Source organism: Chanodichthys erythropterus, chromosome 11 (assembly GCF_024489055.1).
Source record: "Chanodichthys erythropterus isolate Z2021 chromosome 11, ASM2448905v1, whole genome shotgun sequence".
NCBI classification, from domain to species: Eukaryota; Metazoa; Chordata; class Actinopteri; order Cypriniformes; family Xenocyprididae; genus Chanodichthys; species Chanodichthys erythropterus.
The window spans coordinates 55,477,596-55,621,774 of record NC_090231.1 but is presented as its reverse complement, the minus strand read 5'-3'; the positions used below and the strand labels follow the sequence as shown (position 1 = coordinate 55,621,774).

Here is a 144,179-nt window from a genome sequence, read left to right as displayed (position 1 = left end):
TCATGTTATCATGAATCATGTCAGTTATTATTGCTCCATCTGCCATTTTTCGCTGTTGTTCTTGCTTGCTTACCTAGTCTGATGATTCAGCTGTGCACAGATCCAGATGTTAATACTGCCTTTCCTTGTCTAATGCCTTGAACATGGGCTGGCATATGCAAATATTGGGGTCATACATATTAATGATCCCGACTGTTACATAACAGTCGGTGTTATGTTGAGATCTGCGTGTTTTCCGAAAGTCTTTTAAACAAATGAGATTTATATAAGAAGGAGGCAAAACTCAGGCAAACTCAATGTATATCTTTTCAATGTACTGAACTCTTATTTATTAACTATGCCAAGATAAATTCAATTTTTGATTCTAGGGCATCTTTAAATTCAAATGGATTCTGATTGGCTGTCAGTGTTTTATCATTCAAAAGCTGGAAAAAAATCGTTCTGAAAGTGATCCCAATGATATCATTCCTCTATATCATATCTATTGTTGTAGCTGTGGTGTGCACAGTGCTATTCTTTTATATTTAGAACAATTTTTAGAACTATATCTTTATTGTTATCCTCATAGTTATTATTCCAGCAATGTTTGAGTTTAGTTCTCAAGTTTACGTTTAGGTGTTAAGTTTCTTTCTTTTTTTTTTTTTTTTTTTTTGAGTTCATCACAACTCGCCTACAGTGGACTTTACTTACAGAAAGCTAGACAGGAAACAATGAACCAATGAGAACATGACACATAGACAAGACAACCAATCAGAACAAGACACATGAACAGGGGAAGCACATGACAGGATCACATGAGGAGCAAGGGAAACATAAGTAAACTTCAAAATAAAAGACCTGAAAACCATAACATGAACAAAACACAAATCCAAACGTGACAAAAAGTCAGTTACAAAAGAAGTATGGGAAGTCAGACCTCATAGGTGTTTCATCTGCCAGTAAAGCTGCATTCTTGTTTTGAGAGGTCTAGCATGCACAACATTCCTCACCCATCCATCCCTATCAGCCCAACATCCTCGCTGTGGGGTGTGCTTCCTGCAATTATACTCATCAGCATCAGAAAACCCCTCAGAGACAATACACAAAGCCTCTCATGTTCAATTCACATCTCTCCAATCATGTCAAATACCAACATTCAAAATGAGAAATGACATTGTAGGCGCTCTAAAAATATTTCTTTAATTGTAATGGTCATGTCTTCAGTTTTTTACAAATGAGCTCAGCCATTATGGCTGAACTATGGGCTTAATGTCCGCTGTGAGAGTTGGCAGATTTCAGCAGATAAGGCTGTTCTGCAGAATGCCAGCATGGAGGTTCATCTAGGGGTCAGCAGGTCCCCTCTTAAGGAGATGGGTTCAGATAGATGGTCTGAAAGTGTTTGTTTTTCTGGGTTGAAAAGAGAAGAATCTATGCTAGAATATCTATCTATCTATCTATCTATCTATCTATCTATCTATCTATCTATCTATCTATCTATCTATCTATCTATCTATCTATCTATCTATCTATCTATCTATCTATCTATCTATCTATCTATCTATCTATCTATCTATCTATCTATCTATCTATATACCTGTCTATATACCTGTCTATCCATCTGGATTTTTTTTTTTGACATGAGTGGTATTTGGTTCAAAAATTGCTACTGCATATATAACACTGTCAGAATCAGTTAGGTTTGCATTTATTTTGTTAGATATTTTGTTAGATATTTTACCGTAATAAGTCTGCAGAGAGAGAACATATACGAGAGAGAAAAAAACTGCGCAGATGGATTGGATTTTTTAAATCAAAGGTGCTGGAACGCCCTGCCTGTCTTCAGGGAACTGTAATGAAGTATTAAAACTAAAGTTACACTATTGACCCTGTCACTGTTTTGTGACCTCATGTTTCACATCAGAGACGTTTTTCTCTGCTGGTCAGTGAGACTCAGCTTGAAATTTTCAAGCTTTGATTAGATTTCCATGCTACAGTGACACCAGATGGCCTTAGTTTTACAATGACAGAGTGTTTTCCAGGCAAGTTTACAATGAAATCAAAAGTCCGGCTCCATGTTACACAGCTCATTCTGTCAGCGGCTCTGTAAATGCTGGCAGTTATGCTGACCACCCTGTCTGCTTTTTGGCTATGGGTTGTTCCAAACCTATACAACTATCTTTCTTCTGTGGGACACAAACACAGATATTTTAAAGAAAGTGCTGTTCTCTTTCAAGTTTTGAACAAAAGGGTGAATCATTTCTACTTTATCGGTGAGCTGTTCCTTTAAGGCTTTATTTTGCATTTGACTTGTGTGGTATGCATCCAATGCGTGCGTGTACAGTATGTAGGAGTTCCAGAAAAATGAATGGACTTCATTACAGTCTCAGCTGGCTGTGGGGTCACTAGCGCAGATTACAAAAGCCTCTCTTGTCTTTCTGACAAAACGGTGAGGAAGGCCTGATCGACAGAAGGGAACAGATATAAAGCAGAGAACAGTCTTACATACAGATGGTGACAGATGAACATGACTATTATTGTGCTAAGACTACTGTAGACATGGAGAGAGTTGAATTTCTTTCATAGTCATCTGATTTAGTCACATGACTGTCAGTGTTTCTTGAGAAATGTTTATAATGGAGGATTGGCATCCCTATGGAGTGAAAGTGTTCATGCATTCATCATTCATATGCATTTATACTCTTAGCAAAGACATTTTCACCAAAGTGACTTACAATATAGTGCTCAATCATGTTCTGGCAAATACAAGGAAGTGTGGCTCAGAATACACAGTGTTTTAGTTCAGTAAGTAGCTTTAGATAATATTTCACAGAATTAGTTTACAAAGTTACAGATATAGAATAGAATAATAAACAGGTTGCTTTGCAATACAAGTGTGCAGGCTTGGTGAAAATTAGAAAAACGCAAAAAATACTGTTAATATCAACAGTAAAAATCAACCTTTTTTGGAGTTTTTTCAATGTTAAAATCTATTCTGGCTTAATTTGCATTTGTAGTTTTTTTTTTTTTTTTTTTTTACCATCCTGACCGGCCTGACACAGCAACTTTGGCTCAACAAATGGCGTTCATTTGGGGAGGGACTATCTGTTTCACTGACTAATGTAAGATTGGGGGGAGAAACATGAAAACAGTAGTGCTGCGTCTAAAATCACATACTGTATAGTAGTAGGTACTACATTTGGCTTGAAACTTACAAACTCGATTCTAAAAAAGTTGGGACACTGTACAAATTGTGAATAAAAACAGAATGTTTCAAATTTCAATATTTTATTCAGAATACAACAAAGATGACATATCAAATGTTTAAACTGAGAAAATGAATAATTTTAAGGGGAAAATAAGTTGATTTTAAATTTCATGGCATCAACACATCTCAAAAACGTTGGGACAAGGCCATGTTTACCACTGTGTAGCGTCCCCTCTTCTTTTTATAACAGTCTGCAAACATCTGGGGACTGAGGAGACAAGTTGCTCAAGTTTAGGAATAGGAATGTTGTCCCATTCTTGTCTAATACAGGCTTCTAGTTGCTCAACTGTCTTAGGTCTTCTTTGTCGCATCTTCCTCTTTATGATGCACCAAATGTTTTCTACGGGTGAAAGATCTGGACTGCAGGCCGGCCATTTCAGTACCCGGATGCTTCTTCTACATAGCCATGATGTTGTAACTGATGCAGTATGTGGTCTGGCATTGTCATGTTGGAAAATATAAGGTCTTCCCTGAAAGAGACAACATCTGGATGGGAGCATATGTTGTTCTAGAACTTGGATATACCTTTCAGCATTGATGGTGCCTTTCCAGATGTGTAAGCTGCCCATGCCACACACACTCATGCAACCCCATACCATCAGAGATGCAGGCTTCTGAACTGAGCGCTGATAACAACTTGGGTTGTCCTTGTCCTCTTTAGTCCGGATGACATGGCGTCCCAGTTTTCCAAAAAGAACTTCAAATTTTGATTCGTCTGACCACAGAACAGTTTTCCACTTTGCCACAGTCCATTTTAAATGAGTCTTGGCCCAGAGAAAACGACTGTGCTTCTGGATCATGTTTAGATACGGCTTCTTTTTTGACCTATAGAGTTTTAGCTGGCAACGGCGAATGGCACGGTGGATTGTGTTCATGACAATGTTTTCTGGCAGTATTCCTGAGCCCATGTTGTGATTTCCATTACAGTAGCATTCCTGTATGTGATGCAGTGCCGTCTAAGGCCTGAAGATCAAGGGCATCCAGTATGGTTTTCCAGCCTTGACCCTTACGCACAGAGATTGTTCCAGATTCTCTGAATTTTGGATGATATTATTCTCTGTAGATTATGATTATTTCAAACTCTTTGCAGTTTTTCTCTGAGAAACTCGCTTTACCTCCACTCACAACTCCTTCTCCTGTGGCCTCATGGGATAGTAAAGTATCCACTGAAGAGTGAAGTGTGCACACTTTAGAATCTCTCCGGAAGTAATAGGTCATCTGGATACTTTTGCTTACTGTTTTATGAATACTATGAATTCTGACATAGTACTCAGCTCACATATTTTCTTCTACTATATGGTATGGAAGTAGGCATATTTAGACACAGTGTGGTTTTTTTGACTTACCAATCGATGAGACTTTATGAGATATTAAGAGATATACTGTCTTAAATACTTGTGAAGTTGTAATTTGTGAAATTGAACACATCTTGTATTTCTGGTGACATTTGTGATAGAAATTACACATATATATGTTTTATATTAATATAAAATTATATTAATATATTTCATGCATAATACATTTTTGGTTATAATCTTCATGATGTGAACGTAACAAAATGAAAACTACACTTAGACTATACTGTAGAGTGCTTGAAAATGTAATGTTTGTTTGTTTTTTTTTAGTTGAGAAATGTTTAGAAAACCTTTTCTACAGCCTGTGTTCTGAGAACACATCAATCTAACACATCAGTACTTCCTGATTACTTATAAAGAAAGGGTCAAAGGTCATGCACTTCCAGCACCCTTTTTTTGGCTGACAGGATATCATTAAATTGCGATGTGTGCTTTTCAACGACCACGCTGATGTGTTATGCTGAAGTGTAATGGATATTTTAACTTCTTTTCTGACTGAAAACTTTAAAAAGACTGTCAGCAGAAGGTCTAGACCCGATAGCAGCTTTCATTGGCTGAGGATGTCATTTTTTCGGCATTGTTTAGGGGTGTAAAAATGTAAAGTCGATGTCCCTACAATAACAGATTGGCATGCATCTAATAAATTATTAATTCAAGAACATTGTGCAAGTTTACTGCAACAATGGTAAACTTTACATACTTTTGAAAATCCAGTGTTTAGTTGGTCCTGATAAGCACTCATTAACACAGTTGTAAACACGACTGCTTTCTTCTTCAATGAGTTGGTTTGGCGTCACAACGGCTTTGTTTCCAGGTGGACCATTAAAGAACGCCACACACACGTCTCCCGGAAATCCTGTAGAATTCAAACATTTAGGGGTGTGTTTCCCATATGTAACTCGCTGCTTAACATCGTTGAAGAAATCAACTAGTTAGTCACGACTGTTTCCCAAAACCATACTGTCACAAATGTGTCGTTCAACCACGTTGGTAATGATGCCACACAGGTGATGGAGTAATAACTTCTTTAAATGAATCCGTTTGAGATTTAATGCTAGATTTTTTTTTGCTGTAAATTACGAACATGGCATCTGAGGACTAATTCTCATTCTTCGCAGTTATTTTGCTTTATTTCCAGATTCAATTATAGGCTTGTCCAAGAGCACATATGCACATGCACAGTCTTTTCTGACATTTTCAGAGCGTGACATTGTCCTGTTTTGTTGTTGCATGAGCTCTTGAAGCTCTGCCCTCTTCTTGAAAGGGGGCCGGGAGCAGCAGCTCATTTGCATTTAAAGGGACACACACAAAAATGGCATGTTTTTGCTCACCCCCTAAAAGTGGCAATTTTAATATGCTATAAAAATGGTCTGAGGGGTATTTTGAGCTGAAACTTCACATACACACTCTGGGGACATCAGAGACTTATTTTACATCTTGTAAAAAGGGGCATAATAGGTCCTGTTTAAGTCCATATGTTATGCAAACAAGAAGCTTCTAACCACAGGTCGAGAGCTGTCATTCCAACCACACAACTTTGCGATGCTGTTTGTGAATGTTCATTGGTACTATGGTTTTGGGAAACACAGACTTATTGAACTATGCTGAGAACGACGGAACTTGGGACCATTAACTACGCTTTCCCGAAACGAACCCCTGATGATGAGTTCGAAACTCCTACGTGTTTCCCATTTTGTGTGCCTTAAGCATCAAACGTTCAGCCAAAGGTCCTTGAGCGTGACGTCTGAGACTACTGAAAACTCAATGAATGGATAAATGGTTAGATAACAAAGGTGCGTTTGGCATTTGTGCACAAAGGCTTTGAGGATGTCAGGGTTGGGTGCGTTTTTCTTGGCTAACCTTGGCTGGCTGACATCAATACTTTGGTTACTAGGATAATTTGGCTTAAGTGTGTGAAGCAGCCAGAACAATGGACTTCCTGTGCATTCTGTGTTATGGTCACTCATCTCCTGCCCTCAGTGAAGGGGGAGAGGAAAGGGGATTACAATCGACAGATTCGCATTTCCTGGCGGAAGACTTGTGGATGACATCAGTTCTGGCGTAGCAGACTGGGTGTGAGATGGCGGTGTGCCTGAGAGAAAGTTACAAGGAGTGCTTTTCTGTTACGTAAAAGGGTATTTTAGGATTTGTTTTAGTATTCTTTAATGTTCACAGTCAAACCGTACGTGTATAGCATAGCTTAGGTAATTAATTAGTTCATAGTTAATCAGGTCTCTAAACTATCAACATGATCAAAACTTTGCTGAAAAACCTGTTGCACGCAATCTACTGATTGATAGTTTATAGTTTTTTAGCAAGAAAAAGGTTTTTTAATGTAATCAAATTTGGTCTGTTTATTTGTTCATCTCTCAGTTCATCTTAGCCTATGTTTTGCCCCCCACAATAAAAACTACAGAGATCATAAAACTAAGCATTTAAATATCATCTTACTAAGACATTATCGAGAGTGACAACTGATATTATTTATGCATTTTATCTAAGTTGTCTGCTACACTATTATAAATTTTGGCCATATAAATATCAGCAACTGCACCAAATTGCATATTTTTGCTCAGTTTGGGCCTGAGGTGTTCTATTCCTCCTCGATTATGAGCTCCATTCTGCTATATCTTCTGCTATATCTTGCAACGCATACTGTATATGAGCCATGAGGCATTCTTTATATATATATAAAGATTTAAGATGCAAAAGCCTCTAAGTGCCATCTGAAGTTTTCTTCTAAAATAAGCATTTTTAACAAGCTCATATGTTTATGTTCAGTTATTTCAGTTTAAAGGCAATGAAAAGGACCCATTAACTGCCATTAAAGTGGAATTACTGAACCTAAAGCTTGATAAAAACGCTTATTTTAGAAGAAAATTTCAGATGGCAAAAAAAATTAGAGGCTTTTGAATCTTAAGTCTTCATATATATATATATATATATACATATATTTATATATAGATCTCATCTGCAAGTTTACAGGAAATATTAAGATTATCAAAGCTTTTTTCACTGTAAAATCGGTGTAAAATACAGGAGAATTAAAGGAATGGTTCGCCCAAAAATTAAAATTCTGTCATCATTTACTCACCCTCAAGTTGTCCCAAACTGTCCCAAATTGTAATTTATTTCCTACTAGTCAACGGGGGGCGAGATCTGCTTGGTTACAAACATTCATCAGAATATCTTCCTTTGTGTACAGCAGAACAAAGAAATTTATACAGGTTTTGAATAACTTGAGGGTGAGTAAATGATGAGAGAATTTTTATTTTCGGGTGAACTAACCCTTTAAGGCACACTGAAAGTCTCTGAGGGGAAAATATGATGCCATAAAGTCTCCATTTGCTCTTCATTTAATCTCATTCATATCCATGAGAAATAAATGAGAAATTAAAGAGATTCTTCATGCATATGAAGAAAATGGATATCAGTTAAATACTTCCATCACCCATGACATAAACTTCTGCTTAAAGCTGCCATCTTCCTTCTTTCCTTCTCAGAGGGATGTTGTAAACTATAAAGACAGAGGTGAGAAAAACACTTTGTTTTTAACGTGTGTTTTTGACCTTCGGCCTGCCGGCAGTAACAGCTTGCGTGTGAGCACCAGTGTGCTGTGATGGAGCAATAACACAGATTCCATGCTTTGCCTATGAGGTCAGGGCCATTGTAATAGATCTTAATGCCTTCACTCAGGCCTGCTGTGTCCCTGTCTCTGATCCTGCCTTCAAAAAGATCAGATCCCTATCTCTAGGAGCTAAAGTTAACCCTCCAGTCGTTAAATACCCATGATAAACCAAGCTGAAAAGCAAAATTCACCTGGCGTTTAATGAATAACCCAAGAGTCCCCTTTGTGATGACTTGCTCTGTTTGCATGAACTGGCTCTGGTACTGTTTACATGCTTCCACACATTACAGTGACCATGAATGGGACAGGTTTTCCCATAGTATTACATAAAATGGAAAGATTAAAGGATCAGAAGTGTGGGAGAGAGGTTCAGAGGTAGGTGACAGCTCTTAAAGTTCCCTATAAGATACATGATGTCACTCCCTTCTTCTCCTTGACTCTTGGGTTTGAGCACAGATATTGATGATATTCCAAGGGGCTCAAGCTGGATCTTGCATGTATGAGAAGATGAATGGCTTGGTGTGCACACACAATTCTGTGATACAACCTATAAATCTTTGATTGGCCTCTCCTATAGATTCATTAAGCCTCTCTTTTAACAGTATTCTCAGAGGAAACATTTATTGCTCAGTGGTTGCTCTGTCATTGCTCAAGGGACTTACTGTAATCAAAGTCTCATTTCATTTCAGTAACAGTTTTGACTCAGCTTTGTTTCAGTAACAGCTTTTGATGTGCAAGAGGTGTAAAAAGTACCTGAAAACCATCCTTAAAGGGCTAGTTCACCCAAAAATGAATATTCTGTCATTTATGACTCACCCTCATGTCATTCCACACCCATAAGACCTTTGTTAGTCTTCAGAACACAAATTAAGATATTTTTTGATGAAGTCTGAGAAGTTTCTGTCTCTCCATAGAGATCCAAAGCAACTACCACTCCAAGGTCCAGAAAGGTAGGGAAAAGACATCATTAAAGTACTCCATGTGACTCCAGTGGCTCAAACTCAATTTTATGAAGTGGCTGCTTTGTTTGTGCAAAAAAACATAATTTACCACTTAATTTACCATAATTTGCCAGTGATGACTCACGCGAGCCACCCGCTGGTGCATGCGCAAATAACACCCGTCTAAAATCTCATCAGAGGCAGACTGAATCACTGCTGCTAGTTGAAACGCTGCTGCCCGCAGGGAAAAACAATTTCATGTCATGGAAATTTCACTGCATATTTTTTTTTTTTTTTCAAAGAAGAAAATGCAAACAACATGGGTGTACAGTGCAAACTCTCTCTTCCAGCTACGAAAACACTTTCTTTAAACAAATGACTAAAAAAATAACCTGTAATACCATACTGTAGCCACTTTTTAATGTTTTTAAAAGAAGTTTCGTCTGCTCACCAAGGCTACATTTCTTTAATTAAAAATACAGTAAAAACAGTAATATTGTGAAATTTTAAAATAACTGTTTTCAATTTGAATATATTTCACAAAGTAATTTATTCCTGTGATGCAAAGCTGAATTTTCAGCACCATTACTCCAGTCTTCAGTGTCACAAGATCCTTCAGAAATCATTCTAATATGCTGATCTGCTGCTCAAGAAACATTTAATGTGTACAATTGTACAAAATATTTGTGTACAATATTTTTTTTTCAGGATTATTTGATGAATAGAAAGTTCAAAAGAACAGTGTTTATCTGAAATCTAATCTTTTGTAACATTATAAATGTCTTTACTGCCACTTTTGATTGATTTAATGCATCCTTGCTGAATAAAAGTATTCATTTCTTTAATTTCTTTTCAAAAAAATAAAAATAAAAATTCTTACTGACCCCAAACTTTTGAACGGTAGTGTATAATGCTACAGAAGCTTTGTATTTCAGATAAATGCTGTTCTTTTGAACTTTCTATTCATCAAGGAATCCTGAAAAAAAAAGTACACAAATGTTTTCAACATTGAAAATAATCATAAATGTTTCTTGAGCAGCAGATCAGCATATTAGAATGATTTCTGAAGGGTCATGTGACACTGAAGACTGGAGTAACGATGCTGAAAATTCAGCTTTGCATCATAGGAATAAATTACTTTGTCAAATATATTTAAATAGTACACAGTTATTTTAAATTGTAATAATATTTCACAATATTACTGTTTTTTTACTGTATTTTTAATTAAATAAATGTAGCCTTGGTGAGCAGACAAAACTTATTTTAAAAACATTAAAAATCTTAGTGGTTCCAAACTTTTGGTCTGTATATATATATATATATATATATATATATATATATATATATATATATATATATATATATATATATATATATATATATATATATATATATATATATAGCTCTAAACAACAACATTGATAATAATATTGCAATATATAATTTATCATATTTTTAAAATATTTTTATTGTTGAGACCCATTCAAAAGTATGGAACATGTAAAATTGAAAAACTTGCAGAAATTGAGAAGAAAAAATTACAATTAAATGTATTTACAATAAAGTTGTAAATACCCCCCAACACACACACACAAACAATTTCTCTTTCTTTCTTAATATATATGACCTTGAAGTAATCCAAAAGTAATCAGATTACATTACTTTAATAATGTGGTACCTGGATTACGTTACTGAATACTTTTTTTATGAAGTCATTTGTAAGTGTAACAGAATACATTTTTAAACTAAGCCTCCCAAGCTGAGATATTAAAAAGATCTCTATGCATGTAGTCTGTGAATAAGGCATCATATGCCATGTGAACTTTAGAAAGGTTGTCTTTTACAGTCCACCGCCTGTAATGTGGACCACAGACGCCAACATCAGACTGTCTGAGAGCGGGGGTGTCATCATTAGTCTGATGTTACTCTTCCTGCTGTTGCTTTGTTGTCTGTTTTAATGAAATAGTGTCATGCAAAAGAGATCTGATACACAGACACTCTTCATTCTCCTCGATTACAGAGCCTCTTGTAAACCACACTGATGATGATAATAGGGTGAATTCTTGTCAAAAAGTCTCCTGATTTACCTGAAGTAACCTTACATTCCAGAGCCCTTGTGTCTGAGCCAGCTTTTTTCTTTCAGACTAATTGTCTCTCCTTTTCTTGCTCTCTGTTTACAGAATGCTCATTATATTGGTTTTCCCGGTTGAGCGTCTCTTTTCAAAACATGCAGCATCTTTAAATAACTGGATCAGTGAGTGGCGGTTCTTAAATGCGTCGCTGAGTAGCATGCATGAGTTAGTGTGGATGAGGTCTCACACACAAGATTTCTTCTTGCACACTCAATTACACACATACATGAACATACAAATACTCAGAGTTGGAAAAACAGCTTAGTGCATAGTGCATACTGCCTACACACATACAAAAAGAAATGCTGGGTTAAAAATAGCCCAATTTGGGTTATTTACCCAGGGTTGGTTTAGATGTTTGTCCCAACATGCTGGGTTGTTTTCTTTTATTGATTAAAAATGTCTATATTGCTAACTTAAAATGAGCCCAACATACATAAAAATCAGAATTACTACAGTAACAACACAGGCAACAGTAACCCTGACATCAACATAGTGTCGGCCCAGATCCGGCCCACATCTGTTACATATGGATTACACACGGACCAGATGTGGGCCAGATCTGGGCCGACACTATGTCGCTGTCAGGGAATAATCAAAAGGTGAAAATATATTAATAAACAAGAACACCCAGCAGGAATGCACAAAAAAGAGTTAAAACAATTAAATAGCTTATACAGTTAAATTGCTTTTTTTAAGTTTGGCATTCATTTTTTCTCAACTCGCTGCAGCCAGTTTTCAAAGATCTCTCTCCTTTTTGCTTAGATAAGTTTTCTTCTATTTTCCACATATATTCCTGTCATAAGCGCAGTGGTGTTTTGCCGAAATCTCAGCTGGTAATGGGCCACTGTTTGGCGGGGGAGCTACAAACTTCAGACCATTGCTCCGCGTTTCTCAATTCGATGGCGTTGAGAATTGCTCTCTCCTGACGAGGATGTAGTAGTAGGCCATCGCAGGGTTGTTGCGTCGGAGGGCGAGTGGGGGAGGGGTGTATTGTTTCAGCTGTCAGTGAGATTAACCAGCCTCTAACCCAACGACTGGGTAACACAAAAACTACCCAACCATGGAAAAAATAACCCAACAAAAATTACCCAACAGGCTCAACCCAGTGTTGGGTAGAAAAAACAACAGGACACAACACACTGCTGGGTTAAATATGGACATTACCAGGGATTGGGTTGTTTTCACCCAGCCATTTTTTTCAACCAATTTTGGATTTATTTTTTTAGCCAACAATATAGTAATATAGTAAAAGGCATGTTTTTGCTCACCCTCAAATAGGGGCAAATTTGTGGGGAATTTTAAGCTGAAACTTGACCAGACCAGAGACTTACATCATATGAAAGAGGGCATAATAGGTGCCTTTTAACCCAACCTGCTGGGTTTGTCCATATTTTACCCTGCTTGGGTTTTTTTAACCCAGCATTTTTTAGAGTGGGAACTAAACACAATGAAAATGAAACTTAAACTAAGCATAACTGTGACACCTAATGACTCAAGAAAAATTGCAGCTAATATTTCTTCTTATTGTACTTATTTTACTTATTGGGAATGGATAAAGTGCTCAGTGCCCAGTAGCAAACAGTACACTCTAAAAAATGCTGGGTTAAAAACAACCCAAGTTGGGATGAAAATGGACAAACCCAGAGATTGGGTTGTTTTAACCCAGCAGTTGGGTTAAATGTTTGCCCAACCTGCTGGGTAGTTTTACTTAACTCAACTATTGTTTTAAAAATACAGTATTGCTTACTTAAAATGAACCCAAAATATCTTGAAAATTAACATTTGTTAATATGTTTAATAAATGAACATTTTAATTTAATTTTAGATTCATTTTAAGTCAGCCATATAGTCATTTTCAAACAATAGTTGGGTTAAATAAAACTACCCAGCAGGTTGGGCAAACATTTAACCCAACAGTTGGGTTAAAACAACCCAATCTCTGGGTTTGTCCATTTTCAACCCAACTTGGGTTGTTTTTAACCCAGCATTTTTTAGAGTGTAGGTCATCCAGGTATATTATGCATACTATGCACAGTTTACATACCATATACTGCAACTGGAATAAGGGTGTGTTCACACTTGGTAGGTTTAATTCAAATAAAACAATCTCTTGTGCGATTGCCCTGTTAGTTCGGTTCATTTGAATAAGAGTGAATGCCATCCGAACCCTGGTGCGCACCAAACAAGAGGACCTAGACCCCTGAAAAGGTGGGTCTTGATCTGCTTCCAAAAAGAACTCTGGTGCGGTTTGACTGAAATATGAACGCAACATGGACCAAAGACATCTAAACGCACCAAAAAAAGTGACGTGATGTCACAAGATACGACCCTAAAAAGGACAGAATGCTCAACAGTACCTGGATCTTCTCATTATAGGAGCTACGTTGCCCATTACAGTATGGTACAGGCGTCTGAACCGCGTCTCCTTGCACCAGATCCTCGTTTGTGTGTGACGGAGGAATTCCTGCCACTGTTTTGGCTTCTTTACACAATTTATAAGCTCTTCACACATTCTCAGCTGGTAAAAATACCATCATACGAGCACATTTAGCCCAGCACACAACATTATTTGGGAAGTTTCGTCACAAAATATATATTATATAAGGCTTTTTTTTTGTATCTTTAGTTTTGGTGTTAAGAATTACAGTGTGAATGCTTAGCGAACCAGGACTAACTGCATCATCAACGAACCCAGAGAGTAGTATGGTAGTATGCTATTCTAAACAAAGCCGAACTCACAACTCACACCTGCTGACAACAATATGGAGTTCAGAATCAATTCATCCAATTTAGAAATTCCTTTTGGCAGGCAGCAAACTGTAGCATGCTGTCACTCTGCCACACGGCGATAAATTGCCGCCCTTGCCACCCGTCCCTTCCACCCCTTCAGTGCTTTTCTTCATCTCCTCTATATGTCCCTATTTATGAGGCCTTGTCTTTTCTCGCCCATAGCGGGGTGACCCTCCCCATCTGCTTTCACAAATGAAATAAGGACTCTAATGTGATTGAGTGAGCTGCTCTCTCTTTCTCTCTCGCTCACACTATCTCTCTCTCTCTTCATGTTCTGGTGAAAGAGGAGGCATCCATAGACTGCCTTGGCTAATTTCATAAAAACTCCATCAAGCTAATGGAGCCATGTGGTCTGAGCACCTTCCCCTCCCCCTCTACTCTGCTCAAATGCATTGTGGGAATCCATTCACATTTATCAGCCTTTGCTCTCTGCTAACTTATCCAGCATGTTAGAACAGAGAGGAATTGAGAGAGTAAACTGGGAATGAAGCTGATAGAATGGCTGTGTTTCACAGTACCATAATACTCTTTTTACTATTTCTGCACTGGGTATTGAATGTGAATTTTCAGTATGTACGCTGCCATTATTTCAGAATGATCATATTTATGAGACGAGATCAAATGACACCAGTAAAGCTATCTTAGCATTCCCATTCATTTCAATGGCAGTTGCTCGGAATTACACAATGGATGCTGTCCTCTGCTTCATAAAGAGAATGAGCTAATAGAATGGCTTCATTCAGTGGACATTCAGTTCCAGTGATCATTTTTTAAAGCCTGAGCTGTAAATGCCATGTTTTTGCATGCTAAATAGTAAGGGTGCCACGAGATCTCGCAAGATAAAAATGTAACTTCTCGAGATCTTGTCAAGGTGAAAAGCTGACGGAGTGTGAAATTAGGATAGAATGTGCCACTGCTACTTTACATTACGCCTCCACTGTTGTTTTGCATTTTATAGAAATAAAATATTTATTCAGTTGGATAATGGTGGCTTCACTCCCATCCAGCTCATCCATTATGAGCTGCAGAGTCGCACACATCGCAGCAGGAATCAGAGTTCACTGATCACGTGACGAGAGTAAGGTGAAATGACTGACAAGCCCATGGCGAAGGATTCATTGCACAACAGAGCTTAAGCATCTGACAAATGTCCTGTCTTGTAGAAAACGCGCTCAGCACCACTGCTCCCTATTCACAGAGTACATGTGATCGCAAGTAAAACGTGAGCGCGCATTCAAGCGCAATTTCAATTCCCCGCATTTTGAAAGTGGGTCTCTGATGCATGCAAATATTGCTGCCTTCTTGTGCTATAAGAAATTTGACAATTCTCACTTCTGAAGTCACGATTACGAGTTTATCACATTAAAGTTTTGACATGAGAGGGCGCTCATGTGCAATATTTTACCTAGAAAACTATCTTCTTAAACTATAAAACTATAAACTATCTGTCTTAGGGTGGGTTGTTTACCCATCTCTTAGCTTTGTATCATGCTTGAATAAAAATTTGGTCTCTATTTGCACTTTGAATATTGAGAGAGTACTTTGATTGTTTGCACTTAACAAGACTATGAGAAAACTGCGTTATTCATTTTTATTTATACTGTTTTTATTTCTATGATCAGTTTGTGGAAAGGAGTTCATTTTGGAGCTCAAAAGTTGTAGAAGCTCATAAATTATATACAGTTTTAAGTCTGAAGAGACTCGTATGAAATCAGTGGAGTTTGTGGCAAAACCTTTTACAGTGCTTGTATACTATATTGCCAAACGTTTTGAGACGCCTGCCTTTACGTGCACATGAACTTTAAAGGAACACTCCACTTTTTTTGAAAATAGGCTCATTTTCCAACTCCCCTAGAGTTAAACAGTTGAGATTTACCGTATTCGAATCCATTCAGCCGATCTCCGGTTCTGGCGGTAACACTTTTAGCATAGCTTAGCATAGTTCATTGAATCTGATTAGACCGTTAGCATCGCGCTTAAAAATCACCAAAGAGTATCGATATTTTTCCTATTTAAAACTTGACTCTTCTGTAGTTAAATCGTGTACTAAGACCGACGGAAAATGAAAAGTTGTGATTTCCTAGGCTGATATGGCTAGGAACTATACTCTCATTCCGGCGTAATAATCAAGGAACTTTGCTGCCGTTCCATGGCTGCAGCAGTGCAATGATATTACGCAGCGTCTCTCACAAACGTCTCCATGGTTGCAAGGCACGTTCCCTGTGCAAGCAGGGGCTCACGGGCGCTGCGTAATATCATTGCACTGCTGCAGCCATGGAACGGCAGCAAAGTTCCTTGATTATTACGCCGGAATGAGAGTATAGTTCCTAGCCACATAGGCCTAGAAAATCACAACTTTTTATTTTCCGTTGGTCTTAGTACACGATTTAACTACAGAAGAGTCAAGTTTTAAATAGGAAAAATATCGAAACTCTTTGGTAATTTTTAAGCGCGATGCTAACGGTCTAATCAGATTCAATGAACTATGCTAAGCTATGCTAAAAGTGGTACCGCCAGAACCGGAGATCGGCTGAATGGATTCGAAAATGGTAAATCTCAACTGTTTAACTCTAGGGGAGTTGGAAAATGAGCCTATTTTCAAAAAAAGTGGAGTGTTCCTTTAATGTCATCCCATTCTTAATCCGTAGGGTTTAATATGGAGCTGGCCCACCCTTTGCAAGTATGCAGTATTCTAAACACAGAATAGTAGGGGAAAATCTCATGAGAAAACATAACCACTGTATTTTACGTTTTGGCAAATTGGTGGTGAATTCATATGAATTTGTAAGATTTGATTCATATTAACATGTACGTTTTTTTAGAGAAGAAGCCCCTAAGGAAATACAAATACAAATTCGGCCACAGGTTGCGAAAACATACTTTTTACAAACTGCCATGAAAGTGTGTTGAATCAAATGGTAACGTTTATTATCTCCTCCTGTATTCTGCTAAATCATGTGATATAGTGCACAAACATGCACACCTATAGGCACATCATCATTATGCAAATCTTCACTATCTCTACTTCCATATTTTCACGTAGTAAAAAGATCTGCTGAAATTTGTGCAACTGCCAAGATGTGACTGGAGGACGTATGCTTTTGTTTCAGTTTTTCTCTGTAGCCTCACAGTTTCTCAAATTACAGTAACATTTATCTTATTTTGCTATCCTTCATTGGCCTGCACATTGTACCTAACACAGAGTTCTACAGTTCTTGCATAACCTTTTGCTATCTTATTGCAATCTAGGCTATTATGACAAGCATGTTTGGTAAATGATCCTAATGGAGCACTCACTGAACCATCGTGAGATAAGAACAAAGAACTGCAGTGCAGTCAGTGTAAATATCCTAAACTTTATTGCTGTACACTTATTACTGAAGTGCTCTGATCTGCTGGTCAGCTTTGAGTTCTCTGTGCTTTTTGCACGTGGATGAAGAAAAGAAGGTTAATTGTGTCTTTTAAGAAGGAGGTAATTTCACATGTCCTACATTTTATGTATTATTTTATTTTATTTTTTTCTTCATATAAGTCAAACATATAAGTCAAACAAAGTCTACTTATAATAAGTCAAAGTTTCTTGCACAAAGAGGCATAATTTCATTTAACATTACTATTTTTCCACCCCTGTCTGAATCTAAGATTTAAAGGGATAGTTCATCCAAAAATGTAAATATCATGTCTTCATGTTTACTTGCCTGTAAGTTTTTGTTCATCTTTCGAACAGCACTATTATCATTAACTAAAACTAAAATCATAAAAAGAATTACTTGAAATAAAATAAACATTAACTAAATTAAAATAATATATATATTTAAAAAAACAATCTTGTCCAATGTTAATGCATTACTACTAACGTGTTACAGTAATACTAGGCTACTTTTTGCAGTACTAGTAGCTTAACTAGTTACTAATAAGTTTTGTGTAATAATATGCCATAAAATAGCTTGTTCAACCTCTACTGATTTGAAATCCAAGAATTCAATCATCACGTTCGTTTTTGTAATCGTCACAACTCGCGCGAACACGTGATGTCACCATTGCAGCAAGATAACTTGGAATATGGAGAAGCTTACTTTCAGAAACTGGAAATATTGATACCGTTGTCAATTGTAAGTTGTGGCATTACTTTACTGTGGCATTACACGGCTTGCCTATCCACATCCCTTTGGCCCTTAAGTCCTTAAAGGGTTAGCTCACCCAAAAATGAAAATAATGTCATTTATTACTCACTCTCATGCCATTTTACACCCGTAAGACCTTCGTTAATCTTCGAAACACAAATTAAGATATTTTTTTTGAAATCTGATGGCTCAGTGAGGCCTGCATAGCCAGCAATGACATTTCCTCTCTCAAGATTCATTAATGTACTAAAAACATATTTAAATCAGTTTCATGTGAGTACAGTGGTTCAATATCAATATTATAAAGAGATGAGAATATTTTTATAAAACAAAATAACGACTTATATAGTGATGGCCGATTTCAAAACACTGCTTCATCATGATTCGGATCACGTTTCAAACCACCAAACTGCTGAAATCACGTGACTTTAGCGCTCCGAACCGCTGATTCGACACAAAAGATTCATAATGCTCCAACGGATTTCAACAAAATTTGCGTTCCGAAGATTAACAAAGGTTTTACGGGTGTGGAACGGCATGAGGGTGCGTAATAAACAACATTATTTTCATTTTTGTGTGAACTAACCCTTTAAGATTAGATTTCAACAGCTATTAACTCATAGATAGTCCCACTGTCCATCTCCTCCTGCTGGAGCAGGGGGATCGATCCCTCGAAGATCACACTACCACGACTGCTTGCTATCTGTTTTATTCAACACCAGCCAGTAGTAAAATGAAAATGTTTATCTTGAACTCTGTCATAAAAACTATTTATAAACCTTAATTAAACAATTTAATAATCACTTAAAATTTTATTTATACCTGTATGATATTACACTGTAGCCACATTGGACCAACGCGGTTTGGAAAATGGATGGATGGATGGAGCTGTGGGCGCCATCTCATGGTGAGATACTGGAATTTATTTGGCATGTGCATTACAGGTATTCTCTAGCCGTTGAGTGTACATGAGTTGTACACTCGTTATTGCGGTGCATTGTATGAGTTACTGAATGAGTGCACTCGATATCATCCACTATGGTTTCAGACACCACTAGAAATGGTTGTCCTCTCAAATAGTGCCCTTTTTTAAGGGTATAGGGGGCAATTTCAGACACAGCCCTAGTCTTTCATTAGTTCTAATGGTTCCTTCCCTGTTCTGCTGATGATCTTCCTCAAGTGTATTTAAACCTTCAGTTCTCCTCTGTTCAATGCCTTGTGTTACAGTTACGTAGTATTATTGCTCTTCGTGTTCATTAAAGTATATTATTATCATTCTTTCTGCATCACACATCATCCTTTGGATTTTACTACAAGCAACCCGTGACAAATGCATCCAAAATTTTCATGCTTAAAGTACATAAAGCCGTTTTAATCCATATAAATCAAGTGATTTAATCCAAGGCTTCTAAAGAGACTCAATCGCTTAATTTAAGCTTTTAATCACATATAAAAATTGGTCAACAGACATAAACAGAGCTCAACCATACTTGCTTGATGTGGAAAAAATGCTGTTTACGTCTCTATCACTGCGTGTGGAACTAGGATCAAGCCTGACAGAATAGTCTCACTTTTAACTAGTTGCTTATTAGCTTAAATATTACTAGTATATTGGTTGTTTAAAAGTACATATAAAGCACTTATTAAGGCCTGACCATAATTATACATTGCTTAATCCTACTCAATACTTAATTTTAAACGTTACAAAAACTACCTTATTAACTATCAATAAGCAGTAAATTAGTTGAGTTAATTGAGGCAAAAAGTATAGTTAATAGTGAATACGTGTTCCCTAAGTGTTACCTTTTTTAACTATGAGTAACTCACTCTCTTATTTTATGATGCTTCAAAAGGTCACGCTCAAAAGGACATTGTTTCAGCATGTTTCAAATAGGCGCCAGAGCAACTCTTCTGCGACACAGCACCACTAACGTGTGCCGTTTCATTGAAACCACAATCAAAATGACCTTCCGCTGTCCCTGAACATTTTGGAGTGACCAAATCATACTCAGCTGTTACACACAGCTTGAAATCATTTCTGGTTGGTCCCATGAAATTAAACCCACTGTTTAAGATTATGTGGAAAGAGCTGAGTGAGCAATACTTTCTGAGGATTATATGCAGCTGAATGAGGGGAACACAGATCAACATGGAGACAGTGAAAGCCAGGCACACAGAGGTGACAGACAGACAGCCTCCCCCTGCTGCTGGTTACCAGAGCAACAACCAACTGTATCTCCACCCTGCAGTCCATTTCCATTGCTTCTTTGTCTTAAGAACCTCTTCACTGGTCATTATGGACAGATATGTTTGTTAGGATATGAGTGGCCCTGGTAACAAACTGTCCTGGTTACATCAAACTTGCTGCCAGGATTTGAGCAAACTAAGCATCACACAGGCAGTTACTACTAGGACATAGAATAGACATTCATTGTTTTTATATACTCTTGCGAGAAAGAAGTATATTTTAGCTTTTAAAAAGAGTTCTTATTGTGGAAATAATATACTTTAAAAGAATATACTTAAATGCAAATTGAATGCAATGTTTACAGACACTTAAAGTTTATAATAATTGCAATTAAATGAACATGTATTATAGTTTAAATGACATTAAATGCAATTAGCTGAACTTTAGAGTGCTATTTGACCCACTTAAGTAGGACTTAAGTACGTACGTAAGTATGTGTGTTTGAGTTTCTGCAAGAACCAATGAGGTTTGATCTCGTGAGTCAAGCAAGTATGGTTGAGCTTCTGTTTATGTTTGCTGATCAATGTTTATATGTGAATAAAAGCCTAAATTCAGTCTGTTCATCATATAAAGCGATCATGTTTCTTCAGAAAATTTGGACTAAACTGCTCAATTCATATGGATTCTTTTTTTGATCTCTTTATGAACTTTTAAAGCAACAAAGTGGTAGTTGCATAGCTGTCAATGGAGGGAGAGAAACCGCTCAGATTTCTAAAAAAATATCTTCATTTGTGTTTAGAAGATGAATGAAAGTCATTTGGTTTGGAACGACATGAGGCTAAATTATATTTTTGGGTGAACTAACACTTTATGCATATTTGAGTGATAATCCATACCACTCTTAAAAACTAAATAAGTAATACTTTATAATACAGTAACAAAAGCATTTATAAATAATTTGCAAACTATTAGTTTATATAGTTAATTAATAGTTTATAAACTGTAGTTAATACATTAACAGACTATACAAACAGTGAGTTCTTCATTCGTTGTCACTAGTTATTGTTTAATTAGCTCATAAAAAGTTAGATCATGCTTTGTTAACAACTTATTAACTATAAATATATCTCACTTTAGATTAGGTCACTTAATATCAGAAGAATTAATTAAGTGCTTTAAATGAACCTTTATTGAACATTAATATTCAGTGTTCCTTAAAATATTTACAAATACATTAAAGACACACACACACACACATTCGGTTTCGATGTTTTATGGGGACTTTCCATAGAAATAATGATTTTTTTACTGTACAAACTGTATATTCTGTCCCCTAACCATAACTGATGTATTTTAACAACGTGATGTAATGAGTATTTGTATGTATTTCATATTTATAGCATTATGTTATTTAATTTTTTTTGAAGTGGTTATGTTTAGCTTTGGAGATAGACTTTTATGGATTTAGTTTTTAAGTATTTTTAATTAATTGTTATTAATTGAACAACGTTATCATTAGAAAATTTTAAATAGTCTGTTAAACATTAAGTTATTATGAAATAATTTAGGACATTTCTTCTTATATAGAACCTTTTTGGAATAAAGCGTTCTTTACAATTGAGTCAAGAGCCCTAGAGTTCTATAGAACTCCATTGAACCTTTTTTTTCTAAGAGTGAAAGGAGTAAAGAGTGAGACATCTAAGCCAGTCATTTTGACACCAACAAACACATCTACAACTGAATGTTGTGGGTACATAGTGTCTGATGTCATAAATTCCTTTCACAAATTAGGCTCACATCAGTGTTCCACATCACACACGCAAAACAGGAGTCTAAGAGGTCATCTCTGATCCCACATTAATGCTTCCACTTAAAGGAGTACTTATGTAAAGTCTCAGGAGTCCAGCAAAGCATATATTCTTTATAGAGGCCACACCTTTCCTGTGTGTCACTGAGACTCTCATGTGGGACATGGTTTGAATACTTGTTAATCTGTGAATTGCAGCCAAGCCATACTCTCTCTCTCATGAAAAAAGATCATTGATATATCCTGTGCATGAATTAGAATATGTAGCATATGTGTTGGTTCAGCTGAAACTCCATTTTAACCCATCATGGAGGCATTTTAATAGCATTAAAATAGTGTTGCATTGTCAGTAAGATGCACTGCCTTATTAAATGTGATTTTTGAAATACATCCATTGTGAAGAAGTGTGCTTGATTGTATTAAATATGTGTGTGTAGTGTATTTTAAATGTTAAAATGCTATTAAAAAACTACACACAGATAATATAATATTAATTCAATAAAAGGTTAAGTCTCACTCAATTTCATGACTATGTTATGTACACTCTTTTTTTTTTTTTTTTTTTTTTTTGCTAAAGGTATGCTAAACTTGTAGGTATGTACTTATTTTTCAGATGAAACAACATGCAACGGTTATACATGCTATGGGACAGGATGACCTGAAAGACATCTTTTCCTGAGGCCTGCTGAGGTGGAGGCCCTGAGAGAGAGACCACCTGCAGGAAAGGGGCCTCGCATATGAGAAAATGGGCACCACTGTCACGTTATGTATTTCAACACCAGTAAACCAGAGTACAAACCACATACAAACCACATGAAAAACATTTTGTGACATGACTGTCACCCCTTTGTTGTGTGTTCTTGAGGGCGGGGTTTATGTAAATTTTAGGGTTAGTGATGTCACTAACCTGGGAAGAAGCTTGTTGTAGTCCCTACCAGCCATTTGTTGTAGTCCTTAAACAGAGAATTATTTAAAAGAAAATATCTCTCTTTGCATTGAACTTTGAGCAGCGTAACTTTGCAGATGTTGTTTCATGCTCTAACAGCAACATTACACACTAACTAAAGTTAAAAAAGTGAAATCATAATCAACCACCCCTTTAAGCCACCAGCCATTGGCAAGTGTGGCAAAATGTTAGTTTTAGGACCACTGATGCTTCAATTTTTACTTTTTAAGTGGAGTCACTTGTAATATAGTAAACATTTAATTATTAGCCATTATCAGTTAGAGTCTAGTGGGTTGTGTTGGCTTGTTCTGGCTTGTGCATGTTATTCAAAGCTGCAGCTGGCACTTGGCAGCCATCTCAAAGCCGCTGGCATTCAGAGTGTCCAGAAACAGCAGCAGTGTAAAGAGCAAATGCAGTGTCATATCTGACTGATTACGTATTAGAACGGGCTCACTGTTGCCAAACCCCTCCTCCCCCTCCACACCCTGCACCAATCACAGCCTGACTTCTGACTGATTGATGGTCTGATGCGTCACCAGCTGGAGGATGTTATATTTCTGTCTGAGACCGAATAAATCTTCAGTACATCCCTTCTCTGGCTGTCCTTCAGAGGACCTTTAGAGACAGAGCCAGGCTGGAATACTTACAAAGCTAGGCTCTGTGTTGTGGATGGGATTTCCCTTTTCATGGAGTTATGACGGTATCTCTCTATGGTTTTACTGCTGCTCCACAGCGATATGAAGACAGACTGCAGTATATAAAAACATTTTATATGCTGTTTACTCAAAAGATATATCTTGTGCAAAAGATCAGCATCCCAAGTTGTCCCATAGAGTGCACTAAAATGATGTAAGCTGTGTACATTTACAGTACATTGGTGATGGGAAAGAATTTAGTAAAACTATATGCCGGGACAGGGACATCTTATCAGGTCACAAATTGATACCACATGCTGAGGTGCTTCTCTAACGTGATTAAACCTGTTAAACATGATTGTGGGCAAGCGATCTCCTCCAAACCCCCATCGCAACTTCCATTTCATGCCAACTTTAAGTGGGTAAAAAACACTCTATAGTTTAGCTAATTGCATTTAATATAAATTTAAACTAATTGTAACCATTATATTCAGTTTGCACTGAAGTATATTCTTTGAAAGTACTTTTTTTCCTGTAATAAGTACTTTATCTACAAATATCTGCCAATTGAACAAGACAAAATACACTTACATATTCAGCACATTCTTTTACACGACTATCTCAAATATTTAATTCTGACTGGTTACAATATTCTACGATCATATATATATATATGATCTATTCACTCACTTACTCATTCACTCACTCAATCATTCATTCACTCACTCACTCACTCACTCATTCAATCAATCATTCATTCATTCACTCACTCATTCATCCACTCACTTACTCACTCACTCATTTACACACTCACTCACTCTTTCACTCATTCACACACTCACTCACTCATTTATTCACACACTCACTTATTTGCTCAGTCACTAATTAATTCATGCACTCATTCACTTATTTACTCATCCGTAAACGCACTCACTCACTTATTCATTCACTCACTCACTCACTCATTTACTCATTAGTTCACACACTCACCCATTCACTCACTCACTCATTCACGCACTCACTCACTCACACAATCACGCACTCACTCACTCATTCATTCACTCACTCACACTCTCTAACTTATTCACTCACTTACTCACTCACTCATTCATGCACTCAGTCACTCACCCACTCATTCATTCACTCACTCACTCACTCACTCACACTCTCTAACTTATTCACTCACTCACGCACACACACACGCACTCACTCACACACTCATTCATGCACTCAGTCACTCACCCACTCATTCATTCACTCACACACTCACTCATTCACTCACTCACTCATTCACTCACTCACACTCTCTAACTTATTCACTCACTTACTCACTCACTCACTCATTCATGCACTCAGTCACTCACCCACTCATTCATTCACTCACTCACTCACTCACTCACTCATGCACTCACTCACTCACTCACACTCTCTAACTTATTCACTCACTCACTCACTCACTCACTCACTCACACTCTCTAACTTATTCACTCACTCATGCACACACTCACTTACTCACTCACTCACTCACTCATTCATGCACTCAGTCACTCACCCACTCATTCATTGACTCACTCACTCACTCACTCACTCACTCATGCACACACTCACTCAGTCACTCACCCACTCATTCATTCACTCACTCACTCACTCACACTCTCTAACTTATTCACTCACTCACTCACACTCTCTAACTTATTCACTCACTCACTCACTCATTCACTCACTCACTCACACTCTCTAACTTATTCACTCACTCATGCACACACTCACTTACTCACTCACTCACTCATTCATGCACTCAGTCACTCACTCACTCATTCACTCACTCACTCACTCACTCACTCACACTCTCTAACTTATTCACTCACTCACTCACACTCTCTAACTTATTCACTCACTCACTCACTCATTCACTCACTCACTCACTCACTCACACTCTCTAACTTATTCACTCACTCACTCACACTCTCTAACTTATTCACTCACTCACTCACACTCTCTAACTTATTCACTCACTCACTCACTCATTCACTCACTCACTCACTCACTCACTCACACTCTCTAACTTATTCACTCACTCACTCACTCACTCACTCACTCACTCACTCACTCACTCACTCACTCACTCACTCACACACACTCTCTAACTTATTCACTCAGTCACTCATTCACTCACTCACTCACTCACTCACTCACTCACACACACTCTCTAACTTATTCACTCAGTCACTCACTCACTCACTCACTCACTCACTCACTCACACACACTCTAACTTATTCACTCAGTCACTCATTCACTCACTCACTCATGCACTCACTCATACACTCACTCACTCATTCATGCACTCATCCACTCTCTCACTCACTCACGCACTCAATCACTCACCCACTCATTCACTCACTCACTCACTCACTCATTCAGACACTCACTCACTCACCCACCCACCCACTCATTTTTTGCTCATTCATTCACTCACGCACTCAGTCACTCACCCACCCACTCATTCATTCACTCATTCATTTATGCATTAACTTACTCACTCACTCATTCACTCACTCGCTCACTCACTCACTCATTCACACAGTCACCCACTCACTCACTCATCCACTCTCTTACTCACTTATTCACGCACTCACTCATTCATTCACACACACACACACACACACACACACACACACACACACACACACACACACACACACACACACACACACACACACACATTCTCACTCACTCACTCACTCACTCACTCATTCATTCTCACTCACTAACACACTCACTCATTCAAGAAGTGGGTCAAGTCAACATTGATGGAGAAAAGTAAAAGTTACAAAAAAAAAAAAAAAATCCTGTAGGAAGAGCGGATACAAAAAGGCCTTAGAATGGGCATTGAGCTCACACAGTTAAGAGCCGCCACGGGAACCAAAGAGGAAGCCAGGCCTGTAAAAGCACTGATGATGGTGATGATGACAATGGCGAGGAGGGTTTGTGTGAACGAAGAAGGCTGAGTCAGGAGAATAATGCTGGGGCGGGAGGAGGGGTGTTGTCTGGGTTATGGATTTGTAATGGGCCCCTAGCATGTGAGTTTTAATGGTTTGGCTCAAGTCAAAGAGCGTTGAGCGAATGGGACTTTACAGCGCGCACGTCATTGTTTTAACAACATTTTCTCTTATAGGACCCTCTGGCTAATGGGCAGACCTGATTAGGTTTGCGATTATTGATGCTGATCGTGCAAATGTTTCTGTAGTGCATTTAAGTTAATTTGACTGTTAACTTAGATTGTGTTTGTGTTTTATTCTGGGTGAAACAGAATGTTTCTTTGTAATGCTATGCACACTTGCATATGCACTTTTTCTTTTATATTGTTCCGATGGACTTTACCTTGGGTTGGGTACTGTGAACCAGTTCTTAGTCAGGAAAAAAATATTGGAACTGAATTAACAAATGATTTAGCGTGGATGCATACGTTCTTAATGATGGAAAGACATACAATACTTCCCATGTCACTGCATTTCCATGCAATACTGTTAACTTCACACACACTAGACCTAAACGTGATGTTCGGAAGCCTAGTTGGTTGAAGGACTATGTTACTTATCTCTGATGTTCTATTTTGTTCTTTTAAAAGGGGGAAATGTGTTCATAAGTGAAATTGTGTTGTCACTACTATTTTGAAAAGTCTTCTGACATAACATGTGTGAAAACAGTGAATGAGTAAATAATGAAGTTCGCTACTCCTGTCTCGTGTGATTCTTTGCTCAATAACAGGTACCACAGTTCGGTTTTCTGTTTATGGTTCTGGCATGTGAATTCTTCAGACCGAACAGCTTACTAAAATACTCTGCTATTGAATCTACAATGAAACCAAATCAGTCTGATTAGAATGAATGAGCAGATTCTTAAGTGATTAAAAAACAGAGTGACCACTTTAGTCTGACTTTCATATTAATGACTCTTATTAGCTTCATTTTAGTGAATAAAAACAGAGCAAACTGTAAAATGTTTCAACTTAAAACCCCATTTTCTGCCTTTCAGAATTTTGGATGAATAGACCATATTTCAGTGGAGGAACAGAAATCTCTCAGAGTTCATTAAAAATATCTTAATTTGTGTTCCGAAGATGAACAAAAGTGGGCATGGAATGACATAAGGGTGAGTAACTGTTGACAGAATTTTCATTTTTGGAGGAACTAACCCTTTAACACTATCATGGGCTTCTCTATGTTCCTGCACACACAGTCGGATCACAGCCAAAGTCTGCTATTCTGGGATGTGAGGTGTAAAGACTAGCCCGGCTGACCTTTCTGCCGGCTTCCATTGCCAGCTTCGAAAAGCGGTTGGCCTCAGTCTGAGCTGTATTTTCTCTCACTGGCCCCATGTGGACAGCTGACCATTACGCCCACATAGCCCGTCCCAACAGTCCCCTTTCATTCCTGTGCAAATATGTCTATCAGTCGCCACCACAAATGCCAGCTGATGTCCCTCAGAAATCTCTCCACCTGTTCCCAACTGAGAGAGAAAGAGTGATGGAGGGAGGGGAGAGATATAGATGGAGTGATAAAGAGTGTGTTGTATGGAAAAAGACAGAAATACACTAACTCCCACTGACCGCACCCTGAACGCGACCCTCTGTTTAACATAAAAATGAATGTCGAGTCACTCCTCCATATCCAGAAAATGAAGTGCTTAAAGAAGGTGTCCCTTACAGAAGGTTACAGGGAGGACATTTTATATGAATATATGCTAAGGAATGTGTGCAGTTTATATGAATGTCTCTTACAATAAGCTTTTTTTTTTTGACATAACAACATAGTAATATCAGTTTGGACACAACCATGATGATTCATGTAAATAATAGTATATGTATTTATTTGGTTTTACGGTAGTCATAGTATGATTGCATATGGGCAGCTGACATTTAAAGCTTATATTCACCTGTTTGCACAATTTATTTCTACAGATGAGTATGACAGTGAGTCGGCCAACAGTGTGACTTACTATATCCTACAATCCTAGACAGGAAGATCCAAGTGGCAGTGTCTGTATCCAAGGCCTGCTCAACACATTCCAACCCTCACAGATACCATCTATTATCATCTGACATCATCTCTGGGTTACTAGTTTACTGACCCACTAACATTCCACACTAAATGCCACATGCCTAAACACTTGACTAGTTACTTGCCATCTAGCAGATGCTTTTTCAGGCTTTAAGTGCACTAATTGTAGGGACAATCCGCCTGGAGCAACCCGAGTGTTAAGAACCTCACTCGTTGCACTGAAATGAGGTCTCAGAAACTCTGCCATCCTTGAGAAACACTAAATAAAACACCAGCAACGTTTTACAGGGGAAGATTATCAATTAATAGACATTTCCTTGCAAAATTCTACGTTATGACCTCAAATCATAAGGTTACTATAGTGCATGATTTGTAAACAAATACATTTTGAAGTTCGCATCACATAACCAGCTCCATGTGTATAGCTTTTTTGCCAAGTAAGCAGTAGCTCATCTGGTAAAGCATTGCTCTTGAGATATGGAGTGATTGGGTACGAGTCATAATAAAAGAGCTCAAAGACTTGAAGAAGCAAGTTAAAATGGTATGGTTACTTCAGTAAATGTGTTTTCACCTCACTCTAAACAATGCTGGGTTAAAAACAACACAAGTTGGGTTGAAAATGGACAAACACCACAACTGATTTGTTTTAACTCAGTGGTTGGGTTAAATATTTGCCCAACCTGCTGGGTAGTTTAATTTAACTCAACAATTGTTTAAAAATCAGTGTATTGCTTGCTTAAAACGAACCCAAAGTGTGTTGGAAATTAACATTTATTAATATGTTTAATGAATAGTAATTGATTATTAATAAATGTTCACCTTTTGATTATTATTGTTGTCTATAGCAATTATTTGTCTGATTTTTAATTTTGTGTTCATTTTAAAGGTGACCAATTATGCCCCTTTCACAAGATGTAATATAAGTCTCTGGTGTCTCCAGAATGTGTCTGTGAAGTTTCAGCTCAAAATCCCCCACAGATCATTTATTATAGCTTGTCAAATTTGCCCCTATTTGGGTGTGAACAAAAACACACAGTTTTTGTGTGTGTCCCTTTAAATGCAAATGAGCTGCTGCTCCCAGCCCCCTTTCCAGAAGAGGGCGGAGCTTTAACAGCTCAACAACAACAAAACTGGGGAATCTCACGCAGCCAAAATGAGGATTGTCAGTAACAGTGTTCAGCCTTACATTGTTCAAACCGGAGTCGACACTGATGGATGGTTAGTGGATAAATTTATGTAGATGTTGTGGAGTTGATTCAACTCATCCACTAGCATGTACCGTCATGTTAATCTTTTGTGCAAATCCAGCATTGAACAGCCCAACATGGCCTCGCCCCCTTTATTTCATGTTTCCGGGGGTGGGGTTTATGTCAATTTTGAGGTTTTTGATGTCACAACTCAGGAAGAAGCTCATTGTAGTCCCTACCAGCCGTTTGTTGTAGTCCTTAAACAGAGAATTCTTTAAAAATATCTCCCTTTGCATTGAACTTTGAGCGTTGTAACTGTGCTTATGTTGTTTATGCTCAAACAGCAACATTACACACTAACTAAAGTTAAAAAAGTGAAATCATAATCAACCACCCCTTTAAGCCAGCCATATTGTAATTTTTAAACAATAGTTGGGTTAAATTAAACTGCTCAGGACGTTGGGCAAATGCTTAACCCAACCACTTGGTTTCAACAAAACAATCGCTGGGTTTGTCCATTTTCAACCCAGGATTTTTTAGAGTGCATTTTTGCTGGTGGTTAACCTTTTAGCGCCACTCACCAAACATTTCTTTTCCGACCTGCCATAACACATGCCAGTGTACAAAAACACTGCCAGATTCATGTTCATCTGTTTCAGATAAAGCTGAATTAGCACCTCTCACTGGACATTTTACTTTGAAAGTGTTGCAAAAAGTGCAAGAAGCAGCGTATTATTTTGCAGAAATGTCACATAGGCACGTATTTCCAAAGAGCTTGTGTTGGACAATTTGGTCTTTAATGGAGAATCAAACTATTCGATTAGGTGTGTCCATTCGCATTGATTTATGATGACAGACTTTGGTATGTTTAATCTCATAGCCGTCTATGAGAAACAATTGAGACATTACACATAGATTGTCCACGAGGACTGTAGCGTCTCATTCTCGTGTGTGTGGTATTATTTAAAACAGGGTGGAGTCTTAGAGGAGCAGTCTGGTGACCTTTGGGGTCGTGGTGTCAGGTTTGTTTAGTCTGCCCTTTTCTGATCATCCCTCAAGAGATAGACACAGAGCTCGCACCTGACAAAAGCATAGAGAGAGGGAGGACAAAGCGTGATGGAAGAGTGGGAGCGTCTAAACTCCACTTGTCTGTGTGGGAAAATTTCCAGAGCGTGTACACGAAACTATTTTTATTGATCGTTTCTCTCTTATATTTCTCTCTGAAAATAAGCCAAACCACTAACAAGGTTGTGTAAACTCCCACGCACAAAAAACCCAACCCTCATTACTGCCTTCCTTTATTTGCTTTCTAACAGATATAACCTTTGCTCAATGTAATTTGCCTGATAAAAACAAGGAAATAAAGTATTAAAAATACAACAACTGGCTTTTAAACCTATTCTTTAGTGTTGAAGGTACTGCATTCTCATTGGTCAGTCATATATTTGCTGCATTTCATTTCAGAAAATGTTTGCAACAGAACAATTACAGATAAATATGAGGTTTTAGTAATACTTGACCATGCAAAACTTACTATCCTAATGCTAGGGTGTGATGGGTGGTTGCTAAGATGTTGCTATGTGGTTACCATAGTGTTGTTACACTATACCAAGGTGGTCTATGTGATGTTTAGTGCGGTTTATGTGGTTACCATATGTAAGGGACGGAGGCCGGTAAGAGCTGTGTAAAAACTCACTCCCATCCGGGTCACGGCACCAATGTAACCCCTCCTGTTCTAACTGCCTGCTCCATAGTTTTTAGTGTGTTGCTAAAGGGATGCGGGTGTTTCCAAGGCATTGCTATGCAGTTCGTATAGTGTCCTAAGTGTTTTTTAGTGTGTTGCTATGTGGTTGCCAGAGTGATGTGATGGTTTCCAGGGCATTGATACAGTATGCCTGTTACCAAGGTATTACCAAGGTGTACCAAGGTTTGCATTTACCGTAGGGTCATAAGTGCTTTTATTGTGTTGCTATGTTGTTGCAGGCATTGCTATGCAGTTACTGTAGTGTTCTAATTGTTTTTTTCATTGTGTTGCTATAGAGATGGGTGTTGCCAGGACATTGCTATGCAGTTGTTAATAGGTTCTAAGTGTTTTTAATGTGTTATGTGGTTGCCAGAGTGTTATGATGACTGCCAAGGCATTGCTATACAGTTATCAAGGTGGTTACCAGGGTGTTCAAAGTGGTTGCTAGGGTGTTGCTATGTGGTTACTGTAGTGTTCTAAGTGATATTTTATTGTGTTGTTATGTGGCTGCCATTGTGTTGTGATGGCTGCCAGGGCATTGCTATGCAGTTATCAACGTGGTTACCAAGGTGTTCTAAGTGGGTGTTGCTATGCGGTTACTGTAGTATTTTTAATTATTTTTAGTGCGTTTCTATACCTTTGGGTGTTGTGATGGCATCAATTGCTATGCAGTTACCAAGGTGTTCTAAGTGGTTGCTAGGGTGTTGCTATGCGGTTACTGTAGTGTTCTAAGTGATTTTTAGTGCGTTTCTATACCTTTGGGTGTTGTGATGGCATCAATTGCTATGCAGTTACCAAGGTGTTCTAAGTAGTTTTTGTGTGCTGCAATGTGGTTGACAGAATCAAGGAAGAGTTGAATTGAATTGAAAGAATTGAATCAGGAAGCTCTTTCAAAAGTAATAGGACATCTCTCTTCAACAAACTACATGGTTTGAAATATAATTCATAGCAAAAGTGTGAGCAATACTGATAGTGAAGCTTCCACTCAGTACATGTGGTCAGTATTGTCCATGTACACTAATGTCCTCTGCTTATCAAAGACGTTCAGGAATCGCCACCACAAGCAATACAAATGAATTTCTACTTCGTTGAACTTCTCTCTGACACCCATTCATCCATTCATCAACCTCTGGACAGCCATTTTGGCTTCTCTATTGTTCTGTATTAGATTTGTAAGAAAAAAAGTGGGGAATCAATGCAAATCCCATTACCATAACATGCTTATGTCCATTATAGTCAGCGTGAAGAATTTTATCATGTGGTTTACCCTTTTTATATTCTATAAAGCAACATTAAAACATTGACTTAATACATGTACCACAGATATATGTCCAGCCTGTGACTTCATGTGATATATGCATTAGGACATTAACATGCATTTCATTGTTTTTTGATGGACATTGTTAAAGTAACTATTGTATGTCAGGGCTGTTTTTAAATGTTTTAAGTGTATCTAAATATATAGTGTATTTATAAATCTTCCTCTTTAGTGGAGGTAGTGTGATGTTTTTGGGATATTAGCCCACAATCCAGGAATTATTACACTCATGGTTCAAAATCAATCATTTGCTTGCAACAGTTTCAGTGGTGTTAATAATATGGACCTTTTTCAAGTGTATTAAAATATGCAATATAAACTAAATGCTTGTGACTTTGTGTGTTTTGTCAGGCTTGTTGCTTTCGTAAATTAAAAACTCTGACTCCACCTGCTGGTGGTGGTGTGTCATCATACTTCAGCTTAAACAAGGATGTGTGTGTTAACAGTTTTACTTGTTTGATTTGAAGTTTTTTTTTTTTTTTTTTAAATGAAAGTAAAGTGAACATTTAGTAATTTAATTTAATTATAAGACATAATTAATGCATTAAACTTACTTTTAGAATGTATTGTACATAAAAACTTTAAGCAAAGTGTTACCGAACTTTAAAAAAAAATGTAAATGCACTTTAAAAAATGCTTTATCGTACAGTTTTACTTGCACTGTTTGTTTTTTCTTTTTATGATTTCCAGCTTTAGATTTAATAATAAAGGTTTTCACCAGGAGAAAAACCAAAGACAAAGTGGGAAACTTTTATTTCAGTAGTTTGGTTGGTAGAAAAACTATGAATAGAAATGAGAAGCAGCAGTCCAAGCATTTCTGGACTTATAGACTTTTGTCTATTTACATCCAGAACAGTAATGAGTTTAAACAGTTGGAGCTTATTCAAAGACAGCAACATTAAGACTTGAGTTGATCACAGTATTCTGTAATGTAGTGCATTGTGTCACCTTGATAATCTTGAACTGATATATTCGTATAATATATGTACGCTCACACTCACTCACTAAAAGGCAAAATAATATTTGTAAAACCTTCCATCCACAGTCCCATAAAAGTTTAAAAAGCCAACTGTTTAAGAATAAGTACAAAGAGCCACAGAAAATAACAAGGCAAAGTGCTTTTCTGTATGTGGCTGAAAAGCAATCCGGAATATGGCGGAACGCACTAGAAGATGTTAGGCAGCAAACGGTAAGGCACAGCCGCAGTGTAGCGCTCCCAGTCCTTGCCGTACTTGCTGCTACAGCGGTGCTCGTCACGAATGCAGCGGTGCACCAGTAGGATGGTCATGTAGACGATGTAAAAATAGGGCAGCAAGTGCTCGCCACCACAGGCCATGCAATACGCCAGTGAGCCCATCAAATCGCCCGTGTAGTTCATGTGACGAGCCACTCCCCAAAACCCTGAGGTCATCAGTTTGCTCTTGTGAAGGCCGCCATCGGCCGATCGGTAGGAACACTCGATGAAGGTGGGCTTCTTACCCCAGATTTTGCAGTTACCCTCGGTGCGACGGAAAAGATCTTTCTGGTGGTTGGTTGAGCGGAAGATGTAGTAGCCCACCAGACCCAGGATGAGGACGGCTGCGGCATGGGGCGTAGAAAGCTGGATGGGGTTGTAGACCAGGTAAAGGCCCTAAAGAACAAGAACATGAATCAAGATCTGCATTACATAAATAGCATTACTCTCCTATTGAAATCAATTAAGCTGCGCATGAGGATCAACTAAAATATCAGAGCTGCACGATTAATCGTTAAAAGACCAGATCGCGATGTCGATTCAAACACCCACGCTATCTTATTTCTAAATGACAACGATTTGGCTGAGATCTACCTAAAATGACAGAAACCATCTTTGGAAAAAAATGATTTGCAATGTAATTGGATTTTTTTTGGTTGGGTCGTGTCCTTTTCGATTACATGGAGATGGCTATACTGCAGCCAGCCACCAGGGGGTGATCAAAATGTTTTGGCATCACTTTTCAGCACGTGTGCGGCACACTTGATAGGTATTAAAAAGCTTCGCAAACAGTCTTTTGAACCACACAGGATCATTATTTCTGATACAGTAATCCAAATTATCACAGAAGTACTGGGATAAAAGTTTATAGTTCCGATATAAACACTAGCTGCATTTCCATTACCCTTCAAATTGGGCAAATTGAAGATGCGAATTGAAAATACGCCCAATGGAAACACGTCAATTTCGCAAAAAAATCCCATATATCATAAAAGAAACCTTTACGTTCGCACGAGGTGGTTTTCAGGCAATTCGAAAAAGGCATATTTTGCAAAACTGCAATGGAAACAGTTTTTCCGTATTTTCAGGTCACCTGGCATTAAAGATGGCACGGTATTTTTGGCCTTACATGGCTGCTCCCAAGTATAAGGGACTTTCTATGCCATTAATGCTTGGATAACACACCTACATCTCCTTCAATTAAAAATAATGGGTAGTGCAGTGGCTGTGATAAACGTAAATATACGAAAATCCATTGCCAGGTTTTTTGGAATGACTTATCACTAGAGGAAAAAAAATATGTTTTGGTCGCATAACATCAGTTAATGGAAACGGCGTCATTTCGCAATAGATTTTTATCAACATTTAGAAAATATTGCAAGTTTTGTGCAAATCCATAATGGAAACCCGGCTACTTAAGTCTACGGTAATGTACAAAATCAACTAAATCACCTTAACTTGACACTTCAAATAAAGACTCTATCAATTACATTGTTACACCAGTAGGTGGTGACAAATAGCAGTTAAAAATGTGTTTGTCACTGAATCATTCTTTCAAAAGATTCGTTCAAAAAACACTGATTCATAGAGCAATGAAAAAAGTAAAGCGAAATGAGTCATTGAATTATTCATTCATCCTGATTAAAACAAAAAATAAAAATGATTTTGTCAGAACGTAAATGACATTATATCGTTTTAGTTGTCTCTTCAGAACCGTGATCTTTATTTTAAACAAACAAACAAAAAAAAAAAATAGTGATTCATCATTTATTCAGAATTGTGCAGCTCTATAAAATAGTGAATCCAGTATTGCAGATGCCACATCCAGCAGAACTCAAGCCCTGGATCTGCTGTTCAGATACACACCTGCAGCGTGTAGAGGAAAGGGAGCCACACACAGTCTCCCCAGCCCAGGTACCAGCCAAAATGATCATGGCAGATGTCTATAGTCTTGAGGTACCAGGCTTCATTCCAGAAGAAATCCAGTACATAGATGGCCTTAGAGAAGAGAGAAGTCACATTGGTGATATGAGGTAGTGATGGGAATAATATGGATAAAATAAAACAACACTTTATGAATCAATACACAATCAATACTCAATTTTAACCCCATAAAGCCTACCGTATCATATTTGATACATTTATTTCTAAGGCCTCTAAATGATCAACATGAGTTTGCTGAAAAACATGTAGCACATAATCCACTATATGCCCTCGTTCATCTGATTGATACTTTATACTTTTTTAGCAGGTAAAACGTATCATTCTAACATGTTGTGGTATGCATGCGTTTTTGCTGTGAAATATTAGCTGATTTTTATAAAGAAAACATAAGAATAACACTTACTGGACTAAAACAACTTAGCTTTACTTGAGTATCCATACATATTTTTTTGCATTATTGATGTTATGTTGTAGTGCAGTGGTAAAGGATGTATGAGCAGTAGATAAGAGCTACTGAGTTGTCTTATAGTGCCACCTAGTGGCTACATGACTCACTTGCAAAACATTGACCAGGATCATGGAGTTTGTCACATAACCATACAGCTCCTGCTGTTTGGCCGCATAGGATAGGTTAATCAGGGTCCACGCCACGATACCCGGCCGGCCATTGAAGAAAAGCTTGAAGTCGAACCATTGTCCTATACGAGGATTGAACTCAATTCCCATCATGTAGTTGTAGAAGATGTTGCCTGTGAATTTACTGCAAATCAAATAAGAACAAGACGGTAAAAATTTTACTAAATTACGTTTTAAAGACCTTTTTAAGACCAAGCGAAAATCTGAGGAATAAAGTCAAGGGAACAAAACACGTTCTCTAAATGTAAATGTTGAGGGAGAAACACGGGGAGTTGTATTAGCAACATTTCAGAGTTTGGAAATACAACTTCCAACAGATATACATTAATTTAAATCATTTTGAATATCTCTGCTCAAAACCACTGGAATATGGACATAACTTTTAATGTACCTTCTGATCACACTGCTCAAAAAAAATCAGTATTTTTGTCTTGTTTTCCAGTGCAAATACCTAAAGATTCTTACATCAAGATACAGTTACTTGAGAAGCAAAGTGGTATAAGGTAAGAAGTTGTCTTGTTTTCTGTTAAATTGATCAAAATGGTTTGCTTTATGATTAAAATGAATTCAAGACCATTGACATATTTGTTTGTGTTTTAAGTGTAAACTTGGTTAATTTTGTCTTAATTTCTCAGAAAATAAGACTTCATATCTTCATTTTTCTTCTCAAGTAAATGTATTTTGATTTAAGGATGTTTAGATATTTGTGCTTTTTTCTTGCAATGCATGCAACATTTAATGCCATGACTTTTCTGAATTTAAGTCTTTGTGCTCTGATATAAGACCTTTTTAAGGCCTTAAACTATGGAATGACAAATTAAGACTTTTAAGGACCTTTTTTAAGACAAAAAAATAAATAAATAAAAAGCTGCAAACAATTAAGTAAAATAATTATTCATTATTATTATTATTAGTAGTAGTAGTAGTCGTAGTGGTATTATTTTACAAATTATAAAATAAAAAAAAGGAACATAATTTGTGATTATTATCATTTACATTAGACATGCAAAATAAATCATGTCAGATCTTTATCCATCCTTAAAGTAATTTTAAACAAACTAAATTAATTTAAGAAACAAATATAAAGGGGAAAAAAGAAAATATGAACACATATTAACTGATTACATTCAAACTCTTACTGAAAAGTAATTAAAATCCTCCAGTCATAATTTAAATGATGCTGATTAACACTGAATTTTTTATTATTATTATTTATTTATTTTTTTTATTGCTGAAGCTATATGCTGCAAAAAGCTTACAAATGATGTGTGTTGTTCTTACTCAAATTATGTTGGTTTCATTATAAAATTATAAGTGGAAAAAGATCTGACATGATTTTACTTGCATTCATCTGCATGTTTTTATACCCACTGCATGTACAGTAAATAATCACAATGTGTTTTCTCACCAGTCCTCTGGGTTGGTGGGGAACAGATAAGCCTTAATGAAAACGAATGTGGACACGGCATAGCCGAGGATGTTGGTGCACCATAACAGAGGGATCCAGTTGTCAATGATGATGGTTGGTGAAAACCAGTGGAAGTATTGAGCATTAGCCACCCATAAAACATGAGTGATAATCCAGCACTGCAGACCATTGACCTCATACTTGTTAATCAAACCTGAGAGAAACAAAAACATTTTGACACTAGCAGTCAAAAGTTTGGAATAATTATGATTTTTTTTTATGTTTTAAAACTAAAAGAAGTCACTCCAGTGTACCTTTTACCACATCTTCAAAAATTGAGTCAATTGAGTAAATGTACATTAATATTTCTGATAAATTAATTATCTATTTTTTATTACCTGCTGGTGTTAGGGCACCATCCTGAACTCCTCCCACATAGCCTGGAAGGATCTTATGCAGTAAATCTGGAACGCACATGTACAGCACCACCTGGTGTAGAGACAACCGAACCTCACAATTCAAGTCCGAAACCATTCAAATCTTTATCACTACCAAAGTGATGAGTTACAATATTGTGTTACTCCCTAAAAAGTAACTAATTAAGTTACTTAGTTACTTTTTATGGAAAGTTATGCGTTGATTATACTGCGGTCTATGGACAAGTCATATACAGTGGGTACGGAAAGTATTAAGACCCCCTTAAATTTTTTTATATATTGAAGCCATTTGCTAAAATCATTTAAGTTCATTTTTTTCCTCAATAATGTACACACAGCACCCCATATTGACAGAAAAACACAGAATTGTTGACATTTTTGCAGATTTATTAAAAAAGAAAAACTGAAATATCACATGGTCTTAAGTATTCAGACCCTTTGCTCAGTATTTAGTAGAAGCACCCTTTTGATCTAATACAGCCATGAGTCTTTTTGGGAAAGATGCAATAAGTTTTTCACACCTGGATTTGGGGATCCTCTGCCATTCCTCCTTGCAGATCCTCTCCAGTTCTGTCATGTTGGATGGTAAACGTTGGTGGACAGCCATTTTTAGGTCTCTCCAGAGATGCTCAATTGGGTTTAAGTCAGGGCTCTGGCTGGGCCATTCAAGAACAGTCACAGAGTTGTTGTGAAGCCACTCCATTATTTTAGCTGTGTGCTGAGGGTCATTGTCTTGTTGGAAGGTAAACCTTCGGCCCAGTCTGAGGTCCTGAGCAGTCTGGAGAAGGTTTCCTTCCAGGATATCCCTGTACTTGGCCGCATTCATCTTTCCCTCGATTGCAACCAGTCGTTCTGTCCCTGCAGCTGAAAAACACCCCCAGAGCATGATGCTGCCACCACCATGCTTCACTGTTGGGACTGTATTGGACAGATGATGATCAGTACCTGCTTTTCTCCACACATACCGCTTAGAATTAAGGCCAAAAAGTTCAATCTTGGTCTCATCAGACCAGAGAATCTTATTTCTCACCATCTTGGAGTCCTTCAGGTGTTTTTTTAGCAAACTCCATGCGGGCTTTCATGTGTTTTGCACAAGAGGCTTCCGTCGGGCCACTCTGCCATAAAGCTCCGACTGGTGGAGGGCTGCAGTGATGGTTGACTTTCTACAACTTTCTCCCATCTCCCGACTGCATCTCTGAAGCTCAGCCACAGTGATCTTTGGGTTCTTCTTTACCTCTCTCACCAAGGCTCTTCTCCCCCGATAGCTCAGTTTGGCCGGACGGCCAGCTCTAGGAAGGGTTCTGGTCATCCCAAACGTCTTCCATTTAAGGGTTATGGAGGCCACTGTGCTCTTAGGAACCTTATGTGCAGCAGAAATGTTTTTGTAACCTTGGCCAGATCTGTGCCTTGCCACAATTCTGTCTCTGAGCTCTTCAGGCAGTTCCTTTGACCTCATGATTCTCATTTGCTCTGACATGCACTGTGAGCTGTAAGGTCTTATATAGACAGGTGTGTGGCTTTCCTAATCAAGTCCAATCAGTATAATCAAACACAGCTGGACTCAAATGAAGGTGTAGAACCATCTCAAGGATGATCAGAAGAAATGGACAGCACCTGAGTTAAATATATGAGTGTCACAGCAAAGTGTCTGAATACTTAGGACCATGTGATATTTCAGTTTTTCTTTTTTAATAAATCTGCAAAAATGTCAACAATTCTGTGTTTTTCTGTCAATATGGGGTGCTGTGTGTACATTACTGAGGAAAAATGAACTTAAATGATTTTAGCAAATGGCTGCAATATAACAAAGAGTGAAACATTTAAGGGGATCTGAATACTTTCCGTACCCACTGTACCTTTTGGATTTCATCAAAAAATATCTTAATTTGTGTTCCGAAGATGAACGAAGGTCTTACAGGTGTAGAACTAATTAATGACATGATTTTCATATTTGGGTGAACTAACCCTTTCAGCTATGCAGCCATTCTGGATTGCAGAAGAATAGGATGCAGGAGAAGAAATGCTGTGTCCGAAATCACCCCCTATACCCTCATTCACTATTCCCTACATTACTCTACTAATATATTTCACTTGAAGGAGTGAACTGGCAGCTACAATAGTAATGAAAAATATTTTTCTTGAACTCTGTCATGCATAAACCTTAATCAAACAATTTAATAATCAATTAAAAAGGAATTTATTTCTGTATTATATTACGCTGTATCCACATTGGACCAGCAGTTTGGAAAATGGATGGAGGGATGGATGATTCAGCTGTGGGCGCCATCTTCTGATCAGACGCGGGAAATCATTCAGCATGACTCTCACAGTGCATTATGGGTATTCTCTAGCCGTTGAGCGTACATCAGTTGTACACTCATTATTAAGGTGCATTATGGGATTGAATGAGTGCACTCGATAATGTCTACTACAGTTTCAGACACCACTACAAATGGCTGGCTCAAATAGTGCCCTATTTTAGGGTAAAGGACATGATTTTGGACACAGCCTTTTACTTTAGCAATAAAAACAATAATAAAAAACGCAACACAAATGTGATGCTTAAGTAAAGTCATTTTTGATTATTCCTAGCGTTGAATTGGATCATCGAAGGTCAGCAGCAAAGACATTGGTATATTCTGAGTTTGCATTTCACTGTTTTTAATCATTTTGAGGAATATCGAATCTATTGAATCAATAAAGTGAAAGTTTTTGTGCAAGTGAGATGAGTAAATGCTCACATTTAGTCTAGAACTATAATAACCATCATGTTCACACAGCGCACACAACACATCTGCACTTACTCCTGATATCTCTTAACATTGGGACAAGAGAGCTGTCAGTCAATAAATGGGAAAACAAAGTAACTTGAGTTACTTATTCAGTGTAATCCAGATATTTTCTTGTAAATTTAAAAGTAATTCACTACTTTACTCGTTACTTGAAATATGTAATCTGATTATGTAACATGTACTACTTGTATTCTTCTGTAATTCTGCACACCTGAAATGTGACCCAGACTGCGTAGATCTTAGCAGCGGCCCATGAGAAGGAAGGGGCACGGCTCCAGATGGTGAGCAGGGTGGCGTCACCGCTGTAGAGGTCCAGTAATGGATGGCTGATGGAGCACTGGTACTGATCACACGCCACGATGAAGAAAAAGACGAGGAAGGGGGCAAAGCACAGCAGCAGGATCACACCTGTCAGAGAGAACCAATCCACCTCCCTACAGCAATCGACAGCTTATCAATACGAGTGAAAACAGGATATTTGAACATATTGAACTTTTAGAATTGAACTTACCATGCTCTTCCCCACTGTGCCGGCTCCTTTCCTTGGTCTTTCACCCCTGGCCGTTCTCCATTGGAGCTGCCCTTATGGCGCTTTCTCACAGCATCGGCTGCCATCATGGATGTCTGTAGGCGTGAGATTCAGGAAGCAGAGATTGGGGGAGGAGCATAAGAATAACCTCTGAGATGGTAAACCTGTCTCTGGCATAAGTGGAGAACAGAGTGCACTGCAGATAACAGATAACACAATGTAGGTGTTATAATTATATGTGCTAAATGTGATAAGTAATGACATTTGTATAAGCTGAAAGTTAATGGGACATTTCATGGTTTTAGATAATGACTTATAGCTTAACTTATCATGTATAATATCAGATTTAGAGGAACAGGGCTGTTGCCTTTAATGCAGTAAACTATAATGTTATCTCTCCAACTGATAAGACGTTATGAATTGTGTGCTTATGCTATGCAAGCAAAGCTATTTGCTGTGCATTAATCTTTTTTTAGGTTTGTGGGTTTGTACTCAACTGTAAACTTATCTTTTATTATATGAACAATGATGGTTGAGAAGAGAAATGTTCCATTCAGGGTTATATTGTTTAAAAGGGTCAACATGACGCATCATTTTTCTTGTCCAAAGGCCTTTGTAATAATAAAAAACAAAGATATGACATCCAAAGTATGTAAGGTAGTACAACTAGACCTCTCCTACTGAATCCAAAAGGTTTTAATTATATTTTGCTACATATAAAGGTATTTTAAAGATTTTGAAGTGTCAAACGGTCATTTGGTTTAACCGTCCAAAGGTCAATACAGCCATTTCATTTGTGATTAAAATATCTTAAAATGTAAATACATTTTTTATTCTGGCATGATTTTATAACATCATATATCAACATAGTGCAAAATGGTATTAAAATTATGTGTAGAAGTAGTTGCTTTGTTATGAGAAAGAACGTCCAGAAAAAAATAATTTCATTGATGTCATTCGGAGTAACCAATATTAAGGGACCATTTTGGATCAAGTCATGTGGTCAAAATCATGTGACAGGATGTGGCATCATTCAGACACCTGCAAAGGATCACATGGTCATGAAGCAAAGTAACTAACGCTCTCTTAACTATCTGAAAAATTCATGTTTTCACTCGCTCATACGCATGTCCCGAAACATCAGGTCATCAGCATAATAATTTATGCAACAAAAAACATGTAACTACAATGTATTTGAGTCAGAAATTAATTCATGATGTTCATGTTGTATTGCAAAACACTTTTACTGCTACTGAGGTGGAAAACAGTTGAGGTTAGGAGCTGGTTTGGTGGTATGGGTAAAGACGGTAGGGTCAAAAGTGTAATTACAGATGTAATTAGTACATCATGCAGGTTTTTTTTTTTTTTTAAATATAAGTACAATGTAAAAAACATTTACGTACACAATAAGTGCACTGTATCAAATGATTAATTTAAATGTTAGTACATAGTAGTTAAAGACACTTTATATGAAGAGGGTATAACATGCATAAATACAAAGGTGAATGCTTAAAACTATGATAATATAAATGAAGAGGGAAATAATCAAAATCAATTTCAGTTGTGGTGTCATTTCCACAACAACTAAGAAAATTTGTGCTAACAAAGTTAATAAAATGTTTACTTGTTTACCAAAAGGCTGACTTTTTCAGTGAAGACCATGTTTGAGATGGTAAATATACAAGGTAAATATCACTTATTATGCTTTATTAATACAGTCTACATAAAATGCTAGTTATGCCATAGATACCTACGAACTGTGCATTATTATTATTAAACAATACATTATTTGAGATGTGGTGGAAATTACATGTTCATGGCATTACAATGTTGTCAAACGTTCATTTCATGACCTTTAAAGGTGCAATATGTAATATTTTCTGTCCGTCTATTCAAAACAAAGGCAAGTTTGAGCGTGGAATCTTGGGACATGTGGTCTTCACCTCAACGGATGGTGCAAAAGAATAGGGATAGGACTCGGGAAGAAATCATGTTCAAGGATGCGATTATTAACGTTAACTGCATTATGAAGCAGAGCAGGACCGAGTGTTGTGGAGCTGAACGAGGCCGTTGGAGCGATTGAGCAAAACAAGCCTCACAAGCAGCGGGACTTTTCCGCTTTTCCGGTCATGAGTATGAGGAAACGCAGCTCTGTTTATCATATTAGATACATTTGAGAGTGTTGAAAATGATGTTATAACGTTGCGTTCGCTCGGCGGCTGCTGTGAGACACTGTTACACACTGCAGTAAGATAGATCGAATTTACAATATCATATTAAATGCTGGATGGCTTGTGTTGATAAATGGCATACAATTAATTTTAAAACGTATTGTATGATGGAGAAAATGCTGTATTACTGTTATTAAACATAAAGCTGCATCTGGTTATGCTATGTTAGCTACTTCACAAAATAGTGTTTTTCTCTGAGGCATGGTAAAGCATGGTACTCGCAAAAAATCAAGAAAATTAGATTTAAACAATAAGACTAAACGTGTTGAGCTTTATAACAACAATTCGTTTTCTGTCTATAAATATATCAAAACAGCTGTTCTATTAAAACGTGTAATATTTTAAAGCGTCTTTGGCGTTTCCATCGTTTCTACAAAATAAAACCGGAAACCGAGGGTAATGCGGGTATGACGCAATTGACAGGCGACTCCTCACACGTCCCGGAGCCTTGGTTAAAATGGCAATTTTCTCATGATTTACAAATAGTTGCAAACATTTGAGATATTGTAAGTACTCAATTGAACAAAATATATAACACTGACCTAGTGGTTTTTGGATATTTTACTGCAAAATTCTTACATATTGCACCTTTAAATCGTTTCAGAAAATCAACAAGTGGCCAAAAACAGCCAATAATGTTTCACGCAGAGATAACGTCAGGAGTACCTACGTGACACCTGTGCGTCATTCTTCTGCCAAAGTAAATGTGCCCCTTGAGCTTAATCCGAAATAAACCGGATTAAAAGTGAAATATGACTCCTATCCTAACATGCCGTGTAAGATTATAGTCATATCAGTGCGACAGCTGTAATCACCGCATGCATACAGGGTGCAGATCTCTGAGAGGTGTGTGTGTGTGTGTGTACAGTGATCGAGAAAATGTGTTTACACGAGAATTAACCATTATATAGTGTTGATAAAGTTTCATCTTGTGTTTGGACTGAAACCAAACACAGAACAGAGATTTCGATATGCTGTACATGCAACCTTGAAATAAAGATTACATTATAATACGTGCAAACCGTATATTTCAAATGCATTAAAGCAACTGTTTAAAAAGTTAAATATCACAAATGCTTACAGTTTCAGGGGTGATGCTGCGCCACTTCACGCTGCCCAGATGTTTACAGTGATGTAACGAGCAAATGGGAGTCTCTGGCCCTGAGCCATATAGAGAATTTTGGTTATATCTCTCTCTATGGCTCTGCTCTGGCCGAGTTTTAACTCCACCCACAGTCCACGTCATGACCTCTGATCCAATCAGAGAGAGACGAAACACATAGTCTTGTCAGTGATTGGACAGCCGAGACCTGAACCCATGAGCGCCTGATGATCTCAGCCCAGTGTCCTGCTGCCTTCTTCGAGCTCTTCCGTCTGCACCACATTTACGCAGTTACATTATTACATTGATAAATCAACGAAAAATTGTAATTCGTCAGTTTATAACAAGGAGTATTTACTCGTGGAAGGAAAATATCAGCCTTTTCATGCACACAGTTAAAACTTGATTTAGTCCACTGGCAAATTTGTAGAAGGTGGAGAAGCAAAAAAAAACAAACAAACAAAAAAAAAAACATAAATAAATAAATAAATAGATAAATAAATAATAATAATAAATAACCTTTGGAACGTAAAATAACAAATTATAATGAAATGTATTATTAAATGTAGACCCTTTTCACATTGATGACGCGTTTTAACGTCATCAATATCATAAATCCTGACATTTTTTTATTTATTTATTTGTTTTTAAATGTATGTACATTTAAAACAATAGTATTGTATTACTGTTGCATCAAATTACAAAAAAACTAGTTAAAGGGTTAGTTCACCCAAAAATTTATATAATGCCATTTATTACTAACCCTCATGTTTTCCACACCTGTAAGACCTTCGTTAATCTTCGGGACACAAATTAAGATATTTTTGTTGAAATCCGATGGCTCAGTGAGGCCTGCATAGCCAGCAATGACATTTCCTCTCTCAAGATCCATTAATGTACTAAAAACATATTTAAATCGGTTCATGTGAGTACAGTGGTTCCATATTAATATTATAAAGAGATAAGAATATTTTTGGTGCACACAAACAAAACAAAAATAATGACTTATATAGTGATGTTCGATTTCAAAACACTTCTTCATGAAGCTTCGGAGCGTTATGAATCTTTTGTGTCGAATCAGTGGTTCAGATCGCCAAATTCACGTGATTTCCGCAGTTTGACGGTTAGACACGTGATCCGAATCATGATTCGATACGCTGATTCATAATGCTCCGAATCTTCCTGAAGCAGTGTTTTGAAATCGGCCATCACTATATAAGTCATTATTTTGGTTTTTTTTGGCGCACCAAAAATATTCTCGTTGCTTTATAATATTAATATTGAACCACTGTACTCAATCTTTCAGATTTCATCAAAAATATCTTAATTTGTGTTCCGAAGATCAACGAAGGTCTTACGGGTGTAAAACGGCATGAGGTGAAATGACAGAATTTTCATTTTTGGGTGAACTAACCCTTTAAGGCTGCTGTGAGGGTTTTTCTATGGGAGTGACAGTAAAAATGACAACTTTCTCTCTTCTGACTGCCATTATCAATAGCTCTCTATTTTTTCCCTCTTTTTAGAGATATGAAAACACTATTGTGGAGTTTTTCTTTTGCTGTTTGAGCAAATGGAAACATAAAAATATATTTAATGAAGTCTTTCATTCACTGTTATAAAAGTTTACCCAACTATGATGACTTCCGCTTCTGAGAATAACGGAAATGTGAAAAGGGTCTATTATTTATTTATTTAAAATTTATTCGGGTACTTTTTTTTTTTTTAGTGAAAGAGCAGCTTGACTCTTTTTTTACAGTCTATACAGTTATATGTTTATCCTTAAAGGCACATAATTTACAACTTTAAATACGTTTAAACTATATTTTATGGTGGTGGTAGATTAATAAGTAGACAGACCAGACTGCATGTTCTTGAGCAAAGTATGTTTAACCTCAATGTTTATTCACTGCTTTAATGGAGTTTTTAAATAGCCTTCCTTACGCGACTTTTATTTTGAAGTGCGTACTGATTGTACAGTCCGGAAATGGAACTACAGTAAATAAAAGTTTCGAGTGCTGTTGCACAACTACAGTCAGGTGCAGAGTTGTTTTGATACATTTTATATAATTTCTAGTTGCACAAAATGGGTCGCAAGGTTACATTAGCGACTTGCTCTTTGAATCAGTGGGCACTGGATTTTGAAGGCAACTTGTCAAGAATACTTAAAAGTAAGTTGCAACTCTTCATCTGCAATTTGTCACCTAAAGTTTTTATGATGTTAAAGTGACCTCGACCTCATTTTTAAATCTGCTTTGCTCTCCAAAACAGGTATTGAGATAGCCAAGCAGAAAGGAGCCAAGTACAGACTGGGACCAGAGCTAGAAATCTGGTAATATTGTCTCCCACAATTAATGTGTGATGCATTTAAGTACAGTTACGACACACTCTATATGGTCATGATGCATTGAATTTTATTTTTATGTGCAAGCTAAGTATTATAATTTTTTTATTAGAGAAAATATTTTATTTCTCTAACATACAACAATGCAGCATGAAATAAATACAGAACTAAAATGTAATGTTGGAAAGTAATTCAGTAAATTGAGTAAACTGATGATACTGTATTTTGTGGTGTTTGCATCAGTGGGTACGGCTGTGCGGATCACTTCTACGAGTCAGACACGCTGCTACACTGTTTCCAGGTCCTGAAGTCGCTCTTGGAATCTCCTTTGACCCAAGACATCATCTGTGATGTGGGAATGTAGGTGATATTGTTCAAAACATTAGGGAAAAGTCATTTTTAAATATGTTTTATGATTTCTTAAATATGTTTTTATGTGCTCTTTCCACAGGCCTGTTATGCATCACAATGTTCGATATAACTGCAGAGTCATTTTCTTGAACAAGTATGATTTTACTATAAAGCATTTGCATTACTGTTCAATGTATCATTATGATAATAATTTTTGTATCCGACAGAAAGATACTGTTAATCCGTCCTAAAATGCTCTTGGCTAATTACGGCAACAACAGGGAATTTCGATGGTTTTCACCTTGGAGTCGACCCAGGTATGTACAGTAAATTGCATCTTATATTAGACAAATATTTGCCCAGGAAAACCAGTGATAAATCACAGTCATATTGATAAATGACATGAAATTTGCAGACATATTGAGGAGTACTTTTTACCCAGAATGATCCAAGATGTGACCGGACAGGTAAAGTATGCTTCCTCATTACTTCAAAAATGAATCATCAAAACATTTCATAAAACTATAGATTATATAATATATACATGCATATAATATAAACTTTATTAGGCATAAATAATCATTTCAGCTGTCGTCATTGGTAGACCACAGTGCCATTTGGAGATGGGGTGCTGTCCACTAAGGACACCTGCATAGGGAGTGAGATTTGTGCTGAGCTGTGGAACCCCAGGAGGTATTATTCTGCAAATAATCATCTCATCAATACTATATGAATGGCAAATGATTATTTTTTAATGAATTCTTACTAGGTTGTTCCTTAAAGGGACAGTTCACCCAAAAATGAAAATTTGATGTTTATCTGCTTACCCCCAGCGCATCCAAGATGCAGGTGACTTTGTTTCTTCAGTAGAACACAAATGATGATTTTAACTCCAACCGTTGCCGTCTGTCAGTCTTATAATGTGAGTGAACGGTCACACAATCTATAAGAGTCAATAAACATGCACAGACAAATCCAAATTAAAACGTGCAGCTCGTGACGACACATTGATGTCCTGAGACACGAAACGATCAGTTTGTGTGAGAAACCGAACAGTATTTATATAATTTTTTACCTCTAAAACACCACAATGTCCAACTGCCTTGAGCATCCGGTTGGTGATTTCTGAATGTGCTCTGATGATGTTTTTTGACCTCACTAACCAAATATCGAGGGCAGTTGGACATAGTGGTGTTTTAGAGGTAAAAAATTATTTAAATACTGTTCATTTTCTCGCACAAACCGATCGTTTCGTGTCTCAGGACATCAATGTGTCGTCACGAGCCACAGGGTTTAATTTGGATTTGTCTGTGCATTTTTACTCTTATAGATGAAGTTCCCATCTACTGCCATTATACGACTGACAGACGGCAACAGTTGGAGTTAAAAATCATCAATCAGAAGAAACAAAGTCACCTACATCTTGGATGCCCTGGGGGTAAGCAGATAAACATCAAATTTTCATTTTTGGGTGAACTATCCCTTTAACTCCTTTCCTAATCTCCTGCAGAGAACATTTAGACATGTTTTTTGTTGTTGTTGTTGTGCTACAATTAGGTGAAATGAAACATGAATGATGTACATATAGTTTCATAATTGCTTTCATTTGAGGAACTGAACTTTCTTTTACTTCTTTCTTTAGTCCACATGTTGACATGGGTTTAGATGGCATTGAGATTTTTACCAATTCCTCTGCAAGTTACCATGAGCTACGTAAGGCTGACCACAGGGTGAACTTGGTCAAATCTGCCACCACAAAGGTATATAGATTTACACACACATATATACACACACACATATATACACACACACATATATACACACCGATCAGGCATAACATTATGAGCACTGACAGGTGAAGTGAATCACACTGATTATCTCTTCATCACGGCACCTGTTAGTGGGTGGGATAAATTAGGAGGCAAGTGAACATTTTGTCCTCAAAGTTGATGTGTTAGAAGCAGGAAAAATGGACAAGCGTAAGGATTTGAGTGAGTTTGACAAGAGCCAAATTGTGATGCTAGACGACTGGATCAGAGCATCTCCAAAACTGCAGCTCTTGTGGGGTGTTCCCGGTCTGCAGTGGTCAGTGTTTATCAAAAGTGCTCCAAGGAAGGAGCAGCGGTGAACCGGCGACAGGGTCATGGGCGGCCAAGATCATTGATGCACATGGGAAGTGAAGGCTGGCCCGTGTGGTCCGATCCAACAGACGAGCTGCTGTAGCTCAGATTGCTCAAGAAGTTAATGCTGGTTCTGATAGAAAGGTGTCAGAATACACAGAGCATCAGTTTGTTGTGTATGGAGCTGCAGATCAGTCAGGGTGGTTCAGCAAAAGCAAAAATGGTTCAGGAATGCTTTGAGAAGCACAACAATGAGTTTGAGGTGTTGACTTGGCCTCCAAATTCCCCAGATCTCAATTTAATCGAGCATCTGTGGGATGTGCTGAACAAACAAGTCCGATCCATGGAGGCTCCACCTCACATCTTACAGGACTTAAAGGATCTTCTGCTAACATCTTGGTGTCAGATACCACAGCACACCTTCAGGGGTCTAGAGGAGTCCATGCCTCGACGGGTCAGAGGTGTTTTGGCAGCAACAGTGGGACCAACACAATATTAGGAAGGTGGTCATAATGTTATGCCTGATCGGTGTATACTGTATGAAACCAACTAAATTTCAAGTGGCCTTTGTAAAGGCAAAGGTGACAATGAGCCTTATAATTAGAAGTTATTTTTCCTGTTGGTGACACTGACATGTTCTGAATATGTTTCAGAGTGGAGGGATCTATCTGTTTGCCAATCAGAAGGGCTGTGATGGAGACCGTCTGTACTATGATGGGTGTGCTATGATTGCCATCAATGGAGATATTGTTGCCAGAGGAGCGCAGTTCTCACTCGAGGATGTGGTAAGGGCTTGAATATTGAAACTGGAGTGGCTGTGATTAACATGCCAAACATTTCAGTTTGATCAATCAGATACGTTTCTTTTGACCTGCAGGAGGTTGTCACAGCCACTCTTGATCTGGAAGATGTGCGCAGCTATCGAGGAGAGAGATGTCACCCGCATATGGTTAGAGACATTGAAAGACCTGAGATTTTAAAGTGACTTACCATGCTTTAAATATTTTTCTCACTGCACAGGAATATGAGCACAAACCTTATCAGAGGATGAAAACGGACTTCTCTCTGTCTGACTGTGATGACCGGTGTCTGCCCACGCACCAGCCTGTGGAGTGGATTTTCCACACCCCAGAAGAAGAGATCAGGTAACTTTTCACAGTGAAAAAATAACTTAAGTGAATATACACAAACAGTGGGGTGCAAAAGTATTGAGTAGAAAAATGAAGCCAAAATATCCCAGAAACGGTCGTTGCTGATGACGTCATTTGAAGCCAGAGTCTGTGCAGTATCCTGAGGTGAAGCTGCGGCATCAAGGTCCCGCCCACACTCCCGCAAACTCAATCACAAGCACAGCTGGCAATCATGCCCTGTATTTATACACAGTAAATTCCCCAGTGTTAGTCTTAGATGAAATCAACTGAAATTACATTAAATCTCACTTGTTACAAACCAGACTGACTTTAATTCTGTCATTCACCTACAGTTATTTTATTTTAGCGTTTCATTTAGTTGGGCAGTTTGATTCTTTGCTTTTTATGTCAGTTTGTGGTTTTTGTAACAGTGTTATCAAAACACATAATGTGTTACAAAGGAAGCCAGAAACCAAGCTGATATAGATTTTATCATCGTTAAGAAAAATGATTGACTAATGTCATCACTGACCAAAAGTGGTTAATTGTTTTTAGTATATTTTCACCAACAATACTTTCTTGCCACAGATCAGATATCAAGAATCAGCATATGAATCTCAACAATGGTGAGCAGCAATGCATCCTGGAAGCCAGAATAGTATAAAAGTAGTATGATTAAATGATCAGAATCAAATTTTAATTCTGAAATGAACCACTCCTTTAATTCATCACTGGGGAATTTTCAAATAAATAACTAATATCAAACTTCTTGGAAAAACAAACACTTTAACATGCATCTGTGTGATAAGAACTACCTAACATGACAGAAACCATCTTTGTAAAAAAAAATGATTTGAAGTTTAATTGGATTAATTAATTTGGCTTGCGTCCCATTCGATTACACGGAGAGGGCGAGGTTTATGCCAGCCAGCCACCAGGGGTCGATTGAAACGCTTTGGCTTCACTTTTCAGGACTTGTAGGGCACACTTGGTAGCAAAATATGTTTTGCTGCCCTCTAGTGGAGCTGTACATTAATCCACCCTCAAACAGAACACCCATTTGTGTAAACACTTATATTAAATAGAGTCCCGTAAACCCAATTATGACTTAAAGAGCAGCCAGTTCACAGAAATTTCCCCATAACATGCCAAATTAGTGTTCTGTTCCAAAGAGACTATTTTTATGTTACTTTAGAGGTTTAGGAGTACCTTGTGACACTAATTTATTCCTGACTGTTTTTATCATTTCTGTTTGAGAAACTGTGAGAAGGGAGAAGTGCAATACACACATATTAATCTTTTTAAAACATTATACAGTAAACCTGGGGGCAAATATATGTACTTTTTGGGGTTATAAATTGATGCAGCATTTATTAAATCAATTAAATATATATTTCGGGTGTCATTTCAGTCTTGGTCCTGCCTGTTGGTTATGGGACTACTTAAGGAGGAGTGGACAGGTGTGTTTTTTTAATTCTAAATATGAATGTTTATGCTGTGGTTTACTTGGTTTTGATACCAATCTTTTTGGCTAATATTTATCCTTTTGGCAATGAATGTGATGATATAGGAGGTGTTTAGCTAATGAGGTTTGTGTGTTTTGGTGTTTTCAGGCTGGCTTCCTTCTTCCCCTTAGTGGTGGTGTGGACAGTTCATCTACTGCCTGTATTGTGTACTCCATGTGTGTGCAAATCTGCCACGCTGTCAAAGAAGGCAGTAAGTTCAAAACACACACAACAGCTCTTCAAAACATAAGAACCATGTAATTTAGAGGCTTAAATGTGCATCATTCTTCTCAGATTCTCAGGTGCTGGATGATGTGCAGCGGGTGGTCAACGATTCGTCCTACAGGCCTAAGGACCCACGTGAGCTGTGTGGACGCCTCTTTACCACATGCTACATGGCTAGTGAAAACTCTTCTGAGGACACCCGCAACAGAGCCAAAGATCTCGCCGCTCAGATCGGCAGGTCGGTGGATGACATACACTCCCAGTCAAATGTTTGGAATCTCTGGAATCCTTTTGGATTTTTTAAATGTTTTTTTTTTTAAAAAAGCCTCTTCTGCTCACCAAATTCTGCATTTATTTGAAAAAAAAAAAAGAAAAAAAAGAAACAGTAATATTGTGAAATATTATTATTACTACTATGACCAGGAGGGGACATGTCCTGTTCACTTAGTTTTGTCATGGCCATGACATATTCATTTGTGGGAACTTGATAAAAAGTTTTGGCCACAAGAAAACAAACAAACAAACAAACAAAAAACAATAATAATAATAATAATTATATAAAAATATTACATAAAAAAAAAGATCAGTGAATGGATAAAAGAATAAAAGACTGTTGGGATAGATGAGATAGATAAAAATGTATGTTCTTTTAATATTGATAACAAAATTCATTTGAAGGCTGCCATAGGCACCATCATACACAATAAAATAGGCAAAATGTTAATATAGTCATTTCTTAATTTTTGCGATTTTTCTTAATTAAAAATAACTATTATTATAGGCCTATCTATTTCTGATAATTCCAGGTTGCTATGGTCGAAAAGGTTGTTTACCCATTTACCTCATGGCCACAAGAAAAATATGTCGTTCCCTCAAAATAGGATCATAGGATATGATTTACATCTTGTGGCTACGACATAAGGATGCCATTACCTCGACAAAATGATCTTGTGGCCACGACTTATTACATTCCCATGAGTTAATAAGACTTGATATATATATTTCTTTGCAAACATAGTGATATATGCATAAACTTATAAAAAGTAATATATTTGTAAAAAAATATATATTTAAGTATACAATTTAATAGTACAAAAATGTTGATTTTATCTGTTCTCCTCTCAGCAATCACCTAAATATCAACATTGACATGGCAGTGAAAGGCATGCTGGGAATCTTCTCTGTGGTCACAGGGAAGTGGCCGCAGTTTCGTGCTAATGGAGGAAGTGCCAGAGAGAACCTGGCTCTTCAGAACGTCCAGGTACAGCACTCGTCAAGACACTGATGATATTATTAAATAAATTATTCTTTTTATTAGGGACTTTTTTCTGCACCGCATACATAATTAATATTTTTCAGAAAAAATGGTTTGGTTGACCGCCATGAAAGTCTCAGAATAACCAAAAGCATACTAAGAAATTGGAAAACAGCATTATGCAATAACTTTCCATGAATGTGCAATGCTTTGAGTGATGCATTTAGTTGCTGGTGGGCGTTTTGAAACAAAATATATGTTGATCATTTGTCTTATGTGGCTTTTTTTTATATGACCCATGACATCACAAAAGCGCAGGCTTTAGAAAGCAGTTTCTATGAAATTGATATTTTTGCTGACTTTTCAAAATGCTTGCATTGTAACACAACCACCACAATTTTCACAAAAAAAAGAAAAATATTGCAGTTAGTCACCCCAAGCGTCAGATGACCTACAAATTTGCTGAGTTTCACTATTTCAAAACAGTAACATTATGCCACTGTTTTCCAGGAAATAGCGTGTGCTTTAGGTTCTGATCAGGCCGGTTAAACACATTTACACATATATGATGCGTCACAGCTTTGAAAGAGGAAAAAGTTTGCAACAAAATGAATAGTATTTTTGACTGATGAAGAGTCTAGTCATATCAGTGGCCCAGAAAATAAACAACAGTATTCAAATATAAGCATTTCAGTTCAGTTACAATTTATTTAAATTGTGCTTTTCACAATAAATGCAGCATTACAGACATACTGCCCTAAAAGCCCCAGTGATAAAGACATAACTGAGTGGATAAAACAAATAAATCAAATTGGATAAAACTAAGAAATAAATTCATCCTAAAATTATATATGCATATGTTTGTTTTTTATTTCTTACTGTCAAAAACTAGGCCCATCATAAGAATAATCATAATTAATCTCATGATTTCCAACATGTCTTTAGAAAGGAAACTGAAATGGTAACAATATCAAATCTGACAAATCTATTAAAAAAAATATTGCATTAAACATTTAATCTTAAGTTTGACAGCCTTAAAATAGTTTAAATAATTATCTTTCATTTTTGCAATCCCCATTTTGAAAACACCCTAGTAAGGGTAATTAAAATGTTTCCAAAAATGCATCCATGATCACTCTGGTCAGCAAAGCATGAAATTACTTGGGACACCTTTAAAGTTAATGAAAGTTGCAATAGTATTTTCTTCCCTGTTGTGATATATATCTGAGTGAAACGCTTCTCGAACAAGAAAAAACTTTGATTTTGTCCATGGGAATTGATTGGATGGCTGTGGTTTGCCATTGGTCGATCTCATGTGAGTGACAGTTTGCCACGCACTCACTCCAGTAAACACGTCATCAGAGAAGAGATGTCGCTGCTAGAGGGAGCAGAGGATATTTTGATTAAAGATTACAAGAGAACATGAGTTTTTAAAAAAAATAATGTGCATGGATAAATCATTTATAATAAATCCTGCAATATTCCATAAAAAAGCAAGAATTGTCCATTTTGATTTTATGGTGACTTTAAGTTATCCATTGATGATGAAATATGGTGTGAATTATGCCACAGATTAGGAATATCATACCTTTCAGGAGCTATTTCACATCTGCAGTTTTACCTAAATAGCATATTATTTTAAAGCTGAAAGTATGCTGTATGTGTATGTACAGGCTCGTGTCAGGATGATTCTGGCCTACCTCTTTGCCCAGCTCTGTCTGTGGGCTCAGGGGAAACCTGGTGGTCTCTTAGTTCTTGGTTCAGCAAACGTGGATGAGAGGTGTGATGAGATTTTTTTTTTCTTTCTATCACACTATCAATAGTAATGAAGACCACCTAAAAGAAAGTATTCTCTGACTTTGCAGTTTGACTGGATACTTCACAAAGTACGACTGCTCCAGCGCTGATATCAATCCCATTGGAGGTGTTAGTAAGATGGACCTGAAGTGCTTCCTGCAATACTGTGTAAAACGCTTCCAGCTCACTGCCCTCATAAGGTTCGTAATCTTTCCTTTTGTCGCACATTTGCTGATCATATCTAGATCCGCTATGGGATTTATGTTTGCATATTTATGCAGCAGCATATCTTACATGCTCACAGCAACGTGTCTGTGTATTTATTGGCAGTAGCAAGTCCAAGACCAAATACATTAACACTGCCATATTCAGTTACATGATAAAACTATTTCAGTTGTCATTATATATATATATATATATATATATATAATGATAGAGAGAGTGAGAGAGTCAGAAACGGCAGCATGTTCATATGTGCCCATCTTCTTTGCAGCATTTTAGATGCTCCACCAACTGCAGAGCTTGAGCCACTGACTGATGGCAAGGTGGTCCAGACTGATGAGGTAAACATTGTCAACCTCATTCACTAATACAATTATCAAGTAATGTGATGGAACATTTGCACTGACAGATTGCATGTATTTTTAAACATTAAAATGTAGCATGTCATGGGGGCAATTGTGCAAATGTGGTGCGAATGTGTTTTGTGTTACATGTATGAATTTAATTTTGAAGAATGATGGGTTGGAGATGCCTTTTTATGTGTGTTTATGCCTATATGGCTTCAGCAAGCACATTTTTCAGTGGCTTTCAAAAAGTGGTGGGGGCATGCCCCACCCGTCCCACCCGCAAATGATGACCATGTGTATTGGTCAAATAGCAATTAAAATATTTGGTTTGATAAGTAACTTTTAATCCATTTTATTTCTATAAAAAATATGACTCTGATATTAAGATGTTTCTTAACATTATATGATCACATCATATATCAGTTTCTCAGTTTTAGGTAAAGTAACAATTTAAAGACCCCCTGTGGTGAAAACCAAGTTCTTAATGTTGTTTGTATGTCTATGTGTTGTTTTTAACATGCTTTAAGACAAACCATGTGCAAATGCAGAAGTCAAGAACATTGCTGAGTATTTTCTCCTTAAAACTGCAGTTTTCAAAACGCGACACAAACATGTAACCAATCCCGTCAAAGTACAGGGTACTTTCTGTAACACTGAAAACACTTTTAAACAAACCTAGCCAAAGGTTAATCATATCAATTACCGTTATGTGTTCAGCGATGTAGAGAGCGATACATAAACCGCATTACCATTCTGATTCATTGACGACCCTGTATAATTGGCTCGTCCTCTTCCACTACAGTTGAGGATCAGTTAGTCAGAGCTGGTGCGAGTGAGTGGAGGCGGGAATAAATAGTTTACTATGCTGCTATGCCCTGATGTATTTTTTCCATCACTGTGTGCATGCAGACAGTTTTACTCTGTGTCCCTCCCACAGGCCGACATGGGAATGACCTACTCAGAGCTGTCTGTGATTGGACGACTGAGGAAGATCTCCAAGTGCGGCCCTTACAGCATGTTTTGCAAGCTTATTCACTCATGGAAAGAGACCTTCTCTCCCTCACAGGTCAAACATGCCCTTACAACATTACAGTACTCTGATTAAAAATACTTTTAACCCTTTGGTGCTGCTCGCAGCTCAGATGGCGGTCAAAAATGACCTTTTTTAATTTTATTTTTATTTCAGTGAAATTAATGTACCTTATTTTAGTTCCATAATGTTTTTAAATTAATATTTTGTATTTTTAGGTGATATTTATGGTACAAAATTATATTTATAGAATAGTTATGATCTATTTATTACCTGTTTATCACTTTTTGAGAATAGACCTTAAACTTAAAATGTCATAAATCTTGAAAGCTTTTGAGATCAGATTTTAGTTTGGTGTCTTTTTAAAGAAGACACTTGGACTTGGCAGTTTATAGCTGAAGTTATAAAAGTTAAACGTTATAGAAGTTTAAGTTTATTATTATAAAAAAAGGAATTAAAATAATAGTTTTAAAAATTTTATACGAAGACATATTTTCCAAAACCAGCGTGTTTTTGCTCACACCCAAATAGGGGGGAATTTGAAAAGCTATAATAAATGATCTGTGGGGTATTTTGAGCTGAAACTTCACAGTCTCACCAGAGAGTCCCCTTTAACAAAGAATTGGTCATGGAGGTGACAGGCTGACCCCAGTGACCTTGGCTGTCTTGACCAGCTAGAAGAGTAAATTTGTTTTAACATTATGTTGGGTGTTTCTCTCAAAAACATGGAGAGAGCACATAATCTCATGAGCTTGAATAAGTCATTCAAATCATTTAATGTGATAAATATTGATTTTTAACTCATTAGAAATCACTCAAATGATACACATTGTAGCGGCAGTGGATTTCGGAATCCAACACTTCAGAATGATTTTTATTTATTTATTTGTGTTCACATAGCAAGTGCCAAAACCTTTAAGCATTCCGATGAAGTAAATAATTCTAAAAAACCAAAACGTAACTTTTTTTTTTTTTTGGTCAGAAATGGCCAAACAGCACAAGAGGGTTAAAATACTAATATTTTACAAATATTATTTCATGACCAGTAGGGTAATTAAATGCCTTACTGTCTGCTTTGTGTTCATTCAATACCATTTTTGGGGGTTTTGCAGGTGGCGACAAAAGTGAAACATTTCTTTAGGATGTACTCAATCAACAGACATAAGATGACAACAGTAACGCCCTCTTATCACGCTGAAAACTACAGTCCAGATGACAACCGCTTTGACCTCCGTCCTTTCCTTTACAACACACAGTGGCTCTGGCAGTTCCGCTGCATCGACAACGAGGTCAGCAGTTTTAGAGAACAGTGTGATCTCAGTGGGCTGAAGTATACATGTGTGTCTCCAGATGTCTGCATGTAGTGTTTCTGTTTGTATATAATCCACTCTTTATTATGTTGTATAGGTGGCCATGATGGAGTGATATGGAGAGTACATGCATCAACTGTCATCAGAATCCACTGAACTTTGCTCCAAAGATGTGATGGTGGACACTCAGCAGCTCCCTCAGTCTGGCTGCACACGCACTGCAGTCACCTGGAGCAATTTAAGTGTTCCATGTCATATAATTATTGATATACTGTATGATTGTTTTTTTGATTGTTTTCTTTTAATAAAATGATACATATGAAATGTTCATATGCAGTTACTTACATCACTCTTAAAAAGAAAGGTTCTTTATTGCTATCTATGGTTCCATAAAGAGCGTTTAACATCCATGCAGCACAAAAGGTTCTTTAGATTATTAAAATGTTCTTCACACTATGAAATAATGGATCTTTGTTTACTTAAAGGTTCTTTTGGGAACCAAAAATGTCCTTCTATAGCAAAACCCCACTTTAAGATCCATTATTTTTAAGAGTGAGAACTGAGAAGGAGAAATAATCCTAGTGCCGGATATCATGTACTGTAACTACATCTTTCAATGAGGAATTTGCCAAGAAAAAAAAAAGTAATATTTACCCAGATCAGCTCAGGCATGCAGATGTGAATGACTTACTGGGATTCAAAGCAAATGATTAAATGACTGCAGCATTTTTATTAAGAACACAAGCATGCCAATGCAATAACAGTGATTACTGGGTCATTCAGTACCTCATGCTAGTGTTGTAATATTAGAGGTATTTCTTTGAAATGTATAGCAGAATTCTAGAAATAGGCTCTGGTAAAGCTCAGGCACTTAAAAGGTTAGTTCACCCAAAAATGATTTTTTTTTTTTTTTTTGGTCATTAATTACTCACCCTCATGTTGTTCTACACCCGTAAGACCTTCGTTCATCTTCAGAATTAAGATATGAAATTAAGATATTTTTGATGAAATCCGATGGCTGAGCGAAGCCTGCATAGACAGTAATGGTACTTCCTTTCTAAAGATCCATAAAGTTACTAAAAACATATTTAAATCAGTTCATGTGAGTTCAGTGGTATTATCTTAATATTATAAAGAAAAAAAAAAAAAACGAAATAATGACTTTTTAACAATATCTAGTGATGGCCAATTTCAAAACACTGCTTCAGAGAATGAATCTTTTGAGTCAAATCAGTGATTCAGGTCGCGTATCAAACCGCCAAACTGCTGAAATCACGTGACTTTGGCACTCCGAACCACTGATTTTATTCATAAAGCTCAGACGCTTCACGAAGCAGTGTTTTGAAATTGGCCATCACTAGATATTGTTAAAAAGTTTTTTGTTTTTTTTTGCCGCACAAAAATTATTCTCATCGCTTTATAATATTAAGATAATACCACTGAACTGACATGAACTGATTTCACTATGTTTTTAGTACCTTTATGGATCTTGAGAGAGGAAGTACCATTGCTGTCTCTATATGCAGGCCTCGCTGAGCCATCGAATTTCAGCAAAAATATCTTAATTTGTGTTCCGAAGATTAACAAAGGTCTTACAGGTGTGGAACGACATGAGGGTGTGTAATAAATGACAGAATTTTCAATTTTGGGTGAACTATTCTTTTAACATGAAGGTAGTTTCTAAAATGTTAAGCAAACAAACAAACAAACAATAAATAAATGTTGTCATCTGAAAAACAGGATGGAATGTTTTAAAGTGAGACAAACCAACAAATAAAGCAAATCATCTTTTGCTAATGCTATGAACCCACTGGTTTTCCCACCAAAAATGATGTCACTTCCTGGAGAATAATGTTGCTTTTTGTTTAGATATAAAAAACCAAATTAACAGGATGGAAAGTTTTATTGATTACCAATTAAAACAATATTTTAACCAATATACTAAAACACATAGCATGCAAATGTAGGTATTTGAAAGATAAGCTGTTAACGCAGAAAGCACGAGGCGGATGTGGATGAGTGTGTGGTTTGAGAAGAATTGACTTCCTTTTTGTATGTGTGAAACGGTCCATAGGTCCGACACACACGGGTACAGCAATTATTCACACACACACACGCGGTGGTGCAGGTCATTCACCGACACACACCTTTTATATTGCTATAATTAGAAGAAAAAGTTTATTTCAGGGTTATGTATGTATCTAAGCTTGTATGTATGTTTGTATATATGCATGTTCTTAGAACCTGCATTAAGTGTTGCAGGTTGCCGGTAAATTCCCACGCTTGCTCAATCCTTTTGCAGCTCATGTTGTGACGCAAATGAACTCTAGGAAAACTTTGGACAAGCTGCTACGCTCGTATTTCCCCACCGTCTACCAAAGCTAAAGACGAGCCTACTTTTAACAAACAAAGGCAGACAGATCGACAACACAAACCCAGCAGAGAACTGCTCTTCTGTCGTACACGTTCTTTTTAGTGATTCTTTCGAACTGATTCGCATAGCGTTTTTAAAGCGGTTCATTGTGAAGCATCGTTCGAACCGATTCGTTAAAGTGAAACTTACCTAATGGTACTAGTGCTCTGAACCTCAAGACATGAGCGAGCGTTTTATGAGAGAGAGTAGAGGATATGGGAGGAGTTGACGTCTCTTAAAAACTGGTTGTCCATCCTGACATGTTTTTACACCGATTTATAGCTACTGTCCGTGGGTATGACACCAAGTGCGTCTCCACTATGTTTATGGTCGAGACTGTCAACCTATTTAACATGGACAGAAGACTCGTTTAGGTTTGTCCTTTGTCACTACCGAAAACCTTTAACACCCTGTGTGGGATTCATTCGGAATATTTGGAGACTTGAAGCGATTGTCTAGATGGAAGACGAGCCGCTGCTTACTGGCAGCATCAACCGGGACTCAGGAGATTATGGATCTCATGATAGTGATCAACATCAACATGAAGAATCATCAAGATCAGGACGGCTGTCCTATTCAGTGACTGACGATTCAGAGGAGCAGGGTATGTGTTCACTCAGACCTCAGACAAGTGTCCTGGACTGACTTCAAACTTTGTTCAGGCTTATCTTCTGTCCAGGCTGGTGTCATATTCACTTACTTTCTGTTTGTGCTTTCAGACAAACACACCATTGTCTCCTTATTGATTGAGTTGCCCTTTAGGTCACTTTGACTTCAAAATATGTTGTTATTATTGCTTTCTTGCATGAATCAGATTACAGAGATTAAACACATAGGGCTACAGTTTCAGCCTTAGTAGTACCCAATATACATTGCATATTTAACATTATATATGTTGCAATATACATTCAAACTTATTGTTTAATTTCCTGAATGCTGACTGGTTATGTTTTAGTCTGTGATTTTATATACATCCAGTACAAAGTCAAATGAAACTTTCAGAGTCCACAATAGCATTATCACTCAAGGATGGTTTGGATTTGCTGGTTCATATCCTGTTGAGAAGCTCAGGTTTGGCAGGAGACTCCTGGATATCCTGTGACACTGGTGCTTTCAGGACCTGAAATCTGAGCCACACACATTATTGTCTAACATTCAAATTATATATATATATATATATATATATATATATATATAAATTTAAATTTAAATTTAGAATAGCCTACATACAGGTCATAAAATGATCCAGTAAATGTCACACCTGTGTCCAGTTGCATAAAACGCTTATAAAGTTAGTCAATCTTTTCTTTAAGACTTGTCATATATATATATATATATATATATATATATATATATATATATATATATATATATATATATATATATATATATATATATTATACACACACACATTCATTTTTGGCAACATAATCTGACTACTTTTGGATTACATTTAGATTACTTTTGTGCTTATTGTAGGATAATCTTGTACTATTTTGACAGATACAAAGAAAAAATGTATTCCAAAAAATTATATTCTTTTTACCAACAAGAGCCTCGACGGATACTTTTTAAATTGCAATGCATGGACAGTTAATACTTCAAAATACTAACACTAATGTACCTGTTAGTGTTGCAGATAGTAACACTGAATAAAACAAAATAAATCTTATGATTTTAAAATTAATATTTTAATATTTACTTAAAGTTAAGTACATTTAGAAAACAGCAACATTACAAAAACAAATATTGGAAAACATGAAATTCACAGCAATATGACTGCTACATCAAATATTTCATCTATATTTCTTATATATATATATATAAATATAAATATATATATATATATATATATATATATATATATTTTTATATATATATATTAAATAATAATATAAGAAATATATATGAAATATTTTATGTATATATATATATATATATATATATATATTTTGATATATATTTCCCCCTCACCACTGGAAAAACTCGAAGAATCATAAACAGCAGGTTTATTATAAAAATTTGAAAAATTAGGAGAATCAATAAATTTTGAACATCTTACTGCCATTGTGTAAATAAGATGTAATCATGTAATCCATAAAAAGTAAGTGTAGTCTGATTACGAGTATTTTAAAAAGTAGTTTACTCTAATTACAAGAGAATTTTTGGAATCTGATTACGTAATCCAGATTACATGTAATCCATTAATACCCAGCTCTCTCTCTATATAATGTATATTACAGTTACATAAAAGTGGATTGGTCTAATTTGAATCCAAAATTAAGACAGATATAATAAGACTCCTTGGCAAACTGCTAGTTGGTCAGACTAGTTCTTAAAGGTGCAGTAAGCGATTTCACTGTTAAAAGTGGATCAGACCGAGCTCCACAACACACATGTAGCCAATCAGCAGTAGGGGGCGTGTCCACTTATGATGGGGGAGGAGAGAGAGTGAGATTTGAAGGAAGACTGTAAATAGAGAGTTGGCTGAGAGACATTATAAAAGGATAGTGTTGTCAAAAATATTTTGATATGTATCGATCAATATCTGAAATGATTCCAATACTTATTTTTGCTTATTGCTGCTCTTTCTTGCTCTCATCTCTGAGAGTGAGTTGACAAGCATCTCTGTAAGTCGTCTCATTTTCTCCGGTTAAATAGTGTTGGTGTGACCGGGTCTGAATTTTGGCGCGGGATTGCGCATAATTCTACTCATTCCCACAGATTTCGCACTCACATCTGAAGCGCACACGCATAATAAAGCCGCCTCTGACACAAAAGTGCCAAAATGAGCTCTATTTCATGGCTTACTAATGGTTAAACACATTCAAAAATAATACCACAATGCCCATCTTGGTGAGCACTAACTTAAACACAGTGGTAAACAGTTCAGGGAGAATGTGTGACAGTATTTTGGATTAGTGCGAGTGTCAGATCTTAAAGGGACAGCAGCCTAATAATAAACGTGCCGCTCTCTATGTTGTTAATGTTAATAAAACAACGAAAGACAAAGAGAAAATCACTTACTGCTCTTGACTGATTGACTTGTGTTACTTTAATTGAATAATCTGTATTTAATTTTTACAATGAAGATCATCCAGTGTGTATACTTTGATATTTTTATTCAGTTTCTTACCTGAATGTTAGACCTACCTGAAAAAACAAAGCAGTCTATTTAATTTGTATCTTTTTTATTGAATTTATTTGTGCTGTTGTTCGTAATTTGTTTATTTGTCTTTTTTAAATTTAGTTTACCATTTGAAATTGCTTTGTAAAGGTATTGCAACAAAATGACCCATTTGTAAAAACAAATACAGTGAGTTAGCAAATATTTGTGAGATAATTGTAATAGTAATTGATCAATGTTTATATATGAAAAAAAGCTTTATCATATAAAGAGACCTCTTCAGAAGAATTTTTTGATTGCTTAGAGACTTTCACTGGATGGACAAAAAAAGAAGAAGTAATATTAAAAATATCTATATGATAGTTTATGCAGTGTTTTTTCCTCGTGGTATCTAAAATGGTATAGAATATCATACTTTCCAAGGTATTGAATCGAAGTTAGAAATTCCAGTATCATGACAACACTACAAAAGAGAAAACTTCAGAGGAATATCACTGGTAAAAGAAGGGTTATTATGATCAGACAAGAGCTTTAGGACCCGCGTTAGTATTAGAAAAGGTTTCCAGCGCTCGCCTGAAAATGGATGCCGAGGTTGTGTTGTTTTTGCTCCATACATGAGTGACATTTGTTTTGCTGGTTTTTTACTGAATCAAGATGTTGCTGTAATATTAGCTATAGTAACATGAGTTTTTTGTTTTTTTTTTAGCTCTGGAGCAGGTGTGATGCTGGTGACTAACCACACATCTTTCTTGTATATACTCTTCTGTACTAAATGTTCACTTTTTGTTTTGTTTTGTTTTGTTATGTTCGTTTGTCATCTTCACTGCGTTTTTTTTTTTGTAGCGAATGATCAAGTATGATAAATATTGTTGTATGATAAAGAGACATCCACTCTTGGATTGTGTTCTTTTGCATTTGGGGGCAGAGCAATGAAGGGAGGGGTGCATTTTTTTGGGGACGATTTCAAATATCAACAGGGTTTCTCGGAAATCACTCACTGCACCTTTACGACAGTTGTAACATTGTGGCTGTGTTTTTTGCAGCTGGCCACAGATTTTTCTCTGAGATTGGTTAATTGAGTGTAATATGGGAATGATGCTTTTGAAGCAAAAATATCTTTCACTGGAGTTTTGTTTAGATTATAGAGCTTTTAATAATTGTACTTTGAATCTCCAATGCAAAAAAAATATATATATATTTTTGCAAAATAAAATAATTAAAAAAAAATTAAAAATATTTTTTTTTAAAGTCAAGCACATGAACAAACTTTTTTGTTTATCCATATGTTTTTCCTATGACACAGATGCAGATTCAGAACTCTATATCCAGCAGGCAGTTGTATTTATTGAAGATGCAATTCAGGTTAAAAAATATTTTTGCTTTATTTTTTCCACATTTATGTATTTATATATTGATTTATTGTCTAATTTCCCTGTGTGCTCTTTCCCACAGTATCGATCCATCAATCACAGGGTTGATTCTGGGTCCTTACGGTTATACAGATGGTATTACTCCAGGATATGTCAGTGGTAAGCAAACATTTTTTTTAAAGGAGAATATTTTGCCAACTATGTCCCATTCACGTGGGCAGCTGGTCTGACCTAAAAGTTGACAAAATTATCCCGTATCAGATCGTATACAGTCTTATTTTCCTCTGGAAAATCAAATAAAAATAATTTATGACTCATCTCGCATCCATGGGAATTTTGTCAAATTTAATGCTATTTAGAAGAGAATGTCCCTCTCCCTAATTTCATGAGTCACTAGCTAACAACAGATGTACCAGCAGATCTTAGTTCACCTTCTGTGACTTAAAACTATCAGTGTTGGGGAAAGTTACTTTTAAAAGTATTGAGTTACAATATTGTGCTACTCCCTGAAAAGCAACAAATTGCATTACTTACTTTTTATTGAACGTAATGTATTATGTTACTTTTGCGTTTACTTTACTTTACTTTTTCTAACTTGGGCTTGCTTATTTGTTTTTTAATAAGAAATAAAAAGTTATATTTTTTGGCAAATGTAAAGTCCCTTTCACACCAAAAGTGAAACGAATAATCCTCAGGCTGAAGGAAATGTTAAAGGTACAATATGTAAAATATTTGCAGTAAAATGTCCAAAAACCACTAGGCTTTTGTTATATATTTTGTCCAGTTGATTATTAACATAATATCTCTAATGTTTTCAACGACTTGTAAATCATAAGAAAATTCCCATTCTAAACAGTGACACGGGGCAGTGCAGTCGCCTGTCAATGACGTCAGTTACCTTTGTTACCGCCTTTACTGACGTAGAAACCACATGACAACAGTGCCGTGGACAAATGCGGAAGTAGTATCTAGCGTCCAGCAAACCACTAGCTTGCTTCAAGCAGTTCCTTATTTACTTTTTGCACGTTTTATGGTGGATTGTGTTACTTATTTATGAAACATAATTACTGTTTACCATCTGCCGCTGGTTCTGTCGACAAGGAAAGCTCCCGTAAACTCATGACCGGAAAAGCGGAAGCGGCGCCAGCGGCTGTGTCATAATAAAAGTCCCGCTGCTCGTGAGGCGTGTGTTGATCAATCGCTTCAGCTCCTCGTTCAGCTCCCGCAACACTCGGTCCTGCTCTGCTTCATACTACAGTAACGTTAATAATCGCATCCACGAACATGAGTTCTTCCAGACTCCAATCCCTATTCTTTTGCACCATCCATTGAGATGGAGACCACATGTCCCAAGTTTCCGCTCTAAAACTTGGCGTCATCAAACTACGCCTTTGTTTTGAATAGGCTTCTAGCAACCTCTAGCGGAAAAAAATATCACAAATTGTACCTTTAATTCACACCTGTACAGTGTGAAATGTGAAAACAAAGAAACTTGCGTTACTGATTTGAAAAGGTTACTCAGATATTTTGTTGTAAATTTAAGGGTAATGTGTTACTTTACTCCTTACTTTAAAAAAGTAATCTGATTACTTGACTCAAGTTACTTTTAACGCGGTTCCCCCACACTCTTAAAAAAGAGACGGTCCTTCAATATGCACTACTGTTCAAAAGTAAATAAATAATTTTGAAAGTCTCTTATGCTTGAAAATATTATTACAATTCAAAATAACTCTTTTCTATTGTAATATATTTTAAAGTTTTATTCATTTCTGTGATCAAAGCTGAATTTTTAGCATCATTACTTCAGTCTTCAGTGTCACATGATCCTTCAGAAATCATTCTAATATGATGATTTGCTGCTCAAGAAACATTTCTGATTATTGTCAATGTTGAAAACAGTTGTGCTGCTTCATATTTTTGTGAAAACCAAGATAATTTTTTTTGTACCGTGATAATAAAATGTTTTTGTATAATTGTAGAAGTCTTTAATTCACTTTTGATCTATTTAATGCATCCTTGCTGAATAAAATAATTAATTTCTTAAAAAAAAAAAAAAAAAAAATTGTACTAACCTGAAACTTTTCCCTCAAGATCCACTTTCCTGCAGAGTTTTGCTCCAAACCTAATCAAACATTGTATAATTGAATGAGTGCAATCGATATCTTCCACTATGGTTTCGGACACCACTAAAAATGGCTGTCCCCTCAAATATGCACTGCATAAGGGTACAGGGGGCGATTTTGGACACAGTCCTAGAACGTTATAGGCAGGTTAGTTTGATCATGGTTGGAGCTAAACTCAGCAGGTAAGTGGATCTCGAGGGCCAGAGTTGAGATTCCCTGCACTAGCTGCTTACTGTATGGGGTTATTTGAACAAATTTGTCTCTATCTGCTTTCCCACACTCTCTCTCTCCCTCTCGAAGGGGTCTGGGGTTCACCATTGCTGTTGTACTGGCACTGGCTTTCATTGAGAGACCCTCCTCTCTAACCTACACTTCAGACATTCGTTTCAAACCCAAGCCCTGGGAGCCTCCCTGTGGACTGACGGAGGGGATCGAGATGGTCTGCCTTTGTATCTTCATCCTTGACATCACTGTGAAGGTAGAAATCCGGAAATATTAAATTGACCATTGGGGAAATTTGTGAATATTTTGTCTTTATTTGTCTTTCAAATCCATATGACTGACTTTATTGTGTGAAACAAACAAGAATTACTATTAATTTTGTATTGTTGTGGTATATGTTGCTTAATATTGTATTAAGGAAAGTATTGGATGTATTGTTTGTTTTGCAGAGCTATCTGATGGGATGGGAGGAGTTCCGTATGAACAAATGGCTGATTGGTTATATAATAGTGATTGCAGCATCAGTTATTGATTGGATGTTGAGTGTTAGCATGATGTGTAATGAGGTGAGTACACTATAACAGCAGGTTTCAAACCGGTCCTGGAGCCTCCCCAGAACAGCGCATTTTGGACGTCTCCCATATTGGACACAACTAGCTCAGGCCATGGAGTACATGAGCTAATTCAGCTGTTAAATAAAGGAGACATCAAAAATGTACAGCGTTGTACAAGAGGCTCCAGGAACAGTTTGAAAACTCCTGCACTGTAAGATCCTTCCTAGTATGTTAGTATATTATAGTGATTCTTAACACATGGAGGACTATTAGTGTCACTTAATTATAAAATGGAGGAATTAATTAATTTCTGTGTTCAAAAGTAAAATTGTGAATTTAAATTTTAATTGGATGTTTTTTTAAATTGAATAACAATAGCCATATTTAAAATTGTTCCTATTTAAAAATGGTTAAATGTGACAATAAAGCAATTAATTCATAAATCACTCTTCAAATTGACAAATAAATAGACCTTTTTAAATTGAATCATTTAATCAAATGTGATCTGCCCAACTCTATTATCAAATAAATAAAGAAAATGAGTAAAATATATATTTATATATATCCAGTCGAATGTGTCGATTCACATCATCATCATCAGTGTCGTAACAGACAATAGCACAACTGATTACTGTGTTACGTCCAATTAAGTAAACTTTTTCCTTTCATTTTAATAAATTTTTAAGCATAAATTAAATAAACAGTTTATAATATGCTTATTTGTCCATTTGATTTGATTTGAAATAATACATTGATAATTGATTTCTTCATTTTATTTAAGTAGCACTTTACAGTCCTCTTTAGACTTAAAGGCATAGTTAACTCATTTATGAAAACAGAATTTTCTCATTTAAAGAACAGGAAAAAATTGAAGTCATTCAAAGTTCTCAAATCTCATTTGCAAATGCACATCAAACTTGACATGAGGGAAATTAAATAAAATTTCCATTTTTGGGTGATCTATTCCTTTAAAGCAGGGGTGTCCAGTCCTGCTCCTGGAGGATCACTTCAACCCCAGTTAAACACACCTGAACCAGTTAATCAAGGTCCAATTAGGCATACTAAAAACTTTCAGACAGGTGTGTTGAGGAAAGCTGGAGCTAAACTCTGCTGGGCAATGGCCTTCCAGGACTGAGTTTGTACACCCCCCCTGCTTTAAAGTCTTCAATAAGTAAATATTCAGTGGCCTGGTTTGACAGACAGGGCTTAGAGTAAGCCAGGATTAGTCCAGGATTAGTTCAATTAGGACATTTAAGTGGCTTTTGTAAAAAAACATTACTGCTGTGCATCCTGAGACAAAACAATGGCAATTTGCTCCAGTTAAGACAGCTCAAACATGCATTTTAATCTGGGACTAGGCTTAAGCCTCGTCTGTGAAACCGGGGGTTAATATCTAGGGAAGCAGGATTGACTCAATCAGCAGCCGACCGATTGTAATATTACCCTGTCATTCTGTCCCACAGAATTTAAGAGTCAGGAGACTGATTCGCCCATTTTTCCTCTTGCAAAATTCCTCCCTCATGAAGAAAACTCTAAAATGTATCAAAAGGACTCTTCCAGAGATAGCAAGGTAATGATGGGTTTTTTTTTTCTTTGTGGGTTTTTCCCTTAACAGCCTTTATATAATTTCACACTTATTTTCACTTCTCAATTTGGGTGCTGTCTCATCATAATATTGCAGTTTTAAAATTATGACAATAAACAATGACCAAAAGTGTTCTCTCTATTTTTCTCTCCTTCTCTTTCAGTGTTATCCTGCTCCTGGCGTTACACCTCTGCATATTCACCATGATTGGAATGCTGATCTTTTCCAAATCAGATGTAAAAAGTCCTCACTCACTTATTTTTTAAACTAAACTTTTTTTTTTTTTTTTTACAAACCCCTAACTCCAAATATGATCTTTGCCAAATAACTCATCCCTAGGGACTTGTTTACACCTTGTATTAAGATATGTTTTGGTCGATCGGATCACAAGTGGACGAGAGAGACACATTCCCTTTTACACCTGGTGTTTTAATCTGTCTCTTTTGACCACTTCTGTCCTGATTTCTTCACGGTCTATGAGCTGGTAAATGTATGGGCTTTTTCAGATCTTTTGATCTAATGGATGAATAAGCTCAGGTAATTTACATATGAACGCTAGACCTCGCCGAACGCTGTGAGTCTGTGTTAGAAATCAGGAATGGTGAGAGAACATTGTGCTTGGTACATTTTTTTGTCTTCAAACCAAACTTGGGTCTTCAGCCGACAAAGTTTAAATCCCATCTGTCCAGTGCGCTTCCCATAATGTTAACATGTGAAGTCAGTAGGCGGAGAGTAGGTGGTCTTTTGTGGCTGTTCAAATACATTCGACCACATGAGCCTCTACATTACGAAAGCAATCCAGTCAAATGTGTTTTCGACTACCTTTTGAAGCGGTCAAAAGTGGTGAATTTAAATTCCATTTGCACCTGTATTGTTATCAGATTGATGAAAACGCTTCTTAATACCAATCAGCCTAGAATTTATGCTTTGGATATACAGTACAGTCCAAAAGTTTGGAACCACTAAGATTTTTAATGTTTTTAAAAGAAGTTTCGTCTGCTCACCAAGGCTATATTTATTTAATTAAAAATACAGTAAAAAACAGTAATATTGTGAAATATTATTACAATTTAAAATAACTGTGTACTATTTAAATATATTTCACAAAGTAATTTATTCCTGTGATGCAAAGCTGAATTTTCAGCATCGTTACTCCAGTCTTCAGTGTCACATGATCCTTCAGAAATCATTCTAATATGCTGATCTGCTGCTCAAGAAACATTTAATGTGTACAACTGTACAAAATATTTGTGTAATTTCTTTTTTTTTTAGGATTATTTGATGAATAGAAAGTTCAAAAGAACAGTGTTTATCTGAAATCTAATCTTTTGTAACATTATAAATGTCTTTACTGCCACTTTTGATTGATTTAATGCATCCTTGCTGAATAAAAGTATTCATTTCTTTAATTTCTTTTCAAAAAAATAAAAATAAAAAGTCTTACTGACCCCAAACTTTTGAACGGTAGTGTATAATGCTACAGAAGCGTTGTATTTCAGATAAATGCTGTTCTTTTGAACTTTCTATTCATCAAGGAATCCTGAAATATATAATATAATCATAAATGTTTCTTGAGCAGCAGATCAGCATATTAGAATGATTTCTGAAGGATCATGTGACACTGAAGACTGGAGTAATGATGCTGAAAATTCAGCTTTGCATCACAGGAATAAATTACTTTGTCAAATATATTTAAATAGTACACAGTTATTTTAAATTGTAATAATATAATAATATTTCACAATATTACAGTTTTTTACTGTATTTTTAATTAAATAAATATAGCCTTGGTGAGCAGACGAAACTTCTTTTAAAAACATTAAAAATCTTAGTGGTTCCAAACTTTTGGACTGTACTGTAAATGATACCTCAGGTCAGCTGGTTGAAGAGAGGTGTGCTATTAATTTTCTTAGCGATTAGACCAGGGGTGTCAAACTCAGTTCCTGGAGGGTCACTAATTAAACACACCTTAAATCAGCTAATCAATATCTTCAGGATATCAATATCTTCTCTGGTTGGAGCTACACACTGCAGGACAGTGACCCTCCAGGAGCGGAGTCTGACACATGTGGATTAGACTCTAGGTTTTCACTGGGCAGAGAATAGAATGGGCAAAAAAATTCAATAGAGTTACATTGAAGGTCATATCTAGATACCAGAATGTTGAAGCTTGGGTGTGAGCTCTTTTGACATGGGCCAGTAAGTGGCCACAAGGCAATCATGCAGATCTCCCTAGTAAAGCACCATTGAAACCACATAGCTACATGCTGAATACCTCAGACTACCTCAGCAACCACACAGCACTCATCTACAACACTCGAGCTTCCTGGCAGCAGGGCTTGACATTAACACCCGCCAACCTGCCAAATGCGGGTGGATTTCAGCAGTGGCGTGTTACGCAGTCACTTCTACTAGTCCCTTTGGTGGGTTGAGTTTTATATAATCTATAGGCTATACATTTTTTTTTTAATTTGAAGTCTTTTAAAAAGGCATCTGAAATAATAAACTGTGTATTTTTCAATACATATCGAAACACTTCCAATAGGCTACTAATTTTCAGCAGAATAGATATACAATACCAGCTGCTCTTTCTCTTTCTCTCATCTCTCCGACAGCGAGTCGACACACAAACGCGTCTCCCCTCACTGACTCGTTTCATTTGCTCCAGATGAATATTGTTGGTGTTACAGAGCTTGAATTTTGGCGTGGGATTGCACATAATTTTGCTCATTCCCGCAGGTTTTGTGCTCACACCCAAAGTGACTTCTCAGTACTACATTGAGTTCTTTTTCGCTGCTTATATATTGTGCTGAAACAGTCAAATACACACAAAACAATAATAAAATGCCGGTCGAGTAGTCACGTACGTAAACAGTCATTTATGTTTTAGCAATCGTAAACACGCATGTGTAACAGTATAATGGATCCGTGCGCCAGGTCTGTGCTGCCAAATTATGAGATAATATTAAAAATATATATATATATGGCAGTTTTTCCCCATGGTGTCAATGTCAGAGTTGTGGCCAGTGAAAATGGGTGGCTAGTAACTTTGGAAAACTATGGAAGCTTGTTTCCGCTACTGAATAAAAAATTAAAACGGTATAATTGCGACTTTTTAGCTCACAATTGCTTGATATAAACACACAATTGTGTGTTATAAAGTCAGAATTGTGTGATATAAACTTGCAATTGTGAATTATAAAGTCAGAATTGAGTGATATAAATTCACAAACTCACATTTTTTTCCTCAGAATGGCAAATTATAAAGTCCAGCTGTGAGTTTATATCTCACAATTAAGAGTTCATAACATGCAATTGTTATTTTAACTTGCAATTCTGACTTTTTTCTCACAACTGTGAGGAAAAAGTCAGAACTGTGAGATAAAAAGTTGCAATTACCTTATATTTTGTATTTAGTGACGGAAACAAGCTTCCATAGAAAACACTAGCCACAGTGGCTTGTGAGTAAAAATGTTAATGTCAAACCCTGCTGGCAGTGAATTTATTTATTTATTTATTTTTGCATGAGCAAGAACCACTTTTATATCCTTCAGAAAATATGGAAAAATGTGCAATCTGGAATTATTTAATCTGGCTATTAGAGGGGCAAATAACATCCAACAACCTTTAATATTTTGAATAATTTAGCAGACACTTTTATTTAAATTAGCTTACAAATAATAAACATCACAATGGCTATAGTTTGACTTTGAGCTGACGTGTTTCTGTAGGATGCTAAGAAGAATGGAGAATGGGAAACATACTTCAAAAACCTGCCAAAAGCCCTGTCCTCTCTGCTAGTGCTGCTCACCACCGCCAATAACCCTGACGGTACGTCTTTATTTGACTGTAAATGTTGTTGAAGTCTCTCAGGAGGTGCCACTCTCTGAATGACTCAGTAAAGTTTTAGATGTTCAGTGACACAGATGACATTTTGGCACTGATGTGTCAAATTCTCAGTCACTTCTGGCTCATTGCTGTAGAGGCTGTGAGTCATTGGCTTTAACCACATGACATGATGTCTTGTGACTTGTCACGACGTTCTGTTAAACTTTCACAGGTATCTGTGTGTTTTAAATGTGAAACTGCACCAATGTCCTACAACCTCTCGTGTAATCTGTGTTCAAGCCAACATCTCTTTCTCTCCCAACAGTCATGATTCCAGCGTACTCTCTGAACCGTGGCTATTCTATCTTTTTTATACTCTTTAGTGTGTTTGGTAAGTTTTATGGCACTCAGATGAGTTGCACTGTAAATATAGAGTGCAGTAAATAACACTTAAATTTATAATAACTCTCCACCTGCATTAAGCATTAACATTTTTTTATTGTTTCTGTCAGGAACATATTTGTTGATGAATCTAATGACGGCTATTATTTATAACCAGTTCAGGGGATATTTACTGGTGAGTGACGTACACTTACATTGTTCTTTAGGAATTTGCTGCTTGTTTGTTATCGGAGTAGTTAAATTCTGTTATTATTTTCCAACTCAAATGACTGTTTTTCTTCCATGGAGCACAGAATATATTTTGAATGTAATTTCCAAGCTCATTTTTTTCCATACAACAAAAGTAGATATGTTTCCATCCACCTGGTACGTTTCCTCCGAGGAGGCAAGGGAAGCAGTGCCTCCTCAAAAAAACTGGCTGAGAAAATAATTGATATTACAAAAAAAAAAATAAAACAATGCAAATATTGCAAAATGTGACATATAAGTCACTCATTTTTATAAAGTAAGTGTCCAACAGCAACACCTGCAGGTGAAGTTACAGCAGGAGGCTTGCCTCTTCTGTCCCCATTGACTTAATAGAGAAATAATGTCAGAATTGTGAGTTATAAACTAACAATTGCACATTATAAACTCAAAATTGCAAGATATAATCTCGAAATTCAGACTTTTTTTCTTGCACTGTTGACTTTTTTCCTCGCAATTTCGAGATATAAACTGGCAATTCGGACTTTTCTCAGAATTGTGCGATATATACTGACAATGGCAAGTTATAAAGTCAGTCGTTTTTATAAAGTTAGTGTCCAACAGCGACACCTGCAGGTGAAGTTACATTATAAACCGACAATTGCAAGATATAAACTCAAAATTCTTTTTTCCTTGCAGTTTTGACTTTTTTCTCAAAATTGCGAGATATAAACTTGTAATGGCAAGTTATAAAGTCAGTCATTTTTATAAAGGAAGTGTCAAACAGTGACAACCGCAGGTGAAGTTACAAAATTGCAAGATATAATCTCGAAATTCAGACTTTTTTCCTTGCACTGTTGACTTTTTTCCTCACAATTGCGAGATATAAACTCGCAATTCTGACTTTTCTCAGAATTGTGCGATATATATATATATACTGACAATGGCAAGTTATAAAGTCAGTCTTTTTTATAAAGTAAGTGTCCGACAGCGACACCTGCAGGTGAAGTTACAGCAGGAGGCTTGAGGCTTCAGGAAAATTAAGAATAAGGGACATACATTTACATTTCATAGACAATATATATATAAAAAAAATTGCCTCCTCATTTTAAAACACCACCACACAACACAAAAAGCTGGATGGAAACACCAAGATGCACATTAATTCTAAAAATGTGTATAACAAACTCAATTGAGGAAGACCAATAAGAAGACACCCACATAGAATGCAAAGGAAACACATTTCCCTGTCATCAAAATGATGGGGTATAATGACCTCACAGAAGTGTGTCACATGATTGCGTTCCCGATGACTGCGTTTATTGCATTTCGTCTGCAGTCTAGGAGGCACAAGTCGTTTATATTATATGAAAAAAAGAGCCACAGTGGCTTCAAGAGCCCCCCAGGAAGTGACTATTTTGTTCTCCTGACCACGTGGGATGGAAACGGTGCTTTATTCGCAGATGTTCCAAATTTTTGCACAAGTTAAATTTGCAAATTTAGATGAAAACAGGGATTGTCAAACTCCAAAAAGTGTTCCGTATGACTCATGTTCTTTTTTCCAAGTCTTCTGAAGCCATAGGTTTTTATTATATGGAAAAGAGTGGCGTAAACATTTACTACAATTTCTCCTTTTCTACGAAAGTCATACACACAAAATGAGGGTCAGTAAATGGTGACAGAATGTTAATTTTGGGTAAACTGTTGCTTTAATTATTGTGTTTAGATGTCAGTTCAGACGTCTATAATCAGGAGGCGTCTGGGGATCCGGGCTGCGTTCGAGGTGCTTTGTTGTCCGGGCCGAGGTCACACCAGCACTCAGTCTGAAGGCCATGTGTAAGATCAAGTCCTCTCAAACACCTTCTGCAAACATTCTCTCTTATTATTGTCTCTAATGTGGTGTTTCATGCCTGGTCACATGACTTTTCCTGTTGCTGCTCAGGGAGCGAGTGGCGGTGAACATGTTTCTGCAGGTCATGAATAGAGTCCACATGAAGTCTTACTGCAGACAAGCTATCATTAAGGTGAATACGAATTGCAGAATAGTTTATTAAAGTAATTGTGATAGTCATAGTTTATTAAAAAATGTGGCATGGATGTTTGCTTGACCCGTCTTTTGTTTCTCTCAGGCTGCTCAGCAGTTCCCAGACGGCTTCATCAATGGCGAGGCCTTCCAGAGGATCTTTAATGAGCTGGACAAAGATTATATGAAAGAGGTTTGCTTGTGACCATCTCAGTTTCCATTACAGTGTGTGTTCAGACTCTTACAGGAAGTCGATCTTTTTGAACAGTATGCAAAAGGTTAAATTAGTTTTAGAATCATTAGAATATGATGCATAGCAGGGTTGAGCAGAATTTACAAGTTAAGGATTGGTTCATTGGAATTTGAATCAGAATGACATGAAGAGGAAGTTCACAGAAACTTGATGCAGTCACAAAATGAGGAACTTTATTAGTCCAAAACAAAAAGAAAATGAGCAAGAATAGATGACTGTTTAAAGTTTGCTTCTGATAAGTCTGTTTCATTTTGTTTTGTTGGGTCTATTTAAAAACGTTGGTGTAATTAAGGGAAAATAATGTGTTATTAGGCCCATACAATGAGTTTAATTCATTTAATAAATATAATAATGTAAAATAAAAAAGCATAAAATAATAAATAAATATAATATAACATTTATTATTAAATTAAATTAAATTATTAAAATGTTTTTATTATTATTATTTTAAATTAAATAATTTAATTTAGTCTAATAATATAATTAAATATAATTAAAAAAATATAAATAGCATTCCTTTTTTTTTTTTTTTGTCCTATAACCTTTAAATATTTATTTTATTTTATTTATTTATTTTTCATTTATTTTTTCAGGAAATGCCTCACATGTTTTGTGTATGGTCATGTTTCACATTCAAAGTCTTTTTAATAATGGAGAGTAATATTAAACTGCACTTACAGCCAGTGTTGCCAAGTTGGGGGTTTTCCCGCAGAATTGGGGTACTTTGACACTGTTGCCGCGGGTGGATTTTCATGTCCGCAGGATAAAGCGACACCAAATATCATGATATTTACCCCCCTGAAATGTGATTGGCATAGTTTTGAGTAGCAATTAAAAACCTGGCAACCCTGCTTACAGCAGAGTTTCTTAAAATTAAAATTTAACTTCCTTAGATTCAAATATGAATTTCGGTTCTGCATCCTGTTTGTTACCGAGTTGAACTCACTCTCGTTTTAATTTTTTGGTGTCAACAGACATATGAAGTGTTGTATTTTTGTCTTTTCCCTGCAGCATCCACCAAAGCCAGTGTACAGTTCTTCTGTCCTACAGCATATCCAGTATATCTACAGCCACTTTTATATTACAGTGCTGGGAAACATTGTCGCTCTGGCTAATGTCATCTGTATCTGTGTAAGAAACCTTATTTCCTTCTTACTTGCTTTAATGATCACATTGCCCAACATACATAAAGAACATTTCCAAATTGTTTTTCGCCGCCCAGTGGTTCATGATGGAGCTGCAAGGGGCTCTTACAATAGAAATAGCAAATTAAATTGAATGAAAAATTACAAATTGTATATGTTTTAATATTAAGTGAAACAACCAAAATGTAACACTTTACGCAAACAAGTCATTAAATGTATTTGTATTATTTAATACAAACAGGAAAAACATTGACCATAGATTATACTTTTAAGAAAAATCTAGAAATATAAAAGTGATCATATGCACCTTAAATTCTTTCTACAATTAATTTTATTTTTCATTTCATTTATTGAAAATTATTTGAAATCTCAGGGGTAAAAATATTTTAGTTCACAAAAATAGATTAGAATGTATTAAAGTATTTGAGCGCATGATATTTTTTGTTCTATTGTGAAATTGTGCCATCTTGTGGACAGTATATGCATAGATAACCTCATAATAGTGACTGAAAGAAATGATTGCTTGGAGTACAGTAGTGATGTCAGGAGGGGATATTTGTTTTTATGACCCTACATGATCAAAATATTCTGTTTTTAAAATATATTAAACGTGAAGGAAAAAATAAAACACTAAACTTGGTGAAGGTATTTATATCTGACAAAATTATTTGGCAATAAAAGCAAACTACAGCTATATATATATATATATATATATATATATATATATATATATATATATATATATATATATATATATATATATATATATAATATATTTATATATTTAAAAAAAATACTTTATATTTATATATAAAAAAAATGCATAGAAAAACAAAATGCTCACAGAATATAAAACTTGAAGTTCATCTCTGATATCTGTTTTTTTTTTTCTGCAGACCGCCTTGCTTCTGAATTCAGAGAAATCCACCTCGGAGAGAAATTACTTCTATATGGAGGTGACCGTCTTGTGCATTAAAAACAATTAATGCTTTTGCAATAATGACATTTCATATAAAGTTTGTTGGTTGGTTTGAAACTTTACATCAAATCCTTTTGGCTGGATTAAAAAAAAAAAAAAAAACTTTAAAACAAAATGGTGTTTCAGCAATAGTTGATGTGATGTATTGTGTTTTGTGAATTTTGAATGTGGTTCAGTGAATATTAATGGAAATATCTTTTCTGTCTCTAGATCATCAACTGTATTTTCATCCTGTACTATTTAATAGAGATGTTACTGAAAATAGTGGCTTTTGGTTGGAGAGGCTACCTGTCTTACAGGAATAACATTTTTGATGGATTTCTCACTGTTCTTCTGCTGGTAATGTCTTTTTTTTTTTTTTTTTTGTAATTTAATTCTATTTAAAATAATCGTTGAATTATGCAGTGTACATGCAATAACTGGAGACACATTGTGTTGTTCTTTTATCCTCAACAGGCAATTCAGATTGCCATATTAATCACATACAGGAATCCCTATGAGGATGTGTAAGTGTGTGAAATCTGCAGTCGTAAGCTCACTTTCTGCTCTTCGAATGCCTAGATCTGATGTTTTCCTCTCACCTTGACAGGGATCCGGTTCCACACCGTGTGATGGCTTTGTGGGAGATGGTGCGATTGGTCAACATGTTGATTGTTTTCCGTTTCCTCAGGATAATTCCAGAAATCAAGGTTGGTGACAGGCTTCTTGCTTCTAAATACACATGTGATACTGATACTATAGCTGTGGCCGAACATAATTGCACCATTGCATTTCATTAAAAAAAAAAAAAAAAAGTAGATTAGTGTTATCATGATTCTGAAATTTCCAACTTCGATACGATACCTTAAAAAAGATTGATATTCAATACCATGGTGTAAACTGCCATATATACCACCAAACAGATAATTTGTTATTATAATATCTCATAATTTGTTTGATAATTTGGATAATTCTGTTGTAATAGCTTACACACAGCACAAGCAGGCTTATCTTGAATTGTTGAACTACATTTACATAAAAAAAAAAAAAAACAACAACAAGTAAATAGTCAGTAAAAAAAAAGATATATATATTTAAGTGTACTAATAATTGCTTGATTTTGTTTTGTCCTGTATGCTTTAGCTGATGGCTGTGGTGGCCAGCACTCTCGTGGACCTGGTGAAAAACTTACGGGCGTTTGCTGGCATTCTGTTGGTGAGTGAACGGACTCCACTAGCAGATTTATCATAACGATGAGGTCGGTCTGTTCACTTGTACATGTGTCGTCTCTGATGCAGGTGGTGTACTATGTGTTTGCAGTTCTTGGTATCTGGCTTTTCCAGGGAGCTATAACCCCTCCATCAAACATGAGGTACTGTACATCAACTGCACATTTAACACAAACACACCTCAATATTACAGGTCAAATGTTTGGAAAAAATTAAGATTTTAAATTAAGATAAGTCTCTTATGCACATCAAGGCTGCGTTTATTTGATCAAAAAGCAGCATCATTACTGCAGTCTTCAGTGTCACGTGATCCTTCAGAAATCATTCTAATATTATTATTGGTGCTCAATTATTAATATTAGTTATTATTATTATCATCAGTATTTATCTGAAATCTTACTTGCCCCAAACTTTTGAATGGTAGTCTATTCCAGTTTCCTCAAAAATATTAAGCAGTAAAAACAAAATTGGTAATAATCAGAAAAGTTTCTTGAGCAGCAAATCAGCATATTAGAATGATTTCTGAAGGATCATGTGACAATGAAGACTGGAGTAATGATGCTGAAAATTCAGCTTTGATAACAAGAATAAATTACATCTTAAAATCTATTCAAATAGAAAAAGGTCTTTCAAATTGTAATAATATTTCACAGTATTACTGTTTTTACTGTATTTTTCATCAGATAAATGCAAACATTTTAAAATTTTAACATGCCAAACTTTTGACTGGTAGTGTAGTTACTCCTGTGTTGCTATATGGGGCATTGTTGAAATAGTGTGTAAATCCTTGTTGACAACTCTAACTCTTTCAGCCTGATCTCCAACTCCAGCACAGAGGACAACACCATGGGTCCCTTCAGCATGGATTGTGGCACTTTTGAACAGCTGGAGTACTGGCCAAACAATTTTGATGATTTCGCTGTAAGTTACACAGAAGTCTCAGCCTCCCATGACACCTTCGCAGACCATTCACATTTAAATAGATTCATGACAAAAAGGTTTTTAACAAGTTCTCAGAATGCTAAAATGACCAAAATAACCTTGGTTTATAGCATTTTTTTTTTTTTTTTTTTTGATTTGTAAATTCGGTCTTTATTTATGGATATTTCTGTTCTGTTCATATATATTTTAGTTTTAAGCCTACATAAAATTTAGGAAAACAGTTTCAAAAATGAATGTAAATGATTGAACTCTTAATGAAAAAAAAGTTTTCTTCCTGTTACATTTTTCCAGGCCTCTCTGGTCCTGCTCTATAACATCATGGTGGTGAATAACTGGCATGTTTTCACAGACGCATACACCAGATACACTACAGAGTAAGATCCACACACACAAACACATCAATATTACTAACAGGGGACCATCATTGTACACTGACCAAGAGTGGACCAGTGTTTCTGGTAATTTTCAAGAAACAAAAATGACATTTCATAATATAGCTAGAAATATGGAACTGTATGTGAAAACACAAAGTGAATTGGCACCAAGTCTTTCTTCAAAATGTTTAACTTTTTTTAAAACTTAAATCTAAAGTTTTAAACATTTACACATCTCACCAGTGCACAAATAAAGTGCATTAAAGTCATTAACGCTCTGCTGATTCCATAGCTCAAGCGTTAATTAATATAATAAAAAAAAAAAAAAATATATATATATATATATATATATATATATATATATATATATATATATATATATATATATATATATATATCAGAGTTTCCGCTAGAAAAAAATGGTGCCGGTCAAAGTGACCGGCAGAGGTTTCGTTTTCCGGACATTTTGATGATATGCCGGTCAAATATCGCCTCTTAATTAGTCAAGTTGAGGAAAGCTGAAAGCAGTTTATGTAACTTAAAAAATGACATAATAGCGCCGTATATGCAACATGTTTATTAGCCTAACTTTCAAATAGGCGAAAAAAAACACAAAAAAACATCAACGTCCGATTGGCGTCAATAATCAACCAATTGTTTTTTTTACTATGGTTTCACATTTCATAGTTTAACAAACCAACCCCCCTTCCCCACATAAAATATCCGAATATTGTTTTTACTCAAGCAAACTTAATTATAAACTCAGTATGTCTCATTTAGCTGGTAACATTTAAATTGGCCACCGTGTGAAATGACTCCTTGTCAAATGAACTTGAACAAACAAATGACTATAGGCCTATAACATTGTCTCGCGTCATTTTTGGCTACTTTTTACACTTTTTTGCAGTGCTGAATTGTGCAGCTGCCGACTTAAAATCAAAACTTCCCAGTGTCTCTCCACAACTTACAATGCGCATAAGCCGCGTAACCTTGTTCTCCGCAAGGCGACTTCGCTGCTTCCGATTCTGCAGCGAGAACCCCCTCTCTGCAGGAATAATCGAGATAGGGATTACACAGGCTATCTTGGCGAGCTTGGTCCACTCTGGATACATTTCGTTGAAATCACATATGAGGACTTCGCAGGCTGTGGAGAAATGCAATCCTCCATAGCCACGGAGCGCTGTCATGACAGCGAGGGCATCACGTCGCAGGCTTACGGTATCGATAAGAGGAGCGGTGTCCGCAGACTCAAGGCTTGTAAAATGGCAAATAATCCTTCTGATCGCTGGTGGTTCTGCATATTCTTGGAGAGCTATATGATAATATAATAGGTGAGAACGATTTATTTGAAATGCAACATGCATGTTGTTTAAAAACTTTCAAACGGTCGATTCAGATTGTGTTAGGGGGCGGGGCCGGGATTATTAGGCAGTTTTAATCTGACAATTTGACCGGAGAGATTTAATTTTGTCGGACATTTAATTTTTTCCCGGCCAATGTCCGGTAATTACCGGACAACGGAAACCCTGATATATATATATATATATATATATATATATATATATATATATATATATATATATATATATATATATATATATATATATATGAATGGCGGTTCCCAGCAGAACATTGCCCAAAGCATCACACTGCCTCCACCGACTTCTTCCCATAGTGTATCCTGGTGCCCATATTCCATCCATGTGTTCCCCAGGTAAGTGACGCACACGCACACGGCCATCCACGTGATGTAAAAGAAAATGTGATTCATCAGATCAGGCCACCTTCTTCCATTGCTCCGTGGTCCAGTTCTGATGTTCACGTGTCCACTGTTGGCTCTTTCAGCGGTGGACAGGAGTCAGCATGGGCACCCTGACTGGTCTGCAGCTATTCAGCTCCATACACAACAAACTGATGCACTGTGTATTCTGACACCTCTCTATCAGAACCAGCATTAACTTCTTGAGCAATTTGAGCTACAGTAGCTCGTCTGTTGGATTTAACCACACTGGTCAACCTTCACTCCCCACGTGCATCAATGATCTTGGCCATCCATGACCCTGTCGCCAGTTCTCCACTGTTCCTCCTTTGAGCACTTTTGATAAATACTGACCACTGCAGACCGGGAACACCCCACAAGAGCTGCAGTTTTGGAAATGCTCTAATCCAGTCGTCTAGCATCACAATTTGGCTCTTGTCAAACTCGCTCAAATCCTTACGCTTGCCCATTTTTCCTGCTTCTAACACATCAACTTTGAAGACAAAATGTAATATATCCACCCTCTAACAGGTGCCGTGATGAAGAGATAATCAGTGTGATTCACTTCACCTGTCAGTGCTCATAATGTTATGTCTGATCAGTGTATATATATCAGCATACCAAGATATTTTGGATAATGCTATGCTTCCAACTTTGTGCGAACAGTTTGGGGAAGGCTCTTTTCTATCCCAGCATGCCTGTGCCCAGGTGCACAAAGCAAGGTCCATGAAGACATGGTTAGATGAGTTTAGTGTAGAAGAACTAGAAATGCCTTCACAGAGCTCTGACCTTAACCCCATCAGACACCTTTGATGACTGAACTGGAACAGAGATTGCGATTCAACATCACCTCACAAATGCTCTACTGAATGAATGGGCAAAAATTCCCACAGAATCACCTCAAAATCTTGTGGAAATCCTTCCCTGTAGAATATTAGTAGAATTAGTATAAATATTACTAAATGTAAAAGAAACCGAACAGCTATCGCACCATGGTCCCCTGTTAGTTCACACGCTCTTCTGACTATTTTTAACACATTTGGTTGCTTCGGCTGAGCAGGGTTTTATAAATTTGTACCCATAATCTTCCATGTCAGGTGGTCTTTGGTGTACTTTGTGGCCTGGTGGTTGACATCTTCAGTCATGTGGGTCAACCTGTTTGTGGCACTCATTTTGGAGGTATGTAGATTGTTTGGTTTAAACAATTGAATATTGACCATATATTTTCCTGGTCTTACTGTGAATGATTCATCAGTGCACATTATTCCAAAGGATTATTTTATGACTGAAATCTGATGAACAACTGAAGATATTATCAATAGCTTGATTTGTTTTATTTAAGTGCACACCCCACCCCGGGGCTGATTGTAAAGTCTTCATTGGTCATGTCAGGCACAGTGCTGATTGCCTACACAACACTCAAACAAATACTAACCCCTAACCCCTAATTGTAACCTTAAGCTTAACCTTAACATAGTGTTGGTAACACACCTTTTTGCATAGCATTAATGTTTGTCATGAGGAGATCGTGAACTGAATCCATAAAGTATTGACCCTTTCTTGACAGGTTAATAAATCTGTTTCTAAGCTTGCTAGTTAACCTTGTGTGTTTTTTGTTCCTGTGTTCAGAACTTCACCTATAAGTGGGACCGCAGTAACACTCTGTCTGTTGAGGATGTGGAGAGAATCGCCTATCAAAGCACCGTGCAGCTTATGTTCAGGTAACGATGAGTTCCCAGTAACAGTTTATTTTGACGTATTTACTAGCAATAACAGTATATATGCATAATTACAAGTAACTAACCTTGAACCAAACCCTAACTCGTACCCTATAGTAAGTACATGTAATTAATTAATTTTACTCAGCACCTATTTGTGTAATTACACTGTAATTACACAAATGCAATGCTACCTGAAAATAAAGTGCAACCAAGTTCCTTCTCAAAGATTCTTGAGACATGTGAGAAAACGTGTCCCTCAATTTTACAGTACATACCACAGTATACACCAGGCATCCTCAAATAGCAGCGAGACCAACCCGTGAGACAAAATGACAAATGAAGTACGATTTTACCATTTCTACAGTTGAAAGTGAGCAGCGCCTCAAAACAATGTAGCGGTTCACACCACAAGTGCTCAGGATCGTTTATGATCATTTGTAATTATTATGAAGATGACACAGATTGATACTTTCGCTAAAACGCTACAGAAAATGAGATTGCAGTAAATAGTTTTTATTTTTTTATTTGTCATACAGATAAAATGTCATACAGATGTAATATTTACATTTACCGTTAGGCCTGTTAATCAGCATGTTAAAGGGATAGTTCACCCAAAAATGAAATTTTGATGTTTATCTGCTTACCCCCAGCGCATCCAAGATGTAGGTGACTTTGTTTCTTCAGTTGAACACAAATGATGATTTTTAACTCCAACCGTTGCCATCTGTCAGTCAAATAATGGGAGTGAATGGGAACTCTTTCAATAAGAGTCGAAAAAACTTGCATAGACAAATCCAAATGTCCTTTGGACACATCGATGTCCTAAGACATGAAACGATCGGTTTGCGTGAGAAACTGAACAGTATTTATATTATTTTTTACCTCTAATACACCACTATGTCCAACTGCGTTCAGCATTCGCTTAGTGAGGTCTGATCACGCTCTGACAACGACAGTGATGTCTTGCACTTATTGAAGTGTAAGCGCGAGACATCACTGCCGCTGTCAGAGCGCGATCAGACCTCACTAACCGTGTGCTGAACGCAGTTGGACATTGTTTTAGAGGTAAAAAATTATATAAATACTGTTCGGTTTCTCACACAAACCAGTCGTTTCGTGTCTTACGACATCAGTGTGTCGTCACGAGCCGCAGGGTTTAATTTGGATTTGTCTATGCAAGTTTTTTCGACTCTTATTGATAGAGTTCCCATTCACTCGCATTATAAGACTGACAGACGGCAGCGGTTGGAGTTAAAAATCATCATTTGTGTTCTACTGAAGAAACAAAGTCACCTACATCTTGGATGCACCGGGGGTAAGCAGATAAACATCAAATTTTCATTTTTGGGTGAACTATCCCTTTAAGAGCATTTCATAATAAACAATGTTATAATGGGGAAAATTATTTGTAGATTGCAAGGAACAACAACTAAAACTTTGAAATTACCAGTTAACTTTGTTTTCTGCTTAAAATCAGAGCATTTTGATTTGATTTGATGCATTGTTTGTTTTAAGTACATAGGCCTACTTATTTTAAGCAAAATTTAAAAATGGTCCAGACTTCATGAGGAAACCGCTGAACCACAGTATCTTTTATCAGTCACATGGCTTTCTGCCATACATTAGGTAAAAAAATCTGATTTTATATATATATATATATATATATATATATATATATATATATACAGAGAGAGAGAGAGAGAGAGAGTTCAGATGCAAAAACTTCTAAGTCAGTCTGACTAGATTTTAAATGAGCATTTTTTTATCAGGCTTCTATGTTTATATTCTGTAATTTCACTTTAATGGCAATGAAAATGTTATTAGTCAGTTATTGAAATGCCTTATTTTCAAAAATATTACTTTACTCAATTCATTGGTATTTAACACATTTGACTGTCTTGTTCTGCAAAACCAGCTCAGTCCATGTGTGTATTTTTCTGAATACCTCGAAGTCCACTTCTTTGGACAAAAAGACATAGTAAAACGTCAATTTCTGTTTTACAGCAGCAAAAGGAACACTTGCTACTTGTGAAATCCTGTCATTGCCACTGTAATGATGGACAAAACATGATAAAAACTTGCAGCTCTGCAATTGAAAGCAACTCATACACACGGTCATTCATCTTGAAATCACATTATTTGATTCACGTCTTCCGATTGGTTCTTCTGTGGACTTTTGCTAACAAAAGGGAAGTGGCGTTTAGTGGTTTCTGCCAACGAACCGGTATTTCTGAATGGGCTGATGCTGGGATTTAGATTTGAAGTAAAGTTATTTGATAAACGTATACTATGTGCGGAGAGCATTCACTCAATATCATTATCTCATTTTTGACGGAGGGACAAATGCATTTTCCAGACCTCGTCTGGGAAGGAAATATGGAGACCGGACTTCTTGGAACTTTAATTGAATACCCCTAATATAGCCTACACAATATAGCAAAATAAAATGATATCAAAAGAAAAATGATAGGTTAGTAAGAATGTTGTTCAAATATGTGATTTTTTTTTTTCTATTCTTTTGCCCATCCTCTGTTTTCAGAGAGCAAGTCCAAGAGCCGACAGAAGAAGAGTTAGTAGCTCAACTACAACAACATCCTCATCTCCACCTCTCCTGGTGACCCTAAACCCACCTCCAACTCCAAAACAGACCCAGAATCCTCCAGGACTCCATCACTGTGTCTGTGTAGTCCTCATGTTTACATATCCATCCAATTTGGAGGGCCTGTTTCCCATTATAGGATCTGTGTTGCTTCAGGTCGGCCTGGGAAAGGATGTATGTGTTTTCTAACAGAGCGTCACACGATTAATGTTCGGAGGAACTTCAATTTAAAAAGAAGCTTTAGCTCAAGTCACTCCTGCTGCTGGAGTCCCAGAGTTCTTGTCTTACAACCTGTAAATTACAGTAGTAGTATCAGTACCACCGGTTTTGATTTACCCTCATGTCTGGAAGAAATTCATTCTTTGAGTTTGAAAGTCTTTCCTTTTTTGAGAAACCAAACACATTCTCATCCCGCATTTGATGATAACCATATTTTTTATTTATTTAAGCCTGTTACAACTGAACAACATAATAAGAATATATAGATTTTTGTATATAAAAAAATCATGGAAACAAAGGGACAAGACTCATAATTGTATTCAATTTTTTTTAGCTTTGTTTTTATTAATTCCATATTTTTGACTGCCATTATTTTTGTTCAGTGCTTTTATTTATGTTAGATTTTACAGAAATCTGTAGAGACCTGTAATCTATGGGTGAATTTCTCAAAAATTGTCAAGAAATGTCCAGATTGTATTTCACCTGAAAAATAAAAAAAAATAAAAGAAAATTGATACAGTAAATATACTGTATAAAAAAATGACAATTAAGCACATGCCCCATCCACAATGATATATTAAATTTGCAAAGTACAAGTATACATTTGTAAGTAGAATAAAAATTCATTTAATAAGTGTGTCCTGACAGGATTGAGACGTTTGTTGTTTTGTATTATAGTAAATAGTACATTTTTGATTGATTATCTTTATCATCTTGGTGCAAAATGTAATGTCTTATTTTTCTTTGTATTGTGGGAAAATGTGACCTGGACTGTATCAATATTGGGATATTTTCCATGTTTTCAATCTTGTCAACAGATGGTGTTTTACTGTAATCAATGCATTGATTTGACTGAAAATTGGTATAAATGGTTGAATAACACCACTGTATTGTGCTCTTTCTGTTCTTAGAGCAATTTGTTGATTGTCTCTGTTAACTGTCTACAGACAAATTAGATTTTTATCGTGATTAGTTGTAGCATGCTTTATCAAACAAAAAAACAAAACCACACAAGCCTGTCTTTTAGGTCTTACATAAGTGTCTGATTTTCAACACCTTCTATTTAGCAAGACCATTTTATAGGATAGTTGGAAACTCCTAGATGATTATACGGACGATAAGCCTCTGGGAAAGTAGATTAAGGGTTAGTTCACCCAAAAATGAAAATAATGTCATTTATTACTTACTCTCATGCCGTTTCACACCCGTAAGACTTCGGAGCACAAATTAAGATATTTTTGTTGAAATCTGATGGCTCAGTGAGGCCTGCATAGCCAGCAATGACATTTCCTCTCTCAAGACCCATAAAGGTATTAAAAACATATTTAAATCAGTTCATGTGAGTACAGTGGTTCAATATTAATATTATAGAGCGACGAGAATATTTTTGGTGCGCCAAAAAAAAAAAAAATATATATATATATATATATATATATATATATATATATAACTTATTAAAAAAATATAAATACTTATTTAGTGATGGCCAATTTCAAAACACTGCTTCAGGAAGCATCGGAGCATAAATGAATCAGTGTGTCGTATCATGATTCGGATCGCGTGTCAAACCGCCAAACTGCTGAAATCATGTGACTCCGAACCGCTGATTCGATACGCTGATTCATAAAGCTCTGAAGCAGTGTTTTGAAACCGGCCATCACTAAATAAGTCTTTTTTTTTTTTTTTTTTTTTACCAAAAATATTCTCGTCGCTTTATAATATTAATATTGAACCACTGTACTCACATGAACTGATTTAAATATGTTTTTAGTACATTAATGGATCCTGAGAGAGGAAATGTCATTGCTGGATATGCAGGCCTCACTGAGCCATCGGATTTTAACTAAAATATCTTAATTTGTGTTCCGAAGATTAGCGAAGGTCTTACGGGTGCGGAACGGCATGAGGGTGAGTAATAAATTACATTATTTTCATTTTTGGGTGAACTAACCCTTTAACACACATACACACACGCGAGCGCGCACAGGAAGAAGGATTGTAAATTCAACTTTAATTTGTTTATTTACATTTATTAATTTTCAGCATTTAGTAATTTATTTGTAATAAATGCTTTAAGTCGTCTATTATAAAGAGTTATTTATATGTTAAACAAAATTGTTTTTTAAAAATACGCGCTGAGTGCGACGTCATATTGTGACCGTTGCAGTGTGCGTAGGAAGAATTCGCGCGCTCTTCTCCAGAGTGCAAGTCCACACGGTTTGTGTAAGGTAAGCAGGTTTTTTTGTGATAATTGTTATTTCCTGTCGCTGTGCAGGATATGTATATGACAGTGCAAACCAACAGACCATAGACAGGTCCGTTTCATTACAAGCTGTATCAGTAATGTCAAAAATGTGATGTGCATTCAAATGTCGCGATGTGAATGCTGTTCAAACAGTGTTCCCATTTATACGCTTGTTGTACTTCGTGGAGTTTTGACGTGTTTTATAAGCACGTACACATTGTTTCAAGGGTGACAACACATTTAAATACGGGAGTGAATCCCCCAAATTGTCGTTACATGTACGGAACATGACTCACTCTCGAAAATGAGCAAAGTCCATTTAAGACAAGTCATTTCACTCAGCGGCCATCTTTGAAACACCTCTCGGGCATCCAAGTGCAGCTCCTACCTCATTGAATGGGGAAACATCAGATTCTCCAAAGCCGTTTGCCAAGCTTTCGATTTAAATTTCATATTTGAAATCACCAATGAAATCTGACAACAACCGTCTCATAAATATTGTTTCTAACCGCTGGAATTATGACAAAAAACGAACATTTTCAGGCTGGATCAACCTAATGCGCATGCGCAGTCCTAAATGCGCGTCTCTTGTGCCTCATTTCGGTGTGTGTACATATCGCGATTCAGCACTAAAAGGTGAACTGACAACCGAATTTAGCTGCAGTGTGTAGTTTCTTATTCAAATGTGGCAAACCCCCCACCTACCCCCCAAATTAAAAAATAAAATAAAAAAGTAATTATATAAAACACAGCTTTTGACATAAGTGGTGAACATACTATAAGAATATTTAAGTTTCAGGGCTGAAAACTTCCTTAGTCCAATAAAAGCTTTAATTGACACCAGACCCAGCAAACAACATGATTTTCAAAGTGGGGATCTATGACGTCAAAGGGCAGCAAGCACCGCCTCCACAGAAGAAGATCAACGCCTACTTCATCACTGCCTGTTTAGCCCCGCCCACCGATTCACGCATGATATGCAATAGAATAGGTAGCCTAAGTAACATAGGCCTGGTGTTAAATCAGATCAAGCTACCAAGCAATAACCATGTCGTTGAGGATTACAAATACTGTGAAGTGCCTGGACTCGACAGTAACGTAACAACATGTCAGTAACTGTGTTAATTCTAATGCCTGATCTGGTATTAATGATTCCTGTACAGTCAGATTCTTTGTCTGTGTCAGTAAATCAAACCCGTGACTAAAGGCCCTGGTATACTTCAAACATAGTTCTTTTTTGTTCCTCGTTTAGGGGTAAAACGAAGTTTGAAATGCGTGACCAGTGATATACTGTAAACGAACATCTGACGCTGTCCACACCGCTGAGAGCGACGGTTATATGAATATGTAATGTGCCGTGTACTTTCTTCTCAGTAACAAAATAAACATAACAAAAATGAGAAAACAGCAAGCATTTATTATAGAAAGCATAAGAAACACGTCTGATCATAACAGCTTGGGAATGTTAGCACGAGCTCTGCAAAGTAGCACTCCAGTCACGTCATACAGCACTTTATTCAATGGATTGCTTAAAATCAAGAAACTTTACAGTATCAAACATTAAAACAGTATTAGTGCCTCATTTTTTTTTACAAGCACAACTTCATTTTGTACTATAAAGCGGCTATCCAGTGTGTTCATGTTTTCACCCGCGGAGATCTTACCTCAATGAATTCAACACACGAAATGACTCAAAGACGTGTCCCACGTGAGTGAAGGCGGAGCCTCAGCACACACCTCCTGTTACGTTATGGTCACAGACCAATTGTAGTACGAAGGTGTTTTGCAGCTTTTCCTGAAAGTTCGCTTTGGCAAGCCATTTCGAACTTCCAAAAAGAACACAAAACGAACTTCTTTTTGGCCTGATTTTGTTCGAAATGACGTCACATCAGTTCGTTCTTCGATTTCGTTTGAAGTATACCGGAGCCTTATATGTCAACTTGCGTTGTTTCTCTTAGTAGGATGAAAAAAATCTGTTATTTAACAGTGAATAAATTAAGTAAGTGAACAAAGAAAGCCCCCTTTTCAATCGCTGGGGCAGCGTGCGCTGAAGCTGAAACAGCGCAAGTTTATCATGACTGACACGTGCAACTCCTGTTTTATTCAATTAATCTCTTATATCACGTTTGCACTGTTAGTGAAGATGAAAGCATTTGTTATTGTACAGAAATTGAGTTGCAATGACGAGATCACTGCTTTCATGAGCTCAACATGTCTGTGATTGGCTACAATGTTCATCAATGCAACCTTTCATGCCAAAATCTAAATATAATGCCATAGATCTAAATGTAATGTAACACTTTTCACGATTAGTTAACCTTGAGAGCTGTAATAGTAAAAATGCGCTAAAAGAGAGAATAAAGGTGCGTTCACGCGGCCTCGTAATTCCTGTAGTTACAAGATTCTAGCTTGTAAAAAGCATTCACGTCCTCGTAGAGCTCATAATTACAGCTTGTAAGCTGGGAGTTTTCTGAAAGCTGAAAGTGGCCGCTGTACCACCTGACCGCTGTAGATTCATTTAGGCGTTGACAGTGGTGCCATGGAAACACACAATTCCCAGTCCGAGGACGTGAACAGCTCCGAATATAACGTCACGTGTTGTCATTTCAAGAATCCGGTAAATACGAGGTGACGTGAACGCAGCATAATACTTGGCTATTTCAAATGGATGTCAGCCAATCACAGTAGTGGGCGTTTCCACTGAAGTCTCACAGCAGACATGTCCCTTAAAACAGAGCATTCAAACCAGGGTAGGAAAAATGCCTTATATTTATAAATTATGATAATTTTGGATGTAAAAAGCATAATAATATTTTAAGTACACCCCAGGAAACATTATAAAACAATAAAACAACGCAGTTCATGACCCTTTTAAAACGTCTTCTGGTTCACTATCCTTGTAGGGACTCTTTATTAGACATAATGGTTTTTATACTGTACAAACTGCTGGCTGGTCCTCACAATTTAGGTGATCTCAGATTTTACTATTCTTATGGGGACCATTTGGTAATATAAACCTGCACACACACACACACACACACCACATGTTTGTTTTTGTGAATTGTGGGGACTTTCCATAGACTTCAATGCATTTTACACTGAACAAACTGTACATTCTATCCCCCTACCCTGCCCCTACCCCTAAACCTAACCCTCACAGGAAACTGTGCAAACTTTTACTTTTTCACAAAAACTCATTCTATATGATTTATAAACCCATTTACATTGTGGGGACCGCTGGCTGGTCCCCACGATGTAGGTGAACTCAGGTTTATATTACATCATGGGGACATTTGGTCCCCACAATGTAATATAAACAAAAGCACACACACACACACACACACACACACACACACACACACACACACACACACACACACACACACACACAGGTTTGTTTTTGTGAATTGTGGGACATTCAGGCGTAATGGTTTTATACTGCACAAACCGTATCTCCCTAAACACCCCTACACCTAAACCTCATCACAGAAAACTGTGTACATTTTTACTTTCTCACAAAAACTCATTCTTGTAATAACTCCTTGTAATACCTATGTCATACCCATGTCATTATACAAATTTGTGTCCTGATATGTCACAAAAATTCACGTGCACGCACACACAAACAAACACACACACACTCACACACTATTATCAATGTCGCCTCTGGCAAAATGGGCTTTCAATAAAACTTGGCTATACAGTAAAAACGTGCATTTTTTGTTTAAATCAGTGCTACCTGAATAGATAAAACAGAACAAAATTCCCTTTTGCCAACAAGGGACGAAAACTTCAACACCCATAATGCACTGGGCATGTTGCCATCCAAGGCCTCTCCCACCAGTCTGCTATGGATGCGCTTACCAGAGTCAAATACCGCCTTGCTTTAGTAGGAAATACTTCTTGGCAAACATTTAGTCATAATGGTGTTCACTTGTATTGTTCCAGTGTACCAGAATTCATTGAGTGAACAATAGTGTTCCATTTTTACCATAATGCTGTTTAAACACTAAACAAAGTACAATACAATTTTCAGTGATAAACCTACTCTATCAACAACTGTTCTGTTAATAACCCTCTGTCAATCCAAGATGTCAAAAGTGAAAAATTTTGCTATCAAATAAATGTGAATTTCTTGGTCTAGACATAGTAACAATAAGCGAAAGTTACACTTTAATATTTTTTGTGGAAATCATGATATTACTATTGAAAAGTTTGGGGTGAGCATAGTTATAACAAACTTATTACCAGTATTGTACTGTATCATATGTTGGTCAACTGACAACAAGTGAAACGGCTTCTGGAACAAGAAAAAAAAAGTAGAGCAGGACTTGATTCGTCCATGGATATTGATTGGATGGTTGAGGTTTGCTATTGGTGAATCTGATGTGAGTGACAGTTTGTCCCGCCCTCACACCAGTAAACACATTATCAGAAAAGTAATGTTGCTGCAAGAGGGAGGGGAAGTTTTTTTTTTGTTTTTTTTTTGTTTGTTTTTTTTTCAATTAAAGAAGCACATGAGTTTTAAATAATGATGTGCACGGATATTACAATATTCCATAAAAACAGGAAGTGTCAATTTTGATTTCATGATGACTTTAACCTGTTTACACCATACTATTCATCCAGAGATTCTTTCAAACTTAAATCAGGACAGTAAGGTCAGAATTGCTTAGATTAAGATAGCAGGGCTTTCATAAATTCCCTTAAACATTCAAAACTAGATTATTGATCTTTTTAAAGTGTAGTTTACACAACCTGATTGCGAAGGCTTTAAATAATAAACAAGCTGTTCTTCTGAGGAATGCCTTTGTCAGCTGTGAGGAGATCCATATTGCTCTGGAATGTGTGGAGTTGCCAAAGAGATTTTCAACTTGGTTGTCAAATATCAACTCTTGTGTACTAAATTCAATATTTTAAATGAATCCCTAAAGAAATAAAAGTACTTCTGTCAGACATGCTTAAAATTATGCATGAGGGGTGAAAAAGGTGAAAAATTACATATCCAAGTGAATACATAAGTGGGATTTACTTGTGGAAAAAAAAGGGGTTTCAAGTATGCGCTTCAGTCATTTTTTGTAAATTATTTAAAGTTGCTCTTATTCGTTTCACACATTAAAACAAAAACTAACCAGATAGGCTACAAGTCTTTGAAGAAAGAAACATGTCATGGATTACTCTACAATTATGAAACTTAAAATAAAAATTGTGGTATTTTAACTAAATTACATAACAATATGTTATGCATAACATTAAATAATAATATTTATAACACTACATTGCTTTAATACTTTAATAATAATATTTTTATTTCACTCACATTATACAGTGTAACCAATTTAACGTAGAATACATCTTGAAAAACATGTTTATCATGGAAAAAAGATGCCTCAAATCTTTATTTCAGTGGTCCATCAAAACCTGAACTTTTTTTTTTGTATTATTTATAATTGTTATTATAAAATGGTTAGTTCCTGTCCTTGATTCTGATCGCTGCATAGCTGTGTTTTATTCACAATAAAACATGGCTATGACCGCTTAACCCAATGGTTCTGTGCAACACTACACAACACCCTTAGCAACCACTCAGCAACGTAAACTGTTTGTTCTCAGTTGATATTGTTGAAACTTACTGTATAATGTATTATGAGACAGAGATCGATTGAGCAATTTATTACCTGCATTCAGATTTAGCATTTTCTTTCAGGTCAGTCCTATGTTCATAATAAAAAATCTGTTTAAAAGTTGACTTCATGAAAGTTGTACCGATATTTTCCCTGATATTTAAGCATATTACCATAATCGGATATCGGTTTTGTAATATCGGATTTACAGATAAACACCGCCATCTTGTGGGTGTTTTGAGAATTGTGCACAAGATTGCCATTACAGCGCATCTGAGGGGAGACATGCACATGTAAAGTATTTACCTGCTTTGCTATAATCAGGTAACTTTATTTAACATAACAGCCATTAATGCACAAATTAGATGTGTTACATAAATGCCTGAAATGTAGCTAGTTTATGCAGCTTGTCTCTAAGAAATAGAGACAAGCTCGCAGAGCCACATAAGGTAATCCGTCATGTCCTGTCCCAATAAAGATGTAGCTTTGCATGAATTAAATAATACAGCCATGAATGAGCACATGTAGGAAATAAAAGCGCATAATCTATAACGACAAAAACATTATAAATAATTCAGATATAACATACCAGTTGAGAAATGAGTTTTATTTGTTATATTCCAATATTCCAGAGAATATTATTCAGTTACTTAACATTATCCAGCAAATTATTCTTCACTCTTTCCTTTAGCCTATTAAACAGCTTATAAATCTACTAAAACTGTAGTTTAAAATGAAGTATTACATTTCTGCAAAGTTGATATGACTCCTGTCTTTAATTTATGTTCTCCATTTGAAAACAGACATTCTACATTTATTTTGCTTATTGTTAACATTAGTGTTGCTGCTGATGCTTTTTATAAATACAATTATTTTTGTAATATGAAGATTAAAATTAACATGAACGACTACTAATTTTCAACAAAAACAGTTTTAGTAACAGTGGACTTTTTTTATTTTTTGCAGCTTCAGACCCCTCTATTTATTGGTGTATAAATAAGATTTTTGTTTTCTATGCAAGGAGGGAGTGATTGTTATAAATAAAATGGTTTGTTCAGTTCAGTGGTGTTGTAATCTTGTCAAAAACAGAAGTATAACAGTAAATAAATATTGGTTCTGCATATCGGTTATCGGGCACATAAACACAAATTATCGGTATCGGTTCTATAAAATGATACATATTTTTGGCTTTAATATTTGTATTGTGTGGTAACCGTTTTATATTAAGCTATAAGGTACTTGGGGCTAGTGCTGTATCATGAATAAGTCATGGCTGAAGGGGTTGCATTCTTGTATTTTTATATAATAAACACAAAATACAGTTTTGTTGACTGTTTTGGGTGTCAGACAAAACTCTGCTGAAAGTTTTGGATTCCAGACAAAATCTATTTTTTTTTCTGATGGGAAAGAACCTGGATCCAATATTCTTGGCATGAAGATTGGATCTAACATTTTTGGTTAGCAGGTTATTAGCGTGATCTAACACCATCACTATCATTCATTACATTTAAAAAATGAAATATGGCATGATTTTCCATCCAGCTACCAGCTCATACATAGAAATTAGTATAAACTGCCTTTATTTCACAAGCTAAAGATTCATGGCAGCTTCCCAGACCACTGAAAACCAAATATATACAGTATGCTTCTCTCAAGCACAGCTCAACAGCTAGGATTATTTTATTCAGGCGCCAATATTGTCTTGTGTTATATTTTTTTGCTAATGTGGGTTATGCGCAACAAACTTCAGTGTTCTGTAAAAGAGGTCGCATTGCTTCCGGTTCAGGTCTTTTGTACATGCTCTATTAAATATGAAGCTGTTTTACTGAAGATGCCTTCAAAGGAGCTACCAAAGATGAACATAACCGATGTCCATCACATGCAGACATGTGATATGTGATATAAAAATGTTATTTTTCTCGCTAACATTCGGATATTAAATAAGCAATATCACACTCAAAGCCATGCAGTGTTGCTCTATATCAGCACGGCTGTGATTCGGCCATAGGCAATCACAACCGTGCTGATATAGAACCATATCGCACAGCTACGAGGGTGATATTGCATTTTTACATCAGTTCGATGGCACAAGTGTGTAAATAAATAAGAAACAACAACACATTGTCTTTAAAAACCCTCTTTTGCGAGGAACTACTTCCTTCTGCCACAGATTCATATCTCAAGTTGACAGTTTAACAGTTTGAGCCCAAGCCTTTGTTAATAATTTTAAAACATCGCTTTAGAACTAGCAAGGAAGGAAACCTCTCATACCTCTCAGAGTTGGAGGGTTGGGTTCCCCATCATAAACCAATACAGGTTTGAACAATGTTGACAGCTGTAAAAAGTTGATGTCAGGCACAGTGGTATGTGAGCAATGCCGCTTTCTGTTAGTTCTCCCATGCTTATCTTGTCTCTGCAACCTGCTTGTTTGATGATTGAGATTTTTCCCATTACTAGTTCTATTGAGGGTTTTGCATGTGGAATTTGCAGCTTGTAAGGCCTTGCCTCCCACCGCATTCTTTACTTGCTCACACACAGAGTTCTCATTACACAGCGCTGTATTTTAAGTGTCCTACCCCATTTCTGTCAGCTACAGCAGTCTGTCAGAAATGCTGCTCTCACCATGGCTTGGAATTGGTGTTCAGAGGGAGCAAACATGTCTATAGGAAGATTATAACTTCATAGAGGTACTGCAAGCCTGGAGTGACCACAAAACCATTCAGATTATCATAAATCCTTATCGTTGTCAGGAAGATATTGAAGCGGGGCTTGGGCATGTGTTGATCTCATAAGGTTAAAGGCTTTAATCTTTCAGTTGTCAGGTAGGCTGGAAGGCCATTCCTTTAGCTTTAACTTCCCCATGCGGCTGCTGATGTTAGCTAGGTCAACAGATCTATATTGGGTCTTCGCAGGACCATCTCACCTGCTTCGAAGTGCAGTGAAGGGTCATCAACAGTTTAGGTTAGGTTCTGTTCTCTCCTTTCAATGACCCATTTGTAGGTCTCAATGAAGTGTAAACAGTAGGGCTTTGTGGCACTTTCATTGCTTTATTTATTTAAGCAGTCCAACATAACAATATTGGCTCATCCAAAAGCATAAGATTGGGGTGGGATTATCTGTTTGACTGAAAGAAACTGTAGACTGGAGAAAAAAAAGATCCTTTAATGCCACTAAAGAAATTACACACATCAACATTGAATTGTCTTAAATATTTTTGCACTTCATTAGATTGATCTAAACTCAAGTTCAGATCACTGTATTGTTTGGTTTTGGAATGCATTGATCATAGTATAATAAGTGTGCAAAGATCTAAGTGTGCAATATCAGTTCACATTCATTATTCAAGGAAAATTGCATTCTTGGAAACTGCAAACTATTTGTACTATAAGTTTTGAAACATACTCCAGACCACCTTCTCAAGCAAAACCTCAGATCAACCAAATGAACCAAACTCTGACATCAAGCAGGTTGCTCCACAACAAAACTTTTGTTGAAAATTTACTGTTAATTATGTTTGAATAAATTTGCCATGACATCTACCTTATGTGCAACTGAGTTGTATACAAACATTTCAGTTTTTGTTTGAGTATAATTATTATATCTGAAAATAAATAGCAGCTGAATATAATACATCTGTTGTAAATTGTAACCTCTAATATTATAGTGTACCAAATGAGAGGGTTCCCTTTATAGATTGCAGCATTATTTGGGAGAGATTTTTGTTTTTCTCCTTAAGAAAAATCAAAAAGATCTGCATCAGATCGTCGATATCATTCTGAATAATCGGCTACCAGTATCAGCAGAGAAATTTAGTATAGGTGGATCTCTAATAATAACACACATAAGTGACCAAAATGTATTGTAAAGAGCACATCAGTGCTGAGAAAATGCTCTAAACATGTCCTTCAAACTCTCTTGAAAGCGCTCTGGCTAAATCTGGTGGTACTGTTTATGCCATATACCAGTTATCAATACTAAAAAGTTTAAGTTCATCAAGCTTATTGATCTCTTGCCAACTTGCTGCTATTGGTGTCACCCTAACATTTTCAGTATTGTTGGACGCTGGTGTTGAACCCATTGTTTGGGGAAATTTGACAGATCTGTTGTCTTAGGCGGGAAGTTCAGCTAAACACCTCTTTTAAGCACTAATGATGCCCCTCATTCTCACCTCCCTCTATTTCTTCTCGGTCCGATCACCCGCCCAGCACCTGGACCCCATCCCTGAATCCCGCTCCTGAAAACTCGGCCTTGCCATCTTTTTTCAAGCTGTAATTAAGGAGAAGGCTAGACAGGCTCTGCTGAAATAGGAGTGAAAGAAATGTCCAACCTCACCCTCTGGCAGGGCATGGCGAAGAAAAGGAGAGGGTGTCACTGCACCTACACAATGCAGTTGGATCAAGGAGGGTCCTCGATTTGACATGTAGAGACTGGACCATCCACTCCTCTTGCTCCTCCTCTATTCTCCTCAACTGCTTCAATTCAACGCCCTCTCCGCACACCTCCCTCACTGTAATTAGGTGGCTGTCCCTGCCGCGCGGGGCCCTTTTGACGTTCGGTGTGCGTGGCAGCCCCAGCAGATGCACCTGCCCCTGTCTTCCTCCGCTCAGGTGAGCGAGGGCAGTTAATCTCCTGCGACCCCTGGCAGACTCTCCCAAACACCTGTCTGCCAGGTGCTGCTTTATCACCTGGCCGCTCCCTGTTCTGGCCTGGTCGAGGATAAGGAGGGCGGGAAATAGCAAGGGACAAAGAGAGAGAAAGTTCAGCACTCTTCAGCTTCAGCTCAGCCCTCCCCTTTCTCCCGCTGCCTGGTCTTTTGTGGATGGCAGCTGCTTAGGTGTGTGTGTGTCTTTGTGTGATCAAAATGTATTTGAGTGATACGAATAGTTTGGAATTGTTCTTCTAACAAAGACTTTAATAAGTTATCAGTAGTAGAACTTGTCAGTTAAGTTGTAGCACCCTACTGATAACTTGGTCGACCACTTAATCTGTGAGAGGCTGCACTTTTTTTGTGAAAAAAGTTATGGCTGAGTAGTGTTGATAAGAGGTCTTGCCTTTCTGAGTTTATGCAACTGACATTGAACTCTTTCAAACTCGAGCTCAGCATCTAAATATGCCTACTGCCCTAATACTTCCCTACTTTCCTAAAAAAAAAACAATTTGTGAAAAGAAAACTATGTCCGAATTTTATGGTATTCATAAATCAGTTGGTGGAAAGTACCTACTACTTCCGCCAAGACTGATGCTTTACTATTCCATGAGGCCACAGAAGAGGAGTTGTGAATGGCAGTGAAGTGATGTAACTGATAGTATATAGTAAGTCACATAAAGGACAACATGGGGAATGTAGAACGTCCGAATTTCATTCATACTACATACACTCATACTTTATAGAACATACTTTTTTAACCATCGCAAAGTTATTCATCAAATGTAGTACAAACTCAGATTTTGTTTTTTTATATTCGTTTTAAAAGTACAGTCAATTCAAGGCACATGCCAAAACGTGTAAATGTTCGTGTAGCAAGAAAATTTGGGCTGTCTGATGTGCAAGATTCTCAATTGTCACAATTCTTGAGTTTGTGTACCATCTGTTCACATTTTCATGTATCTCACTAAAAATTCATCCCAATTTCCACACATAACTCCTCTCCTGTCACCTCGAGGTACAGTAAAGTGTCCACTGGGTGCAAAATGTAGAATCTTGGTGGTCAGTTTAGGATCAGTAGGTCATTCAGGTGTTTTTTGGAATATTTGTGTGCATGGTTAGTCCCTGACATGGCAGGACATTGCTGTGCAACAAATTTCTGCTATGAGTGCTGTACAGGGATGTTACAGTCATGTTGTTTTGCATAATGTAACTATATTGTGGATTTCAACATGGCTGGAATGCATTGAACAGTCAGAATCCAGGATTGCAGATAACAGTTTTAAAGTAATATTTTTGTGTCTCTTCAGAATACTTAATTTTGATTGGTCATTTTGGTTGTAACATCTGCCAAACTTTGAGTGAATGTTGTCTCTCTTGTGTCATTCTGTAGTCTCTCATCCATGTTATAACTGGGATAATGTGCTGCCCATTGGTCATTATTGCAAAATAAACATCTCCGCCTGGCGTCGCCCTAACAGCCCTTTGTAAAGTACAGCTTTCTTTTCTTTCTTTCTTTCTTTCTTTCTTTCTTTCTTTCTTTCTTTCTTTCTTTCTTTCTTTCTTTCTTTCTTTCTTTCTTTCTTTCTTTCTTTCTTTCTTTCTTTCTTTCTTTCTTTCTTTCTTTCTTTCTTTCCACCCCATCTATGTCTCTCTCCCTCTTTCTCAAGAACTGCCCCTTCGCTTCGTTCCTCAGGTTGCCTGCGATCTCTGAATGGGCACTCTTTAGGGGGAATAGCTGGGGTTCAAAGCGCTGTGCTCTGGCCGACTGAATGGAGTGAAAAGGATCTTTAACAAACATCCCCTGTGTGCCAGGCGCTCCAAACCCTCCAGTAATAAATTAACTTGTGGCCAAAGTGCAGCGAACATTCTGCAGCAGCGGAAGCAATCTGCTGCTATCTCACCCTACCTCTCCCAGATTAATGAAACAGAATGCTGGCCAATTTGCATACAGGTGAGAAGAAGAAAAAGCCAAAAGAAGCAGGTCTAGATAAAGGAAGCGAATGGGGTGATGAGCTTTGAATAGCAAAAGAGGGATACTTTCATGCACGGGGACGAGTGAGAGAGAGAAAGAGAAAATAAGAAAGAGAGTTTTTTTCCCCTCATCCTCAAAGGCCGGGGTCAGTGCTGGCATTTGAAGAGACTGTGCAGCAGCTGTCTACATAGCTCCATCATTAGTTGCAAAGGGGGCCATTAGTCCTTGTCAACACTGTTCTGGCTCACACAAGCACAGTGCTGATACTCTGGCCACCACTAGAGGTCAGTATGCACCATGTCAGGAGCAACAAGTGTGCGCCAATCAGCCCATGCTCCCTTTGTTCTAAATCAACGTAGACGTTTTGGTGCATGTGGCGGCAGTTGATTAATTGAGCAAGAGCTACATGTCAAAAGACTAGGAAAACTCTTTTTGACTTCTCCCTGCTTTGTTTTGCAAGTGCGCACCCTGTTATGTAAGAACCCACCAATGCGGTTCGCATTTGACTCTTGCGTTCTGGTTAAACAAGCCATTTAGCCATACCATGCTGCAAATACAGTCTGCATAAGAGATAAAGATGCACAGCTGTATAATCTCCCCTATGTAATAAGATAAGAGTGACCTTTTGCCGTTGCATCTTCTCATCTTTCGCCCTATCAGAATGAGCGACTTATCTGTCTCCCTGCCGAGAAGCAACAGGTCACGTCCGTAGGCCACACTGAGAAAATTGATGTTCACACCTAGGCCAAGTGATAAAGCACAGTTAGTCTTCATCATTTGTGTGTGTGTGTCCTTCAGTGCATGTGTGTAGATATGAGGGGCAGATTTCTGTGTTCTTGCGACAAATGTGAGAAGCGTCATTGATACAGCATCTTAAGTTTCCTGGTAATCGCCCTTGAAGGAAGTAATGTGCCTTTCCCACAGAGACAGGACAATAAGCCCAGTCTTGAGCAGTGAAACTCAGCTACCTGCTTTCTCCACTTGCATGGCCCATCCAGGCTCTCCTAATGTATGGAATGCATGTGTCGGCTCAAATTCTTGCACTGTATCCAGAGGTGCATAAAAAGCTGCTACATTGAGTAAGTTTGTTGAAATGTGCTCTGGAAACATATTGTGTAATTTTATAATTTCTCAAACTCCCTATCATGGGTTTCTAAACCAGCATGAAAAATGCATTGCGTATATTAGCATATTATCATTTTCAATCACTTCCTGCACCTTCACTGTTAACTAGGTGCTAAAGAACATGTTGCTAAAAACGTGCTAGTTTATGCTAAAAATGTGCTGTCTGGGCTGGTATTGGTTGTTGCAGTTAATCCAACTGTGTCCTTTTTAAGAGATTGTTCAGTGTAAAGCTAATATCCAAACCGTTTAAGGCTGTTAGTGGTTTAGTTGCGCTCTAGTAAACTCCACCAGGAGTGTCAGGTCAGTCTAAGCTCATTACAGTATTTTGAGGCACACTGTGGTGGCTAGCCTAGTGACCCTAAAGGGTCAGAAGGGGTATCCTTTTGGGTCGGAGGAAGACTTTGCTGCTATGATGACCATGAGGCAAGAGATGGTTGTCAGTACACCCAGGAACAATGTTTTCTTTGTAGGGAATGCGATCAAATAAATGGTAATAAGCGTTCCAATTTTAAATAATTAGTAGTTCTATCAATTGCTTATTAATGTACTAATTAATCACACATTTTTCTGTAATTAATCACGATTAATAGCACCAAACATTAACATTTTTGATATTTCACATTTAATCTCCAAATTAATGTAGAAAACATAAAGACAGTATATTTTAAATATTTGAATAAAGTTATCAAACAGTCCTCACTGCATAAATTACAAATGAAATATAGATTGATCCTTATTAAAGTTACAAAAGTTATTCAGTCAAGAGCAGTGGGTGATTTTCACAGCAGCAGGATTATTAGGCTGCTGTCACTTTAAGATCTGATGCACATGACATGGATTTGATCCTCCAGCTGCGTGCTGCACCGGTCTCGTATCTCTCACGGAGGAGCTCCGGAAGCATAAAAGGGGGAGCAATGACAGTGACGGACGAGAGGACCAGGCCTTGATTTGTGTTATCCTAACTCTTTATGGTCATTTAAGACTTCATTTAACTCATTTAAGGCTGTGATTAAGAGGATACTTGACAAAGTGGGCATTTTGGCATACTTTTGTGTGTTTTTGTTTGCTTAAGCATGAAAGTGAACTCAGTGTGGCTGGCTTGCACGCTGTCTGAAACAGCTTTCTGTGTGCATGAAGCCTTGTTTATTCACCATCAGCCTTGGCTGACTGTGCACTTCTTCTTCTTCTTATTTTCCTTTCGGTTGTTCCCTTCAGGGGTCGCCACAGCGAATCATCTGCCTCCATCTAGCCCTATCCCCTGACTGTGCACACTCCTCCATAAATGAACGAGGCTTTTATACTTGACACGCCCGCCATTGTACTATACTCTGAAATGACAGGGGGCGACTCTGAGTAATTGTTCTCTAAACCATCAGAAAGCAGCGGTGAGAAGTAAGTGTAAATGTTTGTTTTTATTATACACTTCAACAAACGTGCGCAAAAAGAACCAAAGAATCATGTAAAATCCAGTAAACGTTGAGATTTTAACTTTTATGGATATGAGGAAATATGTATAAAACTAAATTAAATACCAATCTTTTAAATATTTTCTAATTTCATTCAACTTTTTTATTTCATTTCATGAACATTTTTATTAAACATGTATCTTTATTGTCATTAAAAAGGTTTATTTCTGCTATTTTAGGCTAATTTTGTAATTAATTAGAATTAATTCATTTGTAATTAAGTGGGATTAATTAATTTGGATACTGGGTAGCTGCGCAAACTGGGTGCCTGATGGTAAAGACGTACCTGCTAGGCCAGAATTGGCTCGAAGTCGTGCAACTTCGAAAGCGAAGTTGTGTGCAAAGTTACAAAAAATCCTGTGCGCACTGCCACACAAAATGGGGACTCGCGCACTCAACATGATGACGTTATTTTTGCCGCACACACCTTACCTTGCGGATACGGCGAGTATAAACCTGAGTCATGTGTCATCTGTCACACAGACGGGATTCACAGACAGCGTGCAAGGACAAATTTAAGTTATTTTTTGCATCTTATCGTGCAATGAATGATAGCATGATCACATAATGTAATGGTAGCAAAAGGATGACAGAAAAAAATGGATGCTGTGTTAATTGCTTAGAACGCGTTAAACTGAAAAAATTAATCACATGCGATAGCGCATTAATTTTGACAGCACTAATAAAAAAACTGCAGAAATTAATATGGAAAATATCCAGTCAGAATATAAAATTGGAATCCAAATGCATTCTTGGACAGTCAATCAACCAAATCCAGGTACAGTATCCAAATACAAGGTCAAAATGCAAAGGGCAACTGAATGTAAACTCCTTAGTTATATCCTAACAAAGGATACTGAGAAGGATGGGTGCATGTGTGTGGAAAATTTACTAATGATACTCATATTTTAATATTTAGTTTCACTTTAAAAGGAGACTCAAAACTCAGACTTGGAAAAAAAACAGCATTATGTCACTGTTCTGTCTCTTGTATAAGAAAGTTTAGCTTAATACACCATTGTTTACCTAAAATATGGTATGATACATTTAGGGTTCAAAAGTTTGTGGTCAGCAGTTTTCAGATTGTTCCCACTCATTTGCAACGAGTCAGCCATCATTTATCAATTCTTTTGGCCATTCATGCCCTATCTTTATCATCCTGTCATTCACTGTTGCTGTGCCCCATTGATGAGACACAGTAAGTCTAGCTGTCCGTGACATCAGCCTGTCTTCTGAGAACTTTGACACAGTTTAACCCCCGTTCAGAGGCCATAGCATCCATGTATTGGGAATGAGTAGCTTTTTTTTTTTTTTTTTGGATGGCCGTGAGGAAATGCAGATGGAGTAAAGTCTTTGAGGAAAAGATTTGAGAAGGAGAAGAGATAATGCTAGTGAAACAAATAAGCCAAGTAAATAGAGAAGAAAGACAAATAATCTCATAGGAATGGGAACCCCTCGGACTGGACAGGGCGAGAAGGAGGCCGCTCTATTTCTCGCTTGCCTGCTCCATTAGCATGATGCCCCCCCCTCGCACCCCCCGACACGACACATGCATACCTCACACAGTTGCCATCGTTAGTGACCGCAGCCTGTCAGCCGCTGCCGTGTTGTACTGGGCCGTGCTGGGCTGCGCTGGGCCAGGCAGGGCCCCCTTTGTGCCGGAGCAGAGAGGAGGGGGCGAGCGGGCCTGACGGCAGGGCCTTGCAGCTGTCGCGAGGGTCGAGCCATGGACGCCTGTGATCAGCCAGCCGTGAAATCTGCCCTGAACAGAACTGCATTCAGAGCCTGACCCTCTCACACACACTCCCAAACACACACACACTCGCTGCGACACTCCGCTCTCTTTGGTGCTAAATCTTCCCCAGGCTTGTGGAGCTCGTCTGGCGCCAGCTATTCGTTGCGCCCTGCCTGTCGATAACCCTTGCTTCCCCAAAACCCCCACTCATGCCTCCTTGCTTTCCTCTCGCACAAACAGACCCTTTCCCCCACCTTTTTCTGTGCCAATCTCTACAGTAGATTTAAAGAAATCGATCAGCAAGCATTAAGAAATAATGATTTGCCATCAAAATACAATAAGTACAAAGAGTGTGAGATGAAGGATTCAGATGTTCAGAAGGATTTTTTTTGGAACCAGAAAACCTTTTTTAGCAAGAGGTTTTTTTATGTCATGTGTTTTTGATAACTGTTTACAACAGTTATACGTTGACTAGTATACCTTTCATAAAGGTAAACTTTCCTTCATTAAAATTGTTTTATCAATAGTACTTTTGAAAAATATGTTTAAAATAAACTACACTCATATTAGAAGACTCCAGTCACATCAATAAAAGTTGTTTTATTTTACAGGAAGTGGGTTGCCTCATGGGGGCGGACATGTTGAGATCACATGAACAGCTGAATATTACTTTATCTCAGTCAGAGGTGGAAAGTAACTATTTACAAATACTTTCAGTAACACTTCATTGTGGGGAACAATTATCACTTTTAACTAGTTGCTTATTAGCCTGCATATTGGCTGTTTATTAGTACTTATAAAGCAAATATTAATGCCTTATTCTGCATGACCATATTCTACATCTCTAAATCCTGCCCAATACCTGAATTTAACCACTACAACTACCTTACTAACTATTAATAAGAAGTGATTAGGAGTTTATTGAGGGAAAATTTATAGTTAATAGTGAATATGTGTACCCTATACTAAAGTGTTACCATACCTTCGTTACAGTACTTGAGTACCCTTCTTTGCTTTTGCCCTTCTTAAAAAACATTCAAATGATCTTACGTGGACTTACTTTTCATAATTAGTAATAAAACAATCTCTCTTGGCAACAGGGATAGCTAGTACATTTGCTTAGTATATTGTCAAACACAACAATTTATGAGATTAATATCATGTTGTGACAAGCAGGGCGGGGTGAGAGCCATGGGGAAATGACGTGAGGCCGGTGGTGCAAGTGATAATGAGCATCAGCTGTGTGCTGCACCAGTCTCGTATCTCATGGAGGAGCTCCGGAAGCATAAAAGGGGGAGCAATTACAGTGATGGACGAGAGAGGACCATTTTTTTTTTTTTTTTTACTCTCTCATCTCTGTCGCTCCTTGTGCTTCTGTCTCCTTTTCTCTCGTCTGTCCTTAACCCCAGGTGCTGCAGCCCCCAGAGGAGTAGCGCACAGTCTCATGGGCAACCCCCAGCCTGCGAGGGGCGATGGGGGTATGTCACAAGCAGGGCAGGGCGAGAGCTGTGGGGGAACGGCGCGAGGCAAATGGCGAGAGTGATAATGAGCATCAGCTGTGCGCTGCACCGGTCTCGTATCTCTTATGGAGGAGCTCGGGAAGCATAAAAGGGGGAGCTACGACAGTGAAGGATGAGAGAGGACCAAGCCTGGATTTGTGTTATGTTTTATTATGTTATACTTATGTGTGTGCGGCAGTCGTCCATGAGGGACTGCCACCATTTTACTTTAGTTTTGTATTTGTTTATTTTATAAATTAAAGTTGTTGAACGTTTGCCGGTTCCCGCCTCCTTCGTGTATAAATGAACGTTGCTACACGTTTGGCTCCAAAATCACTATATACAAGTAAGTCGTGTTTGAAATATCTTCTGTGGTCCTATGTTGCTTCTTAACACAGAATAAAACAGAAAATATATTGTTATAATATAATATGTCAGTTAGCGTTGGATTATAGATACATTATTCTTATGAAAATACCTGAGATGGCTTGAAGAACACAGATATATCCTCAGAATCGTGTGTTTACTGTCTTCATATTTCATCAGTAATAACATCTCTATCTGCATGCTATTCAGCCATAGCGATATCTGATGTCCATATAAGGGATTTCCTGGAATGTCATAAGTTTAACACTTCTATGAATCTCACTTGTGGACTTTCTGCATGAGGGCGCCCTCTGGCTTCCGGTATGAATGAAACAGAAAAATTATATGAGTATTTATTGCTCCATATTGCTAACATTGCTTCATTTTGAGAAAAATTGAAAAATAATATTAAAGTGCTTTGTAATGTAGTAACTAGATTATTTTTTTAAGCAAACTACTTGTTTACTCTTTCTTGAGTCATATAAGTACATCTTAGTACTTCTGCTTGTGCTCAACTAAATTATTTCTTAAGCAGCAATACATTTACTTAAGTACAATTTTTTTTAGTACTCTTTCCACCACTGATCTCAGTAACCACCCAGTTATTGGACACTTTCACTCGTGGAATAAATCATGGCTGACTGCAAATAAAGCATTTCTGCTGAAGAATTGAACTAAAACCTTTTGCTTTTTAGTACATGTGATGCTGTATCCACTACTAGGTGTTAGTGCATCTAAAATAATTAAATTAAATGTTTTTCATGGAAATCAACCTACAGATTGCTTATGTATGGTTTTCTGCACATATTAAGCTGGGACAAGAGAAAGGATCAACATTCAAAATTGATCAAATTACACACTTTACTTTTAATCCTGATCATTTAGATATCATGTAGATATTGTGTACTAATATCATGTAGATATTGTGTACTTTGGGGAATATTTATACAGTAACTACTGTACCAAGGTGTCCGATCTGTGTCTACACCTCACTGCCTCCTAAGAACATTTTCAAAACACATAGGTGATTTGCATAGAGCAACGGCAGGTAATGATGATTGACTGATATACTCCTATTCCTCTCACAGTGGGAAATCCCAAAGCCTTTTATCAAAAATAAACTCTTCAGAAAAAGAAATGTTCCTTTCAAGATACTTTTTTTTTGAAGATAATTTTATAAAATTCAAAAAAGCTTTATTGGAAAGGGTTTAAACAATGTTTTTATGGTTGTTCAATGTACCATAAACAATTATTACACATGCACCTGTGAAACAGGCCTTAAGACACTAACAGTTTACAGGCAATAGACAATGTCACAGTTCCAATAACTTAGGACATTAACATGACCTTTCTACTGACTCTGATGCCCAGGGTCCCTGATCAGCTGCATGAACATGCCATAGACCCACTGCAGGGACTGCAGATGTGGACAGAGCAATAAACTAATGTAAGACACCTAAGACAGTGCTACAGCGAGACAGGAAGGACAACTGATCGTTCAAACCATGTGTGAACGAGTCTGTACCCCAAGACTTGTTTGAAAACTTGCAAGGGCCTTAGGGGAAGAGTAGGGTAACATCTCAGAGCAAGAACTGGCAAATCTGGTGTGGTCCATAAGGAGTAGATGCACATACCTAAAGCAGCTGGTGGACATGCCACATACTGACTGCTACTCTTTTCTCAATCCACACACTCTGTTCAGGGACCCATTATTCCATTTCTGTTCATCAAATGTCTGTGAAATTTGTCCAGTTTATGTCTCACATCATGTCTACACCAGACTCGACCACTGTCACGTCGCATGGCGCCACGCTGCAAGAGCTAAAAGCTGTCTACACTGAATGCGACAAACCAGCCATTGCAAAGCACATGGACTACGCCTCAAATAGGAATCAGTTTACTGTTGGGAATCTGTTGTATCGCGTCGCGCCGCATCCAGTGTAGACAGTATCACTGATTATAATGGGTTCTATTGTTTGATGTGTCGCATAATTTGGACACAGTCACCTCTGATAACAGATTACTCTAGTCAAGTCAAGTTATCTTCATTCATATAGTGCTTTTCACAATATTGTTTCAAAGCAGCTTCACAGTGACAATAGGAAAATTCTTATTGAGCTTAAGTTGGTTTTTGATTGAATCACTTCCGTTGTAAAAATTGTTAATTATTACTTTAGGGGCTGCTTAAATGACACCTTTCCTACTGAAAACCGAATACCTTTAATGCATTCTTGCCGATCACTTACGTGTTTAGTCTATAGGTTTGAGTGTGTATGTGCGCAGAAGCTTGTTTTTTTTTTTTTTTTATAAGTGATATTTGCCAAATTACTGTTCCGCATAATACAGAAAAATTAGTTATGTCCGCGGATCTATGCGAACTGGAAAAATTTTGATAATGTTTTATCTACACATAGAGAAAGGAAACGGAAATGGGCCTTCGCAGGGGATAGATTAGTTGAAACGTCAGGGCTGCCTTATCATCATGTCTAGATGCAGGTCCTTCATCTCCATTGTTTTTTTGTTTTTTGTTTTTTTTTGGGGGGGGGGGGGGGGGGGGGGGGTTCTTAATGTTAATGTCTGATGTGTAGCTACTAGTTAATTTGGAACTGTACCTGTATTGACTAGACTGGCATGAAACTAATGCCTTTAGAATGTGTGATATGAGAGGCTCTTGAACTGACAGTAAACTTCCTTGTCAACTGAGCTGTGCATTAGTGTGCCACTTGCCTTGTAATTTGGCCCAATTATTCCTCTGTTTAAAAACACGCACTGAGATTAGCGCAAAAGAGTAGCATCTGGCTGCTGAATTGCCTGGCCATGAGAAAGTAGCATGGTGTGCATTGCCAGGAAAGCAGTTCAATGGGATATATTTCAGCAAGTTAGCTCTTCATGGATTGGATTACAAGGAATTTATTCCTGAGTGAACCCAAGAGTGCCTTAGTAAAAAAACTAAAACTAAATACATTTATTTCATACTAAGTATACTTTAATCCCATTAACATATATTTAATGATATGCAGTGCACAACATAAATGAGTACACCCCCTCTGAACAAAAACAAAAGATGTATGTTCTTTATGATTACTAATACAATCCATGGAAAGATGGCAAATCTAAATGCATTAAATATATACATAATAAAAACTGAGAAATACATGTCATTAATAGCCATAAAATTTTGTTTAAATTAAGGATTGCAGAAACGAGTACACCCTAGATTTAATTCAACAAATGTATAATATTCTAGTACTTAGTATGCCCTCCATAGTTTTGAAAATATTGCTCTGACCCTTCTTGGCACGGAGTGTACAAGCTCATGACAAATTGTCACATTTGTCCTGTTAAACCCCTGGATGATGAGCTCCTTAAATGCCCTGATCTTTAATGGGGAGTGTTGCTCAACTCGTCTCAGAATCCCCCACAGGCGCTCAAGAGTGTTAAAATTGAGAGCAATACATGTCCACAGAAGGTTTTTTACCTTGGGAGAATGCATATCCTCATTGTCATTTTGAAAAAATGCCAAACAATGCAGGGAATGAGGAAAGGGTAACATCTTCTGTTTCAAGTTTGTGTATTAAATTACACAGTGGTGTGGGAATTCATGACAGCATTGATAAAACACAACACCCTCACACCTTCAGCACTCATACATCCCTATATAAGAGATTTACTACCACTGAACTTTACTGTGGGAACCAGGCACTTCTCACTGTACTCCTCCTCTAGCAACACCATTTGTGCACTGCATTACTTAAGACTTACTGATATAAAATTATAATTAAACTTTATTTGGAGTATTTCTTTATTGCCCAATGCACTTGATATTGCGCCTAAAAAGTGTTTTAATATCACTATTAAAAATGATTGTATGATCTCTGTATAATATCAGTCTTTAAAGTGTACCTAAAGTATACTTGCAGTGCAGCACTACTTCCACACAATTAAAGTAGTGCATTAAGTACAAAATTAGTTGTTCCATTTTTAGCAGACTTTAAGTATACCAGTTTAGTATACCAAAAGTACAATTGCAGGGTATTTTTATTTAGTACATAAATATAGTCAAACCAAAAATTATTCAGATATTTTTATATTTTTTTATATATTTTTACTGGTGGGTGCAGGACTCTACAGTTCATTTATGTAAGTGAGGATAGCAAAATAAAGTAAACTGTGACATATTATACCCAAAAATTCTTCATACAGTGGACTACCAGTAAAACTGATAAAAATTTGGGACCAAAAATTATTCAGACACTTTGACCTGACCATGTTTTGCTTAAGTGTATGACATAATTAAGATTATTTTTCTGACACAGTTTAACTCTGAGATCTTGTCATATTTCATTACCATTTTTTTAAACTATATTGAATAAACTGTATTAATGAATGGAATGTTCAAGGTGTCTGAATACATTTTGGTTTGACTATATGTATACTTATCACAAAAAAAAAAGTATTTCAAATACATTTTAGTATATTTATTTTCTTTACACCTAGGGTAGATAAGTAAACTACACAGTGTTGTACTTCTTATTCATTCAAGTGGATAAATGCAGCAGTAAAATTAGTAATATCTTTTAATTCCTCAGAGTGTAGAGAAGTTGTCCATTTTGAAGATTGTTTCCAACAATTACAATTCATATCTAATTGGCATCAGTACTGACAAATGAGCAAAAGCACTGAAATGTTTCATTTTAAAAAGTGCTAACTTACAATAAGGCAATGGAGGTTAAGTGGGAATAGATCAGTATAGCCCTGATGCCCATTTATCCACAGGAGCCAAGGCATATGGAGAGGCTGGGTCAGCCCACCCACGCTGCTGAGTCAGCCCACATCCTGGGTCCTGTGCCCTCATTTCTTGGCACTTGTGCATGGCTTGGAAAAGAACCAAGATGGCTGCTGCATGTAGGGCCACAGTGGGCCTTTGCTGTCAAGTTCTGCCAGTCGAACTCAGGTTTTTGTGTTCCACTTCCTTTTCTATTTGCCTTCTTTTCCTGTTAGACAAAATTGTGTCTCACCCCCATCCCCCCACAACAACGACTACATTTATTGAGCTGTAATATGAATTTAATTCAAACATTTCTTTTTCTTTAATTTGTGTGTGATTACTGAAGAGCACATCCGAAATAGCTGCCGAAAAGGGGAAAGCCTCTTTGGATTACTCTTTGTTTATGCAGATTCTCAGCGCCGGTTAGAGTAAAGTGTATATTGTATTATGGGAAGATGTGGAGGAGGATATGAAGCTTCTGAATAGATTGGGTGTGTGAAGATCAGTGACTGATAATAGAACAAGCCACTGCAGGCAAACTCACCCTGCTTTGTGCTTCACCTGGAAACCAACTGCACTTCTGGAATGCAATATTATTTCATTTGACTACTGGTAAATACCTCAGGGGGCTGAAGTTATAACATTTAAAATACATCTTGTTGTAGCCAACAACAAAGCTAAACCTGACACTCTGGTTGTATAAAAAACATTTAGGCTTCAAAGTATGTGAAACTGCTGAAGTACAGAAAGCAATATTTGTTTTCCCATGCATCCAAACATGTGGGATAGCTTTAACTGGCACCTAAACAACAAACTCCATAAATAATTACACTGTGTGTTATTCCTTAAACACTGTGGTTAGGGTTTGTTCTAAACCTCCTAATCGTAAATATGAATAAATTCAGCTATATTTAAACTTTGTGTTGCAGCAAACTTTAGTCATAGATAAAAGAATTTTTAAGATTAATTTTTCATTGCCTGTTGACTAATAATACAGTATATTCACCATTCAAAGTGTAACTGACAGCGATGACATTATCATAATGTTTGCATACTAAATTTAGATTGGTCTTGTCCTTCTTGCATATGTTTAACATTCGTAGGCACTTTACAGTGATTATGATGCACATTGAATGTCATTTACTAAAACCTAAGCTTACCTAAAACTTTAAAACTTCGCTATTATATTTTTCGGTAACACTTTAGTATGGGGAACAATTCTCACTTTTAACTAGTTGCTTATTAGGTTGCATATCGGCTGTTTATTAGTACTTATAAAGTATGTATTAATGCCTTATTCTGCGTGACCATATTCTACATCCCTAAATCCTACCCTATACCTAACAACTACCTTACTAACTATTAATAAGCAGTAAATTAATAGTTTATTGAGGCAAAAGCTGTAGTTTTTTTTTTTTTTTTCCTACAGGAAATGCAAATCTAGTAGTGATATGTTCTGTTCTCACTCTCTTGCTCTCTCTCTAACATGAGCTGTTAGGTCTTGTTGAGTGCTTTAACACAGTTTATATACCACAAATGTGCCCTTGTGCCACTCTGAGTTTGTACTTCCTGCCCTGAAGTCACACTGGGGGTCCTGTTTCTCACCGCATCACACCCTGACCTGCTCCTGTTGTAGCCACTAATGGCTTACTCTCTGACTGCACAGACATTGGCATAAACTCAAATTTCAGGAAGGTCAACGAGGGTCAAACAGTCAGGAGGCTTTTCGAAGATATGTATTATGATAAGATCTGAAAAAGTTCTTGAAAACATTCATTTGAATATGCATTTTTGAAGACGTTTAAAGGTGGGGCGTCAGTAATGCACAGTTTATTTACCCTACACACATGTCTGGCACCCAAGTTACAGCATGTGAAAACGGAGAAATACACCCTTGTGCCCTTCAACTGACTGAAGTTATGATGCATTTACCATTGTCAGTGTGTCCAAGGGCTTAGTTACACCTGAGATTGTAATGGATTCAGACCATACGTGTCTCGCCTTTGCCTTTGGCTCTCGGGTTGAGCTTTTTTGTACATCGCCAATACCGTAATTACAATAACTGCTGTCAGGACTGATTTTTTTATGTCGTTCTTATGCACTGAATTCCTGTTCATTGTGCAAATCTCCAAACTGAGGATTTTCATTTTGCCCTCGACCCAGACGCCGGAGGCTCTTCAAACAGGATACAGAGGTAGATGGCAAAAGAGATTTGAAGTGATAGCCCATTTTAGTGGAGAAAAAGGCTCTGATTGTCTTCGCTCCCCATCGCACCCTCCCCGTGACAGCCTCGCATGCCACTGGAGAAAGAAAGGAAATAAAGCAGCTGAGAGAAAGAAAGAGAAAGTGAGGGAGAGAGTTAGAGAGGACAGTGTCGCTGTGCAGCTGCTCCTCTGGATGTTTTTGGATTACATCAGTGCTGCGGAAAGAAAGGAGCGAAGGACGGATAGAAAAGGGATCAGAGGGAGAAGGGAGCGGGGCACACTCCACAAATCAGGGCTCTTATTTTGGGAGGGGGCCGGGGCTCGCTCTGGAGTTCTCTAGGACAGAGCTGTCATTGTTAGCAGGTTGAAGTGGGTAAAGCCAGGGCTCAATAGTGTGGCGGGACCCCCCCGAAACTGTACCCCCTACTACCACATCCTGACAACACAGTAACAGCAACCAAACCTGGCCCTGTCAGCTGCCCGCGCCTGTGGATGGCATGCAGCTGAGATCACATTGCTTCGGGTACCCACTCCTGTCCCCCCTTCGGAATTAATACTCCTACATCTTTGTTTGGCTGGCAAGCGCTGGCATTGAAATGGGCAGAGAGGAGGAACAAGCACAGAAGATCAAGGAAAACTGGGGGAAAAAGGGGAAGTTGGCATTTTAAAGCCAACTTAATCGGCACCTTATAGTTTCAGAATGTTTTCTGGAGTTCTTTTTGTCATATTAAGATAATTTAACTGCTGTGTCACAGGATCATATGGTCTTCAATATGTTTCTTGTTAAAAAAAACCCAAGGTCAATAGAAAATTATGAAAATTACTGTAGAGAAGCATTTTATAATCTAATTTATTTATTATTAAGCTAGCTGGAAATAATATTTATCCATTTATTTTAGCAACATATGCATGACAATTTAAAGAGATCTTTTCTCATCTTCTATAAATCTGTGTAATGTAATTGATTCATACACTAAAAAATGCTGGGTTAAAAACAACCCAAGTTGGGTTGAAAATGGAAAACTCTGAGATTGTGTTGTTTTAACCCAGCAGTTGGGTTAAATGTTTGCCCAACCTGCTGGGTAGTTTTATTTAACCCAACTATTGTTTAAAAATTACTGTATTGCTTGCTTAAAATGAACCCAAAATATGCTGGAAATTAACATTTATTAATGTTTAATAAATGAATATGCATTCATAAGTTTAATGAATAATAATTAAACAATACACATTTATTAAATTGCATATTAATAAATGTTCAACTTTTGATTATTATTGTTGCCTCTAGTAATTATATTCCTGATTTTTATTTCCAAAATATTTTGGTTTCATTTTAAGGCAGCCATATAATAAGTTTTAAACAATAGTTGGGTTAAATAAAATTTACCAGCACACGGGGCAAACATTTAACCCAGCTGCTGGGTTAAAACAACCCAATCACTGGGTTTGTCCGTTTTCAACCCAACTTGGGTTGTTTTTAACCCAGCATTTTTTTAAGAGTGTAAAATTTTCCCTTTTCATGTCATAGTCACCCTGTCTTGATCATACTTTAAACTATTTCTCATGTTGTTTTCAGGTAATATTAAAACCTTCCTTGAAACTCCAATTTCTCTCACTTCTTTATTCAGTCATTTCTCTCAAAAGACGATGTGGTGCACGGTACAGATATGGCATTACAGATACCTTTAGTTCCATTATGAAAACTACCAGTGTAATCTCTACTGAATGAGCAGTTACCATTTTGCCATCAAGATGAAGAGAAAGTTGTGGAGGCAATGGATTGAGGGCACTTTGATAAGAACTCTGACTGCAAATATGTGGTTTTTAAGTTATTGTTTGCAGTGGACTGATACAGTTGTCTTTGTATGGTTATAGCTAACAGTGTACATGAATTGTGGGCTTAGCCATGGGAGAGTATTCTGTGGAATGTGTTCCTTTGCATTGGCTCTGACCTTTCTCACTGATTGATTGCTGTGCTGTCCATGCTCCAGTGGACATTGAAAGGTGAGAGACCTTAACCCTCTGGAGTCTGAGGCTGATTTGGGGCCTGGAGAAGTTTTGACATGCCCTGACATTTGTGCTTTTTTCAGTTGTTCATAAACATATTAATGACAAAAGTGTCATTACACTGTATTCAGCACAAACTAGGCTACAATAATATGTGAGGAACATGTATGTACATGTTTGTGTTTTTGAAGGAATAACATTTATGCGTGGTTGTTGAAAAAACAAAAAACTTAAGTCACTGAAATAAGGCCAAAAAAAGTATAGTAAATCTGTGTTCACAAGACTTTAGGGTATTGGAGGTTGTAAACTAGAGTTTTTGCTTCAAAATTATGTAAAACTTATGCTGCTTACTCCTTCATATAAAACAATATATTGATTTAGTTTTTGTAAGAAACTTTTTGCCAAGAAACACAGTATGCGAGGAGGCGTGAATCACCACTGAAAATGGGCCATTCTCACCTGAGAAGACAAAAGAATTGGATAGTAATGAGCTGAAATGACTTTCATATTAATGAGGCATTTCAGTCAGGTAGGCTGTGAAAAAAAACCTTCTGTGATGTCTCAAGCTCATCATGGTAAATGAAACATACAGAAAAATATTATTACAATATAAAGTAATGGTTTTATATTATACTTTAAAATATAATGTATTTCTGTGATGCAAAGAGTCTGAATATAGGCTTTTAGTTTAAAAACATGCACATTTGGAGAAATATTGGATTCTCATATGCTTATGTCAATTTTCTATACAGAGGAGTTATTTTTATTTAATATTCACTGTCATTACTATGAGCGCTGGTGTTTTCAATTCATCCTTGAAGTCGGAGGGCGCTCTGTGCATTTTAGTCCACAAATTCATCTAAAAGAAGAAGAGGCTATTCCATGAATGGAGTTTCCAATAAATACTGCAGCCGGAGGGCGCTAAAGAAACAAAAACTCATCTAAAATTCATCGACTTTTACATCCAGATAAACACTTTTCAAGACAATAGATACACGATTGAGATGATGAATGCATGTATTGCCTCTGAATTTTTCGTCTGAATAGCGCTCCCTACGTGGGCGTGGCCGCATTAGCGGATAATGAGCTGAATCACGGACTTCTGACATGGCTCTCTTTTCATACAGATTACATAAACACAGAAGGTTTGTTTTCGATTTGACTTACATGATTTAAAACCTGACATCTTAACGTTTTTTTAGACATAAGTGTAATTTTTTTGTCATTACTATTCACTAAGTTACAGTTCATTTTCTGAGAACTATCAGATTGGAGTTCGTTCAGAGGGAGATGAGAGATCACGCATCATGTTAGTTTTCTTTATTTTACAAAAAGCACAACATTCTGTTTTTACTCTGAGTGTACACAAATGAAAGAAGAGATTCCACAGATTAAAATGGTGTATAACTCTTAATTGTATGCGCAACATTGACAGAGTATTTTGAGTCTCTTTCACACTGATAAGAAAAAAAACACGGTGGTATCGCCGGCGATACCGTCAGACCTCAGAGTGTTAAGCACCACACAATTCTACTTCCACTCAAGAAAGACTAAACTTCAGCTTCCTATTCCTTTTCATGAATTTATAGGTTAAAGCATTAAAACGCTCTCATTTGGTGTTGATAGATATTGGCAATTGTTCAGATCCCATGAAGCAAGAGCAAGATTTGATTGACTAAAGAGTATGGCGCTATAATTCACACAAAAAGAATCAGCATTTACGAGGGGATGTCAAGGCAAGAATGCTCTCTTTTATTTTTCTTGGGATGTTTTTCTTCAAATGGCTTTTGAGAGCATTTATACCTCAATTGAGTTAAGAATAGGGGCATTGTAAGACTGTTTCTTCACCCTGCTTCTTTTTTGTTGTCTTGTGACTTATATGATGAAACTGCCACTGAGTTGTTCAACAAAGCTCCAAGTGATCAGCACAAGTGCACCCTGCATTGTGACACTGGTGGACGTGACCTCTTCCCCTCCTTCAGATTCTTAGTGATTGCTTTTAGTGTCTTTTTATTGTTTTATTGGCTTCCAAAGTCAAGGGCTCGTCCTTTTGAAATGCCCCACCTCTGTCTCTTCTTGTCCATACCGAACCATAACATAATGTCAATAGAAGAACTATTTGAAAGTCATCATAAAGGAATGGACAGATAGATGTCTTTAAATCGGCAAAGTGATTAAGACCTGGAAATATATTACATTCGCTGCTGTAAGATGGTAGGTGGTTTGACATGGTTAGATGGCAGAGTGGTTTAGGTCAGAGGTCGTCAACCCTGCTTCAGGGGACCCACCGTCCTGGAGAGATTAGCCAGAGATTGTATATTACAGGGATATGAGAGGGTCTGTATCTCTTACCATTTGCTAAAGGTTGCAGGCTTGCCTTTCAGGGGCTATGATTTAGCTCCAGCCTTAATCAAACACACCTGAACCAGCTAATCAAGCTCTTCAGGATCACTTGAAAGTCACATTGGTGTGAAATTCAGGTGTGCTGAAGCAGGTTGGATATAAACTTTGCAGGACAGTGGGTCTCCAGGAGCAGGATTGCAGGAATCTAACAGAATCTTGGACTTACACCAATCCAGCTATTGTCACAGTCAGTTAGATCTTCTGCCAAGTGCCTTTTACTGCATTGCTGGTTGAGTGGAATTTCTCTTAATAAATTATATGGAAATAGTGATAAACCTACATCCAAACACACAGACATACACAATATCAGACTCTGGGGATGGTCTAAGGGAGTTCCAATGTTTTAGTTTTGACCTTTGCTCCATTCTTCCCTTTTCTACCCTTCTCTGAGTATTTACCTTGTCGGAAGTGCATGGATAGGGTGCTAGAGGCTGTCATAACTGTAGTATAAACTGGGTTGTTAAGAGTTAAGAAGCTGGAATATAAGAGACCCTGCTGGGGAAACAATTGAACCTCAGTGGAAGACTGTATAGGGTCACACGTTTAACAGATCGATTCTATGCAAGACTGTGATATAATAGTCCTACAGACCCTTCAGCATTCATTATAAACAGTGGAGTAAGGGTATGGAGTAAGAGACATGGTCTAGAATGCTTCTTATCCTTTTCCTGCCCTCCAGGTAGGATTACTAGGCCTCTTAATTCAACATACATACAAATTACTCCAGATAAATGGAACAGGCCAGAGGTACTTTTAGATGTGTAGTGGGGACAAACACCAAGATTAAGGTTAGGAAGATTTGGCCAGAGTAAGTTTAGGTATTTGCAGCTTAATTATAATCTTAACAATTAACCCGGACTCCACTTGTTTCAGAGGACCTGACAATAGAGGACCTTTTTACCATTCTTAATTTGTTTTAAACATTAATTGCAAATTCGATATTGGCTTTTATCTAGGCAACTGAAAAAGATTTATACCTTTGCGACTTTCTCAGTGTTTGTAGTCAGTCATTATCAATTAAAGGACACAAAGATGAAGACATGTACTTGAACGTGAGGAGACCAATGATCTGTGGTAATCCTTTTACCGTCTGTCTTCCGGTCACTCTCACTTCCTCAAGTTCTTTCCTGATGTCTTTGTCACCTCTCTGAGTTATAAACAAACCTAAAAGGGATTCCAGAGATACCAATGCCAAACTGTGTCCAAAAGGCCACTTCTTAGTGCTTTGATGATACTGGGGGTGTAAGCATCTCCTGCCATGTTTATTGGAGTGGTCAGTGATGGTGGATATCCAGACTGCAGTTAAGCTTCAGGTCAACTTGGATGCCAAGACCTTAAAAATTGTCAGTAAAACTAATGGCCCCTAATGGGACCACCATGGATAATAGTTGCCTGTAGCAAAGTCAGCTGGCACACCATCCCTCCACAGCTCTAGCTTTCACACACACCAGGAACACGTGACCAGTCCAGACAATGCTAATGTGAAAGGAATGAGTTTATGAATGGAGTTAAGGCCTCTTTTATTGGATGTAAAGCTGTACACTTCTCAAAGGGGTCTGTTACTTTAACAGCATCTCTGACCTACGCCAGAAACCATGAGCAGATGTAGGCCTATCCCTAAAAGCAGTTCAGGGGTAAACAATATGCCGCCTACTTTTTGGATATATTTTAACTGTTTGTTTAGTTTATCTTTAGGTTTGCTTATCTGCTTGAAAGGGGTCAGGTCCCACCTTGCTTTTCTGCAGGTGATCTTTATCAAAATGACCTAGACTGTGTAGACTCTTGGTAATTTCAACCCCAAGAGCAGCTGTTCTGGCCAGACACACTCTAACAAAACAACTCAAACCACAGAGAACCGCTGAAATTCTGAGTCATCTTGAAATCCGCAGTTCAGATGACCTAATGGTCAGTGGGTAATGGTCTCCAAAGAGTCTGGAAGCTAAAGAGTGAGTTATCTACTAGATACCAATGTTTGCAAGTGATAATGTGAGATGGATGACAGATTGTGAATGGGTGTGAAGGGATCGTGCTGGAGGTGCTGGAACATTTCTAAAGCTTGACCATTCAGAGTATTCAGTCCAGTGTGTCATGCCCAGGACAAATCAAGAATTTCTGAGCTTGATAACAGATAACAAACTTTAGTGCACTTGTACACTTCTAAAAGGTCTGGTCGATTTAAACATTTCATTACCAGAACTGATGACAGTCATTGCAAATACTTTTGTTTGCTTATTTTGTCAGTATCAGAATATCTACTGGCTGTCAGAGCAAACAGTCTGATGACAGTCATTTACTGGTCCATTGGGCAAGTTTGTTCAAGAGAACTGTAAAGTAAAAATGTTTGTGTGAATTTGCTGTGAAGATGTTAGCATATTACTCTGGCACTATCTGAAATCATTTGTTACAACTTTATAGTTCCGTTCTGTGTGTGGGTGTGTGTTCAGCCACATTGATTTGACATTGATATTTATTTATTTATTTTTGAAATATACAAACATGATAATTGGTAGCTGAAAGCATTATCAGAATAGCCAACATTTCCTATTGAAACAAGAAGTTTGGGCACGGCATATGAAAAGGTTTGGTCTTTTTTTCTAAATAGCAAATAGTCTTTAGTTACATAACAGATGTGAACCAAGGTTTTTTTGTTCTTTGTTGTTTATTAATTTGTTTTTCATCCTGGCACACAGCTAGTAAGCTCAGTTCTTGAATTACAGAATTGCCTCATCAGCCTTTGAAACATGAGAGGAATGGCCCTTGTTTTACAACATTTCATCTTTTTGTGAATGGGAATTCCATCAAGAAGGTGAAAAAAAGGAATCTTCCGGCCCATTTAAGCTGTGTCTGGGAGACCTCTGTGTGAGCACAGCAAGCCGAGAGAAATGTTTATTTAACTTTGACCACTTCCTGCCGCAGTTTAAGGCTGCAGGGTAGTGCTTTTGTTAAGGCCTAAATATGTATATTTTTTAATCCATAATTATGCTTATTTTGGTTATAAAAAGTCAGCAATTGGCATTTACCGAAGCATTTCAGTATTTTCACAAGCATCGTTTATTTAGCTATAATCTTGTCACGTTGTGCAAGAGCACAGAATTTTCTAGCTAACCAGAAGCTCTCTCTATTCTTTTTCATTTACAAGGGAACACCCTGCCCCCCTTTTGCCACACCACCCTGAAAGTCTTCATACATCGGTGCTAAATGCACATTTTTACCATTCCCTTCCCCTCCACCGACTTCTCTGTCTCCGAGTGAGAGGCCTAAATGCCGTAGAACCGACTCTGACCCAAAGAGATCCATTTATTTTCATGTGGGCCGCTCCCCCACCCAAGCCATGGCTAGGCCTGAACCCCGTGGGTTCCAGCAGTTGAGCTCTCAGTGTGACGCTATTTAAAGCCACATCTGCCAGCAGCCTCCATTTGCATCTCTGAACATATACACCACAAGGGCTACTCCCTCGCAGCTTAGCATAGCAGAACAGAACACCCATCTGTTAAGAAAATATAGACCCTCTACAGCTTTCATTCTTTGACTGTAACCTGTCTTTTATTGACAAAAGCAAGCTTTTGTTCTGCTCACTACTTTTGGAAAAGCATTAGTTATTATGGCATTAGCAGCATTGATATTATAATGTGTTTTACAGTCACAAAGAGGCACGATTATTTAGGTTAACTTAGTACTAGCTTAATAACTAACTAGGATAACTGTAGCTCATTTGCAGCATGTAAAGTAGCCATTCTTTCCAAAGGAGCTATTAGTATAACTTCCCAGAGTAGAAGTTCTAGGAAATCTAACCTCTGTTTAGTTTGTGCTTGTATTATTTGAATTTTTGATCCAATACGGTTTACAACATTCATTTTCTTCGAGGTGCTTCTCTTTATTCTTTTATTTGCATGTACACATGTCTATTTAACAGGCTATAACTTATCCTTTCACTTACTTTGCCTCTTTCCTTCTTCAGCTGGTGAAAGGAAAGCACTTCTTTTAAAAGCGTACAATGTCTAACCACCCACATTACACAGCCCGTGGTAAACTTCTGGGCCTCTTTGAATTCGTTGTGCTGACCTTTGGGATGTAAGAGGCACCAAATCAGTTTATTTATCTGAACTCTGTATCATGCCTAACTTTCCGCTATTCACTGAACACACTGGGCCCAGTTTACTATTGGGGGCTGAGGGTAGATCGCTTACTTTCACGTCTGTGTGCGCCTGTTTTTGGTTTTCCAAGCCTATAGTTCTCCTACACCTACATTTAAGATGCTTGCATTTTGTGAATAAGTAATTACAGTGCATTGTGCGCGCTAACTATAGAATGGAGGTTGCCTGTCCACTTGCATTAGAGTAATTTGATTGTGAGAGAAATACAAGATGGCCTTCTTTTTCGCCCATCTTCTCAAGCTTGTCGTAAGATCTTGTGTTTTTCACAAGGTGGTAGCGGGGGTCCTGAGGTTGTTTCTGCTTTTGTTGTTACACGATTGGCCTCTGAATTGAAGCTCTATCAAAAAGAGCATGGCGGATTTACGCGTTCAGCAACTCCCTCTCGTGAAAGCATGTTTGTCTGGTTTGCTGTTGCTTTCATTCAGTCTCTGATGAGACCTCAGTTTCTTTAAATGTGTCTTAGAGTGAAGAAAGCTTTGTGTGCTGATGCTTGGAATTGTATGGGATAAAGCTCAGAAGTGATGTCCCTCTTAATTTGTGTGTCCCTTGGAAATTGAATTATGGTCAGTGCCTTCATTTACCAATGGATGGCGCTCCCTCACAAAAGAACTGCTGACTCTAATTGTGGAAATTCTGCATGTACCTACTTTGTTTGTATGTGCTCATATTTTGTAACTAGGTTATTTTCTGATTTTTTTATTTATTTATTTATTTTCATATAAATGGTTGGTCTTTTCAAATATGCTGTGTCTGTCAGAAACACTGTTTCGTACCACTTTTGAAATATTGAACATTTTCATGTGTTTATGAAAACACAACAAATTTCTTTCTATGTTAATTCTTTTGTCATATACTTCCAAACATCAACAAGGTATCCATCGAGTTTGACGTGGGAAAATTATAACCAAGTCTCTTTTTCCCTAAACAACATGGAGGGCTGATCAAAGTTATCGCATGGTAATTGGTCTCTATTTACACTCCAAAACAAATAGGCATTCTGCTGAGGCGGCTCCACACTGACTGCACCCTCTAACCTGTGATCACGGCGTGGGCGGCAAAATGCAGTGCAGCACATGTACCTGAGTCTGCTGTGGAGCATGCTGACCTGTGTTCGGCCTTATCAGCTGACGCACTCTGCCACTTTGTTACCAAACAGCCGACTTTGTTGATTGAAAAGGCCGACAGGCTGCAATCCATTTTAACACTTTACCGCTTTTCTTTCACCCACAAACTTTTTACAGGTCTTATACACTGTTTTGAAGCACTGCATGACAGGACGGAGTGCTTAAGACATGATGTGATATCTGATGGTAGAATATTGTGAATGAGATTATTCTCACACCATTTCCTCATATGAGTGTCAAAGCTGATATCGCTATGTAAAGGAGCTCTCTATTGCGGCATGATAATCACCACAGTGAGCAAATCTCAATAAGATTAAAGAGGAATGCTTAAGCACCCTTGCGGGGGATGAAAAAGCATTTAGGCTATTAAAAAGCAACTCTAAATGGGTGTGGTTTTGATTTTACATAAGCTTAAAAGAAAAGTTATGGTGATCTAGTTGCATTCTCCACAGATGTTGAACTTGATTTGTGCATTTGATCCTGTGTAGTATATCCAGAGGATTTCTCAGTTTTTACCCTGGCTGATTTAAGCGATCCTCCGGCATTCATGGCATGCTTTAACCCAGAAAGTTATTTTACTGGAAGGTATAAGCAAGTTTGCACAGATCCTTCATGTTTATTAACATGAAGATTAAAGTCCTTCATCGATTAGCGAGTACTCAAGCGAACAATAAGGGAGAGTCTTTGAAACTAAAGCATTAGAGCCTAAGACAGATGTGCAACAAGTGTCTGACATAACTTCCTTTGGGAAACCTCATGCCAAATCCTGCGCCATATGTCCTTTGGTCCATGCTGCCCTTTTTGGCAGCAGCCTGAGAAAACGACACCTGCACCTGCATATGATGGTTCTGGGCCTGGGCACAATGAGCAGGGCCATGGACAGATTGGCCACTTGTACAGTAAAAGCTCTCATAATGCATCCTTTATTGCTTGTTATAGATGGAGGACGTGTGCATGTGTTCTGCACTCCCCGCTGTGTCCATGGCCCAGGGGGACCTGTTTTCCTGGAGTGGAGACAGTAGAGCTGATATGAAGCCACATACTGTACGTTCTAAGCCAACAGTATGACCCTGGGGTGTACCGTACTAAACTCAGTCCCCTGGGGTTTCCTGGAATTGTGGAACTGGGTGGTTGGGTTAACAAGGAGGCCTTGTGTCCGGCGCATGGCTGGCCAGTGCAGGGGGGCGACACTCATGCCCGCTGATGGGTCATCAGGGAACTAATCTGACAGGTGCTTCTTTTGTTTCAAGGGAATTGATTGCAGACAATGGGCCTGACCCTGTCGCTGTCCTCACTGATGTGTCATTTGTGGAGGCCTTGGGCAGACTGGACACAGAAGGTTTTAGAACTGATATAATCTCATATAGGTGACGCCAGAATCAAGTGGATTATGAATGAAAAGGAACAAATAAGTATCAATGTGTTTTTGTGCAAACATATAGCCTCAAAGTATTAAAGTGATGATGTACCCAAAACTGAAAACTCTATAATTATATTCTCACACTCATATCATTCCAACCTTATGTGAATTTCTTACTTCTGCAGAACACAAAAGATATTTTTTTTGTTTTTTTGTCCATACAATGGAAGTCAGTCATCAAACTGGTCACTAAAACAGTATTGAAATATTTCATTTTGTGTTCCATTGAAGAAAGACCGTCATACAAGTTTGAAACAATAAACAATTCTGTCAAATAAATGATGACAGAATTTTCATTTTTGGGTGAATTTTTGGAAGGCACTTTAGCCACACTTTAAAAAAATGAATGAATGTGTTACTCTTTGGTTCACTCTTTGGCTGGTATGAGACACTTGTTGTGCTTTGCAGTGATCTAGATCGATATCAGAATATCCTATTAATAAAAACTGTATGATTTGTGTCGCTAAATGACATACAATTAATTAAAGCTGCAGTCCGTAACTTTTTTTTATTAAAATTTATCCAAAATCAAGTGCAAGTACATGAGCAAATACATAATCAGCCAGTGTTCAAAACTATCTACTTACCTTAAACCCGATTCACAACAGTAAGCTTGTAAAAATGTTTTCTAATACGATCGGTACTGGTGGGTTTCCGCGGGAAAATCAAGCATGCAGTATACGTCACGTCTGTTTACAGTCTCAGCTAGTAGGCTATATGGCATGTGGGGATGCAACTGGTGGTGGATCATTCATATCCTTTTCTCACAGCAGCTACAATAATTAAATGTATAATTTTGATGGCGGATTGAAATCCAGAAAGGTTCAAATGACAATCATCAGTGACAACTGGAGAGTCAACCGTAGTCAAAAGCAAAAGACTTCGGACTGTGGAGTGGCTACAGAAATTGAAATCTACAGGTAATGCTAATACACACTAAATACACATAGTCACACAATGCTAATGTTGTTAACATTATTTTGCACAGCTTGATCCGAGCTAAGTGATCATTAGATTTAACCATTGGCAGCGCAATTTATTGTAATGCTTTTTTTTTCTCAGATGGTCAGAACAAAAGTGGCAGACATGTTACTTATTTGTTCAGATGACATTTTCCAGTGAAAATTCTTATTTTGGTCATTCCTCCAAGACTACATTCTGTGATTCTGAAGTACAGTATCCACACCGGTATGGTGATTAAATCCGCGCTGAGGAGCTGTGCCGATGCACAACCCATGTAAAGATAATAAAACTATATTGAATGAGGGAGTAAGCTCTCTCTGGTTATGCTGTTAGTCACTTAACAAAATATTGTTGTCACTGAGGCATGGTAAAAACATGGTAAATCAAACAATAAGACTAATCGTGTTGACCTATATAACTATGATTAGTTTTCTGTTGATACATTTATTAAAACAGTTGCTCACCTGTCTAATAAAACATTTTCTAGTTCAAATATTAAATGAAATGATTTCTAGGTTGAGTGGTTACTCTGCCAGGACACATGCATGAACTTGAGAGCAGCTGACTTCATGCAGTATACCCACTAAAAGAAAACTTCACACCAATTGGTTGTAGCTCAGAAAAGACAATTTAGTTCAGAGAATATCATCATTTGTTTGCAGTAGACTTCTATAGTAGGCATATATGTTTGCATTTTATATAAGATATTGCTTACCTTATTACTGTTTATCTTATAAAATTTCATTGTAACCTACAGAGCTCTAAAAATCAAGAAAGGCACATTACATGTACAGGCATTGCTGCAGACAATATTTTCCTGCACACATGACAGCATTATAGTACCTTGGGTCTTATTGCTTTATGTAATCTTGCACCTGGCTAGATTTATCAGACACTTTCATCAGGCAGGTGATACTCAAACGGTCTTGTCCACAGATTGTCAAACTTGTTAAGGGAGGGAAAACGAGTAAAACAAGTCCAAAGTGTCTCTCTTGCTGGTAATCCCCCCTTAAACTTTCATAATCAGACCAACTCTCTCAGCCCCAATATGCCACTTGATGAGTTTCCTCTCCAACAGATTTGACAGAGCTCAGTGGGGGATCACAGCCCATGTTCAGTCCAAGACAGTGGCCTGTCAGAACTCCTTAATAGTGGCTCATTCTACCCCAGCCTGTTGTCCTCATTCCTTGTGCCCCCTTGCCCTTCTAAACACTTATTAGTCATCTCCCCAAGACCGAGTCCCTTACACCAGCTGTAGAAAAATAAAAGTTTAAAGGGAAAGAAAGCAAGAAGGGGTGGGGGTGGGTTGGTTGTGGTTGTGCTTTGCATCAGCTGCACTTGTTTTGCGCCTTTGGAGCGGGACTCTTAAATCCTTTATGGACGCGAAGACTGTTTGGGTTGACCACCCGTAGTCATTTTGAAGTTTCCACATGTCATATGTAATATTTGTCAGTTAGGAACCTATATCACAAGAATATTATAGCCTACTGCACTTAATTTCTAAAGACACTTTTTTTGAATGCTATACTCTGAAAAATGCTTGGTTAAAAACAACCCAAGATAGACAAACCAAGCATTTGAGTTGTTTTAACCCAGTGGTTGGGTTAAATGTTTGCCCAATGTGCTGGGCAGTTTTATTTAACTCAACTATTGTTTAAAATTATTATATCGCTGGCTTAAAATGAACCCAAAATAGGTTGGAAATTAAAATCAGACACACAATTACTAGAGGCAACAATAATAATCAAAAGGTGAACATTTATTAATAAGTAATTTAATAAATGATTACTGTTTCATTATTATTCATTAAAGGGAACCCCTGGTATTAAGACTCGAATGGTTTAATATAACGTAAAAAGATATCTCTTACTGATATATGTAGTAGAAAACCCATTTACGTTATTTAAAAAATCCATGTAATATTTGGGCCGATTTGGACAACGATTTGGCCTATTTCAAATAGTTGCACACAGTGAGCTACTGTTGCACTAGTTGCACTCAGTGAGCTACTGACGCTACCTGTTGCTGTTTTTACCACAGCACAACTCGGAATATAATATACGATGCCAAATTGTACAGCTTTTGGTTGTAATTTTCAATTTTCAGTCGATGGGCAACAAGAGAAGCAATGCAATTCTTCACTGCTTTCCTAGCGATAAGAATGTGGTTTTGAAGATTGTGGACGAATAAAATTTCCTAAAGAACCATGTCTTTGTTCTCTTCACTTTAGCCCTGATGCCCTCGAGGCTTTTAGTAGACCACAGCTACTGAAAGAGCTAACATTTGCCGATGGATATAAGCATATGCTTTAACCAAATTCCGCACCTGTCGTGGAGACTGACGAGGGCAGCACATAACATCTCAGTCTGCCTCAAATCTTGTGTGTGCTGTGATGCTTGGGATATCTGTGATAGCGTAAAACAGCAGCATCTTCTCAGCACGTTTAACTGTGTGTAATGCATTCAGGTGACATTGCACGTCCTCGATGTCTTCATCCTCATTATTTTGCGCTCTGGCTCAAATTAAAAAGGCTGATCGGGTTTTAAAGGGAACTCCGCAAATATTAAGACTTATATGCGTTACTAGATTACCGTTGCCCCAAAGTATTGTTACGTCAGGTAACAGTATACAGTATAACAGTATACAGATAAAAAAGTATCAAAGGCATTAGGGCTAAAGTGAAGAGAACAAAGATGCGGTTCTTTAGGAAGCTTTATTCATCCACATTCTTCACATTCTTTTATCCTCTTCTTATCGCTAGGAAAGCAGCTAAGAATTGCATCGCTTCACTTGTTGGCCATCGACTGAAAATTACAACAACAATTTGGAGTTGTGTTGCTGTAAAAATAGCAACAGGCAGTGTCAGTTGCTCACCGAGTGCAACCATTTGACGTCATCGACGTAGAATGCACCGTACAGCTAAACAAAATGCCGCCCCAATTGTCCCAATTTTTTTTTTAAATAACCTAAATCTTTCATGGGTTTTCTACTACAGTAAATATTTCTAAGAGACACCATTTACGATATATTAAGCCATACAAGTCTTAAAACCAGGGGTTCCCTTGAAAATTAATAAATGTTAATTTCCAACATATTTTGGGTATATATTAGCAAGCAATACAGTAATTTTTAAATAATAGTTGAGTTAAATAAAACTACCCAGCAGGTTGGGCAAACATTTAACCCAACCACTGGGTTAAAACAACCCATTCGCTGGGTTAAAACAGCCCAATTGCTGGGTTTGTCCATTTTCAACCGACTTGTTGTTTTTAACCCAGCATTGTGTATCAATGACAGTTTAGTGAGGCACCCACGTTCTGAGATGGTGAACGTGATTTCACCAAGTACATGTTCCTGGAACAACATTCCAATCAACCAGATTTGAGGGACTAGTTTACAGTTTATGTCAAGTTTACACTTACAACCAGGATTAGGTGCTTCTACATCAGTGTTAGTCACCTATCATTTCCCCCTGATTTTAATGATAACTTATGGGTAGGGTTAGGTTTAGGGGTAGGGATAGGGTTAAGGCTAAATTCTCAGACAGGAATGTTCCAGGATCAATAAAATATGTGCTCCCACTTGACCTTAACTACTATGCACTTACATTTAAATTAATCATTTGATACAGTGCACTTATTGTGTACATACATGTTTTACATTGTACTTATATTTTAAAAACACCTGCATGTAATTACATTTCTGTAATTACATTAATAATTGCACTGTTGACCCATCCCTTACACCTTACCCCTACCCTTAAACCTACCCATACTACCAAAGCTTTCCCTAACCTTACCCGTATCCCACCTAATAGCAGCAAAAGTGTTTTGCAATTCAATATGAAGCCAATAAGTACATTGTACTTATTTTTTTATGTAAGTACATAGTAGTTAAGGCCACCTAATATAAAGTGGGACCAAAAATATTGCTCCAGTCTTACTTGGCAAAATCACGGTGACTATTCTGAGATAATCCATTGCAGATACTTTTTTACTGTGCACGTTATTACTGATAGTAATACCTCAAAGTAAATTTTTACAGCTAAGTGCCCATGAAAAATGTAATTGTTGCAGGGGGGTTGCTATGCAGTTGCAAAAGAGTTCTGAATGGTTTTAGCATGTTGCTATGTAGTTTCTAGGATGTCCTGGGTGGTTACTAAAGTGTTGGCATCTCAGTGTGAAAGAGTTATCAAAGAATTCTGAGTGGTTTTATCATGTTACAATGTAGTTGCTAGGGTGTTCTGGGTTGTTCTTGGGTGTTGCTATGAAGTTGCAAAGGAATTCTGAATGGTTTTAGCGTGTCACTGTATGGGTGTTCTGAGTGGATGCTAAGGTGTTGCTATGTCTTTAGTTGCAAATGAATTGCAAATGAATTACAAGGGGTTTTAGCATATTTCTATGTAGTTTGCTAGGTGTTCTGGGTGGTTGATAGGGTGTTGCATACTGGTCCCTCTATCAATAGAAATATGTGGGGGGTTTCTCAGTTTTATTGTCCATGTGAAATCATTTGGAATAGTAATTTCTCACTTCTCAAATGGCACAGGACAAGTTATGCAGCAATTTTTGTTCAAAACCTTAGATACAAATATACCAAAATCTTTTTAAAATACATTTATTTCATACTAAGTATACTTCAAATCCATTAATATATTTATTGACGTATCACTTAAGACTATAATAACGAAGACTAAGATAAAAATTATAATTAACTTTATTTGGAGAACTTCTTTATTGCACAATGCACATTTCTTACTATTATTCCTAAAAGTTTCAATATCACTATAATAAGGATCATATCTCTGTATAATATCAATCTTTAAATGCAAGATATTTAAAGTGTTCCTAAAGTATACTTGTAATAGTTCCACTTCAGCACAATCAAATATACTTCAGTATATGTTTAGTTGGACCTCAGCACTACTTCCTCACAATTAAAGTACATTAAGTTCCAAATCAATTGATCCAATTTAGCAGTTTAGTATACCAAAAGTACAATATGCAGGGTATTTTTATTTAGCACATAAATATGTAAATGTATTTATAGTATACTTGGCACAAAATAAATATATTTCAAATACATAGTGATGTAGTGATGCTTGCCTTACCAACAAAAAAACAAAAAAACTAATAATAAAGATTGCTTATTAAGATAAAAATTGGATTATTGTCCGCAAGTGCCATGCATAGCTTATGCACATGAAGTCTTTATTACTTGTCTACCGAGTTTGTAACCATTCAGTGTTTGCCCGACCATGTGGAAAACAAACAACCCTTCTGCCACTTTTTGTGTGCTAATGGCCATTATAGTCAGCGATAAATGGTTCAAAACACAAGTTATCTAGTCATCTTGTCCGCCAGCCTTGTTTACGGAGATGGCAGCCTTTGAACTGTGCCTGAATAGAATAATTGCTGAAGTGCATCTCTGGTTGAGAGGGCATTGCCAGAATGATACAGAGACACTAGCTGTAAGTGTCGGCTGGGGGGATGCACACTAGTCTGAAGTGCTGGTAAACAAACGTAAAACAAACACACGTCCAGTGTCTCACTCCCTCTGCTGCACCCTGGCCCCACCCTTGAGTAAAGATACAAGGACCTCTTTTATTCTAGAACAAATGTCAGCCCCTCAGTACAGTTAGGAGCAACAAAGGGAATCAAAGCTGGTGTGTATGAATGGCCGTGAGGTTCTGGCACGGTTGGCGGGCTGCTGAAGCGTGCGGCCGCAGTCCGAAACAGATGGCAGATGAGGAGAAGGTGGAACAGACACCAGACCGGCCAAGCACCCCCCCTGTTAGTGGAGGGTCCAGTTTGGTTTGGTCACAGGAGGTGGCAACTCTTCAGGGCGGGCAGTGGCCAGAGTCATTTCGTGTTATGGAGCTCGGAGTTCGGGCTTGCAGCAAACCGAGCAGATGCTTGGCAGGGTCCACTAAGTTAATGAGGGACACGCGCTGGCCTCACATCATGTCAGAGAACTTTCAAACAAAAACAACATCAGAGAAGTTTGAAGGTGCTCAATTAGTTGGAACTAAGGTCCTTCTGTCCATTGAATGGCTTTCCAGATTGGACCCTAATTGGACCTCATATTATTGGGTAAAAACAACTAGCAGGATGATCCATGATGGATGGGAATTGGGTTTTATATGTCGTAACATTTTAAAAAGTTTATTTGGGCCAGTGTAATGAAAATAATTGTGATCACAGGCTGTGAAGCTCCAAAGAGAGAGAGAAAGAGAGAACAATTTAAAAAACAAGAGAGAAATCAACTAAATGAGAAATAAAAATAAAAATACCACTACTTGCATTCCTTAACAAAATTAATTCAAAACTTGCTTGTTAAAAATGTTTGTTGTTTGAAGACTTCCATGTTTTGTGGCAAAAATGTTATTCAATCATTAGTTATTTGAATTAATGATTTTTTGAATTAATGAATTTCCAAGGATCAGCATTCTCCCCTAAAACTGATCAGGTAGACCAAACCATAAGTCGTAGAGACTTGAAACTTTGCGGGCTCACACTGTCTACAGCATCACCAAGGCTCGCCCTGATCAGCCTGAAGCAGCGATACAGCGGTGAAAAGAAGGAAATTGCTCATAACTCTTAAACTATTACACATAGGCTCAAGTGTCTTATATTGTTGGGATCCTCAGCCCAAGATGGACAAAATGCATGGATTCGATCGATGCAAAATTTTGGGGTATTTCAGATTTTTTGAAAAAACTAATTTTGTTTTTGGCCCGATTGGAACCAAACCAGTACAGCAAGATTTTCTGGAGTTTGATTGTCAATAATTATAAAAAAAGGTGAAATTTCAATTCACGGTCTCTAAGGGGCGCCAAATACGTTCTAAATGAGCTGAGTCACTTTTACTAAAATGGCTATAACTCGTTAAAGGAATGAGATATTTGCACTAAATGCATGTGTGGGCTCAATCTTTGGTCACGTGAAAAAATCACAGCGATTGGCCACTTGGTGGTGCTATAACAGGAAAACATGAAAATGGCTACTACTTAACTATTGGTCTGACTGACTTGAAAATTGGCATGTGGTCTCTTTGTCCAAGGTGCCATGATTGTCTATGTGGACATTGGTGTATCTCCAAAAACATGTCCACCATCGGCGAATGAATTTGAGCATCTCTCAGACAATGTTAACAGAAGCCGATTGCAACAAAACTCATTGGGCCTGTTTGACTCACGGACTTTGGGGCCTGTGAGAAATTCAAAAGAAATCAGCCACCGCGGGGTGCCTTCACGTTTTTCAAGTGCGTAAAGGATTGTATATCATGCAATTTTTTCACAAACGGCCACAACATTCAAACCACATGGTAGAACTCCTCATTCTGAGCAACTTTGCCTCTTGGACTGTCGCTGTTGGAGATTTTTTTAAAAAAAAAACATTTAGCGAACTGGTCTAGGTTTTTGGCTCAAATCTCGATAACTGTTAAAAAAACTTTATAAACCATAAATTTCCAATGACAAATTGCCTGTATTGGCTGTAAATGGTCTTTTCCATCTATGATCGAGATGGTTACAGGCTTGCTAATTAAAACATTATACTTTTATATGCATGTGCTTATAGGTCTATAAAGCGCTTGAACCCTGATAATTGCTGCTTGCAGCTATATTATTATTATTATTTTATTATTACTGTTATTATTGTTATTATTCCTAGTCAAAAAAGTCTGGACACAGGTTCAAAATTCTTTTTATTTTAAAATCACACTCAAAATCACACCAACTAACATGATACAACACAAGTATTTATGTTTTGAATTATTCACTTTTAATTTGTTCAAACCCTCAAATCCTCAAGTTTTTATTTTGGCAGAGTTTTGGTGAAACTTCTGTCCACAAAAACATTGGAAATTATGCAAATGTGAATGCATTCCCAGTGAAAATGAACTCAGTGCTGCTCTTAAATCTGAAACAATCAGTGCAACTCACTATATTCTTCTTTGTTTAAATCACAGCCTTTGATTTTATAATCACGATTGGATATGTTGCTATTTCACTTTTATTTTGATTAATTGTGCAGCATTATTTTTATGTTACATTCAGTGTAAAGGTACACTATCTAACTTTTTTTTTTTGTTGTTCAAAATTAACAAAATCAGTCAATACATCATCAATCCTTCTTGTGAAATGTGTTTTTGTCTTACCCTAAGCCTCGTGCATCTGTGCGGCTCTGTGTGCGCACATATAAAACATCCGCACATACAGAATTGAGTTCTCTTTCGTGTCTCCCTCGTGCAAATGGTTTAAAAATCCCTTGAAGGTTTAAACACATCGTGATTTTGATAAAACGATATCGTGCAGCCCTAGTTGAGATGTAGCAGCTAAATCTCAAACCTTCAGGGAATCACCTGTTTTAAACAAACGCAGAAAGGAGGAGGATCTGCTGGCAAAAAGAGAATGCGACAGAGCTCGTAATAAAACAAGAATCAACATTGGCTTGGCTTTTTGAGATACTGAGGGATTTTAAATGTTGTAAAAGCGACAGAGAGATGTTTTTTTTAAGGTATTTTAGCTATTTTATTGAACCGATAAATTGCCATATGCAGCTCTCTAACAGAGTTTATTTGTAAAGCATTCTCTTTTGTGAAGGGTCATATTCATCTGCATAGTCATGCAGAGCTAAAGCACAACCAAAACAATGATCTTCCACAATATGCATGCAGTTTTGTTTTTTGACTGCTAGAGAGCCAAACATTACTTAGTGTACTTTTGATGAATTATTAGTTTTTCATCAACTCACAAACCCCATGCAGTTCCCTCACGGATCCGCGTTTGGGACATCCAGATTCTTAAATGCTTAACGTTTACAATGAATGACAATTTTGCAAACTTGTCTGGTCAACATCGGTCTGGTGCTCATTTTGCCCCTGAGTGCTCTTTTGAAGTGGAGCCATTCAGACAATAGAGGGATCTGAGCTTCAAATCAGGGGTGAATTGAATCGGGCAGCTTCAGTTGACTGCCTCTCCAGGTTCAGAGGCTGTGGATGCTTTCAGTTATGGAGAGAGACATTCCTTGCGGATCGTGTTTCCAGGAAAGGAATGATTCCCACCCCACCTCCGCTACCTGCCACTGAAGACAGAGCAGGGATCCGTGTCCCCGTCCTAACCCCCATTCCGATAGCATGTAGACAATTATGCAATATTTGCAAGTCGGATCACCTTTTCACCTTTCAGTAACGATCCTGCCAAGCTCACAGGCTCGAGGCTCACCTCAAGAGACTGAATGCTGTGCCGCAAATGCCGTCCTGGAAGCGAGCCCACTGCAAGATTTTGATTTATTCAGGACCTTGTACAGTACAGGTTGATGTGACGATACACGATGAGCCGGGCTTTTGTGCTAAGGACAGCTGTGTTAGCAAGGCTGCCTGCATTATGGCAGTTTTATTAATTCTTTTGTAAGAGATTGACATGAATGTACGACAGTTGTATAGAATGCTGCTTGAAGACGTACAAGTATATGTTGAATATGTAATTCAATTTCAGTTTGAAAATGAGGGCAACATTTCATTATTCTCAACCTTGTCCATTGACAAAAACAAAGGCTTGTCTGACTGTGGGGTTTGTTTGAATAATTTTGACAGCTCCTTTTTATGGGTGCGTTGTCTCGGGGCTACCAAACAGATGACCATTGTTCACCAATATCTGTCCTGGCCCTCGTATTGTCCTCTGACATATGAGTGGCATGCGGCCCCCAATTGCCGACTCCTATCCACATGTACAAACGCACACTCACAAATGCAGCAAGGGTACAGCTGGCCAGAAAAGGCGCACTCCGCGGGACTCCTCTCTGTGGGGATCGCTGACATCACGTGCGTGTGTGACTGTCCTTTTCGGGACATGCCACCTATGAGCCACTGCAACCTGTTGATCACAGCCACTGAGCTAGAAGTAATCTGCCATAGCGCGGATCTGGAAATTAAAATGACAATTTGAATTGTGTTGGGGAAAGCGGGAAACTTTGCCCTGTGAATCATTCTCTCTCTCTCTCTCTCTCTCTCTCTCTCTCTCTCTCACAGTGTGTGGTTGAAGTGGTGGAGAGTAAATGAATGTACACTGTAGTCCATAACAGGATTAAACCACCATGATCTGGTCAGCGTAAGGCACTATATTAACGTCTCTGGAGAAACCAGCACAGTTCGGCATCAGTGTGATTGTGAGTCAGTGGATAGATGTTTTTTTAATGAATGTTTAACAAAGTAACCTGTGTATTGGGACACATTCTTTACAAATAAAAAGGCAGATATATCTGTATAATGGAAGATGTTTTAAACAATTTAATATTTGATATGGCTTTTATTTTTATTTTATTTTTTATTTTTTGCAGATCAAATACATTTGTTTTATTTATCCAGCTTCAATAAAATAATTATTAAAATGGGCTCATTATAAAAAACAACGAAAATAGTAGTAATAGTAGAAATATATCAGCAGTTATGCAACAAATAAGTTGATTTACCAAGAATAGTTTTAGTGGTGGGCGCTATGACCAAAAATCTTATATCACGATAATGATATACAGTATATACAGTACAGTCCAAAAGTTTGGAACCACTAAGATTTTTAATGTTTTTAAAAGAAGTTTCGTCTGCTCACCAAGGCTACATTTCTTTAATTAAAAATACAGTAAAAACAGTAATATTGTGAAATATTATTGCAATTTAAAATAACTGTTTTCTATTGAATATATTTGACAAAGTAATTTATTCCTGTGATGCAAAGCTGAATTTTCAGCACCATTACTCCAGTCTTCAGTGTCACATGATCCTTCAGAAATCATTCTAATATGCTGATCTGCTGCTCAAGAAACATTTAATGTGTACAACTGTACAAAATATTTATGTACAATATTTTTTTCAGGATTATTTGATGAATAGAAAGTTCAAAAGAACAGTGTTTATCTGAAATCTAATATTTTGTAACATTATAAATGTCTTTACTGCCACTTTTGATTGATTTAATGCATCCTTGCTGAATAAAAGTATTAATTTCTTTAATTTCTTTTCAAAAAAATAAAAATAAAAATTCTTACTGACCCCAAACTTTTGAACGGTAGTGTATAATGCTACAGAAGCTTTGTATTTCAGATAAATGCTGTTCTTTTGAACTTTCTATTCATCAAGGAATCCTGAAAAAAAAGTACACAAATGTTTTCAACATTAAAAATAATCATAAATGTTTCTTGAGCAGCAAATCAGCATATTAGAATGATTTCTGAAGGATCATGTGACACTGAAGACTGGAGTAATGATGCTGAAAATTCAGCTTTGCATCACAGGAATAAATTACTTTGTCAAATATATTTAAATAGTACACAGTTATTTTAAAATGTAATAATATTTCACAATATTACTGTTTTTTACTGTATTTTTAATTAAATAAATGTAGCCTTGGTGAGCAGACGAAACTTCTTTTAAAAACATTAAAAATCTTAGTGGTTCCTGTACTGTATATATATCTGTATATATATATATATATATATATATATATATATATATATATATATATATATATATATATATATATATATATATATATATATATTATTATTTTATTTTGTATTTTTTTTTACTGACTATTTACTTATATATATTTATTTTTTGCTTTAAAATTTTTTTTTATGATATCAAAATGTTTCATACTATTGAAATTTCATAATTCTTATCACCATTTTACCATCACAATACTAGCCTAAAAAAACTTTCAAGCTTATGGAAGACAAGTAAACAGTGATAAAGAAAGAGCAAAGAAAACAAACTACAACAGAACAGAGACACAAATGAAATAGATCTACCTAAAAAACTTCAAGCTGTCCCTTTAAGACTGATTACACCAATCCATTATGCTCATGCCTTGTTTTTCTCAACTGTACCTTCACTGAGAAACAGAGAGTGTGAAGAGAGTTCACGCATATGTTGAAATGAGTTGTCTTTCACTGCTAATTGTGCTTCAACGGTTTAAAACCACTTGTTTAAAAGCAATGTATAAAAATGCATGCAAACGATAAGCTTTGACATGCAAACGTGCAGCACAGCAACATCACTTGAGCATAACCGTGATAGAGATGATAGACCAAAATCTCTACCGGTTCTCTAGCATGTCTATCGATCCACCACTAAATAGTTTCAGATCCATTGTGCTACTTTTCCATTGTTTTTCAATGAAAACATGTGCTAGATGGACGCCTTTAACCATTGCGCAAAAAAAAAAAAAAAAAAAAAAAAAAAATGTCTCTAGACCTTGCGATTTCTTTATTGACTTCACTGACCTGCGTCTTGAATGGCCCCTTAAACATATTTACCTTATGCAACATTCTTGCTTCTTCCATTTTCTCACAAAATGCATGCTTTCCTTGCTATTGTTCAGTATGTTTATGACTGCATAATGTCATGTAAATTGTTGGTTGTTACTAATAGGACTCACTTAAAATGAGAAAAATTATATAAAATCACAATAAATATCTTTACAGTTTGGATGATGAAACTGGTTCATCATGATTGCCACAAAATATTAGCATGAATGAACACTCTAAAAAGTAATTCAGGGGACCTGTTACCACAACTTAAATAAATGCATGGTTGCAAGTTAAAAATTCTAATTTATTGTTTTAATTAAACCTTTTAAGCTGAAAACATTATTTTCTAGAGTTCTGTTGACATATGATGTTGAACATTACATCAGCTTAACATCTTCTGTAAACTCAAATTTCTGTTTTAATTTGCTATATATATATAATTAGGTTGTAGTAACTTAATGAAAGTGTCTTGATAGAATTGGAAATTAGGCAGTGGATTTCTAGTTCCCAGCATGCTTTGCATAGGACTGGATAAGGACAATAAATGTTGAAATGAAGTGTTAATTTCTTTGTTTTTAGTGAAGCGAAAGACCTGTTAGTGTTTAATGCTGTTATGTCTGACATTTAAAAGAGTTTCTGTAATGCTGAAGTTATTGTGGTTACCATTTTGCTGAAGACTAGATACAATAATAATAATTGCTTACATTTTTATTTGTTTTTTTTTTGGGGGGGGGGGTACTCAAAGCGTTTACATATGGAAGGGGGAATCTCCTCAACCACCACCAATGTGCAGCATCCACTTGGATGATGCGACAGCAGCCATATTGCGCAAGAATGCCCACCACACACCAGCTTATTAGTGGAGTGGAGACACAGTGATTAAGCCAATCAGTATATATGTGGATGATTAGGAAGCCATGATGGACAGAGGCCAGTGGGCAAATTTGGCCAGGATGTAGGGGTTACACCCTTACTCTTTTCAAAGGACATCCTGGGATTTTTAATGACCACAGAGAGTCAGGACCTCGGTTTAACATCTCATCCGATGGATGGTGCTTTTTGACTGTATACTGGGGCGTTAGGACCCACACAGACCACAGGGTGAGCACCCCCTGCTGGCCTCACTAACACCTCTTCCAGCAGCAACCTCATTTTCCCAGGAGGTGTCCCATCCAGGTACTAACCAGGCTCAGCCCTGCTTAGCTTCAACCAGTCAGGCTACAGGGTGATATGGCTGCTGGCACTTACAGACAAGTAATTCTTATTTGTTCATTAAATATACATGTTAAGTAAGTTATGTTAGCATGTGCCATGATTTGAACTGAAATAGATAAGATTAATTGCTTCCAGGGCTACAACTCTGGTAGTTGGAGCAACTTAATTTTTTTGAATAATAAACTTGAACATTTGTGTGTATGGTACAAATGATTAAGTTCCTCTAAACGTAGCTTGTTGGTTGAACATAAATTCACTCAAATATCTGATCATGTTGACAAGAGATATGCAAACAAATGTTATATTTTAAATATAATTATTATATAATTATATTTTATTATGATTATATTTTATTATAAATATTTTTAAATATTATATTTACAAATAATTATAATAAATATTTCTTTAAAAGATATTTATATTTACGAAGTGTTCAGTTATGACATACCATATGACTGTTAAATGTCATAACTTTGATAAAGAGGAAACAAAATATTACATTTGTGATCACACTAACGATTCAATTCATGGAGGAAATGTTACTGTTTTCATAACAAATTGCAGGTAAATTTTTAAGACATGTTTTATCTCACATCTGAAGAATCAGTGTTGTGTCAATAAAGGTGGTTCCTCACAGTTTGCCACACATGCTCATTAAGAATTACCTCCAGCTTATGAATCCAAATGCAGATGCGTAAATCCAGATAAGTAAATTTCCAACGGAAAGAGGGACCATGAGTTTAAAATCTAAATGTCAAACTCTACTCTTAACAACTTCATAATTCTACCTATAAGCGCTTGCCATCTGTCCTTTAGTGCCTCATGAAGAGCGGAAGTTTTTAAAGACATGCTTGCTGAACAAATAAAGGCTTGGAAGGGGATAAACTTTTTAAACAGTCAAAAGGATTTTCAGTAACGTATGCAGACAGGGAAAAAAAAAAGTCTGAATATGTCTAAATATTGAGGATAATTGGGTCATTCTACAAATGTGGTCATAAATTACAGTAAATGTGTTCAAAATTAAATGATTTAAAATATTTGGTAACACTTTACATAAAGCGTTTATATATAATACATTATAAAAGTATTTTATAATGCATTGTATGATCTCTTGAATAACTGTAACCACAGTTATAATACATTTTAATACTTATCTATTCATTGAACACACCTTTAGAAAGTAGAATGCATGAAAACGCATGACAAACAAAAATTTCAGATGTAACAAGGAATATTATAATGTATTTTAAATTTGGTTACAATTATTTATGGAAAGATACAATACATTATAACGTACATTATGAATAATGATGTACGTTATAATGCATTATATCTTTCCAAAACTGAATTGGAAAAAAAAAATATTTGAAGGGTCATTCTTAGAGGTTATACGTGGCATTATGCTGTTATGTAATCAAAAAATTTTCTTCATCAAAATCTCCTCAGAATGTTTGGTAAATATCTGATATAGAGATAAATGATAGCGTTCCTTATAATGATTTCTTATGTTTTAATGCGGTGTAACTCCATATAACACACCTGCATAAGAGAAATTGGTCAATTAAATATAGCTATAACATCCTAAATTATGTAGTATGACAATAATAGTAATAATAATAGTATTATTAATAATAATATTATTATTATAGTTAATAATAATAGGTGTTCTTCTTATTATTATTAGATGTAAATGTCACCACAACTATGGAATGACATATTGCTATCATTAAAAACGTCTTAATTGTTGAATTCACATATTGGGCTTTGCATGTTTTCTTACAGGACAAGAGAAGTTCATCTGTACATGGCCAGTCTGAGCTACCCAGGGACCTTCTCGCTGTGTCTACATGCTGTGGGTGAGTTTAGGTCAGGACCTTTGACCTGCAGTCTTTCCTGCTCTGGGTCACTGGTCCTCAGGACGGTCCTCTTTCAGACACTGGGACGTAATTCTCTCATTCACTCATGCAGTGCTGCTTTTTCTCAGTGAGCCAGCAGGAGGTCAACCTAGATCCTGTCCTGCTTATTCCATGGGTCATTGCATGAGATAAGGAAACACTTGTTTATTTATTTGATTATATAATGTTGCTTTTCATTTAGGCCCTGTTTACACCTGGTATTAAGATGCATTATGGTCGATCGAATCAGCTATCGAATAATCCAGTGCAAGTAAGCTTTGACTCTTCAATTTTACTTAATATTATTTTATTTATCTGTTATATCTGAATGATATTGGCTTATTTATGCCCTTTTTGAGCACTTAAGCTTAAAAGGTTAGTTCACCCAAAAATGAAAATTCTGTCATTTATTACATTAGACCTTCGTTCTTCATCGGAACACATATTAAGATATTTTTGATTAAATCCAATGGCTCAGCGAAGCCTGCATAGACAGCAATGGTACTTCCTCTCTCAAGATCCGTAAAGGTACTAAAAAAATATTCAAATCAGTTCATGTGAGTTCAGTGGTTCTACCGTAATGTTATAAAGCGACAAGAATATTTTTTGTGCACCAAAAAACCCCAAATAACGACTTTTTAACAATATCTAGTGATGGCCGATTTCAAAACACTGCTTATGAATCGTTTGAGTCGAATCAGTGATTCGGATCACGTATCAAACCGCCAAACTGCTGAAATCACGTGACTTTGGCGCTCCGAACCACTGATTTCAGTCCTGGGAAGTGTCCGGTGCATGACACAGCATTTGAGTCACGCATAGTTACAGTTAAAACTTTTTCTCGAGTCATATTGGAATTGGTGACTTGTAATAAAGTTATTTTTGCTGTAAGGTATCTGTACTTTTACTCAAGTATGGTTTTCAGGTACTCTTTGCACTTCTGATGACAGAAAAACATAC

General features: G+C 37.0%; 3 protein-coding genes across 4 annotated transcripts; 2 read left to right on the top strand and 1 right to left on the bottom strand.

Annotated features, from left to right (window-relative positions):
* Positions 1–33,849: 33,849 nt before the first annotated feature.
* Positions 33,850–45,515, bottom strand: dhcr7 (7-dehydrocholesterol reductase). 2 transcript variants are annotated; one of them, XM_067401446.1, is made up of 8 exons: positions 45,396–45,515; positions 42,066–42,178; positions 41,766–41,988; positions 38,724–38,814; positions 38,326–38,539; positions 36,837–37,041; positions 36,204–36,335; positions 33,850–34,733 (listed from the first exon to the last, which is right to left on the bottom strand). In XM_067401446.1, exons 2-8 carry the CDS (start codon positions 42,170–42,172, stop codon positions 34,269–34,271), a joined length of 1,437 nt encoding a protein of 478 aa, XP_067257547.1. In that variant the 5' UTR covers positions 42,173–42,178; positions 45,396–45,515; the 3' UTR covers positions 33,850–34,268. The 2 variants fall into 2 exon arrangements, with proteins under 2 accessions (XP_067257547.1, XP_067257548.1); XM_067401447.1 differs by having other exon boundaries at positions 42,066–42,279; positions 45,396–45,497.
* Positions 45,516–47,422: 1,907 nt separating this feature from the next.
* Positions 47,423–59,907, top strand: nadsyn1 (NAD synthetase 1). Its single transcript, XM_067401445.1, has 21 exons — positions 47,423–47,584; positions 47,685–47,745; positions 48,001–48,117; positions 48,209–48,262; positions 48,336–48,425; positions 48,524–48,575; positions 48,713–48,801; positions 49,751–49,868; positions 50,882–51,013; positions 51,106–51,177; positions 51,249–51,373; positions 52,770–52,818; positions 52,972–53,074; positions 53,158–53,326; positions 54,214–54,349; positions 56,017–56,123; positions 56,209–56,340; positions 56,634–56,703; positions 57,647–57,775; positions 58,852–59,028; positions 59,147–59,907. The coding sequence occupies exons 1-21, from the start codon at positions 47,500–47,502 to the stop codon at positions 59,162–59,164; spliced, it is 2,085 nt and encodes a 694-aa protein (XP_067257546.1). The 5' UTR covers positions 47,423–47,499; the 3' UTR covers positions 59,165–59,907.
* A 1,197-nt stretch (positions 59,908–61,104) lies between these two features.
* tpcn2 (two pore segment channel 2) lies at positions 61,105–88,957 on the top strand. The gene is made up of 25 exons (XM_067400104.1): positions 61,105–62,066; positions 65,893–65,951; positions 66,042–66,118; positions 68,383–68,560; positions 68,754–68,870; positions 70,322–70,428; positions 70,607–70,679; positions 74,175–74,274; positions 74,597–74,662; positions 74,784–74,848; positions 76,586–76,695; positions 76,802–76,883; positions 76,989–77,075; positions 78,147–78,266; positions 79,177–79,236; positions 79,470–79,598; positions 79,716–79,765; positions 79,849–79,948; positions 80,382–80,453; positions 80,537–80,610; positions 81,280–81,388; positions 81,701–81,783; positions 84,640–84,721; positions 85,172–85,263; positions 87,803–88,957. The coding sequence occupies exons 1-25, from the start codon at positions 61,922–61,924 to the stop codon at positions 87,879–87,881; spliced, it is 2,316 nt and encodes a 771-aa protein (XP_067256205.1). The 5' UTR covers positions 61,105–61,921; the 3' UTR covers positions 87,882–88,957.
* The last annotated feature ends 55,222 nt before the right edge of the window (positions 88,958–144,179 follow it).

Coding starts and splice junctions, on each gene's coding strand:
- dhcr7 (XM_067401446.1), bottom strand. CDS start 42,172: ATGATGGCAGCCGATGCTGTGAGAAAGCGCCATAAGGGCAGCTCCAAT. Junction 41,989..42,065: donor GCACAGTGGGGAAGAGCATG/GTAAGTTCAATT, acceptor CGATTGCTGTAG/GGAGGTGGATTGGTTCTCTC. Junction 36,336..36,836: donor TCCTGGTCAATGTTTTGCAA/GTGAGTCATGTA, acceptor CTCTTCTCTAAG/GCCATCTATGTACTGGATTT.
- tpcn2 (XM_067400104.1), top strand. CDS start 61,922: ATGGAAGACGAGCCGCTGCTTACTGGCAGCATCAACCGGGACTCAGGA. Junction 68,561..68,753: donor TCCTTGACATCACTGTGAAG/GTAGAAATCCGG, acceptor TTTGTTTTGCAG/AGCTATCTGATGGGATGGGA. Junction 79,237..79,469: donor GAAATTACTTCTATATGGAG/GTGACCGTCTTG, acceptor TTCTGTCTCTAG/ATCATCAACTGTATTTTCAT.
- nadsyn1 (XM_067401445.1), top strand. CDS start 47,500: ATGGGTCGCAAGGTTACATTAGCGACTTGCTCTTTGAATCAGTGGGCA. Junction 48,802..49,750: donor GAGCTGTGGAACCCCAGGAG/GTATTATTCTGC, acceptor TTCTTTCTTTAG/TCCACATGTTGACATGGGTT. Junction 49,869..50,881: donor TCAAATCTGCCACCACAAAG/GTATATAGATTT, acceptor AATATGTTTCAG/AGTGGAGGGATCTATCTGTT.